Genomic DNA, 121896 nt, shown 5'->3' with positions numbered 1-121896 from the left:
GGGTCGGGGCGGCGCAGCCGGGGCTGGGAGGCTCGGGGAGCAGCGGCTGGCGTTGGACGTTTCCTGCAGGTCAAGTGCGGGACGTGTTGGCTACGGAGGAAGGCGCGACACAGAGAGGAGAGGCAGGGATCACTTTAAGGGTTTTGGCCTGAGTCATTGGAAACACAGAATTCCAGAAAAAACGATCGCTTGATTTATTTGTGTGTGGTTTTCTGAAGTTTTATATATATATATATGTATAAATAACCCTTGGTCAAAATTTCCACAATACACAGGCGCATGAAGACGTCTGGACCTAAACACCCGTTTTGTTATTAGATGGCACCACTCGTCCAAAGCCTTCCGGGCAACCAGCAGCGCAGGCAGCACCAGAGACACCGCACCGACGGCCCTTCCCCGCGACTGAGGCGGGAGACCCCGGCGCCCACGCGCGGCCCCACGGCGGACACGCCCACCAGCGGGCCGGGGCTGTGCGCACGCGCGGCGGGGGGCGGCGCGCCAGCCCTCAGCGCGCATGTCCGCCCGGCCGGGTGGGGCGGCCGGGCCGTGGACGGCGCAGGCCTCAGCTCGCGCTTTCCCCCGCTAGGTGTCGTCTGGAGGAGCCCCGCTGTCCCCGCCCCTCATGTGAGCGCCGCGCTTCCCCCGGCGCCGGCCCGGCAGTGCGCAGGCGCGGTAACCACGGAGGCGGTGCCTAGTGAGGTTTGAAATGGGCGGCGCGTGCGCAGTGGGCGGCCGGGCCGCGCTTCCCCCGCCCCGCCCCGCCCCCTCCGAGGCCGCCGCCGGAGCCCGAGCCACCGCCCCCATGGCCGCCGCGCCCGCCCGCCGCGCGCCGCCTGAGGCCGCCTGAGGCCGCGGAGCGCAGCGGCGCCGTCCGCCGTCCGTCCGTCCGTCCGCGGGCGCGGCGGGCGGGCGCGCGGATGGACCCGCGCGTGGCCTGGATCCAGCCCGAGCAGAAGGGCCCGGCCAACGCGCTGTGGATGCAGATCTGGGAGACCGCGCAGGGCGGCGGCCGCGGCGGCTGCGCGCCGCTCCTCTGCCTCGACTCGCCGGCGCGGGCCGCGGGGGCCGGCCGGGGGGCGCCGGGGGCACCGAGGGGGCCGGCCGCGCCGCGCCGCGCGCACCAGGCGCCGCCCGCGCCCCCCGCCGACGGCCCCGCGCCCGCCGGCCCCGCGCCGCCCGGCTCGCCGCCGCACCACTTCCACCCGGGCCGCCGGAAACGCGACAACAAGGCCAGCACCTACGGCCTCAACTACCTGCTGTCCGGCAGCCGCGCCGCAGCGCCCGGAGAAGCGGGCCCCGGGACCCCGGCGCCGCGGCCCGGCACGCCCTGGAAGAGCCGCGCGTACGGCCCGGGCATCCAGGGGTGAGCGCGGCCCGGGGGGCGTCATCCTGGGGGAGGGGGCGGGGGTCCCTCGGAGGGTGGTCACCGGGGGGAGGGGGCGAAGGAGGGGTCAACCTGGGGGGGCGTCATCCCAGCGGAGAAGGCAGGGGGTGCTGCCACCCCGGTGAGTGCTGCCCTGGGGGGGCCGTCATCCTGGGGGAGGAGGCGGCGGGGTCCCTCGGAGGGTGGTCATCTGAGGAGGGGGCGAAGGAGGCGCCATACCTGGGGGGCGTCATCCCAGCGGAGAAGGCAGGGGGTGCTGTCACCCCGGGTGGGTGCTGCCCTGGGGGGGCCGTCATCCTGGGGGAGGAGGCGGCGGGGTCCCTCGGAGGGTGGTCATCACGGGGGAGGGGGCGAAGGAGGCGTCATGGCTGGGGGGCATCATCCCAGTGGAGAAGGCAGGGGGTGCTGTCACCCCGGTGAGTGATGCCCTGGGGGGGCTGTCATCCTGGGGGAGGAGGCGGGGGTCCCTCGGAGGGTGGTCACCGGGGGGAGGGGGCGAAGGAGGTGTCATGCCTGGGGGCGTCATACCTGGGGGGCGTCATCCCGGGGGGCGTCAACCTAGGGGGGCGTCATCCCAGCGGAGAAGGCAGGGGGTGCTGTCACCCAGGGTGAGTGGTGCCCTGGGGGGGGTCGTCATCCTGGGGGAGGAGGCGATGGGGTCCCTCGGAGGGTGGTCACCGGGGGGAGGGGGCGAAGGAGGGGTCAACCTGGGGGGGGCGTCATCCCAGTGGAGAAGGCAGGGGGTGCTGTCACCCAGGGTGAGTGCTGCCCTGGGGGGGCCGTCATCCTGGGGGAGGAGGCGGGGGTCCCTCGGAGGGTGGTCATCACGGGGGAGGGGGCAAAGGAGGTGTCATGCCTGGGGGCGTCATACCTGGGGGGCGTCATCCCGGGGGGCGTCAACCTAGGGGGGCGTCATCCCAGCGGAGAAGGCAGGGGGTGCTGTCACCCAGGGTGAGTGCTGCCTTGGGGGGGGCCGTCATCCTGGGGGAGGAGGCGGCGGGGTCCCTCGGAGGGTGGTCATCACGGGGGAGGGGGCGAAGGAGGCGTCATGCCTGGGGGCGTCATACTTGGGGGGTGTCATCCTGGGGGGCGTCAACCTAGGGGGGCGTCATCCCAGCGGAGAAGGCAGGGGGTGCTGTCATCCCGGGTGAGTGCTGCCCTGGGGGGGGCGTCATCCCGGGAGGCGCCTTCCAGGGGTGAGTGCAGCCCAGGGGGCGGACCCGGGGGGCGGGCCTGGGGGACGAACGGGAGAGGGTATGCCATTCCGGGGAGCGTGCCATTCGGGGAGGGTGTCATCTCAAGAGAGGAGGTGGGGGAGGCATCATTCTGGGGGGGGCGTCATCATTGGAGCGGGGAGGGGGCGTCACCTGGTAGGGGTGCCGCGGGGGGCGGCAGGTGACGGGGGAGGCGGGAGGCAGAGAGGGGGCGTTATCCCAGGTGAGAGCAGCGGGGTTTGTGTCATCCGGTAGAGCAGGCTCCGGGACTCTGGGGGCGGGGGCTGAGAGGGTGTTATCCGGGGGAATGCGGGCTGGGGGTGTCATTTAGCGGGGTGACTGGGGGGCGGGCAGGGGGCGTCAACCAGAGGGGTGGAGGGTGGAAGGCGGTGTCCCCAGGGGAAGGGCGGGGCGTCGTAGCCGGGTAGCGTGGGACAGAGGAGGGGCGCCATCCTGGGTGAGCGGGGCCCAGGGAAAAGGGCGACATCCCACCGGCTCCCCACCCCGCCCCCACCTCCGGCTGCGCTGTCGCCGCCGCTGCTGCCGCTGCAGGCGGGGTCCTGCTTCATTTCTAGCAAGGATGATGAATTTAAGGCCGAGGCCACATCTTCTAAGTTTTTTTTTTTTTTTTTATCTTAAACTCTGTATAAATGAGTGATGGCCCAGATCGTGGAACTAACAGTGCTCAAAGGGGGCTGTTGAGGTCCCAATTGTGTAGAGATTTCGTTTCCTGCCTCTTGACACAGAGAAGGGAAATGGAGGTTTTCGTTTTCTCTTGTCGGCCACCCAAGACAAGTTAAGGGCCCTTTGTCAAAGTGGGGTGCAGATAGGAATGGACTCTTATGTAAGTTAAACCAAAGGATGTTTTAGTGTTGCCCGAAACCTGAATCAAGTGGAGAGTAAACAGAGTTAACTTTTTTTTAAAGCCCATTAAAAGATGACTGATTGTTTTTGTAGTGATACAGTGTAACCAAAATGAATTTTGAAGTGTGGAATGAGTCAGAATCCACTCCAAGGCTATGAGTTTGGCTTTTGGGTTTTGTATGTTAAAATTTAATTTTGTTCTGGAATTAATTTTTAAAAGTGTCTTCTGCAGTACTTTGAAACTGGTCAATAGCACTCAAAGGAAATAAAAACACTTAGTGTACTTGTGTATTCTTTTGAAGAATAGTATGCCATTGGAAGATACTGTCTTTTAAAAAACATCTGCACCTCAGCCTCAAGAGGAGTAGAAGTTTACTTAGTGCAGTGGCAGACTGCAGGTGAGGTGAGGCGCTCAGGCGGGCACTGGTTACCTGGCTTCTTGGCCTTCCTGCACTGTGCCTGGGTCTAGAAACAAAGTATTTTACCTACATTTCCCGTCAGTATTGCAAGAGTTTACTTACAAACCTTCCTCATACTTTCATGCTGACTTAAAAGGCATCTTGGTTATTTTTCAGCACGTGGGGTGTTAAGAGACCCTACAGATACCCACAGTTGCTGGTTATTGGGACTCCTTAAACTTTTTTTGTCCTAATCGGGCTTCTTATTTCTCCTTTGAAGTATGGTGGAAAGGTTTAAATTGTCACTACTTTGACAGGCCTGTGATACCTGTAGGAGCTGTGTTCTGTAAATTGTTTCACCTGGTTTGGGTTAGAAGCATTAATTTCTTAACTTCCCTGACTCTTGGGCTTGAATTTAGAGTAAGAGCCCAGGCTCTGCCCTTCTGCCTCTCCCCTCTCTGCCTCCGTTCTCACTCCGAGAACTCTTTGAGAAGGGGCCGTGGGAAGCAGGTTCTCCCTGGAGTGTGACCACATACATAAGGGCTCTTTTGGGAGCGCCAGCGGGTTTCCAGTCACTTGACTGGAAAAGATTCCCGTGTCCTGCCATCAGAAAAGGGAGACCTGGGGTCCTTCGTGTAGCTCCTCCTTTCAGGAGCTTGCAGTGCTGCGGCGTTGTGCCCTGTGCAAGCCACTCTTGAAGGTGCGTGAAGCCTGTGTAACCTGTCGGTTTCTAGAAAATGATGTTTTTGTTAATAAATGAGCCCACTGTGGGCCAGGTCTGTGCTGGGATCTGGGGTGGTTTGTGAGGGGACACACTCATGATCCTGACCCCCAAACCCAGCCCTCCTCTGTCGAGTGCCCCCTGCCTGGTGTACTGCACATCTGAAGGCCACACCCCCACGCCCAGCCATCCACCAGGTCTTTCCCTTCAGCTTCCATCCCTCCTCCAGCTCTCAAGGCCTCTCCAGGAAGCTCCTCAGGTGGCCTCACAGCGGCATCTGGTGCTCTTTTGCCTTCCCTGCTCCTTTCCCAGCGCTGCCCAGACAGGCTGCTTTCGCTGTCCAAGTTTGAACAGGTGTGTCCCCCGCACCCCCCACTGCCTGTTCCCCAAGAGCGAAGAGGAAAGGCTGAAGCTCTCAGGGGAGCCCCTGGGGCTTGGCCTGCCTGCTCTCTGGAACTCAGAGACTGGCATGGAGATTCAGAGTGGGCTCTGTAAGACGCACCAGGTGGGAAAAGCTGCTGTGATGGCTCCTGTTGACCTTGCTGACCTTCTCCCTGCAGGGGTGCATGGAGCATGCCTCCAGTAGCTCTTGTATGCCTGTGTGGATTGCGGGACCTCCGACACGGCCTCGGGTGTCCTCTTCTGTTCCCTCCGCCTAGAGGGGCTGCTTCTGGGCTTGCCATCTGTGCCCGGAGGGTTCCCTCCCCATACCCTCCCAGCAGTGCTGTTCCAGCCTGCAGTGGGCAGGTGAGGGAGAGAGGGCTCTTGTGGTCCTTCCTGGAGGGTCCCACCCCATACTCCCCCATCAGTGCTGTTCCATTCTGCGGTGGGCCGGTCAGCATAGAAAGGGCACTTGTGGTCTATCCCGGAGGCTGGCTGCTCTTTGAAAATGAGCCCTGAGCGGACTCCCACAGCCCTGCGCCAACCCATCTGCGGTTCATCTTTGAGCTTTTGAACAGTGTCTTATCTCAGGCACTCCTGCACTGTTTGGCAGCGCTATTTTATTTCCTCCCTGAAGACCCCTTGACAGTACATAGTTTAGGCTTTTAAAGTCTTCTCTTTCCCAAAAGAAAATCCTGCTCTTTGTCTGAAGTTTGTGTTGGCACTCAGAAGACGTGGTCTGTGGCTTGCAGGACCACTGGGTGGCTTGTCCCCAATCCCAGCCTGCTCCCCTTGCTATGTCCTAGTGAGGATGGTCCCTGTCCTTCTGGCTCTCCAGTGGTACTGGCTATGCACCGTGACCTACCCCAGCACGTACTGCGAGGAGCCGAGGGTTGGGTGAAAGCCCATGTGGCTGCTGCGTAGCCAGGCAAGTCAGTTTAGGTACCTTCTCGTTCCACTGTTTCCTTGTAAGCATGGAGACCAGGGAGGGGTTTCCACGGTCTCTGCCTCCAGGGGGGATGGTGGCACCTATAGGCCTGTCTTCTGGTCCATCCTCTGATACCCTGCAGGTAGAGGTCACACAGGAAGCAGAAATTACCCTGCTGCAGGGATGGTGAATACCAACGTGACTGGCATGAACTTAGCTCCCACGGGGGCCTTTCTCCCCTCTGAATGATAATGATGTCTGCTCGCTCCTGCCCTGCGCCTGGCCAGTCCCTCTGCAGAGTGGCATTGAAAGTCTCGCAAGGGACACTGGCCATTAAGTGGAGGACAGTTAGGTGGGAAACTGCTGAGACCCTGCCCCGTCGCTGGGAGGGAACTGGCAGAGGTAGATGGTGATGCAAGGACGAGAAGGAGACTGGCCAGGAGGAGGGCGCGGACACTTGGGACAGTGAGATGAGACAGGCCTCTGGGAGGTGGAAGGTCCCATAAATGTTTATGTGCAGAGATGGCCCTTCTTCTTGGTCCTGATGGGAAGTCACCAGTGAGGGAGCAAGCCTGCCTCTGTTGGGGTGGGTTATGGAGTAATACAAAATTCCTCTCATTTTAAGGTTTGTACTTTAAGATAAAGCCTCAGACCTTTCTTGGTCACTGTTTAATATGAAATTTTGGCTCTCATTTTAAGTGGGTTTGTGAAAGTGGCTTCTGAGGGGTGGGAGGTAGCAGTTGTCCTTGGAAAATGAGGCCTTTTTATGCCTTGGTTAGGTGCTCACGCTTTAGGATCTGAATTTTAGGTTAAACGAGGAATGTCGTAGTAAAGAAACAGAGCTGTGACGTTGCACAAGTCCAGCTGCATCTTCCTGAGATTTCTGTGCTGTGTTCTTTTCTGTTGCTGTGGGACAGATCACCTCAGACTTATTAGTTTGAGTCAGCACCCTCTTACTGTCACAGTGTCGTGGGTGAGGGTCAGGGTGGCCAGCTGGGTTCCCTGCTCAGGCCTCCTGGGTCTGAAATCCAGGTGTCACAGCTGTGTTCTCAGTGGGAGCTTGGCTCCTCCTGCAAGCTCATCCCTGTTGCTGCAGAATCCAGTTCCTGGGGTAATAGGCGTGAGCGTCCAGTTTCCTTGTGGGCTGTTAGCTGGGGGCTGTCTCAGGCTCTGAGGCCACCCGTATTCCTGGCCTTGTGGTCCCTTCACCCGCAGATCAGCAGTGCACATCAAATTCTGATCCTGCTTGCGTCTGACTTCCTCTTCTGCCACCTCTGCTTCCAAGGGTTCGTGTGGTGGGGTTGGGTCAGGCCCACTGGATAACCTGCCTATTATGAGATCCCATACTAGAATGTTACCATAGGAGCGTCGGCGTTGTTGGCGTCACCAGCTGGGGGGCGTCAGGTGTGGGCTCCTGGGGCATGCCTGTGTGCCTCACTGCAGACCGCCTGTCCGTCTGCAGGTGGGCCCCTCTACCTGGGGCATGCTGCTGAGGGGGCATGGCTCTCCTTCTGGCACTCGCCCACCTGGCCTGCCCATCTCCAGGTCCTGGCAGATTGCCAGCCTTCCCTCGGCAGCCACCCCTCTGACCCCTCACTGTTGGGCGACCAGGGGAATGTGGCTGTGAGGGCCTTTTGTGCCTCTCATGTGGACTGTTGTTGAAGATTCATCATTTAAGGAAGCTACACGAAAGCCGTGAAAATGCAGTGATGGCAAGTCCCGTACAGCCTGAGGAGCCCTGTCCTAGCTACATAGGAAAGTGTCCCCTGTGCAGGTGGGGTGGGAACCCAGTTCTGAGTCCCTAGCTGCTGGCTTGTCTTTGCAGAGGTGGTCTGTCCTGGGCCTCCATGTCAGAGGGCTGTGTATGCCCTAGGGATTGCGCAGAAGGGCTCTGGACAGCTCCAGCCTCTCCCTGGATTTCCAGCTCTTGGGGAGTTATGCACCGTGCTTACAGAATTGACCCCTGCTCTCCTGAGTCCCCAGAGGAGGAGGGACAACGTCCTGGCATGTGTTTCAGTGCCAGGCCCATGCCAGGTGCCCAGTGACAGTGTGCTGAAGGGCTGGAAGGGGCCCCACAGCTCAGTGAGTGGGGGCTGTTGGGGGCAGACCAGAGAGTCATAAACCCCGTGCTAACGTCACTGTTTTTGCTTGTCCTAGATTGTCCTAGAATTGTTAAAGATTTGACTGTCAGCTTTGTGTAAATGTGGAATAGTTACAGTAAGTCTACTATGACTTACCTGTCTGCCTTCCTGAAGAGTGAAGTTAGACCAGCATTGTGCCTTGAAACTGAGACTGCAAAAGCAGAAAATATTTCTTTTAAATTCTGCATTGTGTTTGAGAGGCATTGCTGCTTAATTTAATTCTTCTTTTTTTGTTATTACAAATTTAATACCTGATCATCAAAGACTGAGAAAGCTCAGAAAAGTGTGACTGGTACTGCCATTGCCACCTGCTGTCACAGGGCCCAGGGTGGAGATGCCCCCTCTGTGTGCCCCCTGCTCCAGGGGTCTAGGGTAGCGGTGCCCTCTCTGTGTGTCCCCTGCTCCTTGGGGCCCGGGGTGGAGGTACCACCTGTGTGTGCCCACTGCTGTCACAGGGTCCAGGGTGGAGGTGCCCTGTCTGTGTGCTCCACGCTCCTTGGGGCCCGGGGTGGAGGTGTGACCCTCTGCTGGGGTAGACTCTCATCCTGGGCCAGGTTGGTCTCTGCCCTGGGGTCTGTCCATCTCTCAGCTGACAGGGTGGACTAGGTAAGAGCAGCTCTGAGGTCCCATGGGCCCTGACGTCTCTGATACCAGCTCACGCCTTCTCCTTGTGGCCTGCCCCTTTTCTTCCCGAGTCAGCTCCGTGTACAGCCCTGTAGGGCTCACCTGTGGGGTCGGGCGGAGTTACCATCCTAAGTGATAACCCCTGGGTGAAGGTAGTTTCTTTGTTTGAAAGAGACTTCAGACCATAGTAACAGTTCTGGAATCCTGTGGATATGAAGGAGTGGCTGTAAAAATAGTCTAAGGGGAATGAAAAATGAATTACTTCTATTTCTTGCCTAAAACCCTTTGGCTGACCACTTGGAGGTGTGGGCCAGCCCACGCAACTTGCTCTCACTCACTTGGCTTGTGTGTCTGGTTCTGGCTGGTTTCACTGTGGGCCCTAACTTCTGGGCGTAAGATGTCCCTAGGACAGACTTAGAAGGGCTTTGGGAGTTGTCACACGAGGGCTTAAACTGGCAAATGTGCGGTATGAAATGAGCGCCTTGTTTCCTTTTCTCCTTTCTTCTCGAAGGAAATTGAAACCAGAACTTAGTTTCTTGTTCCCTCTGCCTGGAGTTTGAAAAAGCAGACAGCTTTCCCTCTCAGGCCAAGACCCTCCTCTTGGAGAAACTGCTAAAGACCCTGCAGTTCCAAGCCTGCGGGGGTGGGGGTGGGGGGCTGTGCACAGTGGGAGGCTGGCACAGTGCTGGGCAAGGGAGTGTGTCCCCTTGTGTCAAGAGAAGTGTCCTCTTTTTTAATATTTAAGCAATGCCTTAGTAATATTTGGAGTTACTCAGAGGCTGAGTGGTTAAGGGCCATGGCTGCTAACCAAAGATTGGTGGTTCAAACCCACCAGCTAAAAAAAATGGGTTGGTTCAAACCCACCAGCTGCTCCCTGGAAATCCTATGGGATGGTTCTGTCCTATAGGGTCGCTATGAGTTGGAATCAACTTGACAGCAGTGGGTTGGTCGGGTTGGTTTAGTAGTCCTAGTCCTTCAATAGTTTTCTCTTCTCAGTTTTCAGGGTGCTGTGGCGTGTTTACCAGGTGGTGTGTTGCTGTGTGTGCTTGCTTTGAGTTATCTATGATTCCTTCCTTCTGTGCACGTGTGAAGTGCCGGGGGAAGAGTGGATAGTATGATCTCTGAGCTCTGTGCAGCATCTAACACCGTGTCCTGTGTGTAGAGGAGAGAACAGACTACGGGGCCTGGAATGTTCCACTTGGGCTCCCTGTGACGATGGCCGTGTTCTGGTTTTGTGATGTCCCATAGGGTAGGCCACACAGCGAGGATGTCTGCCTGCTTGCTGCTCCTAAAAGCTAAATGCAGACCTTTTGGCCCGTTCTTTTTGTATTTGGGAATTGTGTGGTACTGTTGGGTGTCCTTTTGCTTAACTTTGTCATCTTGATGGAGCCTGGGAGGTCGAGGTGCATCCTTCCTGCCCCCCCAACACCAGCCCCTCGAGAGACTTTGAGAGGCGGCATGTGGAGGTCATGGTCGAGACAACGCATTTCCCTCCTGTGAGGAAGATGGGGACACCCTCTGGCCGCAGGCAGAGCGAATTGCATGGTTTTCATGTCTCCCGATGACACCATCAGTCAGACCTGACTTGGGTGCGTGGCAGAGAGTGGTTCTGTGAATCCAGGTTTACTTGCCTGTGGTCCTCTCAGATCTCTGATGCCCTAGTGTGTGGGGATGGGCCTGCTCCGTGTGATGGTGGCGTCCCCTCATTCCTGCCCTGTCTGCCCAGCAGAGTCGAGGGCCTGCTGTGTGCAGGGCTGTGGAGAGCGGCCTGGACGTCTGTCCTGGACGTCTGTCGGTGCTCTGTGGGCTCTGGCACCAAGCAGCGGGGTGGTCTCACTGGGGATTGTTGATTGCATGTGGTGATGTGGAGTAGAGAGGAACAGCCTAGACGTCTGTCCTGGACGTCTGTCCTGGATGTCTGTCCTGAGCGTCTGTCCTGGACATCTGTCCTGGACGTCTGTCTTGGACATCTGTCCATGCGCTGTGGGCTCCTGCGCTGTCGGGGTGGTCACACCAGCAGCTGTTGAGCACACCTAGGGATGTTGGGGAGAACGGAGTGACCCAGAGGCTGAGGCAGCAGACTGAGGGTGGGTGCAGGTGCCTGGGCTGGGGGGTTCACAGCACTGTGCATGTGTGCCCGAGGGTAGACCCCAGGCTCTGCTCTGTGCTTTCCCAGGTGGGGCCGGTGCTGGGCACTGGGGTCATGTTCAAGTGAAGTATTTCTGCAGCCCCTGGGCATAGTGAGCCGTCAGTAAACGTGTGCTCATGACAAGAGTGGTGATGGGATATTCTCATGAATGAATCGTAGCAGTTTCTTCTGTGAAGACTGATGGAGCCTCAGACTCCTCCTCCTCCTCCAGCACCCCGCAGCAGTGCCTCTGAGCAGAGCTGGCTCCTGGAAAAGCCTGTTGGCGGTGCTGGGTGTGGATTTGTCAGCCAGGAGGGTGGGGGTTTGAGGGGAGCAGTGGCTTGTCTTATCCCTCTTCCCTCTGAGGGCCTCGGCCTGCCCCCAGCATGCTGTGGCCTCTAGGTAGCTCTGCGGCCCTCAGCACGCTGTGTCCATCAGGTAGCTCTGTGGCCCCCACCGTGCTGTGCCCCCCCGCAGCCAGCTCCGCGGCCCTCAGCACACTGTGCCCCACAGGTAGGTCTGTAGGCTCCAGCATGCTGCGGCCCCCAGGTAGCTCTGCAGCCCCCAGCCAGCTCTGTGGCCCCCAGCACACTGCCCCCCCCAGCACATCATGCCCCCCAGGTAGCTCTGCAACCCCCAGCACGCTGTGTCCCCAGCACACTCTTTCTCCCAGCATGCTGCCCCCAGCATGCTGCCCCCCAGCACACTGTGTCCCCCAGCACACTGCTCACTGCTCCCCTAGCACGCTGCCCCCCAGCACGCTGTGCCCCAGCACACCGCGTCCCCCAGCACGCCGTGCCACCAGCATGCTGCCCCCAGCACACTGTCCCCCAGCACCGTCCCCCAGCACTCTGCCCCCCAGCATGCTGCCCCACCAGCACATCATGTCCCCCAGCGTGCTGCTCCTCTAGCACGCTGCACCCCCAGCACACTGTGTGCCCCAGCACGCTGTGCCCCAAGCATGCTGCCCCCCAGCACACTGTCCCCCAGCATTCTACCTCCCAGCATGCTGCTCCCCCAGTACGCTGCACCCCTAGCACGCTACCCCCCCCAGCACACTGTGTCCCGAGCATGCTGCGCCCCCAGCATGCTGCACCCCCAGCACGCTGCCCCCCCGCCCAGCATGCTGCTCCTCAGCAGACAGCTTCCTCCCCGTTCCCCAGCCTTGCACAGGCTCCACCCGCTGCCATTCAAGTTTTAAAACCTGCTGCCTGCAGCCTTGTTCAGAGCCCTTCCGTGGGAAGGTCAGTGCCCACACAGGCCCCTGCCTGGGGATGGGGTGAAGTGGGGCTGGCTCTGACTGTGGAACCCTGCTTTAGCAGTTGATGCCTCAGCAACAGAAGGAACTCTCTGGAAGCACTGAGGTGTGCCAGCTTTGGGTTCCAGCTAGCTTCCTTCCGTCTCCTGTGAGCGTAGATTGAAAAGTTCACCATGGAAGGCCTGAGTCAAGGCTTTCTGCTGAATTTGTGCAGATCTGACTTGTGGAGCTGAGGAGAGGGGAAGGATACGTTAACAGGTCAACGTATGTTGGTGTTTTCTCTTGTGTGTACGTGTAATGGGAAGTCCGGGAACTGAAGTCCGCACAGCTCCTGAGGTCATCTCACCACGCGTTTGGAGTTGGGGCTCCTGTGGCATAGTGGACAGCCACACTGGGCAGTCGCTGAGCCGGGCGAGGCGCTGTGGCCTTCAGTTTGTGAGGATTCTGAGCCCAGTCATCTGTGGAAGTTGGGGCATCAGCACTGCAGAACACAGCTCTGATTTAGAGGGTCCAGGTGCAGAGGTTCCAAGTAACCAGCTCACGGGAGGGTTCGAGCGCTCATTCTGGTGTTTCTGTTGAGGAAAAAAACCCGCTGCCATCGAGTTGATTCCAACTCATAGTGACCCTGTAGGGCAGAGTAGAACTGCCCCATAGAGTTTCCAAGGAGTGCCTGGTGGATTCCAACTGCTGACCTTTTGGTTAGAAGCTGTAGTACCTGGTAAAGAAAGGTTGAATGAAATTGGAGCTTGGACCTTCGCTGTCCTTAGAAGCCAATAGATTTAAAGTGTCAGGAGCAAACAGACTCTCCTGTGTGTCCCCCCTCACAGGCTGGCGTTGCTAACTGCTGGGCACCTTTCCTCTGCCCTTGTCTCTCCACAGCTCTTGTACTTTAAATACCTTAAGTCTTCCTCGCGGTCGTTCTGGCTGCCCCCAAGACACCCAAGATTCTCATAATTGTTCAATTTGAGATGACCCGTTTAAAGTTGTCATTTTTGTGGGTCAGAACCAAAAGCTTCCTAGAGATCACCAACCTGGTAAGATGGGCTGTTGTCGACGGTACCATTTAGAGAGAAAACTTTCCACTTTAAACTGGTCCGTGGCTGAGCAGTTGCTGGTAGAATGCGTCACAGCTTCAGAGATGTTGGAGTGTTCAGGGGAGAAGTGCGACCTGGAGATGGTGGGGTGGCCTTGGCTGTGCTCAGCTCTGTGGTTAAGCCAGTTCCTTCATAAAATGTCCCGCTCAGGCCCCTGGACACTGGAAGAAATAAAAGGTGGTACTGTCACTAACGCGTAGTTTTAAACCACAGTTCTGTAAATGTTGCACAGTGAGTGTGCATCTGAAATTACCTCGAGAACTAGAATGCTTAGTTTTGTCAGAAACGACTCTTTCTCTCCAACTTCAGTTGTAAGATCTTAAAACCTTTACTTAAGAATAAGTTTATACAAAAGATTCCAAGACGTGGAGGAAAGTTTGTTTTGTTGTAAATCATCTGTCTTGACCTCCTGTTAGGAAGCACCTGGGCAGCAGCTTGGCGTCAGGGTGAGGGGACCGTGGCTCCTGCCTCCTGTCCGTGATGTCTCCAGGATGACGGGGCGAGGGCCGGGGCGAGGGCAGCTGCTCGCTCTTTAGCCCCCGAAGAGCTGAAGAAGTGTGCTCTGGAGGTACGCTGTCCCAGGCGTCAGGGTGAGGGGACCGTGGCTCCTGCCTCCTGTCCATGGTGTCTCCAGGAATACGGGGCGAGGGCCAGGGCGAGGGCAGCTGCTCGCTCTTTAGCTCCCGAAGAGCTGGAGAAGTGTGCTCTGGAGGTACGCTGTCCCAGGCGTCAGGGTGAGGGGACCGTGGCTCCTGCCTCCTGTCCGTGGTGTCTCCAGGACGACGGAGCGAGGGCCAGGGCGAGGGCAGCTGCTCGCTCTTTAGCCCCTGAAGAGCTGGAGAAGTGTGCTCTGGAGGTGCAGCCACATCAGCCCCTGTTCGAGGTGGCTCAGCCTCTTCCCTTATTCCAGGAGGGGTGCTGAGGAAGACGCAGCCAGTCTGCCCAAGGTGGTAGCAAGAGCCGCTTAGGCCTGTAAGTCATGTGATTGAAAGCCCAGTTCCTCAGCTGCACTCACCGCATTTTAAGCACTCAGTAGCCACACGCGGCTGAGGGCTGCTGGACTGGGCAGTGCGGGCTTATAGGACATTTCCATCCTCCAGAAAGTTCTACCGGACAGAGCTATGCGGGAGAAATGTAGACCTCTCTCCTCTTTACCCGCTTTCACCAGCATTGCTGGCCTGGGAGTCTCTGTTCACATTTGGCTTTTAAGACCTGACATGGTTGTTTTGTGCTGTGAGACCAGTTCCAGCTTGTAATGACCCTGTGTACAACAGAACGAGACACTGCTTGGTCCTGCCCCATCCTCGCAATCGTCGTTATGCTTGAGGCCATTGTTGCAGCCACTGTGTCAATCCATCTTGTTGAGGGTTGTCTTCTTTTTTGCTGACCCTCTACTTTAACAAGTATGATGCCCTTCTCCAGGGACTGGTCCCTCTTGGTAATACGTTCAAAGTATGTGAGACCAAATCTCGCCATCTTGGCTGCTCGGGAGCACTCTGGCTGTACTTCTTCCAGGACAGACTTGTTCATTCCTCTGGCAGTCCAAGGATATAGTCAATTTTCTTTGCAGCACCATAATTTAGAGGCGTTGATTCTTTTTCGATCTTATTGTCCAGCTTCTGCATGCATATGAGGTGATTGAAAATACCATGGCTTGGGTCAGGCGTACCTTAGTCCCCAAAGTGACGTCTTTGCTTTTGAACACTTTAAAGAGGCCTTTTGCAGCAGATTTGCCCAATGCAATACATCATTTGATTTCTTGACTGCTGCTGACATAGTTATCCATATCCAGGTAAATTGACCTACTCTGGGCCGTAGTCTAGAACCTTGTTAATTGTTATGTGGTGGAATGGAAAGTGGCATCGGGGATGTAGAAGTCTGATGACTTGGTATTCTGCTTTTTTACATTAAGAAATCTGTATTGTTAAAATCAGAAAAGTCACGTAAGCAAAAATAGTATTAAAATCACAAGTAATTTTGTCATCAGAAACACAGTTGACTGTTTTGCATTGTATTTAATATTTTGTTGTTTTCAAATGTTCAGTATAAACAATGCTGGAATGAACGTTCTCAAGGGTAAACTTTTTCATACATCCTTAATTATTTTCCTTCTAAAATTACAAGTATCTTTTTTCCACTTTTAAATTGTATGTATGAGTACGTGCTTGTAAAATATTCATGCGCAGTGCAAAAGTGCCCCGAGTAAAAAGCCTGCTTTCTTTCCTTTGGCTCCCCTGAAGTCCTGTGTAGGAGGAGGCGGCTGTGAGAGCTCAGCAAGCGGCCCTTTAGAGCCCTTTCTGTGGCCTTGCATGCACATGTGGGCTAGCCATGCATAGGTAGATGGGCCCGTGGCTTTCATTTATTTGCCTTTTTACACCGTCAGTCAGCCTTGAAGGCTTTCACTTACCACTGCGTAAGACCTCCCTCCTTTGTTCCTTTTAACTGTCAGACGTGGTTCAGTGGTGAAATTCTCGTCCTCTGTGTGGGAGACCTGGGTTTGATTTCCGGCCAGAGCATCTCACGCACAGGCTCTGCTCGTCTGTCAGCGGAGGCTTGTGTGTCGTTATGATGCTGGGTAGGCTTCAGCAGAACTTCCAGTCTAAGATGGGCTAGGGAGAAAGACTTGGGGATCTACTTCCAAAAATCAGCCAGTGAAAACCCCCTGGATCACAAAGGTCCAGTCTGCAACTGATCATGGGGATGGTGCGGGACTGGGCAGCGTTTTGTTCTGTTATGCATGGTGTCGCCCTGAGTCGGGCTGATTCCACACGGCGCACAAGAAAACCACCCCCCACCACGTGCTGGTCCGTGCACCTGCCCATGTCCTCGTTCCCCACAGCCCTGCGGCAAACATGCCTCGCAGACTGTGCCTCCAGCGTTTCTGGGGTGCAGACTTCAGCAGTGCGGTGTCTGGGGCCCACGTGCTGGTCCGTGCACCTGCCCGTGTCCTCGTTACCCACAGCCCTGCGGCAAACATGCCTCGCAGACTGCGTGTCTCCAGCGTTTTTGGGGTGCAGACTTCAGCAGTGCGGTGTCGGGTCCACGTGCTGGTCCGTGCAGCTGCCCGTGTCCTCATTACCCACAGCCCTGCGGCAAACATGCCTCGCAGACTGTGCCTCCAGCGTTTTTGGGGTGCAGACTTCAGCAGTGTGGTGTCTGGGGCCCACGTGCTGGTCCGTGCAGCTGCCCGTGTCCTCGTTACCCACAGCCCTGCGGCAAACATGCCTCGCAGACTGTGTGCCTCCAGCGTTTTTGGGGTGCAGACTTCAGCAGTGTGGTGTCTGGGGCCCACGTGCTGGTCCGTGCAGCTGCCCGTGTCCTCATTACCCACAGCCCTGCGGCAAACATGCCTCGCAGACTGTGTGCCTCCAGCGTTTTTGGGGTGCAGACTTCAGCAGTGTGGTGTCTGGGGCCCGCGTGCTGGTCCGTGCAGCTGCCCATGTCCTCGTTACCCACAGCCCTGCGGCAAACATGCCTCGCAGACTGTGTGCCTCCAGCGTTTTGGGGTGCAGACTTCAGCAGTGCGATATCTGGGGCCCACGTGCTGGTCCGTGCAGCTGCCCGTGTCCTCGTTACCCACAGCCCTGCGGCAAACATGCCTCGCAGACTGTGTGCCTCCAGCGTTTTGGGGTGCAGACTTCAGCAGTGTGGTTTCTGGGGCCCGCGTGCTGGTCCGTGCAGCTGCCCATGTCCTCGTTACCCACAGCCCTGCGGCAAACATGCCTCGCAGACTGTGTGCCTCCAGCGTTTTGGGGTGCAGACTTCAGCAGTGTGGTGTCTGGGGCCCGCGTGCTGTTCTGTCCGCTTTTCAGAGCATTCGCCAATTCATACTCCCCCGCCGTTCACGAGAGGCCTGCTCTTTCAGCATTTTCATGTTCTTCATATTCCCTCCATGTGAAGTTGTTGATCACTTTTTAATTTGTTTACACTCAGCATGTTTTTGATAGAATTTCTTCCCAATTAGCTGAACCTCCTGCTAGTCTTTACTTTGTGAGTTTTTTGTTTGGGAGCTTAAGAAGGCCTTCTGGAAGCCTGAGATAGTCAAAGGTTCCCTGTGTTGTTTTATCAGTTTTTATTTAAGTTTTTCCACTTAAAAATTTAATTCTGATGCATCTGTATTTTAGAATATAGCATGAGGTAGGACTCTAGCTTCGTTTTGGTTTTAAGCTAACGTGTCATAGGGTTGGCTACAAGGAGGAGAAGACAAACAGTAACAGCAGTCGGCACACGCTGGGGATCATTTTTGAGTATAAATGAGCACACTTCCTTCGTTGCTGTGGCTGTGTGGACCGGTGGGTAGATTCCGCCCTTAAATCAACGGGGAAATGAAGGCTGTGTGCTGTACCTGGTCCAGGGGGAGCACATGGCTGGAGGCACTCCCTGGCTCTGTGGTGGTCACCTCAGTATGCAGCTTCCTAAGGCGCTGAAAGCCACTTGAGTGTTAGTGTTGACGGCAACAATGCAGAGTATTTTATTGTCTCACACTGGTTACTTGTTCAGAGGATAGCTGGCCGTCCCAGAGGTTTCTGCTAGTGTCAGATCACAAGGGTGAAACACTGTTTATAGAATGTTAACTTGTGGTGTTATTTTATGGGGGATGCAGCTCAGAAATGATAGCAGGGTCACAGCAGATGACTTACCAAAACTGGATTTGACCCTTTGCACACATTTATTGGGCGCTCCCTGTGAGCCCCTCTTCTGTGCTGCCCTCTCGTGGGTGGGTGCAGGGTGAGCCAGGGCCTGGGCTGTGTTGAATGGCTGTCCCCTAGCTCCAAGTGCTCTCTTGGCTTCTGGGCTGGCCGGCGGCCCCTTGCTCACTGCTGGTCCCCACTGTCCCTCAGCTTTCAGCCCTCCCCACCTCTGCAAGGGCTCCCCGATAATCTTCCCAGAGCTGGGGATGGCTGTGAGCAGGGCTGGATTAGCTAATAAATAGGCAGGTAAGCATGGTGCCTACCTTGCTTACCAGATCATTGTAGTGAAAAACTTCACATTTTTTCACATCAGAGATTCTGCTGCTCAGTGTGGCTGGCATCTGTCTCGCTCCCAACTCCACAGCACCTTTTTATAGAACCAAAGCCTCTTCTCAAATTTACAGTCTCTGACAGGGGCAGATGACCCAGTAGGCAAGATAAACACAGGCTTACTTGTGCTTACTTACTAATCTGTAGTGAGCAGTTTCACATGGGTTTCACTACATCTCTGATGAAAATATGGTGGAAACCACTGTGAAATTGTTCACTATAGGTTAGTAAGTAAGCACAAGTAAGCCCGTGCTTACCTTGCTTGTTGTATAATCTGCCCCTGGCTGTGGGGACTCTCCTGGTCTTCCGGCTCCAATGGTGTCTCATTCTGGTGCGACGGGCGGCCTTTGGTGGCTTTGTGCCTGGCTTGACTTCAGGATAGGCCGGAGGGCTTGCCCGGAGCCAGCTTGCCCTGCTCCATCGCAGAACTGCGCTGGTCCAGGTGGTCAGAGCGCCCTCCAAGTTCCAGGAAGGCAGAACAAAAATATCATCGATTCATGTTCTCTAACATTCACTATAAACCCGTTACCAAACCTGTTGCCGTCGAGTCGATTCTGTCTCATGACGACCCTATAGGACAGAGTAGAACTGCCCCGTAGAGGTTCCAAGGAGAGCCTGGTGGATTTGAACTGCCGACCCTTTGATTAGCAGCTGTAGCACTTAACCGCTATGCCACCACATTTCCACATTTATTGTATCAGGTGTGAATTTTCTGTTCCCTTTCATTACATATTTCAGGTAGGTACAGTGACCGGGGTGTTGTACTGATGGGACACAGCCTGAACCAGGCCTCTGTGTGGGCTTGGCATCACTCCTCACCCTGGGAACGTGGGCGCCTTCAGCCCCGTTACTAATCTCTGTGGAGTACGGAGTGCTGGTGGACGGCCCACCTTCCCTCAAGTAGGTAAATGCACGTGGGAGGAGCGGGCAGACGCTGTGCTGCGCTATGGAGCATTACACTGTGGAGTGTCTCCTGCATGCAGGACAAGTTTTCCTCCTGCTGCCCCTTTCCTGGTGTGTGTTTCACACATGCAGGACTAAAATGAAGGTGATATTACTGTCTACTCTGCAGGTGGAACCTTGTAGTGACATATTTTGTTGGTCAGTGGGAATGCCCTGCACAGCGTGTCCATTTGTGGGCAGAATCTAACACACTGGCTCCCGGTGTTCTTCTTCCACAGCTATGGGCCGTCACTTCATTATTCTGGGCCTGTACCTTTATTGGAGCCCTGGTGGCACAGTAGTTAAGAACTCGGCTGCTGACCAAAAGGTTGGCAGTTCGAATCCACCAGCAGCTCCTTGGAAACCTTGTGGGGCAGTTCTACTCTGTCCTGTAGGGTCGCTATGAGTCAGAATCGACTCGACAGCAGTGGACTTGGTTCCTTTATTATGACTTTAAACTTCTGTGCTTTCGTTGCTCTCTTTGGAACAGTCCTGGGAGGCACAGCAGAGTGTGTGTGTTAACATTTTCTGTGGGCTGGCTTTCCACGGAAGGTGAGGGACGGCACAAGCCATGTGGTGGTTCTTGGGGCGAGCCTGGGGCTGCGTCCCTGATCCACGCTCCACAGGGACAGTGCCCAAAGAAGGGGCCCAACCTGATGTCCTTGCTAGCAGGGAAGGGATGCTGCTTGGGCTCTTTATCGGGGTGGACACTGACTTGCTAACCTGACTTGTCTATTTCTGTTGAAAGCATTGTTGTTGTTAGGTGCTCTCAAGTCAGTTCTGACTCACAGTGATCCTATGTACAACAGAACGAAACACTGCCCGGTCCTGTGCCATTCTCACAATCGTTGATAAGAGTGAGCCTGTTGTTGTAGCCGCTATTAGTCCACCTCATTGAGGGTCCTCCTCCTTTCCCTGACCCAGTGCTTTACCAGGCATGATGTCCTTCTCCAGAAAACGGCCCTCCTGAAGACATGTCCAAAGTACGTGGGTAGGAAATTATAGGTGATGCCTCGTACTTTAAAGAGGCCTGTTTAGCTGATAGAAAAGATGTAGTTCAACGCCTAGTATGTGGTTGGTGCTCATAACTGTTGAAAAGATAGAAGCTCTGAAAATCTTGGCATTTAGTAGATATTTTGGAAAAATTTATTGTGTTTCAGCATTGCATTACTTGTTACATTTTTGGATCTATTAAATATGGGCCTATGGTTGTGTAAATTGGAAACCATACTTGGAGGGAGATGTATTTGATTTTTTTTTTTTAACACAATAAAATTAGAGCCCAGTGGTGGGCCCGCTGACTTTGCGGGTGTACCACGAGCAGGGTGCTTAGTGTTCACTTCCTTCCACGAGAGTCTGTGGTGCTCCTGGTGGCCTCGACTGGCCTTCACACCTACTGCAGGGTGTTTGGAATGGCTCTTCCAAAAGGGGGTGGTTTTGGGAGGGGCAGGGAGGCACTACTTTGTGTGAGAGAGAATTACGGCCTGCTATTCTGTGACTGGTTGCTGCTACTGCACTAACCACTTCTTAGTTTGTCTTTATTACTCAGACGTAGAATGGAAGCAGGTGAGTTTGAGTAGTTCTAATTCTCTGGGATTAGGTAGTTGGGCTGACCCCACATCTTTGATTAAACCTTTAAACTAAAACAGGTTGACCCATCGTTCCTACGGGCTGCGGTGCTGGTCCTTGGCCCTGAACCTCAGCTTCCTGAGTGGTGGTGGCAGGGCTGGCCTCCAGCCCTTGTGGGTGGCAGCACCAGGCGGCTCCTGAGGGTGAGTGTGGCCTCAGCTTTGAGCCACTCTCCTGGAAACGCCAAGCTAGATCTGGACCCGCTCTCGCCCTCCTTATGGGGTCCTCCACAGAACAGCCCGATGTCCAGTAAGCCAGCTCTCCTCGCTCTGGGCCATTCTCTGTAGCATGGTGTGACTGTGGATACTGGATGTAGGGAGTCCTTGAGCAAGCCTTTTTGGGCCGACCTGAATGTTGAGGCCAGGGTCTCCTATATTCCCCGAGGACTTGAAAGTAGTCTTGCCTCGGGGTCCCCTCCCTGCCTCGGCCTATTGCCCAGACCTCGAGTGAGGAGCGGTGGCCCTGGTGGGTCAGGGGTCAAGGCTACAGCTGTGGTCTGTACTGGGGCTCAGGAATTGGAAATCATCATTCAGCTTTCATGGATAGGACTTTTTTTTTGAAAATTGTTTAACCATATTTTTACGTAAATAACGTGCGCATTATACATTTTTTGCTGGTCGCACAACCCTGTCAGGCTTTAATTTCCTGGGTGTGCTTTGCGCATTGTATGTGTGGGTGTATCATTTACGTGGGTGTGTCATTTGTGAAAAAATACAGTATTTGATTTTTTTTTCCCCTTAATGTGAAGTCACCAAAATGACTCTTTTTGGATAAGTTTAAGTAAATACCCATTCTCAGCTTGTCGGTATTTGTATTGACAACATTCACTGATGCTTGTCATTGGTACGAAACCACACGGGTGACCTCATTCACCACGAAGCTTCAATCCTGACGTACTTTATGAGAGAAGAAACAGGGTTCTTAACTGATGTAATGACAGAATGAAAGGTCTGGTTAAGTGTGATTAGAACTCTGCTGTGTTTTTTCTCTGTTCGTTAGACTTCATGAGGAAATAATCGACTTCTATAACTTCATGTCCCCCTGTCCTGAGGAAGCAGCTATGCGGACGGAGGTGGTGAAACGCATCGAAACCGTCATCAAGGACCTTTGGCCGACAGCCGATGTGGGTATCTCCTTCTGTGTTTTTGTCACTCATGCACCCGTCCTGGTCATCCATGAGAGACTGTGTGGCTCTCAGGGTGTGTCCAGGCCAGCAGCGTCAGCCTCACTGGGATGTGCTAGAAGTGCATCTTCCAGGCCCACCTGGACCTGCTGCGGTAGGAGCCCTGGGGGCCTCCAGGTGATTCTGATACTACGCGTGAACACGCTGCCCGAGGGAGGGCTGCCTGAGGGAGGGCTTTCCAAATCGTGTGTGTAAAAACTGTGTGGGGGACGGTGTCTGACCACCTCTAAGCCCACGAGGGGGAAGGAGAATCAAGGTCACCAGCCCAAGGCTGATTCCTGTGAGGCGGAGGTTAGACGTGTCTCCTCTCTCCACTGTCTTTACCAATTCTGACAACAACCGTTCCTCCCACGGCACTCTCTGCTTCTCTGCTGGGTTCCATAAGTCATTGCAGTGGCTACAGAGACCTCACCATACTCACTATGACGGGGTTTATTAGGGAAGGAGCAGTTACAGTTCAGGCTCAGGAACACTCAGGATGCAGCTCTTCCATCAGGACAGCCTCTCCCCAGCTGTGCTCGTGGGCACGCCTCTTGTGGCCCTCGGCCTCTGCCCAAAGGCACCCAGCTTTCTCTCTCCATGGGCCGGGAAGCCCACTGCATCATCTCCTGCTGCTGGGTCTCTGCCACTGCTTCTTACTGCCTTCAGTGTTACAGCTTCCTGTCTGTCTCCTGGTTCCAGGAGCTTCTCAGTGCAGGGATCCTGGGTCCAAAAGGCATACTTGCTCTCAGTCCTTGGTGGTGGTGGGATCCTTTCTTTCCCTCCTCTGGGGTGCCTCATCCCAAACCCAACAGGATGGCAAAATTGGCCAATCCTTTCGGTGGGCCGCAATCACTGTATCATATTATCCTGCCCAGTCACTTGGGTGGGAGTAACAAGACCATGGCTAGACACACAAAAGTGATCATTCTGGGGCGCTGTGGCACTGGGTTTTGGGTGGTTGTTTTCTTGCCTTTAGTCAACCTCAGGGCTGGAAACTTTATCCTACTCCCTACAGTGGTGTAGTGATGTGTGACACCCGGTACAGAAGCCTAGTGACGTGTGACCCCCCCACAGTAGTCTAGTGATGTGTGACCCCCCCTACAGTGGTGTAGTGATGTGTGACACCCGTTACAGGAGCCTAGTGACGTGTGACCCCCCCCACAGTAGTCTAGTGACGTGTGACATCCCCTACAGTAGTCTAGTGACACGTGATCTCCCCCGTACAGTAGTCTAGTGACATGTGAGCAGTCATGTGGATGATACTGGTTCTTTCATCACTCACCAGTCTCACACAAGTGAGCCAGTAAGTGCTGGAGCTGAGGTACATGGTGCTGGAGCACAGAGCTTGCCCTCGACTATGTTGGTCCTGGCCACACCAGTCAACATGGGCTCCGTGTTCTGATGGCTCATCTTCCTGTCTGAGAGCCTGGTGGAACCTTGCTCTTGGTGCCCTCTTTGAGAGGCTATGTGACATTCTTGGCTCCGAACTTGCATGAACCAAACGATGCCCTGGTGCTTTATTAGGACTGGAGAAACTGGGGGTTTGCAGCTGGCTCTGGAAAGCTCTCTGTTCTGAGCAGGGTTGGGGCAAGGCCAATAATTGGTTCATGTCTTTGAGTTTGTAAAAATTTTTTTCTGGGGCAGATCTTAAAGGAATCAGAGGATTTTTTAGTTGGTTGTTGGGTTGTTTTCTTCCAGCCTGCGAGATAGCTTTAATTTTCACACGTGTACCAGCAGGGCCTTTGAGCTCAGGCAATGCAATTTGACCACTTGGACTGTTGGTGTGTTTATGCCCGGCACTCTTTCTTGCAGGTGCAGATATTTGGCAGCTTTAGTACAGGTCTCTATCTCCCAACCAGGTGAGTACTGACCCTTCTGTGGGATTCACCTCAGGTTTACCTGGTGGGGGCTGGGGGGTTGTGCGCGTGAGCATACTGAGGGCTGAGCATAGGTGCCTTGTTCAGAACAAGGCTAGAAATGCCAGCTAACACAAGACACTGAGGGGCACAGGTGGCCTGGCATCCCTGGGTCAGTGGAGGGTGGTCTGGGATAGTTGGGTCAACAAAGGGCAGTCTGGGATTGCTGGGTCAGTGGCAGGTAGTCTGGGATCACCAGGTCAGCGGAGGGTGGTCTGGGATCACCAGGTCAGTGGAGGGCAGCCCAGTGCAGATACGGCACGAGCGAGCATCAGGAAATGGGACCCTCCTTGTGGTTTCATGGGGTGGCATTTTCAATATATTCTCATTTACTTACGAATGTTGGGACAGTCTTGGAACCTTTTTGCTGTTTATCTTGTCTCAAGCAGCTTGTAAGGTGCCTTCTTTCCCTGAAATTGCTCCCTTGGTGGAATTTTGTTTGGGCCTCTGAAGAGGCTGCTTACCCCAGGGGAGGGTGTTAACTACTTGGGGAGGGGAGCAGGACTTAGAGGAACTTCTGCTTCTGTCCAGTGACATCGACCTGGTGGTCTTTGGAAAGTGGGAGCGGCCGCCTCTGCAGCTGTTGGAGCAGGCACTGCGGAAGCACAGCGTGGCCGAGCCGTGCTCCATCAAAGTGCTGGACAAGGCAACGGTGAGTGCGGCCTCGCCCTGGCCCCGTGCCCTGGCGCACCACAGCCTAGGCCACCACAGCCCTGGCCCACCATGGCCCCGGTCCTACGCCCCATCCCACCACAGCCCTGGCCCACCATAGCCCTGGCCCACCACAGCCCAGGCCTCATACCCCATCTCACCACGGCCCTGGCCCACCACAGCCCCGGCCCACCATGGCCCCAGTCCTATGCTCCGGCACACCACAGCCCTGGCCCCACACCCTAACCCATCACAGCGCCGGCCCACTACAGCCCTAGTCCTACGCCCCATCCCACCACAGCCCTGGCCCACCACAGCCCAGGCCCCACACCCCATCTCACCACAGCCCCGGCCCACCACAGCCCCGGCGTACCACAGCCCAGGCCCCACACCCCATTCCACTACAGCCCATGCCCCACACCCCATTCCACCACAGCCCAGGCCCACCACAGCCCAGGCCCCACACCGCATCTTACCACAGCCCCAGCCCACTACAGACCTGGCCCGCCACAGCCCAGGCCCCAACCCTATCCTATCACAGCCCTGGCCTACCACAGCCCCAGCCCCATACCCCCCCCCCCCACAGCCCCAGCCCACCACAGCCCAGGCCCCACACCCCATCTCACCACAGCCCTGGCCCACCGCAGCCCTGGCCCACCGCAGCCCTGGCCCCACACCCCATCCCACCACAGCCCTGGCCTACCACAGCCCCGTCCCTACGCCCCATCCCATCACAGCCCTGGCCCCAAGCCCCGTCGTACCACAGCCCCAGCCCACCACAGCCCTGCATCTCAGCCCACCACCCCAGCCCACCACAACACTGAACTCTGGCCCTGTGTCCTAGCCCACCACAGCCCCACACCCCAGCCCCATGCCCTGGCCCACCACAGCCCTAGTCCACAGTAGCCCTGCGCCCTAACCTACCACAGCCCTATACCTTGGCCCTGTGCCCCAGCCCTCCACAGCGGGCCTCCCCAACTGGCCTGTGAGTACCGTTTTTCAGCACTTGTTGGTTACAGTCTGCAGCCTTCTCTACTTCTGGTTTGAGCATGCCTGCACTTTGGTTGTGTAAGCATGATCACCAACACCGATGTGTTAGCAACAGCCTGAGCTATGGAACTGGTGGGGTCGTGGAGGGGTCGTGGAGCTTTCTTGGCAGTATAGGGTGTGGTGGTTCTCCTTTGTTGGGATGAGTGAGGAAAGGAGAGCCACACCTGAGACAGGACGCTGACCGTCAGTGCTGCTGCCACGGGGTGCACAGCTTCACGGTCAGACTTAAGAAAGAAAAGCACTCATGTCTCTTTGTTGTTCAGAAGAGGTGCATATAGGAAAGCCTCTTTTCTCAGGGACAACTTGGAAGATGAGATGGCTTTTGCTGTGTGCTTGTCAAGATTATTACTTTAAGGCCAGACCCTGTAAGTGACCTGCCTGTGTGACACTGCTAGCTTGCCTGTCCTGTAGGCCGATGTTTCGTTTTCAGATGGGCACTTTGTCTTACATGAAGCTTCACCAATATCCTTCTGGCTGTTGAGAAGCTTGCTGGAAGCTAAGGTGGGAGGTTGATCTTGCTGACGGGAGTAGCAGCAGGACATTTCTGGGTGCTCACTACTTGTTGGGGTGCGTGTTTAGACTGTATGATGTAGGCATTGAGGCGTGCACTGGGAGGAAGTGAGCATATTAGTGCGTGTACCTACCGTGACCCTACCGTGGGCCGATCATGACACAGGAGGTGAGTGTATTAGTGTGTGTACTTGTCGGGTCCCCACTGTGGGCTGATCACAGCACAGACGGGGGTGAGTGTGTTAGTGTGTGTACCTGCTGTGTCCCCACTGTGGGCTGATCACAGCACAGACAGGAGGTGGGCGTATTAGTGTGCGTACCTGCTGTGTCCCCACTGTGGGCTGATAACAGCACAGACAGGAGGTGAGCGTATTAGTGTGCATACCTGCTGTGTCCCCACTGTGGGCTGATCACAGCACAGACAGGAGGTGAGCGTATTAGTGTGTGTACCCGCTGTGTCCCCACTGTGGGCTGATCGCGGCACAGACAGGAGGTGAGCGTATTAGTGTGTGTACCCGCTGTGTCCCCACTGTGGGCTGATCGCGGCACAGACAGGAGGTGGGCGTATTAGTGTGTGTACCTTCTGTGTCCCCACTGTGGGCTGATCGCGGCACAGACAGGAGGTGGGCGTATTAGTGTGTGTACCTTCTGTGTCCCCACTGTGGGCTGATCGCGGCACAGACAGGAGGTGGGCGTATTAGTGTGTGTACCTTCTGTGTCCCCACTGTGGGCTGATCGCGGCACAGACAGGAGGTGAGCGTATTAGTGTGCATACCTGCTGTGTCTCCACTGTGGGCTGATCGCGGCACAGACAGGAGGTGGGCGTATTAGTGCGTGTACCTTCTGTGTCCCCACTGTGGGCTGATCGCGGCACAGACAGGAGGTGGGCGTATTAGTGCGTGTACCTTCTGTGTCCCCACTGTGGGCTGATCGCGGCACAGACAGGAGGTGGGCGTATTAGTGCGTGTACCTTCTGTGTCCCCACTGTGGGCTGATCGCGGCACAGACAGGAGGTGGGCGTATTAGTGTGTGTACCTTCTGTGTCCCCACTGTGGGCTGATCGCGGCACAGACAGGAGATGGGCGTATTAGTGTGTGTACCTTCTGTGTCCCCACTGTGGGCTGATCGCGGCACAGACAGGAGGTGGGCGTATTAGTGTGTGTACCTTCTGTGTCCCCACTGTGGGCTGATCGCGGCACAGACAGGAGGTGGGCGTATTAGTGTGTGTACCTTCTGTGTCCCCACCATGGGCTGATCACAGCACAGACAGGAGGTGAGTGTATTAGTGTGCGTCGTGTCCCCACTGTGGGCTGATCACAGCACAGACAGGAGGTGAGTGTATTAGTGTGCGTCATGTCCCCACTGTGGGCTGGTCATGGCACAGACAGGAGGTGAGTGTATTAGTGTGTGTACCTGCCGTGTCCCCATTGTTGGCTGATCACAGCACAGACAGGAGGTGACTTTATTAGTGTGTTTTATACCTGCTGTGTCCCCACTGTGGGCTGATGACGGCACACACAGGAGATGAGTGTATAAGTATGTGCCGTGTCCCTGCCATGGGCTCATTGCGGCACACACAGGAGGTGAGTTGGCTGAAGCCATGGCACACTCATCTTGCTAGGAATGGGGTGCTGCTGTAACAGGTAGCTAAAACATGGAAGTGGTTTTGGGATTGGGTAATGGGTACAGGCTGAAAGAGTGCGTTGTAATTGACTTGTTTTTAACGGTTTTGGGTTTTTGGAGTAGTAAAAACCTAGATTACATCGAAGACAGTCTTAGTAGAATTATGGATGTCAAAGAATTTTGGTGAGGGGTCAAAAGGAAGTGAGGAGAGCCATAGAGATAGTCTGTATTGTCATGGTGCTAGCAACCAAATGTTGCTAGAAATGTGGACGTTAAATGTGCTTCTGGTGATGCTTTAAAAGGAAATGATGAACATGTGACTGAAAAATGGAGGAAGGGAGATGCTTTTTATGCAGTGGCAAAGAACTTGTCTGAATTATGTTCACATGTTTGGTAGAAGGTAAAACTTGTAAGTGACGGACTTGGATATCTGCCTGATGAGATTTCTAAGCAAGATCTTAAAGAGGCTGCATGGTTTCTCCTTGCCACTTAAATAAAATGCAAAAGGAAGGAGATGGACCAAAAATGCACTGTGTGAAATGAAAACAGAACTTAAAGATTTGGAAAATTATGTCGTACAAACTAAGGACACATGTCCTAGAAAGATCACCAAGAATGTTGCTACACAATCTTTTGGTAAAGAGATTAAGCCTGTGATCGATAGATCTAACCTGCTACCACATCAGAAAACCCATTAGCTTAGACTAAAGGGGACAGAGAAATGACAAAAGGAAAGCTGTGTGCTTCTTGTAATTGTGCAGGCAGGAATAGGCCAAAGGAGCTACATCTGTTCTCTAAGAAAAAGAAAAGGACCATCCCTGGAGTAGCTCGTAGATGAGCAGAGCTGTTGGAAGGAGCACGGGAAGCAGGGGCTTCTTGGTTTCAAAGGGTGGGGTCACAGTCTCCTGGATCTTAGGTTTCAAGAGTCAGATCTTGACCAACTCAGTTGTGGAGTGTGGGGGTGCCATTAAAGTGTGCTAGGGGATGGGGTCACTGCCCAAAGCTGAGAGGGCGAGGTTATCATGCCCAAGGGGCAGAAGAATGGGCCAGCTACTGGGGCTGAGGCGGTGGGGTTGACACTAAGATGGACTAGGAGAATGGGGCTGCCCAAAGCCCAAGTAGCAGAATTGGTGTCCCAGTGGGCCTGGAAGGTGGACCTGAAGCCCAGGGCTGAGGGGCGTCCACCCAGAATCCAAAGGGCATGGCTAACACCCAGAGCATGGAGGGCAGGGCCAATGCCCAGATGGTCTCAGAGAAGAGAGGATTATTTTCAAGCCTTGGGAGCTAATGTAAATTGTTCTGCTGGGTTTTGAACTTGCTCAATGCCTGTTACCCCTTTTTACCTTCCAGTTTCTCCCATTTGTAGTGGAAATGCCTGCCTGGTGCCTGTTCCACTGTTGTATTTTAGAAACAGATATGGTGTGGCTGGCGGATTCAGACTGCTGACCTTTGGGTGGAGGGACCCAAAGACCACGCCTGCTGTCCTAGGGCGGCCACTGCAGGACGCCCAGGCATTGCATGGCGTTGAGTGACTGCACTGTCTGAGCCCGCACAGCCCTCCCCTCTGAGGTGTGGACTCTGCAGGATGCCCAGGCGTCACATGGCATTGAGCGACTGTGCTGTCTCAGGCCACACAGTACTCCCTGTTGTGGTGTGGACTCTGCAGGACGCCCAGGCATCACATGGTGTTGAGCGACTGTGCTGTCTCAGGCCACACAGTACTCCCTGTTGTGGTGTGGACTCTGCAGGACGCCCAGGCATCACATGGTGTTGAGCGACTGCGCTGTCTCAGGCCACACAGTACTCCCTGTTGTGGTGTGGACTCTGCAGGACGCCCAGGCATCACATGGTGTTGAGCGACTGCGCTGTCTCAGGCCACACAGTACTCCCTGTTGTGGTGTGGATGCTGCAGGACGCCCAGGCATCACATGGCGTTGAGCGACTGTGCTGTCTCAGGCCACACAGTACTCCCTGTTGTGGTGTGGATGCTGCAGGACGCCCAGGCATCACATGGCGTTGAGCGACTGTGCTGTCTCAGGCCACACAGTACTCCCTGTTGTGGTGTGGATGCTGCAGGATGCCCAGGCATCACATGGCGTTGAGCGACTGTGCTGTCTCAGGCCACACAGTACTCCCTGTTGTGGTGTGGATGCTGCAGGACGCCCAGGCATCACATGGCGTTGAGCGACTGTGCTGTCTCAGGCCACACAGTACTCCCTGTTGTGGTGTGGATGCTGCAGGACGCCCAGGCATCACATGGCATTGAGCGACTGCACTGTCTCAGGCCACACAGTACTCCCTGTTGTGGTGTGGACTCTGCAGGACGCCCAGGCATCACATGGCGTTGAGCGACTGCGCTGTCTCAGGCCACACAGTACTCCCTGTTGTGGTGTGGATGCTGCAGGACGCCCAGGCATCACATGGCGTTGAGCGACTGTGCTGTCTCAGGCCACACAGTACTCCCTGTTGTGGTGTGGACTCTGCAGGACGCCCAGGCATCACATGGTGTTGAGCGACTGCGCTGTCTCAGGCCACACAGTACTCCCTGTTGTGGTGTGGATGCTGCAGGATGCCCAGGCATCACATGGCGTTGAGCGACTGTGCTGTCTCAGGCCACACAGTACTCCCTGTTGTGGTGTGGACTCTGCAGGACGCCCAGGCATCACATGGCGTTGAGCGACTGTGCTGTCTCAGGCCACACAGTACTCCCTGTTGTGGTGTGGACGCTGCAGGATGCCCAGGCATCGTATGGCGTTGAGTGACTGCTCTGTCTCAGGCCACACAGCGTTCCCCGTTGTGGTGTGGACACTGCAGGACGTCCAGGCATCTCATGGCATTGAGCGACTGCGCTGTCTCAGGCCACACAGCCCTCCCCGTTGTGGTGTGGACGCCGCAGAGACGCACAGGCATGCGTAGTGTTGAGCGACTGCACTGTCTCAGGCCACACTGGCCTCCCTGCTGTGGTGTGGATGCTGCAGGATACGTGGGCATTGCGACTGCGCAGTTTCAGGCTGCATAGCCCTTGCCTCTGAGGTGTGGGCTCTGCAGGATGCACAGGCATGCGTGGCGTTGAGCAACCGCACTGTCTCAGGATGCACGGCCCTCCCTGCTGTGGTGTGGATGGTGCAGGACACACAGGCATGCATGGTGTTGAGCCAACCACGTGGTCTCAGGCCACACAGCTGTCCCCACTGTGGCGTGGATGCTGCAGGACACACAGGCATTGCGTGGCGTTGAGCGACTACACCGAGGCCACATGGCCCTTGCCTTTTTGGCCATGGGGTGTGTGTGCACCGTGTGGGCAATCAAGAGGGCTCATCCCCCGTGTCCTCTTGGGACACCCTGCTGTGCCTTACAGCACCCACTCTGTGGGTCGCAGTGAAATGCCATCATGCCCAGCAGGCAGAGGGGAAGGGTGTGTTTCAGGTGAAAGCGTGTGTATTTTGAACACCCACCAAAAAATAAGTATTCTCTAGTGTAGCTATTAATTTCCTAAATTTGGGGGTGTAGCCTGTGTATATGGCAGTGTGCAAGTGTAAGGCAGGTGGGAAGCATGAGTGTTTGGGAAAGTGTCTATGGGTGTGAAGAAGGGGCTTCCCGTGGTGGCCATGTGGTCCTCGAGTGCCACCTGCCGGCAGACTGTGCCCCGCTGAGCAGGCCCCGAGCAGCCTGGGCTGCTTCGAGACACGCACACGGTGATGAATTCTCCTGGAAATCCGCAGCCACAACAGGCACTGCCTGGCGAGGACGGTGACTCCGCATGGTGGCCATCGGCACAGACCGGCCCTCCTGGCACTAGTGTGTCCTCTGGGCAGGGGCCCCCGGGTTTATGTTTTAAGCTCCGATTCAGGCGTGGGCTGAAAGTGTTTTTATGCTGACTTTTCCCCAGGCTCTTTTAAACCTTTCATTGGACCCTGACTGTAGGTGCAGGGAACATTGGTTTTCATTCCTTCCTGGTGGAGGAAACAAAACCTACCTTTTTCTCCTGAAAGGACAGAATTTGGGGTGGGGGGAGGGGGTGGTTTGTGGTCTGAAGGAGTCATGCTTGGGCAGCTTTTGTGAGGCTGGTTTTCAGAGTCTTTTTGGTGACAGTTCTCATCGATGTGGGTATTTCCAAAATAGCCTTTTATTCTCTGATGTGTAAAAATTTTTTTTTTATTTTAGTTAAATGCTGTGAAAGAATGAGAACCCAAAGTAGACATGTTTGGAGAAATATTATCAGTACAAAGCATTTTAAAAACGGCTTGGAGGTTACTTTGAATATTTTCAGAAATTCTCCCAAACATGACTGCGGAGGACCAAGAGCTGCCTGCTGCCCTGTGCCTGAGGCCACTGTGGCGGGAGCTGGCTGCACAGGGGAGCTTGGGACCTGGTGCTGGGGCCTTCCTGCCCACCTGCCTTCTGCACCTGTCCCCTGCTGCTCCCCCATCACAGACAGGACGCAGTGGCCGCAGTTGGCCCCGTGGTGGGGGCAGACAGGCCAGAGGACAAGCTTTTGGAGGGACTGGCTTGCAGGGCCCGGTGAGGGTAGTGCCTGGCAGAGTCCCCTTCTTCTCATCGTTACGTGTAGGGGTGGGTGATCTCTCAGTCCCTTTTGAGAGTAAGGAAAAACCACTCCTCTGTGCAGCTCAGGAAGTGCTTGGTGGATATTAACACTCACTTTCCAAATGCCATCTTTGCAGGTTCCGATAATCAAACTCACCGACCAGGAGACGGAAGTGAAAGTTGACATCAGTTTTAATGTGGAGACTGGCGTCCGGGCAGCCGAGCTCATCAAGAGCTACATGAAGGTCTGTCCTGCCCTCCGTGCCGTGGCCGGGCTCTGCGCGACACTGGCTGACCTGCTCTTGTGAATGCCGCTGTTTAAGCCTACTGTGGTGGCCTTGAGTGGTAGAGGGTGGAGCAAGATCATGCATCCTGTGCCGCCATTTCTAGGGGTGCCTAGACGTGATGTGCCGCTGGGCTTCAGACCTGCATTCTGTCGGTGGCCATTCACAGAGCTGAGCCTGGTCGTAGAGAGCTTCGGAGCTTTTTTTCTCCTTATTGCAAGCCGGCGACTGTTGGCAGATCAGGCCCTCAGGAGCCGACTGAGCTCCATGTGCTTCCTACTTCTTCACCAGGGACTGTGTATGCTGATGGAGGGAGGGGAGACTTGTTTCTCACACTGACACGTCGTGAGCACCACTGTGCACACGGGCTAGTGGGACCGACATACTTTCGTGCCATTGTAGCAGGAGTGGCGACATTCTGAAGGCGAAGCTGCCACCTTGTTCAGATGCGGCTCTTCTCACAGACCTCGCTCGTTTCCTTTCCTCCGCACCACCGTTTCTCTGTAGGGTTGTTTCCTCCCCAGCAGAGCACCCTCACTGACAGCCCCCTTCTCCAGCACCCTGCATGCCTGCCCCCTCTCCTCCCACCCTGCCCTTCTGGAAGACCTGTCCGCTGGCTCATGGTGATGCCACTGCCACTGCCGCAGACTCTAGTCCCTACCCCCATTGCCTGCGTTTCATCTCGGGTGGTGGGATGTTGGGACTGGCCCTGGGCCTCCCCACGTCTTTTGCTGCCCCCCCAATGCCTGCACACCTTGGGCCAGCCACGTGGACCTGTGGGCATGTGACTGTCAACACGCTCACTGGTCTTCCCTGGGCACCTTTCTGCCTGCAGACACTTCCCAACAGGCTGAATGGTAACCTGGGGTGGGGGCCACATCTGGATTGTAATGAATCCTGGTGCTTCAGGCAGTTCTCAGGCCCCTGAAGTGTGAGGGCAGCTGGGCTCAGCCTTCAGACGGGCAGTGGGCTTGACGAAACTTCTACATGTGAAACTTGCTGTGTGGAGTGTCCTTGAAAGCGTATTAACTAATCAGTAATGGATCTGTCTTGTCTTCTTTTTGGGATTTACAGAAGTACTCGTTGCTGCCGTACTTGATTTTAGTATTAAAGCAGTTCCTCCTGCAGAGGGACCTGAACGAGGTGTTCACAGGTGGAATTAGCTCCTACAGCCTCATTTTAATGGCCATCAGCTTCCTGCAGGTGCGTATGCCTTCTGGGTGCTCAGGTCTCCCCGGCAGCCCTGGAGGCCCTTCTGGGGCCCGTTTGGGCCATAGGTCATGGAGTAGAGGTCAACTTTTGATTTTAAGAACCTCCTTGGGTCTTGTTCCTTGGAGCTGATTTGTAGCCGATTCAACACTTAGAGCAGGGAGGGCTCATCCGGGTCCATAGTTGACTACCTGTCGATCCAGATTCAAGGGAGAACTCTTTGTACCTTTAAAAAAGATGTGTACCCTCAGAGAGGTAAAAAGCTATGTTTCTGGGTGCTTGGCTGTGTTTATGTTACAAGATGGTTGCAGAGCTGAATTGGGCACTTTATATGGTAATAAAATTTAAAAGCCAGCTTTCTCACGTCAACAAAACATCAGTATTTTGCCTCAAGTCATATAGTGTTTGTCTTAGTCATCTAGTGCTGCCATAACAGAAATACCACAAATGGATGGCTTTAACAAAGAGAAATTTATTTTCTCACAGTCTAGTAGGTTACAAGTCCAAATTCAGGGTGTAGGCTCCAGGGGAAGGCTTTCTGTCTCTGTTGGCTCTGGAGGAAGGCCCTTGTTCTCAATCTTCTCATGGTCAAGGAGCTTCTCAGCACAAGGACCGTGGGACCAAAGGACGCATTCCATTCCTGGTGCTACTTTCTTGGTGGTAGGAGGTTGCCCATCTCTGCTTGCTTGTTTAATTTCTTTTATATCTCAAAAGAGATTGAAGATGCAACCTATCCTGTAGATTGAGTCCTGCCTCATTAACACAACTGCCTCCAATTGTGCCTCACTTTAACATCATAGAGGTTAAGTTTTACAACACATAATCCCATAGGATAATTACATAATAATGAAAATCGTGGCCTAGCCAAGTTGACACATATTTTTGGGGGGCACAATTTAATCCATAACACTTACCTAAATGCTAATTGCTTGAGGTATGGGTAAACTGTACATCTATTTGTTGTAGTTGTTAGGTGCTCTCGAGTCTTTTCCAACTCATAGTGACGCTGTGTACAACAGAGAGAAAAACTGCCCGATCCTGTGCCGTCCTCATGATGGTTGTTATGCTTAAGCCCATTGTTGGAGCCACTGTGTCAGTCTATCTTGTTGAGGGTCTTCCTCTTCTTCGCCGATCTTCTGCTTTACCAAGCATAATGTCCTTCTCCAGGGACTGGTCCCTCCTGATAACACGTCCATCCAAAGTATGTGAGACGTAGTTTTGCCATCCTGGCTTCTAAGGAGCATTTTGGCTGTACTTCTGTATTTCTGTTTACATATAAGATATAATTTTGTTACAGCTGTATTATACTTCTTTGTACACATAAAATAGCCTCTAAGTTCATTGAAACCATAGTTGTTCATTTACATCTTCTCTAACAGGGTTCTCCGTTGTTTGCAGGGCCCTGCCTGTGTGTTTTAGGTGCACAGCTGTGTTCTTCCCTGTTTATCCCTGGTTTTGTTCTGTGGTTGTGCTTAGCCAGCATCTCACATCTGGGATTTGGCACTTTTCTCACGATCTTTAATACTGCTGATAGTATTGCAGCCAGTCACCCCGGGGTAACTTCGTGGCTTCTTAGGCCCTGTCTTTGCAGAGTGCGTTAACCACAGGGCGGAGGATGTCCCTGCCAGCTTCCTGACAGCTGGCCATCCACGTTCACCTGCTGTTTCCCTCAGTTTTCTGGCCCGGTTTTGAGCTAAGCTCAGCCTCCTGCCCTGAATGCATTTCTTCATCATTCCTGACGTGAACCACTGCAGCAGCCTTATAGTTACGGCAACTGCTGCTTACTGTACCAAGCACATGGCATGTGCGGCACTGGGCCGTGTGCCCCTTGCATTGGCTCAGGGTCCATGCACCGTCCACGATCTTGCAGTGAGTGTGGAGGGGGTCCATCTTTGTCTACATGTCCCCTCCTGCCTTCATGGTGCCTGAGTCCTTTGTGCCCTGAGTCATGACTGTTGTCCTCTGAGCTCACCTCAGGCTCGCTGGAAGGAAGATAGGTCTTGCACCTGAGGCTTGCAGGTGTGCAGCTGGGGACAGAAGGCAAGGATTCAGGTGGGGGTAAAGGTGGAGCAGGAAGAAGAACCCACACTTGTACCCTGGAAACCCTCAGGTCCCCAGAAGCCAGGGTTCCTCTGAACATCAGTGCACTTGAGGCCTTAGGAGAGGCCTTCCCAGCGGCGCTGTATGTCAGCCTTCAAGTCCTTGTGCTTTTGCCAGGACTCCACCTATGTGTGGACTTGGTGGATGTTCCGTGTCTTTGATCCTAGCTGAGAGCCAACGGCCACATGTGGCTAGAGAGCCAGCTCCGAGTCTTAAACATTGCCTGTTTTAAGCATAAATAGCCACGTGCAGGTCTAGACTGGTGAGTTGTGACTGCTGCCTCTGACTCCAGGGCTGGCCGTAGTACGTCCTTCACCTGCCTGAGGGATGTGCGGCCCTGAGCTGGGCCTGATAGTGGCCTGGATGAGAAGCGGGTGCAAGTTTGCCTTTAGCATTACGAGGCGATGCTGATCACCTGTGCACGTTAACGTTGACGAGCTCACACTGGTTCTGTGTGGTACTGTGACTCGCTCAGTGGGTTCCCTTTCAGAATAATGAAATTACATCTACCTACTGAGTCTCTGTAGGCCATGGTCCGCTTGTTTACAGGATTGGGAACTGGCGGTTAACCAGGCACCTGTGTTTGTAGGGAATTACCGTATAGATCACCAATTTCAAAGAATTAAAGTGTCAGATGGAAGTTCGGAGGACAGTGTTTAATTTCTGTCCAGTAGCCTTTATGGGCCGAGGCTGTTCAGGCTCTGGGCAGGCGGCCGGGCCGGCAAGGGACTGGACAACACGCAGGGCTGCCCGGGGCCTGCGGGCCGGCCTCTTGACATGCACTGTCCCCCAGAGGGACTTGAGCCCGACCCCACAGTGCCTGCGTTGCTTTATAGTTGCATCCGCGAATTGATGCCCGGCGAGCGGATGAAAACCTTGGGATGCTGCTGGTCGAGTTTTTTGAACTTTATGGAAGAAATTTTAATTACCTGAAAACCGGAATTAGAATAAAAGAAGGAGGTGCCTACATCGCCAAAGAAGAGATCATGAAAGCCATGCCCAGTGGGTACAGACCGTCAATGCTGTGCATCGAGGACCCTCTCCTGCCTGGTGAGGGCACGCTGCGGGGGGTGGGGGCCTGGGGAATGTGGGATCAAGGACCCCTGCTACCTGGTGAGGGTGGGGTTGGGGGGGCATCAGTGCAGGAGGTGGGGGACTGGGGAACATGACACTAAGGACCCCCTGCTGCCTGGTGAAGGCATCCTCACCATGGGGGGTGCTGGGCGACTGGCGCTGCCAAGGGGCAGGGGCATCAAGGACCCCTTGCTGTCAACACCCAGGGTCATGGAGGGGAAGTGGGCACCAGCAGGGGGTTGGGGAGTAGGGAATGGGGTCCCGAAGGCCAAGGGCAGAGCGCCGCATCTTGATGCGGGTTCCTGTCATCAGAGTAAAGGGTGTCACTTTTTCAGGATTCCTCATTTAATACTTTTCATTAACTGCGTTTTTAAAAGATTTCCGTTTTCTAATCAACCAGGAAAATGTAGATGGTAAGGATTAAGGAGAAAAGATTTTCTGGTTAAAGAAATACTACTCCTCACAATAGAGCATCTGCAGCCCAGATGTGTGTGACAGAACAGTGACACACACCACACCATCCTGCGTGGTGGCGTTTCCCCAGCGTTCCCACCTGGACACTGGTGCTCCAGCAGTCGTCCTAGTGAAATGGTGCCCAGCATGCAGGCGGGTGCCACGTGGAAGGGGCCCAGGTCGGTCTCCAGCATCCCAACTTGATCCCCGTAATGTGTTTAGGAAGGTTCCTACCCCAAACTGTCCCCAGTCTTCCGACCGGAGAAATCCGTGGGCTGCACGTTTTCTCTTATTTGACATTTTTCTAGTGGTAAGTGAGGTTAACCACGTTACCCATCCACTGCACAGGTGCTTCCTGAGCCCCCGCTGGGTGTCGGGCGCTGCTGACTGCTGGTGACAGGGTCAGTGGGGTATTGGAGGGCCCTGCCGACCGCTGGCGACGGGGTCAATGGGGTGGCGGAGGGCCCTGCCGACTGCTGGCGACGGGGTCAGTGGGGTAGTGGAGGGTGCTGCCAACTGCTGGTGACGGGGTCAGTGGGGTGCTGGAGGGCCATGCCGACTGCGGGTGACGGGGTCAGTGGGGTGCTGGAGGGCCCTGCTGATGGCTGGTGATGGGGTCAGTGGGGTGCTGGAGGGCTCTGTGGGTGAACCTGCCCATGGTGCAGGCAGCTGCAGGTGAACGCGACCATGGTGCAGGCAGCTGCAGGTGAACGCGACCGCAGTGCGTGCAGGGTTCCCGTCCGCAGCCTGTTAAGTGTGGGGTGGCTTTAGGACTCTGTCATTCTCAGAGCAGTGACCTCAGTTGGCATGACAGCATTTGGGTTGGGTGGCTCCCAGGCCCTCAGTAGGGCTCATCCCTTGTGAGGGGCTAGTGGACCCCATAATGCACTGTCCCCATCTGTGTCCATGCATGGGCACACCTGAGATGGCCCCACTGGCCGCAGTGCGCACGTCTGTAGGTATAGTGTCTGCACGGCCCACCCTGGTGGCCCTTGCTGGCGGGCCTGGGACTGCTGCGTTGGGAGAGCCACCTCGAGTAACTTCATCACTGCTGGGATGCTGGCTGACCTGCCTGCCTCTCTGCTTCAGGAAATGATGTTGGCCGGAGCTCGTACGGGGCCATGCAGGTGAAGCAGGTGTTTGACTACGCCTACATCGTGCTGAGCCACGCTGTGTCGCCGCTTGCAAGGTCCTATCCCAACAGAGACTCAGAGAGGTAAGGGGAGCCATTTACCGGTGCTGAGCCTCACACCTGGCCGCGGGACTCGTGTCCATGGAGTTTGTTAGTGGGGTGTTGGGTAGTGCAAGCGGTTTGTGCTCGGCTCCTGAGAGGTTGGCAATTTAAACCCACCTAGTGGCACCATGGAAGAAAGGCCTGGCAATCTGCTTCTGTAAAGATCACAGCCGAGAAAACTCTATGGAGCACAGTTTACCCTGATACTCATGAGGTTGCCATTAATCAGGAGCAACTCTGTGACAACAAGTTTTTTTGGTCACATTTTAGTGGCATTTGAAGACTTTGGTAAAGGAAGACTTTTCAGGGATTATCATAGCTGACCATGTTTGATTAATTTATGGTCCCAAAAACTTGTTGCCATCTAGTCGATTCCGACTCATAGCGACCCTATAGGACAAAGTAGAACTTCCATAGGGTTTCCAAGAAGCAGCTGGTGGATTCAAACTGCCGACCTTTTGGTTAGCAGCCAAGCTCTTAACCACTGTGCTACCAGGTCTCCAATTTATGGTCCAGTGTTGAGAAATTTCTAATTTCAGAAGTTAGCATTTTCTTCAGGGTATTTTCTTTTGGGAGATGAATTTCACCTTTTAAAACTCTTGGACATGAAGCTTTTTCTCAGGCAGTCTCCAGTTGTGAATTTCAGCGTCTGATCCCCTCTCCTGTGCCCCTGGGGTGGGGTGGAGAGTGGAGCATGGTGAGGAGTGAAGGGAGGAATCCTGGTGGCTGTGGTGGTGGCGTTGGTGCTGCTCCTCCGAGCCCTGGGATACGGTGGCTCTGAGGCCCAGCCTTGACCCTCCCTGTACTGGGGTAAGAGTGCCCCGTGGGCTCAGGGAGTGTACCCCCCGTGATCCAGACTGTGCACCGGGCCCCTGGGCCTCCATTCACGCCCCCGCAGTGTGAGAAGGTTTATGCCTGTTCCGAGGGGGCTTCCCTGGTTAGGAATTGATTTGAACAGTCTTTGTTCTATAGGAGGACATAGGTTCAAGGACCTGGACATTGAGCGAGCCCACTTTTTCTGTACTGTGGTCTCAGAGCACTTTGGGCTCAGATGTCCTGAGTCACGGGTAGCCTGTAAAGTCACCATAGCTTTTTCACACTGTCATCACCTAGCTAGATGACATATTGTTAGAAGTATACAGCGACTGCTCATAATAGGCTCCTGTCTCCACGCTGCCCATGGCCCTCACACACACTGTCCTCTGCAGCACCTTAGGACGCATCATCAAGGTCACACAGGAGGTCATCGACTACCGGCGGTGGATCAAGGAGAAGTGGGGCGGCAGGGCCAGCCCATCGCCCGAGCTCGGTGAGAGGAGGTTCAGCCACATTGCCCTTGACTGCTGTGTGTTCCTCATGGCAGACAGCTCAGACTAAGGACACATCTAGGTTTTCCGATGGGATGCTAAGGTCTTGTCAGTGCTGTCCGGGAGAAAGATAATGTGCGCTGCCAATGTAATTTTATGGTTTATGTGAAAAATAGAAACAGGTGTAAGTAATGTTAGTAATATATTTATTCAGCCCCATATATGCAAAGTGCTAAATTTCAGCATGTAATTGAAATAAAGTTATTAGTGAGATATTTTACAGGTTTATTTTTTTGGTGCTAAGTTTGTAATTGTGTTATCTTAGTTGAGATCCTAAATGTTCATCAGAAGTATTTGATCTGTGTTTAGATTTCATAAAATTCAGAAGAAAATGTAAGTTTACATACCCAGGTTGTTCCCACCGTTCCTGTTTTCCAGTACCTAAACCAATGATTACTCTAACGTGTGGCAAGGGCTAGGGGTCTTGGTCAGCTGCTCCTGCAGCACCTCTGGTGCGCACGGCGGCTTGCTTGGCTGGTGCTGCCATGGACCACGCACCCTTGCTCAGCTTCCTGAACAGTGAGACCAGACCCATTTCCCCACACAGACAGCAGAATGAAGATGAAAGAGCGGATCACAGTCTGCAATGGGGAGCAGACCCAGAGCCGAGACCCAGGGTCACCCTACAGCCAGCGTCTGACCCTGTCCCTGTCCAGCCCCCAGCTCCTGTCCTCGGGGTCATCTGCCTCCTCTGTGTCTTCGCTGTCTGGGAGTGACATTGTGAGTGCCCTGGTCCTGCCTGCTCTGCCCTGGCCCCGCCCACTCTGTCCAGGCCTTGCGCACACTGCCCTAGTGCTGCCCCACTGCCTGGCCCTGCCCATTCTGCTCTGACCCCACCCACACTGCCCAGGCCCTGCCCTACTGCCCTGGCCCCGCCCACTCGGCCCCAGCCCCACCCATTCTGCCCTGCCTCCTGTGCCCCAGCTCCACCCACTCTGCCTTAGCCTGCTTTTACTATCTGGCCCTGCCCATTCTGCTCTGACCCCACCCACACTGCCCAGGCCCTGCCCTACTACCTGGCCCTGCCCACTCTGCCCCGGCCCCACCCATTCTGCCCCACCTCCTGTGCCCCAGCCCCACCCACTCTGCCCTAGCCCTACCCCACTGCCTGGCCCTGCCCATTCTGCTCTGACCCCACCCACACTGCCCAGGCCCTGCCTTACTGCCCTGGTCCTGCCCACACTGCCGGATCCCACCTACTCTTCCTTGTCCACACTGCCCCGGTACCACTCACTGTGCCTGGCCTCCTCCCCCTCCCCGCCTCTTCTCCCCTACATTCCCACCTACTTCCCAGGTCTCAGGTACTTTGCCCAGGTCCTGCTCACTCTGCTTGGCCCCACCCCCTCCGGCACACACTCATGCACTCCTCCCAGACCCTGCCACTCTCTTGGCCCTGCCTCTTCAGTTACATCTCTGCCCACTCCTCCCAGGCCTCACCCACTTCACCTAGTCCTGCCTCTTCCATGCTGGCTCATCCTTCCTCTGCTTCAGCCCCGCCTCCTGCACATTGGCCCCGCCCTCCATCGAGCCATGCATCCCAGGCATGCATCCCGCGCACTGGCCCTGTCCTCTGCCTCAGCCCAGCCTCCTGCACACTGGCACTCCTGCCTTCTGCCCCAGCCCCGCCACCTCCACACTGACCCTCGGTACTCAGTGACAGGCTTTCCTTTGTTTCTCTGTGCAGGACTCAGACACACCACCATGCACAGCACCCAGTGTTTACCAGTTTAGCCTCCAGGCACCCACCCCGCTGATGGCCACTCTGCCCACAGCATTGCCAATGCCCAGCAGCAAACCCCAGTCCACTGCTTCTCGAACGTTGATCATGACAACGAACAACCAGGTGTGTGCTGCTGCGGCCTCCCCTGAGGCCAAGGAGGGTCTGAGGGTGTCCCCATCCCGTGATGGTGAGGACAGGTCTGAGGGTGCCCCCTTCCTGTGATGGTGAGGGTGGGTCTGAGGGTGCCCCTCTGCCGTGATGGTGAGGGTGGGTCTGAGGGTGCCCCTCTGCTGTGATGGTGAGGGCGGGTCTGAGGGTATCCGTCCTCCCGTAATGGTGAGGCCAGGTCTGAGGTTGTTGCTTCTCTCATGATGGTGAGGGCAGGTCTGAGGGTGCCCCCTTCCTGTGATGGTGAGGGTGGGTCTGAGGGTGCCCCTCTGCCGTGATGGTGTGGGTGGGTCTGAGGGTGCCCCTCTGCTGTGATGGTGAGGGCGGGTCTGAGGGTATCCCTCCTCCCGTAATGGTGAGGCCAGGTCTGAGGTTGTTGCTTCTCTCATGATGGTGAGGGCAGGTCTGAGGGTGCCCCCTCCCGTGATGGTGAGGCCGGGTCTGAGGGTGCCCCCCTCCTGTGATGGCAAGTGTGGGTCTGAGGGTGCCCCTCTGCTGTGATGGTGAGGGCAGGTCTGAGGGTGGCCCCCTCCCATGATGGTGAAGGTAGGTCTGAAGGCTCCTCCCGACTCGTGTTGGTGAGGGCGGGTCTGACATGACACCTGGTTGACATCACCCTGGTCCAGAGCCCCTGGCCAGACCAGCTGTGGGGACATGACACCTGGCTGATGTCACCCTGGTCCAGCGCCCCTGGCCAGGCCAGCTGTGGGGACGCAGTGCCTGGTTGACGTCACCCTAGTTCAGAGCCCCCGGCCAGGCCAGCTGTGGGGACATGGCGCCTGGTTGACATCACCTTGGTCTAGAGCCCCCGGCCAGACCAGCTGTGGGGACACGGTGCCTGGTTGATGTCACCTTGGTCCAGAGCCCTCGGCCAGACCAGCTGTGGCGACATGACACCTGGTTGATGTCACCCCTGTCCAGAGCCTGTGGCTGGGCCAGCTCCATGGACATGGTGCCTGGTTGAAGGGGGTGGTGCAGAGCTTTGCCCATCAGGCCTCTGCAGAGCCTGAGTCACAGTTATTATTCTGGTCACAGCAATTTTGTTGGATCTTTGATGGCCTGTGTCACTGGTATACTTCACACAGTAAGTGGTCTTTCAGAACGTGCAGTGTTTCCGAGTCAGGATAAACCCTGAGAGGTGACAGTGAAACATGACTTCAGGGACCCTTCGTGGAGGTGACTGCTAACGGCCCCACCTCCTGTGGGTTCACGGGTCCAGCTTGAGCCCTGGGTGGTCTTCCTGCTGTCACCGTGGTGCCTCACGGGTGTTCTGTTGTTTCTTTCAGACCAGGTTTACGATACCTCCCCCCACCCTCGGGGTGGCCCCTGTTCCCTGCAGACAGGTCGGCCTGGAAGGCACTCCGTCCCTGAAAGCTGTCCACCATGTGTCTTCCCCGGCCGTGCCCTCCACCGCCCCCCACCCGCTGTCCAGCCCTCACCTGTATCATAAGGTACGTCTGGGCCCAACCACAGCGCCCCCGGCCCCTGGGACTGGTTCGTGACAGGCTGGTGCTCGGCACCTTCTCCGGAGAGAAGTCACGTCCCTCTCGGGGTTTGTTCTCTGGTCACATTTGGCCTTGTGCTTGCTGTACTTCGTAACAAAGTTTAAAAGTGCTAAGGAATTGAAGATGTGGTGTGGTTTGATGAGTTTCAAAACACTGTCTTCACGAGCTTCTCTCTTAGCTCTTCAGTTAAACTTGTCAGCATACAACTGAAGTTTGGAGTAAGCAAGGTGCACAATGAAGAATGTTGTTCCCTTTTATCTATTAAATTAATGTACATACAAAATACTTTGGTTTTCAAGAAGCGAATGGTAAAACCTAGAGCTGACATGACCCCTGTGTGTGGTCCTGCGTCACCGTATTCTCCACACCCCTGCTTCATACGCTCTGGCTTTGGACCCAGGGTGGGCAACCTGTGTTTGCTCTGCTTTCTAGAACGTTCCCAGTGAGGCCTTGGGAATCCTTTGTCAGCTTTTCTCATGGCTTCTCCCAGAGTAGATCTGGCAAAGGTGAGAAAGCAGGTGACTATTAAGTCTGTGCATGTGGGCCAGCTCTGAAGGCCGGTGTGTTGGAAAGGAGGCGATCCAGGTCTCCAGGGGACTCAGAGCACAGGGCCAGGAGGGCGAGTCCTCCACTGCTATGAGACCCTGGGGATTCAGAGTGCTGGGCTGGGAGCACAAGGTCTACCCTTGCCATGAATCCCCAGGGAACTCGGAGCATGGGCCTGGAGGCAGGGTCCCCAGTTGCCAGGAGATCCCAGGGAGTCGGCTTAGAGCATGAGCCTGGAGGCGGAGTCCCCCTTGCCATGAGTCCCTGGGAACTCAGAGTGCAGGGCACGGAGGGTAGGTCCGCCCTTGCCATGAGACCCCGGAAGCCCAGAGCACAAGGCCCAGAGGCAGGGTATCCCGTTGCCATGAGACTCTGGAAACTCAGAGCTCAGGCCCGGAGGTGGGGTCCCCCCTGCCCCTCTGTCTCACAGTCAGGCCCTGGTGCACTCTTCAGCATATTTTGCTGTATTTATGATTCCTGAGGGCCGGCTCTTCGGGCTGGTGTCATTGATCCCGGGCCGCTGTATTTGGATTTAAGGACTGAATGGCGGACATCCCTGCTTGGGTTCCACCCCGTCACCATGGCTGTTTGACTGCATTGCCGTGTTCTGTGCTGACCCAGCAGGAGAGTCGGGGTGGACTGGAAGGGTGATGGCAGTCTTCTCTCCTCACCACCTGGTCCCTTCCTCCACCCCTTCTGGGTCACTTTGCCCTGACACCCTCCTGCGTCGACCATGCTTCTCTTCAAAGGCCTGCCTTTGAGGGACTTCACAGTGTGGCGGCGCTCGGGTGACCCAGACACTGGTGGTGGCAGGCAAGGGCTGAGGGCCACGGAGAGCAGCTCCGGCATGTGTCCAGAGTCGGCCGGTGGCTGGAGGGGGAAAGCAGGGATGTCTTGTGTCTGTGGGCAGCATCCGAACGCGAGGATGCCCAGTGGACACGGGCCGGTGGTGCATGCAGCGTCCGCATGTTCTCCCCGTGTGGCACCTGATTTTGCTCCAGTGGAGACGAACACCACTCGTGGTCACCTGACCAACTGCCTGAAGAACTGAGTGTGCACAAGCCCTGTGGTTGTGGTTTTCAGTTTCCATGGACGGACTCTGCCTTGCCTTCTGGATAACAGAACCACAAAGCGGTGGCTTAAACCACAGAAACCCATTCTCTCACAGTTCTGGAGGCCAGAAGTCCAAGTTCAGTTGTCGTCAGGGCCATGCTCCTTCCATAGGCTCCAGGGCAGGGGCCTTCCTTGTCTCTCCCAGCTTCTGGTGGCCCCAGGCCTTCCTTGGCTTGTGGCCACATCATTCCAGTCTCTGCCTCAGTCTCCACACAGCGCTCTCTCCCAGTCTGTGTGTCCGTCCATGCCTTTCCTCTTAAGAGGACATTAGTCCCAAGGACCTTACGGACCCCTCTCTCCGCGCAGTGATCTTAACTCCTCCCATCTCAGTGACCCCATCTTATTGACTCTTCCCACCCCAGCGACCTCATCTTATTGCCCTCTCCCACCCGTGACCTCAGCTTATCGACTCTTCTCATCCCAGTGACCCCATCTTATTGACTCCTCCTATCCCAGTGACCGATCTTATTGACTCCTGCCACCCCAGTGACCCCATCTTGACTCCTTCCGCCCCAGTGACCCTGTCTTATTGACTCTTCTCACTCCAATGACCCCATATTATTGACTCTTCCCACCCTAGTGACTCCGTCTTACTGACTCCTCCTAGTGCAGTGACCCCATCTTATTGACGCCTCCCACCCATGACCTCGTCTTATTGACTCCTCCCACCCCAGTGACCTCATCTTATTGACTCCTATCCCAGTGACATCATCTTATTGACTCCTCCCATGCGTGGCCTTGTCTTATTGACTCCACCCCAGTGACCTCATCTTATTGACTCCTCCCACCCATGACTTCATCTTACTGACTCCTCCTACCCCAGGGACCCCATCTTATTGACTCCTCTCACCCCAATGACCTCATCTTATTGACTTCTCCTATCCCAGTGACACATCTTATTGACTCCTCCCACCCCAGGGATCCCGTCTTATTGACTCCTCCCACCTGTGACCTCATTGACTCCTCCCACCCATGACTGCATCTTACTGACTCCTCCCACCCCAGAAACCCCATCCTAACTTCACATCTGCAGTGACCCTGTCCGCACCCGTGGCCCGTCCACAGGTACGGGGCGGGAATAGGCTAGGCCTGTTTTCTGGGGCTCCAGCTCCCCCAGGACACACGGCGCTGACCTCCCTGTGTCTCTCCAGCAGCACAGCGGCATGAAGCTATCGGTGAAAGGCTCACACGGCCACAGCCAGGGCAGCAGCCACGGCTCGGTGGGCAGCGGAGGTGTGCGGCCGCCCATGGGGAACCGGGGCCACCACCAGTACAGCCGCACCGGCTGGAGGAGGAAAAAGCACACGCATACGCGGGACAGCCTGCCCGTCAGCCTCAGCAGATAATGGCACGTGGGCACTGCCGCCCGCCCACCCAGACTGACCACGGCCTTGGGCCGCGGCGGCCGTGACGAGACCCACAGCGTCCACGTGTCGGCCATGGGGCCCCCGCATCTGTGCTGCCCTCTGCATGTCCTCGTGTGGTGGCCGCGTTCATCCTCCAGAACAGTGCGTCATGCTTGTCTGTGCAGTGTGGGCGCTGTCCTCACCTTCAGTGCTGCTGGGGCTCCGGCCCGCGGGGACAGAGCGTGTGTGTGTGTGTGTGCGTACACGTGTGTGCGTGCACAGAGTCTTGTCGATTCCTTTGCAGTTTGGGTTTTGTTTTCTGTTTGTCAGAGGAGCCCCCAACATCTCTCCTCAGCGGATGGGGTTGGGGGTTACCATTGTTTTACTGCCCTCATGTTTTGTTTGAAATTCCAGAACTGTATTTCTATGTAAATATCGAAAACTTATGATTTGTGCAATAACTCAGATATTTTTTATTTAATTTCATATTTTCACGTAAGTTATATTTAAGGGAGGAGGGTTTTTTTAAACAAGCCTAGATCCTTTCCCCAGCTGCATTTTCTAAGTTGGGTTCATTGTGTCGCTGGTTGTCTGAGGAGCATCGTTACAAGTACCACAGGGGGTCGGGGGTTCATTTTGACGTCTTTCCTTTTGGTTGGATGCGTGGCCTCAGTGCGTGAGGGGGGTGACGTGCCGCGCCGACTGGACGCAAGGACGGCTGTGCCTGGACAGACGGCCCACTGTCCTGCCTGCCGCTCAGCCTGCAGTCCTGCTTGACCCCTGAGTTCTAACGTTTTTGGTTTTTGGTTCTCTTAAATAGACAACAAACCCAGCATTTAAAGTGCCAGAACTATAGCCTATTAAAGGGAGAGCAGGCTGTCTCCGTGTAAAACCTTTACAAATGTGAACTTGGAAGTGCTACAGCCTGTTCTAGTCATGTGAGCTGTAATGATGGGTCTGGTGAGTATCATTACGGAAAACGGTGCCCAGTTTTAGGAATGTGGAGAAAGGGATTATGTTGATTCCGTTGAGGAATCTGTATAGCAGTGTGCATTCGTTCTGCTAAGAGCAACTATCCGGCGAGGACTTCGCGGCTCCATGCGCCGCGAGGGAGCGTCCTAGCGTGTCCAGGAGAGCCCAGCCCGGCGCTGTGTCGGGCGGCTGGCCTGACTTCAGATGCATACAGGTATACTATGCAAGTGTGTTCTGCCCTGACAGCCACTGTCCTGTGACCTTGTTTTGAACAAGCGTGTCCCCACTCTGCCTGACCTGAGTTCCCAGAGTACCACGGTTGTCTTGAGGCTTGGCGGCATCTAGCAGGTCCTTGACCCCCTGTTGTAGGATGAGGGGTCTTGGTCCTGCTGACACTACAGGTAGGTTGAGGTTTGAAGTCCACAGTGGAGAATGCTGAGCGACAGCCGTGCCACCTGGCTGGTGTGTGGAGTGGGCGCCCACGAGGACGAGCGTGCGCTGTGTCTGCCCCGCAGGCCCTCCCAGAGGCCTTCTGGAACAGGGCAGCACGTTCTCTCTGCAGTCCTTGGCCGTCGGAGGTTACCCAGAATATTTAAAGTATTTAAGTTGTGACCCTACCGATAAAGAAATATTTGTAAACCTTGACTCATAGGCCTATTCTCATCTACTCGTTAGCAATATTGACTAACCCACACCGAGAGACCACTGCGGGGGCCAGCTGGGGGTGGCGTCCACCGTGTGCATCCTGAGCGTGGTCCTGAGGGCAGGGTCAGGCTCCATTCCAGTCGTGGGGGCCTAATGAATTGGCCTGGCCACCACTGTGGTCACGTCTGCAGGCTAAGTGAGAAGATATCATGTTTCCATTTTTTTGTGTGTGGACAACAATGTGGAAGCTAAAATTGACATATTTTTATGTAAAGTTTTTCTATTCTTTGATTTTTAATAAACTTTAGAAACCAGTCTCGGGTTTATGTTTGAATGTATGCGTTTCCTCCAAGGGGAAGGGTGGCTTCTATGTTTTCCTATTTTTAGATTTTCTAGATTAGGATAATACTTTGGCCGGTGACCTGATCTAGATAGAATTCACAAAGGCAGATGCCATTTGGGAGAAAAAATACATATTTATTTTGTCATTGGGTTGAGGTGCCAGGCTTTGTACAAGGACTGTACTAGAGAAGCGTGGAAGAAACCTGAACTTGCCCTCACATCCTGATGCTGATACGGATTCCAGGAAAGGGTTTATGCCGGGGGCCAGCCTCAGCAATGAACAGGGTTACCAGAGGAGGGGTAGAGTTCGGCGAAAAAAGAATGAGAGGTAGTGTGTCTTATATTTTCATTTTGCAGAAAAGGAAAGCCTCCTCTCTTTATTTTTTACATGGTCTTTTATATCATAAGCTTACAAAAGCATAACATCGCATGATCAATAAAGGGGCAGTACAAGATATAATCATAAACATCATTTCCCAGAGACATAATTTTCCAAGTGACACATAGTACAGTTCCGCATACACACACAAGTACAATGAGTTTTTGTTTAATTGAAGAGAATATTTTGTTGATATATTTTTACACAAAATAATAATTGACTTCATATTGCTTTACACTTATGCTTAATCTTGCAATACCTTCCACAGTTTTTATAACAATTAATCTTTTTGCAAAATCATTGTTACATAGGCTTTGTCCATCTTGTCCAGGGTGGTCAAGTTCCTGAAGCCCAGCCACTTTGGGTTACGTCATATTGTCCACGATTATGCCAAGGACAATTAGCCCAATCTCTATACCCAAAGACCAGTCAAGCGCAGCAGTGAGCGAGGTAAACGAGAAGGTTGAGCTGTAATTGGCTGAGAAATTGGCTGAGAGAACTCACTGCCTTTTGTTTTTCCACTTTTATGGGGTCATGTGTGGGTGGTGGTTTAATCACAAAAAGGGCCTTGGTAAATACCAGGATTTCACCATTCTATTCTTATTTTCCATAGTCGAGCTATTTGTTTTTCCCCTAAGACAACTTCATGTTGATCCCCAAGTAACACACGGGCTGTCCCTACCCGGGATTTCACCAGGGGATTATGAGTAGGACGCCCCCCGTCCAAAGGTCTCTAAATCTATAATGGAATTTTATGCTTATACATTCTGCTATACACAGGCTGAAAATGAAATAGAAACATAACACAGATGACAGAGATATTCCTGACTTTTCAGGAATTCTTCGATGTTTATGCTGGGGGCAGTGGGTGCAGAGAGGCTGCCCTTGCAGCCTGGCTCTTCCTGACTTTTCAGGAATTCTTCAATGTTTATGCTGGGGGCAGTGGGTGCAGAGGGGCCGCCCTTGCAGCCTGGCTCCCAGCAGGTTTACATGGTCCCGTTCATGTCCCGTTTTTGACAAGCCAACTGGTACAATGTTTCTGTGTACTTGACTTCCCATGAAACATTTATTTCTTCTACGTGTTTGTTCCATTTGTTTTAGTCAAGATCATATTTTAAAACACCGAACAGCTATGATGTAGCTTGAAATGTAGCAGGTTTAGAATTTATAAGGCAGACTATAAGGGTTCACATGGCAGTGGGTGATAGACTCTACCTGCCTGACAGAGGCTCCAGGGCTGCAACAGCCTGCCAGCTTGGTGTGAACGTGGGTGTCCTGTAGACAGTGTCCTTCCAGGGAGCACTCGCTGGGAGTCTGGCAGGTGCTGCCCGGGCCGTGGAGGAGCCCTGCCTTGTGGGTCACCAGTCCTGATGCAGGACCCTGCTTCAAAGCACGCCCCCATCTCAGTGGGGGGTGGATGTGGCAGCCCTTGGTCCTGATACAGAACCCTGCCTCATGGCCCCCACTGTGGATGCAGGGTGGATGTGGCAGGCCCTGGTCGTGATACAAGGCCCTGCCTCATGGCCCCCAGTCTGGATGCAGGGGGGTTGCAGCAGCCCTCGGTCCTGATACAAGGCCCTGCCTCATGGCCCCCAGTCTGGATACAGGGTGGATGCAGCAGCCCTCGGTCCTGTTACAAGGCCCTGCCTCATGGCCCCCAGTCTGGATACAGGGTGGATGCAGCAGCCCTCGGTCCTGTTACAAGGCCCTGCCTCATGGCCCCCAGTCTGGATGCAGGGTGGATGTGGCAGCCCCTGGTCCTGATACAAGGCCCTGCCTCATGGCCCCCAGTCTGGATGCAGAGTGGATGTGGCAGCCCTCGGTCCTGATACAAGGCCCTGCCTCATGGCCCCCAGTCTGGATGCAGGGTAGATGCGGCAGCCCTCGGTCCCGATACAAGGCCCTGCCTCATGGCCCCCAATCTGGATGAGGGTGGATGCGGCAGCCCTCGGTCCTGATACAAGGCCCTGCCTCATGGCCCCCAGTTTGGATGCAGGGAGGATGCGGCAGCCCTCGATCCTGATGCGGGGCCCTGCCTGAAAGCCCCCTGTCTTGATGCAAGGTGGATGTGGCAGCCCCCCTGTCCTGCTAAGGGGCTGAAGTGGTGGCCCCCTGGCCCGGATGTGTGGCAGACAGGCACAGCAGTGCCAGGTGACGTAAGTGCTGTGAGGAATATGGCAACTGGAGTGACAGACTGGGCTGCATTTGGATAGGATGCCCTGGAGGGCCATGGGGTGGGGCCCTCTGAGCAGGACCCGGGTGGCCCCGGGGCAGAAGTGCTGTAGACTGCCCCCCACACTCCTGGGGACTTCCAGGCAGAGGGACTGTGAATGCTGACACCCAGGTCATGGGGGATGCCTCAGGGCAGTGGACGTGAGCTGGGGGCAGGCTGTGGGGTGTCTGCAGGGACCAGTGGGGGTGAGCTGGGGGGGGGTCAGCAGGGATGTGGGTGGAGGGCAGGGCCTGGAGGCCATGGGGGGTCGTCAGGAACCAGTGGTCATATGCAGGAGCCCGGGGCCGGTGGGGTGCTAGGATTACAGGGGCATTCCCGACGGAAAGGAGACTCAGCCTAGGAACCTGGGACCATGTGGTATGGTGGGGCCTCAGGGTGCTCCCGATGGTGGGAGTGGGTCTGCAGGGGTGCTCATTACTGGCCCTAGAACAAGGACTGCCCTGTGGCACAGGGCAGGAGGGAGGGGTTTCTGAGGACAGGGGCCGTGGACTTACCTGTGCAGGGGCCGGGCGCCCTCTCTGACATACCGAGTGGACACTGAGGCACACAGGATATCGTTGCTCCCACAGCCGTGTGCTGTGACCCAGTGGAGCCCACGGTGTGATCACCTGCAACATGACCATGTTGTCTCAGGGCCTGTCAGCGCTCAGCTCAGTGATTCCAAATAAACCCTCTGTGGTCCGGTTGCTGGCCCTCGGGTGCTGTGTTTTAGCCGACACCTCTCAACGACGTGTGCAGCGGCCTGTGCACCAATAAACACAGTGTGACAGACACACCCGCTTATCTGCAGACATGTGTGCCTCTGTCAGCTCTCCCCTCACCAGTCTAACGGAAATGCTTAGCGCTTTGTCCATACACTTTCAAACTTGAAGGTTACCGCCAATCCCTAGGCGCCTCGGATGGCCAGAGGGGGCTCATGGAGAGGGATTGTGGCTGCTGTTGAGTGATGCGTGCGTGTGCACAAACACACACACTGATACACTGACACTGACATACAGACAGTCACGCACAAAGGCACACGCTGACACAAGCACACAGGCACACTGACACTTATACACACTGACACATCCACACGTGCACTTACACACACGCTGACATTCACACACACCGACACTGACAGACACACCCAGACACACACGCTCACCCCCCCCCACCCCCCACACGCACTCGAGGCTAGGTCTGGTGTTTCAGTGACTGTACCACGGCTCTGTGGAGAGGGCATGACTCACGGATAACAGACTGTAGACGGGACTTTGGACAGCCACTTGGTGGAGGCATTCACACTTACCTCTCACCGTCATTTGGCCCTCCTCCAGACTCTGGAGTCCCCAGAGTGAATTTCAGAAAAAGAACTCCACGCAGACTCTCCTGGGAGTCACCTGGGGAGGCTGGTCTGTGTTCCCGGCTGCTCGGCAGCAGAGCGAGGTTACTCAGGGTCCTTCCTGAAACTGGCGCCTCCGCAGGATGCTGAGGTGTGGCATCACCCCAAACCTCTGGACTTGGCCTGCTAGCCTGCCAGTGCTGATGGTTGTCAGTGCTGCTCCGGGCCGCTTGGATTTTGGTGAGCCTGTGAGCAGAGCCAGGTTCCGTGAATCCTGCTGTATTTCCTGTGAGCACTGTGTTTTGTGCAGTGGCTGGAGGTACTGTGGCCAGCATCCAAGTTACTCAACAGACAGGGGCTCAGACAGGCGCTGTGTCCACCACTGTCCACTGCAGCCCTCTTCACAGCAGCCCAAGTGCCTGCCACAGATGATGGAAGACAAAATGGGCCCATCCCTGCAGTGGAATACCACACAGCCATGACGAGAAATGAAGCTCTGACTCGCGCTGTGTATGGCATAGATGGACCTTGAAAACATCCCGCTGAGTGAAATATGTCAGGCACAAAAGGGCGAGTATTGTACGATCCCACTTAGGTGAAATGCCTAGAATAAGCAAATGCACAGAGACAAAAGTTTGTGGTTACTAGGGACTGTTGCTTAATGGGTACCCAGTTTCTGTTTGGGAATTCTGCTTGGATTGGTGATGAAGAAGTTTTGAAAATAAGTAGTGGCGATGGTTGCACAACAAATAATTAATGAAAAAAAGTAAAAGAAAGGGAGACGCCAATGTCTGGTTAAGCCCCTGATAGGGTTCCTAGGGCTTACAGCTGAATACGGTTTTAACTGGTACACAGAAGAAACATTTTTCAAACAGAATCTCCCATGGAACCCCAATAAGAGGTTAAGACAGGCTTGTGGGGCGGAAAAAGGGGCTTCATTTGCTTGGGCTTCTGCTCCCCTCCCCCTTCTCTAGGGTAGGGGGATACTCCGTGGAACCACTGGCATTCCATGGGACACAGCCTTAAACTGGCGCACCACCTATTTAACCCCTCTCTCATTTTATTTTTCTCAGCTCCTGTGGGTTGAGGAATGTCCCTGGGTAGCCACAGTGGTTTGTGTTTTGTTGCTAATCTAAAAGTTGACAGTTTGAACCCACCCAGCTGTGCTGCAGAAGCAAGCCTTGGTGATCTGATTTGGTAAAGATTACAGCCAAGAAAACCCTATAGAACAGTTCTAGTGTGTCACAAATGAGGTTGCCATGAGTTGGAATTGACACACTGGCGCCAGGTTTGGTGGGTTGGGAGTGAGGAGAGCGACCTGCTGTGGCCAGCAGGCTGCACAAAGGCCCATTGATCTGTCAGAGCCTGTGCCCTGGGCATGGAGCTTGCAGGGCCCCGCAAACTCCCAGGCTGGTTGCTGCACACCCCTAGAACTGGCCTTGCCCAGAAACGGAACCGAAACAGCCTGGCCTCTCTTATTTCACATCTGCTCCCAAATCTAGCTAATACCAGTACCTGAGATCTCCATTAGAATTCTTTCTCTGCCTCCTTGTGAGTGCTGGTCCAAACCGGATGCTGCTTTCACCAGTTTGCCAACAGTTTTTTCAGGCATGCCTAAGGTTAGTGTATACCCATTGCCATCGAGTCAATTCCAACTCATTGCCCCATAAAGTTTCCAGGTGGATTTGAACTGCTTACCTATTGGTTAGCAGCCAAGCTCTTAACCACTACTCCACCAGGGCTCTGGTTGGTGTATAGTTCAGTCTAAACACCTAGCCCCGAACAACTGTGGCAGGATGGCAGAGAATAACAGTGCAGCCTGCCCAGCGCCTTGCTCTGCTCATGTTGCCAGCCCAAGCTCAGGGGCTCCCCCTGCAGGCAGACCCAGCTCACATCAGACTGGGGGTGCCTGATGTGAGCTAAGGGTCTCTCCCTGCAGGTGGATACTGGGAGTGCTTGGTGTGAGCTCAGAGCCTCCCTCTGCAGGTGAACACTGGAGGGTGTGTGTTGTGAGCTCAGGGGCTCCCCCTGCAGGTGGACACTGGGGGGTGCCTGGTGTGAGGTCAGGGGCTCCCTCTGCAGGTGGACACTGAGGGTACCTGGTGTGAGCTCAGGGCTTCCCTCTGCAGGTGGACACTAGGGGTGCCAGCCCAGAGTTCAGGGGCTCCCCCTGCAGGTGGACACTGGGGGTGCCAGCCCAGAGCTTATGGGCTCCCCCTGCAGGTGGACACTGGGGATGCCAGAGCACAGCTCAGGGGCTCCCCTGCAGGTGGACACTGAGGATGCCAGCCCAGAGTTCAGGGGCTCCCTCTGCAGGTGGACACTGGGGGTGCCAGGGCAGAGCTCAGGGGCCCCCCTGAAGGTGGACACTGGGGGTGCCAGCCCAGAGTTTAGGGGCTCCCCTTGCAGGCAGACATTTGACCTGCCTTCTCCCTTGCTCTCTGAAAGTCTGCTTCTCAAATGGCCTGTAGAAAATGACTTCTTATTTTTAAAAATATCCAGTCAGTCATGTACCAACACTTGTGCAAAATGATAAAAGTGAATTACTACAAAAAATAAAGTGGAAAAAAAGAAAAGCCCTGAAAATCCGTAATGTAAAAGCCTACATTGTTTGTTATTGGATCCAGCACACCTAAAGGTGCCCTATCAAATGGCTATAAAACTTTCTAAATGCTTGCTTTCAAAATCCATCCTTACTCCTGCAGCCCATGGCTGCGGTTCATGCACTCAACCCTGGACCACTCCCCAGACTTGCAGTAGCCCAGCTCTGCCCTGACCCTAGCCATGTCTGCTTCCCACGTCCTCACCATTCTCAGGCAGGGGTTACCACAGTCCCCCAGGTGGAGCTGGTACCCTTCAGCTCTTGTAAGACTGCTGCCCTCAGGGTCCCCTGCCAGCTGTGCCACTCCCACACGGTGTGCAATGGTCCTTTCTTTGGGTAATGGGGTGTGCACATTGTGCTGTTATTCTTGAGAAAGCCTGTTTCTGATTCAGACCTTTATTAAGATCTCTCGTGCTCCTTCCCCTGGAAGACTTGGATACCTGGCTCCCACCTTCATAGATTCTGAACTTATTGGGCTGGATGGAGCCTGGGTGATCTCATGGCTGACTCAGGGAGAGGATATATTTTACTTTGCCTTTATGTGCATGTAACTGAATGGGTTTGACCAATTACCACCTCCCCTTACTAGAGTATTCTGCTCTATTCTCTTCTACACTGTTCTAATTTAATTCATTACAAGAAATGCTGGTGGCCCCACCCGTTAAGCTATTTCACAACCCAGTAATAGAGACCCATAACCCGTTGCCATCGAGTCGATTCCGACTCTTAGCGATCCTGTAGGACAGAGTAGAACTGCCCCATAGGGTTTCCAAGGAGCGGCTGGTAGATTTGAACTGCCAACCCAGTAGTGGAGAAGGACTTGTAATTTGAAATACATTGCACCAAAGCTTGTTGAGAACCAGCCACGAACTTGCCTCAGATGAGGGAGATTAGACACAGCTGGGGGTGGGTCAGAACACATCTCTTCTGATGGGCTCATCAGAGCAGGACAGGGCCTCTATGTACCTTTTCAAAAGAAGTGATGGGGCGGGGCCCACAGTGCTTGGCCCCCTGACAAGAAGACATCTCGCTGACCGGGGGGATGTTAGGGTGGACAAGGCCTGAATGCTTCTTAATATTGCTTTGGGTGTAGAACAAATTGTGGATGGATATTTTTTGGCTGGCCTCTGAGGGAATCCGGAATTTCTAGCTCATTGTGAGTATTTAGAAGACCAGAAGTAAGTCTGATGCAGAGAATGGAGTCCGCCCAAGTGTAGGAGAACCTGACACTTCCCTGTCCCCCGATACGTTCCCAGGGCCAGGGCTTTTCCCTTCCCTTTTTGTCCTCAGTGTCCTTTGTTACAGGGCTGGTACTGGGAGGCAGAAAGCAAGCACTGGCTGTCGTTTGGGTGATCACGTCTTTCCACAGGGGACATGTTCTCCCTTCCACGTCCGGAAGGGTTTGCTCTTTTCCTTGTCTGTCATCCTGAGTCACAGATCTGTCATTTGTCAATTATTTACCTCTTCTTTTTGATATCCCTGGGTCATTGTATGAAAGTATTCTTTCGTGTCATTTTTTCATTTAAAAAATTTATTTTCCTCAGGAGAATGTGAGCTTCCTGAGGATACATTGTGTGTCTGTGTGTGGTGTGTACGTGTGGGGTGTGTGTCTTGTGTGGTGTGTATGTTTTTGGGGTGTATGTGTGGTGTATATGTGTGGTGTCTGTGTGTGGTGTGTATGCATGGGGTGTGTATGTTCTGTGGTGTGTACCTTTGTGGGATGTTTGTGTATGTGGTGTGTATGTGTGGGGTGTGTGTCCTGTGTGGTGTGTATCTTTGTGGGGTGTGTGTTGTGTTTGTGTGTCTGTGGGTGGTGTGTACGTGTGGGGTGTCTTCTGTGGTGTGTGTGTGGTGTATATGTGGGGTGTGAGTGGTGTATATCTGTGTATGTGTGGGGCGTGTGTCTGTGTGCTGTGTACGTGTGCAGTGTGTGTCTTGTGTGGTGTGTACATTTGTGGGGTGTGTATGGTGTATATCTGTGTGTGGTCTGTATGTGTGCGGCATGTGTGTGTGTGGTGTGTATGTGTGGGGTGTGTGTGTGTGGTATGTACTTATGTGTCTGTGGTGTGTACATGTGGGGTGTTTGTCTTATGTGTGGCATGTCTGTGTGTGTATGGTGTGTACATGTGGGGTGTATATCTCTGTGTGCCTGTGTGTGTCTCTGTATATCCATATATGGTGTATGTGTGTGTCCATGTGTGTTTGTGTGTGTGTGTGTGTATGTCTGTGTGTGCCCATCCCTCACAGGCTGAACCCTGTGTCAGACACCTTGAAATTGCTGAACAAAATGTCCCTGGCTGATGGGTGGGTGCTCATGCTCCCGCTTCTGTTATTACATGCCGAAGGAAGTCAGGAGCAAATAAATAGCAAAGCTTTAGAGGATAAAAGAATATTTTATGTTGAGAAAAGCAGCCGGAAATAGAGTTAAGACTCAAGGTTCATTTTTTTTTTGAAAGCTGGTGTTTAGATAAATACTAGAATTAAAAAAAATCAAGTCTTCTTGTTAGCTGCAGTATATTTCACCCAGTGCTGCCCACCCTGGATCGTTTGTTTTTTGGGGTCAGGTACCTGTTAGCTAGTCAGCACCGGAAAGGTAGAAGCTGGAGCCATGGTGCCTGGAAGCTGGATGCTTGCCAACGTTCCATTTAATTTCATCTCATAGTTGTAAGTTCCGTGTGGGCGTGTTTGCTGATGGACCTGTTGCAGTTCAGCCAGGCCCTCCTGGGTTCCTGCTGCCTCCGGGCAGTATGGGGAGCTCAGGCGTGGGCCTGCACCCTCTTCCCAGTGGGGTCTGGCTGAGCTCACCATCAGCCCCTTCCTTCCCTGCAGGCACTTCTTTCCTGGGGTCTGGATGCGGCGTGCAGTCCCTCGAGGAGAAGACGGGGGCACCCTCCCCTCAGCCTGCCAATTCCCTCCACTCTGCCTACAGGCTCGCAGCTCCTCACCCCGAGCAGGAGGGTCCCTTGCGTATTGGAGGGGTGCCCCAAGGTGCGCTGTGGATTAAGTTAATATTTGGAAAGAAACCACATATTCAGCTTAAAGAAAAAAGTGACAGAGAAATGAGTCTGCGATTATTCTATTAAACTATCACTGGTAAAACCCTAACAGTGACAATGAGAGTGTTTCACACAAAATGCTCCCGGTGGGCTGGCCCCGGGCTGCTTGTCTCTGACGTCTGAGGCTGGGGACACTGCACAGCAGGTTCTTGGGGACCCACTCCTGCTGCCTGAGATGGAATTGCTGACACCAGGCTTCTGTCCACAGGACAGAGCTGCGGTCATGCTCTGATGTGTCATCAGCACCACTGATGGGCTGGGAGGAGGGCCAGGCTTGAGGGGTGGGGGCCTGCAGGTCTGCTCCCATGGCGTGACAGTCTTCCTCAGAATCTGCCCATGTGCACGTGGGGGGCTTGGAGGAATAGGAAGGGGATCAGGGAACAGCTTATGGGATGAGGGCCTGTGTCCAGGCTCCATCTCCTCCTCTCATTAGCTTCGTGGGCTCGGGCACTTGGCCTCTGTGGGTCTCGGCCCCTTTACCTGCGGAAGGGGGTACTGAAACCTGCCTTAGGGAATTCTGTGATGCCCAAAGCCAGCCTCTGTGCAAAAGCACTTTTCAGATGCCAGGGGCTCTGCAAACACTCCTTACCATAACCTGCTCAGGGGCTCTGCAAACCTGTTCACAGAACCTGCTCAAGGGCTCTGCAAACACTGGTCGCCATAACCTGCTTGGGGGCTCTGCAAATGCTGTTCACCATAACTGGCTCTTCTTTAGGGTTTGGGTTTCCTGTTGTTTTCTTCGCCTCCTCTTCGCCCTGCTAGGAGGGAAGGAGTCCTGCCCTCAGGATCTGGGGATGGCTGAACACCTGACACTGCAGGGAACAGAGGAGATCCACAGCGGTTTGTTAGTTACATGTGCTCACAGCCACGCAGGGCCACACAGTGTGCACTCCAGAGCAAAGCGAACAGCAGGGGCTGTGGGAGGCAGGCTTTGCAGTAACAAGAGGGTGAGGTGCCCCCTTGTGCCTGAGGGAGGATGTGATGGGCTTGTTTGAATAATTTCATGGGCTGGCAGGGACAGAAACTTGCTATCCAGGGGTAAGCAGGGGCCATGCCAGGTCCCCTTGAAAAGGAAGGTTGTTAGGTGAGGAGACTTAATGTGTGGGGACAGAGAGGGAGGGGAACTTGGAGACGCTATGAGGCCTCCCGATTTCACCAGATGTCATGCAGCAGATAATATTGGACCTTGATTTTAGGCCCTGCACCAACCATACCTGTTCTCTTGCTTTGAGGTGTTTTCTTCTTTCCTTTCTCCTTCTCCCCTCTTTGGGGCCCTCCGTTTGCAAATATCTACTCCTCTGGGTTCCTTGTCACTGACCTGCTGTGGGGGCCTCATGGCACATGTCCAGCAGCAGCTGGTCGGTCACACTGATGGTTGAGGCTCTGGCCGGGCTGAGGCTGAACTACGGAGGGAGGCTACAGGATAGCAGCTCGGCACGCTGTCGGGGAACTCAACCACCACCCGGGTCTACACCGCAGCTGGGAGACTGAAGAGAGCAAGGGGAGGGTCCAGATGGAGGCCCAGCATGGCAGGCCCGAGAAAGCTCTGTTTGGACAAAAGAGTGGGCTTCCGAATACCCGGGATATTAGAGACAGGAGATGACATGGATCTTCACAGGTGGCACCTGGTTCTAGGCTCCTGGACCCTGTCAGTGCTTGGAGGACTGTGAGGTGGCCTGAGCTTCCCAGCGGGGGCCAGAGTGCCACTCTGAGTGGGTGCATGTGCCCGGAGCCATCAGCCTCCTGGGCCTCAGGGTCTCGGGACACGTGGCTATTCCCCTCACTCAGTGTTCTGGATGACAGAGGGCAGGGCGGGGTCTGACCAGTGCACCCCACAGAACCCATGGGCAGTGAGCTAGGGTGCCCCCAAATCCTCATCGGCATCTGCTTGTCTTGAACAAAGGGCATGCTTCAGACATCACAGAGGCTGGGTGCCCAGCCCAGGGGCCTCTTGTTGGGAGGGGGCAGATAGGGCTCCAGGTGGCACTGCTTCAATGGTGCACCCACCCAGCTCTGTCCTCATGATGCTGAGGCTGGAGGCGGCATGCCAACGTCATTGTCATTCCAAAATCCTGTCTAGGTCCATGTGTATCGTTATGTTGTTAGGTGCCATCGAGTTGATTCCGACTCATGGCGACCCCATATGACATAGTAGAACTGCCCCAAAGGGTTTCCTAGGCTATAATTTTTATGGGAGCAGATTGCCAGGTCTTTTCTCCCACGGAGCTGCTGTTGGGTTCAAACTGCTAACCTTTTGGTCAGCAGCTGAGTGCTTAACCACATGGAATGTGGACTTTTCCTGTGATCATTAGGATGGATTTGAGCCCACCTGCACTTGGCCCAAGGAGAATGTAGTTTGCTGTTCACAGGTGTGTCTGTGTTGAGAAATGCTGATGTCACAATGTAAGTCATTTACCCCACAGTCTAAAAGCAGTCCTACGCAAAGGGAAATGCAAGGATAAGCCCTCAATCCCACTCTTCTCCAGCAAACCTGCAGCCTCCTGAGAGCCTCCTGAGTCTCACTCCACAAGCAGACAAGGCACTGCGGCAGAAACCCACTTCAAGTGCAGACTGTTGGTGACCCAGTTCTGCTGGGTGGTGGAGGCAGAGGGAGGGACACAGGGCGGCTGCTGCCTGGAGGAGATCCTGGCTGTTCTTGGGTGGCCGTGGGGCATGTCCTTGGGGCATGTCCGCTGGGCACGTTCCAGGGGTCAGTTCCCCCTCACAGTGCCGGAGTTTCTCTGGGAACAGCCCTGTGGGTGGTTGGGGGTTTCTTCTGGCCGCACCATCCCTGGATGTGTCCGGTCCACACTTGGCTCCTGGGCCCTCCTGGGAATTCCGAAAGCCACTTAATACTTTATAGTAAATCCCTGTTGCTCATCTGGCTAGAGACCATCAGGTGTGTGCAACTCCTGGTGAGTCAATACCCAGGCTTCGCCAGGAACGTGGAGCTCGGGGGTAGGGATGGAATCAAAGCATGCTTCATTTCTCGTTTTACAAATGTCTTATTTGTGATAAAAAACCCAAAACCAAACCCACTGCCATCGAGTCAATTCTGACTTACAGCGGCCCTATAGGACAGAGTAGAACTGCCCCACAGAGTTTCCAAGGAGCGCCTGGTGGATTTGTACTGCCAATCTTTTGGTTAGCAGCCATAGCTCTTAACCACTACACCACAAGGGTTTCCTTATTTATGATACTGATAGCAAAATACCTGCCTGACACTACATGATGGTCCCCAGGTGGCGCAAATGCTAACCTCAACTGCTAATCTAGAGGTCGGTGGTTCAAACCCACCCAGCAATACCACTGGTGATCCGCTTCTGTTAAGATTACAGTCAAGAAAACCCTATGGAGCCACCCTCCTCTGTAACACGTGGGGTCGCTCTGAGTCAGAATCTACTCCAGGGCAACGAACGACAACCACAGATGTAATCATTTTCAGAATGAAACTAAGGTGTGTAAATTTCAGATAGCTTTCGATAAAAAAGCTTGATAAATGTTAAGACACACCAGCAAAGCAAAAAAGGTATGAGGAAAACAAATAAACCTCAGTATGAAAAATAACAAAATCCATCGATTACAATAGTAAATGTGAATTAATTCAATCTATGTGGAGACAAAGATTAAGGTTCAGTGACAGTAATAAGAAAAGGGAAATGTTATAATATTTACAAGAGGCAGATCTTGAATAAAATGATTAAACAATGTTAAATATTTCTAGAAAAATGTTGACACAAAGTTCAGGTGGCAATGTAATTATCAAAGCAGAATTCAAGGGAAAACACTTCAAATAGAAAAAAATTTAAAGCAGAAAGGATATGACAACACAAATTACAGCAGATTCCTAAAATGTCAAATATATCTAGAAATTGAATGAAAATTAAAATTATGCTGAGATAACGTTTTCACCATTTGTCAAAAAAAAAAAAAAACCGAGTCAAATATTTCGAAGCATATAGGGAAACGGACCTCATGCTCGGTAAAGTAGAAGGTCAGCAAAAAAGAGGGAGACTCTCAAGGAGATGGATTGACACAGTGGCTGCAACCACGGGCTCAAGCATCACAAGGATTGTGAGGATGGCGCAGGACCTGGCAGTGTTTCGTTCTGTGGTACATAGACAGGGTCGCTATAAGTCGGAACCGACTTGACAGTACGTAACTGTGCAATCTATTGGTGAAAGTGTAAATCGGCACAATCTTGGAATGCATTTTGTTGATACATTTCAAAGGCAAAGTTTTGTTTACCCTTCACAAAAACTCTTTTCTTGGGAGTAATCATAAAGAAATTCTCGTCAACATGAGAATTTAGCTACACATGTATTTGAATTAGTGAACAACTAGATATAACTTAAGAGCCCCCCCCTTCCCCAATGAGGTAAAGAGACCCCAAGGGACTGAGAAACAGCAAGTGCAAACAGTGGCTACTGTCCTTACTCTGTTGGCTTGGAGTCAGTTCCAACTCATAGCAACCCTATAGAACAGAGTAGAACTGCTCCATAGGGTTTCCAAGGAGCGGCAGGTGGATTCAAACTGCCAACTTTTTGCTTAGCAGCCGAGCTCTTAACAACTGCACCACCAGGGCTCCACCTCTAGTCCAGCGGTTCTCAAAGGGAGGATGCTTTTGCCCCCAGGGGACACTTGGCAATGTGTGGAGACATTTTGGCCTTTACTCTCAGAAGGAGGACATTAGTGCCACCTAGAGGGTCAAGGCCAGAGATGCAGGCCAGCCTCCCACAGCCAGGAACTATGCAGCCCAGGATGGCCGTGGTACTGAGGCTGAGAAACCCATGCTAGGCTGGAAGACGAAGGACGCAAGACTTGAGGAAGGAAGCCGAGGCTCGGGCCTCTTGGAAGAGGGTGTGGCTCCTGCAGGCACATGCCACTGCCCAGGTTCTAGAAGGGCAGCGCTGGAGGGCGCACCCGTGTACAGGTGTCCCGCCATTGCCTGAGGAGAGGGCGAGCTGGCGCTCACCTGAGAGGGCTGCTGGGCTCCCACGCTGAGTGACAGTCACGGAGGGTGGGAAGCCAGAAGGAAATTGTTCTCCTGATGCCGCTGCCTTGTGGGGTCACCCCAGTACCCTTCATTGACCAAGTCTGTACTGGTGATGCAACAGTTAAGCTCTTGCTGCTAACTGCAAGGCCAGCTGTTTGAATCCATCCAGGGCTCCTCGGGAGAAAAGACCTGGCAATCTACTTCCGTAAAGATTACAGTCAAGAAAACACTACGGGGCAGTTCTACTCTGTCACATGGGTCGCTATGAGTTGAAATTGACTCAAGGGCACTCCACAAGTTTCCGCCAGCTGGCAAAGGAAAAATATTTACAGGGTCCAGCTCCAGGGTCACAAAGCAGGGCAAAGACACGTGAGTTTGAGTTGAGAGGCAGTAAGTTGGTAACTAGCACAATGTGGAAATGGTTTATAAATTATGGTGTAAGTATGCTTCTATTGGAGACTTGGTGGCACAGTGGTTAAGAGCTCAGCTGCTAACCAAAAGGTTGGCAGTTGGAATCCACCAGCCGCTCCTTGGAAATCCTACGGGGCAGTTCTACTCCGTCCTACAGGGTCAGTATGAGTTGGATTGACAGCAACGGGTTTATACTTGTATTAAGGAGCCCTGGTGGCACAGTGGTTAAGTGCTAGGCTGCTAACTGAAAGGTCAGCGGTTCAAATCCATCACTGGGATAAAGATGTGGCTGTTTCTGTAAAGATTGCAGCCTTGGAAACCCTGTGGGGAAGTTTTACTCTGCCCCGTAGGGTCGCTATAGGGTTGCTATGAGTCAGAATCAACTTGACAACAATGGGCTATACTTGAATTCCATTTAGGAAGAATTTTCAATGATGTGGACATATACTCTGGCTACAGTGCTGGCTTGGAGAACACGTGCAGAGGAAATTGCTGATACTCTGCTTAGATCCCTTTCCTGTTTACGTCTGGGCCACCTCCCTGAACCACAACAGCCCTTATGCACACTCACCTTGGGAAGGCTGCCCTCAGGCGACTGAGCCTGCCTTGCCACAGGGGCAGCCCAGCCAGAAATACCTAGGAATTTCCATAACCCAGGGTAAGCTCTTCACCAGTGACTGCCACGTGTGGGGCTTTGAAAGTCCATCTCACTTCCACCACTGGGGTTAGCTTACATGTTAAGGTGTAACTCACATTCCGGGTCCTCCTGTAGAATCAGGTCAAAGCGATCCGGCGCCGGCCAGGGCAGAACTGCGCCCTTCTGACTCACGGCGATCCCGCGCCGGCCAGGGCAGAACTGCGCCCTTCTGACTCACGGCGATCCGGCGCCGGCCAGGCTAGAACTGCGCCCTTCTGACTCACGGCGATCCGGCGCCGGCCAGGGCAGAACTGCGCCCTTCTGACTCACGGCGATCCGGCGCCGGCCAGGGCAGAACTGCGCCCTTCTGACTCACGGCGATCCCGCGCCGGCCAGGGCAGAACTGCGCCCTTCTGACTCACGGCGATCCGGCGCCGGCCAGGCTAGAACTGCGCCCTTCTGACTCACGGCGATCCCGCGCCGGCCAGGGCAGAACTGCGCCCTTCTGACTCACGGCGATCCGGCGCCGGCCAGGGCAGAACTGCGCCCTTCTGACTCACGGCGATCCGGCGCCGGCCAGGGCAGAACTGCGCCCTTCTGACTCACGGCGATCCGGCGCCGGCCAGGGCAGAACTGCGCCCTTCTGACTCACGGCGATCCCGCGCCGGCCAGGGCAGAACTGCGCCCTTCTGACTCACGGCGATCCGGCGCCGGCCAGGCTAGAACTGCGCCCTTCTGACTCACGGCGATCCGGCGCCGGCCAGGGCAGAACTGCGCCCTTCTGACTCACGGCGATCCGGCGCCGGCCAGGCTAGAACTGCGCCCTTCTGACTCACGGCGATCCGGCGCCGGCCAGGGCAGAACTGCGCCCTTCTGACTCACGGCGATCCGGCGCCGGCCAGGCTAGAACTGCGCCCTTCTGACTCACGGCGATCCTGCGCCGGCCAGGGCAGAACTGCGCCCTTCTGACTCACGGCGATCCGGCGCCGGCCAGGCTAGAACTGCGCCCTTCTGACTCACGGCGATCCCGCGCCGGCCAGGGCAGAACTGCGCCCTTCTGACTCACGGCGATCCGGCGCCGGCCAGGGCAGAACTGCGCCCTTCTGACTCACGGCGATCCGGCGCCGGCCAGGGCAGAACTGCGCCCTTCTGACTCACGGCGATCCGGCGCCGGCCAGGGCAGAACTGCGCCCTTCTGACTCACGGCGATCCGGCGCCGGCCAGGGCAGAACTGCGCCCTTCTGACTCACGGCGATCCGGCGCCGGCCAGGGCAGAACTGCGCCCTTCTGACTCACGGCGATCCGGCGCCGGCCAGGGCAGAACTGCGCCCTTCTGACTCACGGCAATCCGGCGCCGGCCAGGCTAGAACTGCGCCCTTCTGACTCACGGCGATCCGGCGCCGGCCAGGGCAGAACTGCGCCCTTCTGACTCACGGCGATCCCGCGCCGGCCAGGGCAGAACTGCGCCCTTCTGACTCACGGCGATCCCGCGCCGGCCAGGCTAGAACTGCGCCCTTCTGACTCACGGTGATCCGGCGCCGGCCAGGGCAGAACTGCGCCCTTCTGACTCACGGCGATCCGGCGCCGGCCAGGGCAGAACTGCGCCCTTCTGACTCACGGCGATCCGGCGCCGGCCAGGGCAGAACTGCGCCCTTCTGACTCACGGCGATCCGGCGCCGGCCAGGGCAGAACTGCGCCCTTCTGACTCACGGCGATCCGGCGCCGGCCAGGGCAGAACTGCGCCCTTCTGACTCACGGCGATCCGGCGCCGGCCAGGGCAGAACTGCGCCCTTCTGACTCACGGCGATCCGGCGCCGGCCAGGGCAGAACTGCGCCCTTCTGACTCACGGCAATCCGGCGCCGGCCAGGCTAGAACTGCGCCCTTCTGACTCACGGCGATCCGGCGCCGGCCAGGGCAGAACTGCGCCCTTCTGACTCACGGCGATCCCGCGCCGGCCAGGGCAGAACTGCGCCCTTCTGACTCACGGCGATCCCGCGCCGGCCAGGCTAGAACTGCGCCCTTCTGACTCACGGTGATCCGGCGCCGGCCAGGGCAGAACTGCGCCCTTCTGACTCACGGCGATCCGGCGCCGGCCAGGGCAGAACTGTGCCCCGCAGGGTTTTCCATGGCTGGTTTTTTGGAAATAGATCAATAGGCCTTTCTTCTGAGGCCCGTCTGGGGAGGCTTGAACCTCCAATCTTCGGGTTCGCAGCTAAGTGTGTTAACGGTTTGCATCACCCAGGGGGCTCCAAACACTAGCTAAAGCTCTCATAAGAGCTGATGTCATATGAGGAAAAGGGCAGATCGTGGCCTGAGAAAAGAGCGGAAAAAGTGATAGCACTGGACAAAGGGCAGCAAAGCAGCCCACCCGCTCCGGACCCTGGACGCTGGACGTCGGAGAGGCATTTCTTTGATTCTGGCGTAGTGGCGTGGATGGCCTTCGTGCTGTACCTTGTTCCGGCGTGTAACGGCAGTGCTGTCCGTGGGTGACACTACCTGCTGGCTTCACCGGCAGAGCCACGGTTCTCATGAGTTTCTGATGTGGTGGGAGGTGCCGGGCGGGGTGGGGGGGGAGCGGTCAGGAGGGTCCATCCTCCCCAGCGGAGGTGGATTAACCAGTAAGCACAGTATGCACCGGCTTGCAATGAGCAAGGTACGCATGGGCTTAATTGTATTTACTTGCTAATCTGCAGTGAGCATTTTCACATGGGTTTCACCATATCTTTGACATGGTGGTGGACAGGTACAGTTGTGCACTGTGGATTGGTAGGAAGGTACAACTGGGCCCATGTGTACTTTGCTTTTTGGGTAACTTGGCCCTATTCCCAGAAGAATAACCCATTTACCATCCAGTCAACCCCAATTCATGGCAACTCATGTCAGAGTAGAACTGTGCTTCATAGGGTTTTCACAGGCTGATTTTTCAGAAGTAGATCTCCAGGCCCGTCTTCCCAGGCACCTCTGAACGGACTCGAACCTCCAACCTTCCGGCTAGCAGCTGAGCTCCTTAACAGTTTGCACCACTAGGGACTCCCTAGAGAATGAAGGCTCAGCAAGCTGGTGGAGCTGCCCCCTTCCACAAATCTCTGTCGGCTGCAGGCTCCTCCTCATTGTACAAACCAGTCACTGGGCAGCAGTGCTGGGGTTGCAGGCAGGTTTTCTGCCCTGGTGGCAGCTCAGCGAGAGTCAGTTCACGTTCAGCTCCCAGGCCTGAGGTGGACAGAGGCCTCCCTGCTCCCGATGGCCATGGTCTTCCTCCCCAAGGGGCCCTGAGCCGGTGAGCTGTGCCAGGAAGATGGGCGGCTCGGCCAAAGAACCGTCTGCTTATTACTGCAGTGTTCATGTGAGGGAACCCGTTCTATAGGCAATTTTAAAACTGGGAGATCAAAATCTGCACCACTTGCAAGAGTTATTCGTACACAGACAAGCTGGAATCATTTCTTGGGAACGTGACACAGATGCCTGATTTTGTCTGGTTTGGGGTATGAAGAAAGAAGTTCGCCATGAGACCCTTACCCACTGGCTTCCTTTTTCGGAGGGTGGAGCCCCCTGAGCCCTCCTCCAAAGTCTGCCCTCAGCCACCTGAGGGGGGATGTAGCCTTCAAAACTAGACGCACAAATCCAAATGGCTTTGGCCCCTCGGCACAGGAGGGGCTAGAGGGAATGTCTGTGGGGAGAAGTCTTTTACTCCCTCTCTCTTGTTGGGCAAATGTAACTAAAAACAAAATCTCCTACCGCCCCAGGAAACCTCTCCAACGGGAAACAGTTTATCACGGAGTAAGCACCAAGGCAGAGTGAGATACGCACCACAGGCGATCTGCTAAAGAACTTGCAAGACAGAAGGGAATTGTAGCCTTTTATATGGCCAGGCAGATGCAACTCATTTCACACATGGTCTCAGGAGAAACAGCACCTGGTCCTCAAGTATGAGGTCTTAACAGTGCCATTTGCCACACAGCACATCCTCAATTCACCCGTCACTGGGGTGGCCACCTGTGCCTGCTAATTGCCTTTATCCAAAGGAAAAAGGTAGGTTTGCAATGTGGAGCCAGCACTGGCTCAGGTTAGGCTCCCATCCGCCCAGAAAATTGGGAGAGCAAGGTGCTGTCTTCCTAGATTGTTTACATTTCAAAACAATGGCTCACAGATCCTGAAGAAGGAATTTCCTGGGTTGTAAAGCTGGCAGCATAGTGGTTAAGTGCTACAGCTGCTGACCAAAGGGTCAGCAGTTCGAATCCACCAGGTGCTCCTTGGAAACTCTATGGGGCAGTTCTACTCTGCCCTATAGGGTCGCTATGAGTCGGAATTGACTCGATGGCACTTGGTGGGTTGGGTTTAAAGCTGGCAAAAGCCTTCTTTAGCTTTTAAAAAGATTTACATTCACCTCAAAAGGGGCAGAGAAAGACTCAAAGGGGCAGAGAAAGAATTCATAATGACAAGTTTTGTGAAGTAATGGCTCTAAGAACATGGGGAGGGGGTCTTCTTTCACTTAGAAAAAAATTTTTTTTATTGTGCTTTAAGTTGGAAGTTTACAAATCAAGTCAGTCTCTCATACAAAAACTTATATACACCTTGCTACATACTCCCAATCACTTTCCCCCTAATGAGACAACCCGCTCCCTCCCTTCATTGTCTCTTTTCGTGTCTATTTCGCCAGCTTCTAACCCCCTCTGCCCTCTCATCTCCCCTCCAGGGAGGAGATGCCAACATAGTGTCAAGTGTCCACCTGATCCAAGAAGCTCACTCCTCACCAGCATCCCTCTCCAACCCATTGTCCAGTCCAATCCCTGTCTGAAGAGTTGGCTTTGGGAATGGTTCCTGTCCTGGGCCAACAGAAGATCTGGGGCCATGACCACTGGGGTCCTTCTAGTCTCAGTCAGAGCATAAAATCTGGTCTTTTTATGAGAATTTGGGGCCTGCATCCCACTGCTCTCTTACTCCCTCAGGGGTTCTCTGTTGTGTTCCCTGTCAGGGCAGTCATCAATTATAGCCAGGCACCATCTAGCTCTTCTGGTCTCAGGCTGATGTAGTCTCTGGTTTATGTGGCCCTTTCTGTCTCTTGGGCTCATAATTACCTTGTGTCCTTGGTGTTCTTCATTCTTCTTTGATCCAGATGGGTTGAGACCAATTGATGCATCTTAGATGGCTTCTTGCTAGTGTTTAAGACCCCAGACGCCACTCTCCAAAGTGGGATGCAGAATGTTTTCTTAATAGATTTATTATGCTAATTGACCTAGATGTCCCCTGAAACCATGGTCCCCAAACCCCTGCCCCTGCTACGCTGGCCTTCAAAACATTCAGTTTATTCCGGAAACTTCTTTGCATTTGGTTTAGTCCAGTTGTTCTGACCTCGCCTGTGTTGTGTGTTGTCTTTCTTGTCGCCTAAAGTAGTTCTTATCTACTATCTAATTAGTGAATACCCCTCTCTCACCCTCCCTCCCTCCTCCTCTTGTAACCATCAAAGAATATTTTCTTCTCTGTTTAAACTATTTCTCGAGTTCTTATAATAGTGGTCTTATACAATATTTGCCCCTTTGCAACTGACTAATTTCACTCAGCATAATGCTTTCCAGGTTCCTCCATGTTATGAAATGTTTCACAGATTCCTCACTGTTCTTTATCAATGCTTAGTGTTCCGTTGTGTGAATATACCATAATTTGTTTATCCATTGATCCGTTGATGGTTGCTACCACCTTTTCACTAGTGTAAACAGTGCTTCGGTAACATGGGTGTGCATATATCTGTTTGTGTAAAGGCTCTTATTTCTCTAGGATATATTCCAAGGAGTGGGATTGCTGGATCGTATGGTATTTCTATTTCTAGCTTTTTAAGGCAGTGCCAAATTGATTTCCACAGTGGTTGTACCATTTTACACTCCTACCAGCAGTGGGTAAGTGTTTCAATCTCTCCACAGCCTCTGCAACCCTCTTTCACTTTTTGCACCAGGGAAAAGTAATCATTGCTTTTTTTTTTTTTTTTGTATTTTCCCTTATACTCTGCACTGACATTCGGAAGCAGATCAGCAACTGAACACTGGTTTGGACCAAATGTGGTTGCAACTAGCAGGAAAATGCCTTCAAACTGACCAGGGTGGAATGGATGTGGTCCTGGCCCAGCAGAGCGGCCCCAAATCCCTGCTGCAAACCCTGAAGGGTGTCCATTACAACACATACTGTTTGCAGCCTTCGCCTGGTGTATGTATGGAGAGAGTGTACCAATAGCTCATGAAGGGGCTCCATTCAGCATGTGAGAGGACCCAGATGGCCACATAGTTTCTTAGGTAGCTATTCAACCCACATGATTGAATTAAGTCCAGTTTCCAATTTTAGGACCAATTCTGTCACCCTGACAACATAAACAATTCTAATGAAGACACTTTCCACTGGGAATTGTCAAGACTTTGTCTTCATCCAAGACAATTAGCTTCCTATGATTACAGAGAGGGGAGCCCTGGCCCCCTATGAGGTGGGCTCGCTGAGCTTGGGGCCCCTCCTCAGCTCAGTGTCCTCACCTGGAATACAGGAGGAGTGAGGTACAGAGCTCAGAGGTCGGGTTGATTAACTCCACATCTCTGGCTGGCTGCTGAGACATGAGGACCAGGGCAGTAGCCATAGCTGGTAACTGGATCCCCAGGGCAGGGACCCGGAGGCGGCGGCTGAAGACACAAGGAATCTGGAGGCCTAGAATTACTTGCTATTCCCTCTGTCTGCTGGGGCTCCCAGAGTCTTCTCTGGGTAAAGAATTTATCAGCTTGCTGTCAGACTGGGACTGTGTTGGATGCTGTCTCCAAACAGGGAGCAGAGCCTTGCTTGTGCCTTTTCCAATTTGTCCAGGGTGCTCCTGGGTCCAAAGAGGGGACATTCTGCCATCAGAGATTTTTCTCATCTGTCTTAAGGCGAAAGGGCTCCCCACTGGAGTGGCACTGGCCAAACTTTCGTTAACTTACTGGATACATTTAGGGAAGCTTTTCTCATCTCTGACCATGTGTGTACAGGTGGGTCCTGTTTAGGCAGGTTCCTAGTTTTCCCTGGCTAGTGTTGATTCTAGGACTGCTGTGATGCTGGAAGCTATGCCACGGGTATTCAGATACCAGCAGGGTCACCCATGGAGGACAGGTTTCAGCTGAGCTTCCAGACTAAGACAGACTAGGAAGAAGGACCCGGCAGTGTACTCCTGAAAAGCATTAGCCAGTGAAAACCTTATGAATAGGAGCGGAACATTGTCTGATGTAGTGCTGGAAGATGAGCCCCCCAGGTTGGAAGGCACTCAAAAGATGACTGGGGAATAGCTGCCTCCTTGAATTAGAGTCAACCTTAATGATGTGGAGTGAGTAAAGCTTTCAGGACCTTCATTTGCTGATGTGGCACGACTCAAAATGAGAAGAAACAGCTGCAAACATCCATTAATAATTGGAACCTGGAATGTATGAAGTATGAATCTAGGAAAATTGGAAATCGTCAAAAATGAAATGGAATGCATAAACATCGAAATCCTTGCCATTAGTGAGCTGAAATGGACTGGTACTGGCCATTTTGAATTGGACAATCATATAGTCTACTATGCTGGGAATGACAACTCGGAGAGGAATGGTGTTGCATTCATTGTCAAAAAGAACGTTTCAAGATCTATTCTGAAGTACAATGCTGTCAGTGATAGGATAATGTCCATATGCCTACAAGGAAGACCAGTTAATATGACTATTATTCAAATTTACCCACCAACCACTGGGGCCAGAGATGAAGAAATAGAAGATTTTTATCAGCTGCTGCAGTCTGAAATTGATTGAACATGCAATCAAGATGCATTGGTAATTACTGGCGACTGGAATGCGAAAGTCGGAAACAAAGAAGAAGGATCAGTAGTTGGAAAATATGCCCTTGGTGATAGAAACAATGCCGGAGATCAAATGATAGAATTTTGCAAGACCAATGACTTCTTCAATGCAAATACCTTCTTTCACCAACATAGATAGTGACTATACACATGGACCTCGCCGGATGGAACACACAGAAATCAAATTGACTACATCTGTGGAAAGAGCTGTTGGAAAAGCTCAATATCATCAGTGAGAACAAGGCCACGGGCCGACTGTGGAACAGACCATCAATTGCTTACATGCAAGTTCAAGCTGAAACTGAAGAAAATCAGAGCATGTCCACGAGAGCCAAAATATGACCTTGAGTATATCCCACCTGAATTTAGAGACCATCTGAAGAACAGATTTGACGCATTGAACACTAGTGACCAAAGACCAGACGAGTTGTGGAATGACATCAAGGACATCATCCATGAAGAAAGCAAGAGGTCACTGAAAAGACAGGAAAGAAAGAAAAGACCAAGATGGATGTCAGAGGAGCCTCAGAAACTAGCTCTTGAGTGTTGAGCAGCTAAAGCAAAAGGAAGAATTGATGAAGTAAAAGAACTGAACAGAAGATTTCAAAGGGCGGCTCGAGAAGACAAAGTAAGGTATCACAATAACATGTGCAAAGACCTGGAGATGGAAAACCAAAAGGGAAGAACACGCTCAGCATTTCTCAAGCTGAAAGAACTGAAGAAAAAATTCAAGCCTCGAGTTGCAATAGTGAAGGATTCCATGGGGAAAATATTAAACAACACAGGAAGCATCAAAAGAAGGTGGAAGGGATACACAGAGTCATTATACCAAAAAGAATGAGTACATGTTCAACCACTTCAAGAGGTGGCATATGATCAGGAACCCATGGTACTGAAGGAAGAAGTCCAAGCTGCTCTGAAGGCATTCGTGAAAAACAAGGCTCCAGGAATTGACGGAATATTAATTGAGATGTTTCAACAAACAGATGCAGTGCTGGAGGTGTTCACTCGTCTATGCCAATAAATATGGAAGACAGCTTCCTGACCAACTGACTGGAAGAGATCCATATTTATGCCTATTCCCAAGAAAGGTGATCCAACTAAATGTGGAAATTATAGAACAATGTCATTAATATCACACGCAAACAAAATTTTGCTGAAGATCATTCAAAAACGGCTGCAGCAGTATATTAACGGGGAACTGCCAGAAATTCTGGCCGGTTTCAAAAGAGGACATGGAACCAGGGCTATCATTGCTGGTGTCAGATGGCTCCTGGCTGAAAGCAGAGAATACCAGAAGGATGTTTACTGGTGTTTTATAGACTTTCAAAGATATTGACTGTGTGGATCATTATGAATTATGGATAACATTGCGAAGAATGGGAATTCCAGAACACTTAATTTTGCTCATAAGGAACCTTTACATAGATCAAGAGGCAGTTGTTCGTACAGAACAATGGGATACTGATTGGTTTAAAGTCAGGAAAGGTGTGTGTCAGGGTTGTATTCGTTCACTATACTTATTCAATCTGTATGCTGAGCAAATAATCTTAGAATCTGGACTATATGAAGAAGAATGGGGCATCAGGATTGGAGGAAGACTCATTAAGAACCTGCATTATGCAGATGACACAACCTTGCTTGCTGAAAGTGAAGAGGACTTGAAGCACTTACTAGTGAAGATCGAAGACCACAGCCTTCAGTATGGATTACACCTCAACATAAAGAAAACAAAAATCCTCACAACTGGACCAATGAGCAACATCATGATAAACAGGGAAAAGACTGAAGTTGTCAAGGATTTCATTTTACTTGGATCCACAATCAATAACAATGGAAGCAGCAGTCAAGAAATCAAAAGACACATTGCATTCGGTAAATCTGCTGCAAAGGACCTCTTTAAAGTGTTGAAGAGCAGAGATGTCACCTTGAAGAATAAGGTGCTCCTGACCCAAGCCATGGTATTTTCAATCACATCATATACATGTGAAAGCTGGACGATGAATAAGGAAGACTGAATAATTGACGCCTTTCATATACCGTGGACTGCCAAACGAATGAGCAAATCTGTTTTGGAAGAAGTACAACCAGAATGCTCTTTAGAAGCAAGGATGGCGAGACCGCGTCTTACATACTTTGGACATGTTTTCAGGAGGGAGCAGTCCCTGGAGATGGACATCATGCTTGGCAAAGTACAGGGTCAGTGGAAAAGAGCAAGAGCCTCAAGGAGGTGGATTGACACAGTGGCTGCAACAATGAGCTCAGGTATAACAAGGATTGTAAGGATGGCACAGGACCGGGCAATGTCTCGTTCTGTTGTACATAGGGCCACTATCAGTCAGAACTGACTCAATGGCACCTAACAACAACAACAACAACAATTCAGTGCTGGGCACATGCCCAAGGAACCTCCCTTTCAACTGATTGGCTACTCACAGCAGATCTCATCATGGAGGTGATCACATATCAAATCTCATCATGGAAGTAATCACACCATCAGAGGACTATCAAATCGCCGAGAATCACGGCCTAGCGAAGTCGACCCACAGCGTTAACCATTACAGTAAGGGTGACCATTTTCTCAGGCTCACTAGTCATTGAATTTCTTTTTTTGTGAGTTGCCTATTCACATTCTTTGTCTTTTTTTTTTTTTTTCCTTATTGATGTTCAGACAAAATATCCAAAATATTTGACATTCTGAGGACACTGGGACCTTCAAACTGGAAGAGACACCTACCCAGCTGTAAGGAACCAGTGCAGGAGCCCTGGGGCCAGTGAGAAACCACCGCCATGTTAATCTGGGGCTCTTGATCCTACATTAAGAAAATGAGCTACTCGATTGTGGTAGGAGTTGCACGTATTTTCTCATAATTAGTCACTTGTCTCTAAGCCTTGTTTATAATTTAAATTTAAAGTAGACAAATTGGGCTATCTTTTCCTTTTTTATACCTTATTTTGAAGGCTTTCTCTACTTCAACACTTTATATTCTCCTATACGTTTCTTTATTTGTATAGTTTCAGATTTGTATTTAGAACTTTAATTCATGTGAAACATTTTTGTGACTGTTGTGAAGATTTAACTATTTTTTTTGAAATAGCTTGCTAATTTTGTACAAACCATTGATTAAATATCCACATCTCTTTTCCCCTCCCCCTAGAGTTTTTGGAACCCTGGTGGCACAGTGGTTAAGAGCATGGTTGCTAATCAAAAAATTGGCAGTTCGAGTCCACCAGCCGCTCTTGGAAGCTGTATGGGACAGTTCTACTCTGTCCTAGAGGGTTGCTATGAGTTGGAATTGACTCGATGGCAGCGGGTTTTTTCTTTTTTCGTTTAGTCTTTGCAGAGAGCGTAGCCCTGCTGACAGCCTGAATTTGGACTTAGGACTTCCAGAGCAGGGAGAAAGTACATACTGTTTGTGTTAAGTCCAAGTGTGTAGAACTTTGTTACGGCAGCCCCAGGGCATTCATACAGCCGGGAAGGAAGAGAGGGGATGAAATCCAGGGGAGTCTGAGTCCAAAGTCTCCACACTGTGGTCCATGGACAGGACAGATGCCGTATCCAATTATCATTGGAGCTGAAGTTTAAGGCCATGCTTCTCAACCTTTGGTGAGTGTTCAGAATTCCTTGGAGCATTTTCTAAAAACGCAGATTCACTTGTTTGACCCTACTAGTTGTCGTTGAGTGGATTCCACTCATAGCGATCCTCTAGGACAGGGTAGAACTGCCTCATAGGGTTCCAAGCCTGTTATCCTCACGGAAGCAGACTGCCACATCATTCTCCTGAGGAGTCCCGGTGGTTTCAAACTGCTGACCTTTCGATTAGCAGCCTAGTGCTTAACCACTGTGCCACCAGGGCTCCTTTGTTTGACCCTAGAGATTCCAGTTCCATGGGTTTAGGGTGCTGCTGGCAGCTAGTGGGTAGAAAGAACATCCTGCAATACACAGGGCAGCCCCTAACCACACAGAATCATCTGGCCCAGAATATCAGTAGTGCCAACACTGAGAAACCCTGATCTAGAGTGAGGAGATAGACATTTGCAGCTATAAAGCCAGGTGCAGAAGGGGCGCATTGGACAGTGTTTAATTCCAAAAGTGGGACGAGATTGCACATGGCTGGTGTGTCCTGGATATTCAGTCCAGTTCACTGTTTAACCTCCTGTTGGATGGAGAGCAGCTTTCTAGTCTCAACGTGCTGCTCACAGCCTGGTCGGAAAGGTCAGCATAGGGACTGAATTGTGTCCCCCAAAAGACATGTAAAAGTTCTAATCTCTGTACCCATGAGTGTGACCATGTTTGGATATAGGGTCTTTCTTTAAAGATGTTATCAGTTAAGTGAATGAAGCCACCTTGGACCAGGGTGGGTGCTAATCCCTTCTGAGTGTGCCATATATGAGAGAACAGACATGGAGACACATTGTAAAAACGGCGTCTGACCTCCTCCAACTCTACCAGGGGAAAGAAGAACCAAGATAAACAGACCAAGGCTGAGTCCTATGAAACAGAGGTCAGAAAAGCCTTCTCTCCCTGCCATTGCTACCAATTCTGACACCAACTGTCCCTCCCATGGCACCCTCTCCTTCTCTGCTGAAAATAAAAAAAAAAAAATTTTTTTTTTTTTTTTTTTTGATGATTCATTGCAGTGGCCACACAGAACTTACAGACCACACTCACAATTGTGGGGTTTATTAGGGAAGTAACTGTTACAGTTTAGGCTCAGGAACACACAGTATACAGTTCTTCCATCAGGATAGCCTCTCCCTAGCTGTGCTCACAGGCACGCCTCTCCCTGGCCCTCAGTCTGTGCCCAAAGGCACTCAGCTTTCTCTCTCCCTGGGCCGGGAAGCCCATCACGCCATCTCCTGCTGCTGGGTCTCTGCTGTGGGGTCAATCCTACAGATCTCTCCTTCTTTGGTGGTGGTGGGTTCCTCCTCTCTGCCCTGGGATTGGCTCTGTTTTAAGGCAAAACTGACCAATCCCTTTGGTAGGCCACAATTACCCTATCACACAATCACCTGGGTGGGAGTTACAAGATTGTGGCTAGAAAGGCCGCACACAGAAGTAATTAATCTCACTGCATACAAGTGTCAGGGGAAGACAAACTATACGTGGAGGTACATCTGAAAGTCAAGGGATGCTGGGAGCTAAGAGACAAGGACAGACTTTCTCCTGGAGTGCAGAGCGAGAGCTTGACCTGTTGACACTCTGGATTTTGGACTTCTGGCCTCCAGAACTGGGAGACGTTAAATTTCTCTTCATTAAAGCTGCCCAGCCTGGGGTGTTTTGTCACTGCAGTCCCAGGAAGCGTGGCAGTCAGCACAGCTGAAAAACGATGAGACAGAACGAGACCGCAGCCCGAGGTTTGTGCTCACGGTCCCCAGCAGCACAGCCGAGGGAGGGACACAGCCGTCGTGAGGGTGCCAGGAAGGCTGCATGGGTGGGGGACACCAGGACTAAACTCCTGACCGTTTTTGGAATTTTAATTCTTTGAATGAAACTGCAGGTTCTTTCTAAGAGGATTTGCTTGACCTTTTAGTATGGAAACAATTACCAGGCGTGGATCAATTTGTTGAAAGTGAAAGAACCAATGACAGGATTAATAGCAAACTGCCTTCTGTGGGTGTCCGCAGACCCTGGCGGCAAGAATTCAATTCTCTGTGGTCCCATACATCACCTGGCGGTGTCAGCCCAACGCGCCTGCGGCACTCCTTCCTGCCTGTCAGTGCGCAGCAGGCCGGGTGATAGAGGGAAAGATCCATTTCACTCACCTGCTCTTCCATCCTGGCTGAGGAGGTGTTGGAAATAAGGTAATTTTTTCTTTGACTTATACTCTGCCAGACAGGCAAGGAAGGGATTTGAGGAAAATGTACTGGAAAAGGGAATTTCATCTGTCTCCCCCAAGAACGTTGCTGTGGTGTGTGTGTGTGTGTGAGAGATCAAGAACCTGCACAGATTAGTACAGTAAAAAGTGAGATAAATGAAAATCTTTCTGTTGGAGCGCCAAACGAGCCAATCATTACCTGCCTAATTGGAGGCTACTATAAACCATGTTTGGGCTTTACAAGGATAATTCTTTGCCCTGGGGAGTGAACTCAGTCAATATAGCTGATCAAAGTACCAGTCACCAACTACTGGCATTAGCATAAATCTTTTTTCTGATCCTAAATAGAATGTGCATGTTTATTATTACATTTTCTGTATCCTGAAAATATTAAAAAATATAAAGAGGAATATAAAAACAATCTAGAATTTCTATATCCATGCATAACTACTGTTAACCATTGGGCTATTTTAAACTATGATCTGTTAGTCAAGTCTAGCCTGCCGCCTGTTTTTTATAAATAAAGTTTTATTGGAACACAGCCATATTCATTTGTTTACATTGCCTCTGGCTGCTTCTGAGCTACAATGGTAGGTAAAGTTGAGTAGTTGTGGGAGACACTGTGTGGCCCACAAAACCTAAGGGGTTTATTCTTTGACCCTTTATAGGACAAAAAAAAAAAAAGAAAAGCTTACCAACCCCTGCTTGAAAAAACAACAAAAAACAGTGGCCGTTGAGTTGACTTTGACTTATGGTGACCCCATGTGTATTAGAACAGAACTGTGCCCCACAGGGTTCTCAATAGCTGATGTTTTTGGAAGTAGATCACCAGACCTTTCTTCTGAGGCATCTCTGGGTGGACTTAACGTTTTGCTTAGCAGCTGAGCTTACTAATATTTGCACTCCTTGGGGACTCTAGAAATACAAGTGAGTGCTTTAAAGAACACAATTTATTTTCTCACAGTTCTGGTGGCTGAAAGTCCAAATCAGGGTTTTGGCTGTGTCAATTCCTTCCTTGTAGGTAGTCCTGGGCATTCCTTAGTTCCATGGCATAGAGGGATCCTCACATGGCATCTGTCTCCTACCCTGTGTGTGGGTGTCTCTGTGTCAGTCTGGTCTTTTTATAACTCTGAAGTGATTGGGGTTAGGACTCACCCTATGCTGGTGTGATCTCAACTGAGTGATGACATTACATTAGATTGCGTCCTGGAAGGTGATTACATTATATTACATTATGAATCAACAACTAGACTAGTGTCTTGGCCAGACCACTGGGAACCATAGCTTAGTCAAGTTGACACATAAAATTAATGATCACAGTTACCTTATCTGGGAAAAGGGTCTTAGCAGATGGGATTACGTTAAGGCTCTTGAGATGAAGGAGATCATCACGGGTTGCCTGAATGAGCCCCAAATACAATCACAAGTATTCTTATAGGAGGGAATCGGGAGATTAGACACACACACAAGAGAAGGCCATGTGAAGATGGAGGCAGGGCCTGAAGTGATGAAGCCGTAAGTCAAGCAACACCTAACAATGTTGGCAGCCCCCAGAAGCTGGAAGAGACAAGGAAGGATCCCCTCCCCAGAACCTCACGAGAGCTGACTCCCTTTTTTAAAAAATTGTGCTTCAGGTGAAAGTTTACAGCTCAAGTTAATCTCTCATACAAAAATTTATACACATATTGCTATGTGACATTAGTTGCAATCCCTATAATGTGACAGCACACTCCCTCTTTCCACTCCAGGTTTCTTGTGTCCATTCACTCAGTTCCTGTCCTTTTCTGCCTTCTCATCCTGCCAAATGAGGAGTTGCTCTTTTGGTCTCATGTATCTGGTTGAACTAAGAAGCACACTCTTCATGAGTATTATTTTATGTTTTATAAAAAAACTGTTTCGGGAGTGGTTTTAGTTCTGGGTTAACAGAGCATCCGGGGGCTGACCCCTTGATTTGGACTTCTGGTCTCCAGAGCTGTGAGAGAATGAATTTCTGTTGTTCTAAGTTACCCAGTTTGTGGTGTTTTGTCACAGCAGCCTCAGGAAATGAGTGCAGGCTTTACATATATCAATTTACTTAGTCCTCACACTTACCCTACAAAATAAGTACTAACATTACACTGATTTTACAGATGAGAAAACTGAGGTACCAAGATATTAAGCCACTTGCCCAAAGTCACATGGATAGTAAGAGGTAATCTCAGATTTGGAAGGTCCTGGGTGGCACAGTTTGCACTCAACTGAACCCACCCAGTGGCACCATGGAAGAAAGGCTTGGTGGTCTGCTTCCATTAAGATCACAGCCAAGAAAACCCTATGGAGCAGTTCTACTGTGTAACACATGGGGTCACCATGAGTTGGGATGGACTTGATGGCAACAGGATTTGCAATGGGGCAGTTTGCACCCTAATGCTAATACATTCATTTATTTTTGGGTGCATTTAGCTAACATTTGTAGAGGTTGAGCTGGAAGGTAAGATGTGGTACTCAGAAGAATGATTACAAATGAGATTAGAAGGAAGGTGAGTGTCGTTGCTGTTAGCGGCCATCCAGTTGACCCCAACTCATGGTGACCCCACATACAACAGAATGCAATTCTGCCTGGGCCCGCTGCATCTGCACAGTTGGTTGTGGATTGGACCTTTGTGATCCACAGGGTTTTCCTTGACTGATTTTTGGAAGTAGATCCTCAGGCCATTCTTCTTAGACCATCATAGTCTGGAAGCTCCACTGAAGCCTGTTCAGCATCATAGCAACACGTTAGCCATCACTGACAGACAGGTGCATCGGTCAGGAATTGAGCCTGGGTCTTCTACTTGGAAGGTGAGAATTCTACCACTGACCCAGCACTGCCCCATGTGAGAAGGGTGTAGTCATTGCTGATGACCAGGCCGTGGGACGAGATGGCTGGGTTGCAGGTGGAGGAAGATCTTTGAAGCAGAGCTGGTCCTGTCCTCAGCACTGATCCTGTACATGTTGGGATTGCTCATCCCTTCTGGTTTCTTGCTGGAGGAGCTTCTGTCAGTGGACATTCCTACGTCTCTGCCCTTCTCTCCCCTCACTCCTTCCCAGGGAAGAGGGGGCTTCACTGAACTTGGATGCCTGCTCCATTGCTCTGTCTCATCTGGATCTCCAAAGCGTGCATGCCATCCTGTTCAGTCTCCACCAGATAAGGGTAGACCCCTCCCCAAAGGTAGGCATGCACATTTGGGGTCAGCTCAACTGCAGAGAAGTGTATGCCCTGACACTTCCCTTCTCCCACCAAGCTGTCACCTGTAACACAGTTGGGACGTTTGATCTTCATCAGCCTGACTCTTGTACCTGTTCTCAATTAGTTCTAAATGTTCGTGGGAAAAACAAAAAACAAAACCCATTCCCCTCCAGTTGATTCTGACTCATAGTGACCCTATTGGACAGAGCAGAACTGCTCCACAGGGTTTCCAAGAATCGGCTGGTGGGTTCAAACTGCTGACCTTTTGGTTAGCAGCCAAGTTCTTAACCACTGGGCCACCAAGATTTCAGGTGGAGAAAAGAGGGTGCTATTATTCACAGTCACTATACCAAAAGGAATTAATTGACGTTCAGCCATTTCAGGAGGTAGCATATGATCAGGAACCGATTGTACTGAAGGAAGAACTCTAAGCTGCACTGAAGGCATTGGCAAATACAAGTCTCCAGGAATTGATGGAATATCAATTGAGATGTTTCAACAAATGGATGCAGTGCTGGAGGTGCTCAATTGTCTATGCCAAGAAATTTGGAAGACAGTTACTTAGCCAACTGACTGGAAGAGATCCATATTTATGCCTATTCCCAAGACAGGTGATCCAACTGAATGTGGATATTATTGCACAATTTCATTCATATCACAAGCAAGTAAAATTTTGCTGAAGATCATTCAAAAGTGGCTGCAGCAGTATATCAACAGGGAACTGCCAGAAATTCAAGCAGGATTCAGAAGAGGACATGGAACCAGGGATATCATTGCTGATGTCAGATGGATTCTGGCTGAAAGAGAATACCAGAAAGACGTTTACCTGTGTTTTCTTGACTATGCAAAGACATTCAACTGTGTGGATCGTAACAAATTATGGATAACCTTGTGATGAATGGGAATTCCAGAACACTTAATTGCGGTCATGAGGAATCTATACATGGATCAAGAGTCAGTCATTTGAACTCAACAAGGGGATACCGATTGGTTTAAAGTCAGGAAAGGTGTGTGTCAGGATTGTATCCTTTCACCATACTTGTTCAATCTGTGTCTGATCAAATAATCTGAGAAGCTGGATTATATGAAGAATGGGGCATCAGCATTGGAGGAAGACTCTTTAACAACCCGCTTTGTTCAGATGACACAACCTTGCTTGCGGAAAGTGAAAAGCACTTGAAGCACTTACTGATGAAGATCAAAGACCACAGCCTTCAGTATGGATTACACCTCAACATAAAGAAAACAAAAATCCTCACAACTGGGCCAATGAGTAACATCATGATAAATGGGAAAATATTGAAGTTGTCAAGGATTTCCTTTTACTTTGATCCACAATCAACACCCATGTAAGCAGCAGTCAAGAAATCAAGATGCACTGCATTGGGGAAATCTCTGAAGGACCTCTTTAAAGTGTTGAAAAGCAAAGATGTCACCTTGACTAACAAGGTGCGCCTGACTCAAGCCATGGTGTGTTCAATCGCCACATACGCATGTGAAAGCTGGACAATGGATAAGGAAGACCAAAGAATTGATGCCTTTGAATTGTGGTGTTGGTGAAGAATCTTGAATATACAATGGATTGCCAGAAGAATGAGCAAATCTGTCTTGGAGGAAGAAAACCAGAATGCTCCTTAAAGGCAAGGATGGTGAGACTACATCTCACATACTTTGGAATTGTTATCAGGAGGGATCATGGAGCAGGAGGACATCATGCTTGGTAAAATAGAGGGTCAGTGAAAAAAAGGAAGACCCTCAACGAGATGGATTGACACAGTGGCTACAACAGTGGGCTCAAGCATTGTGAGGATGGAGCAAGACTGGGCAATGTTTTGTTCTGTTATACATAGGGTCGCTGTGAGTCAGAACTGACTCGATGGCACCAAACAACACCAACATTATCTTCCACAAATTCCAATTATTTTGTACTCCTCACATGGCGAGTACCCATTGACAAAAAATAAAAAAACCCAAACCAAACTTGTTGCCGTCGAGTTGATTCCAACTCATAGCCACCCTATAGCAACCCTATGGGACAGAGTAGAACTTTCCCATAGGGTTTCCAAGGAATGGCTGGTGGGTTTGAACTGCCAACCTTTTGGTTAGCAGACGAGCTTTTAACAGCTGCACCATCAGGGCTCCTCCCATTGACAGAAACTTGAAAACAGAATGACTGAATATGTTAAATACAACAATGCCTTATTTGGTCTTAAATTTCTTACAGCTCAAGTGAAAGACTATATAGGATATTGGCAGAGCATTCAAGAACACACACGGTCTTTGAAACCAAAAAGATCTGTATCTAACCCAGAGGTCTTTACCAGATGTCTGTGTAGCTTCTCAGTGGAGTTAGGCCTCTGGAATCTGGACAGTGGACTAGGAAATGAGTTAAAATTGATGTGATTAAACAAGGGTGCATTCAAGTGCCACTACCACAGTTACTGTGGAGTTGACCCCAACTCATTGTGACCTCTAATTATGGCACCTCCATGTGTGTCAGAGTAGAACTGTGCTACATAGGGTTTTCAATGTCGATTTTTCAGAAGTAGATTGTCTAGTGCTGCTATAATAGAAGTACCACAAGTGGATGGCTTTAACAAAGAAATTTATTCTCTCACAGTCTACGAGGCTAGAAGTCCAAACTCAGGGTGCCAGCTCAAGAGGAAGGCTTCATTTCTCTGTTGGCTGTGGGAGAAGGTCCTTGTCATCAGTCTTCTGCTGGTCGAGGAGCTTCTCAGTGCAGGAATCCTGTGTCCAAAGGATGTACTCTTCTCCTGGCACTAATTTCTTGGTGGTATAATGTCTCCATGTCTCTCTGCTGGATTCTCTTTTGTATCTCTAAAGAGGTTGGCTCAAGACACAATCCAATCTTGTAGATTGAGTCCTGCCTCATCATCCCAACTGCCGCTAATCCCATTTTATCAATATCATAGAGATAGGATTTACAACACACAGGAAAATCACATCAGATGACAAAATGGTAGACAATCACATAACAGTGGGAATCATGGGCTAGCCAAATTGATACACATATTTTTGGGGGACACAATTCAATCTATGACATAGATCATCAGGCTTTTATTCCGAGGTGCCTCTGGGTGGACTTGAACCTCCAACTTTTCACAGCTGAGTTCTTTAAACATTTGCACCACCCAGAGACTTCATTAAAGTGCCTAGTGCCTGGGAACTGTGGTTCTTTACTGGTGTTTGCTGTTTCCCTCTAGGGAGAGCCTTCTTTCCAAACCTGACACCTCCTTCCTGACTGCTGGGGCACATCCTTCAGGGGGACCCCATCTCTGTGAGAGTGCCAAGTGCACTGTTGGTGAGCTCCCTCCCCACCTGGAGAACATTGAGGTGGTGTGAGGACAGAAGAGACATCTCCAGGGCTGATGGTGCTCCAGGCTTTGCTTTTGGCTGAGGCCAGGCATTTGGACGTTCCTTTCCAGTCTGGAGATTTTGGGCTGAGCAGAACATGAAGCCTGACCTTGTGAAAGCTTTGCCTCTGCTGCTCGGGCTGAGATTTTGATTAAATTCACCCTAAGTTTCCAGTTGTACTTGGTCCATTTTGACTTCAGACTTCAGGATAACAGTTCCTTGTGTTATGCAACTGGCACCATTCTGAATGAGACTTGGAAGGAAGAAACAAGAGATCTTGTAAAACAAGCAGAAGAGATTTTCCCCTGGTTTCAAGGTAGGCAGTGTTGGTTGACTGTCAGGTAAGATGGTAGTATCAGTTGTGGTCCCCTCACTCTCTCTGAGCCTTTCTTCCAGGCCAGGGCCCCCATGTTGGGCCTCTCCTCTTCCCCACATCCCCACCATGCCTAACAAAACTTATTTCTCCTGGGCAGTTCCTTCAGGACTGGCAGATTAATCTGCAAGTAATTTAAATTAAGCTGAGAGTGCTGTAATGATTGACTTAGTCATTTTTCACCACTAGCTGCTACTCTGGTGGTGTAGTGGTTAAGTGCTACAGCTGCTAACCAAGAGGTCGGCAGTTTAAATCCACCAGGCATTCCTTGGAAACTCTATGGGGCAGCTCTACCCTGTCCTATAGGGTCGCTATGAGTCAGAATCGACTCGACGGCAGTTGGGTGGGGGCTACTCATTAGACTCACCTGGGTAAAAAAATAGCTGCTAAAAAATATTGATGCTGGGTTGCCTTCCTACAAATTAGGACTTAATTAGTTGGGGTGGAGTTGTGCTATCAATACACTTTAAGGCTCTCTAGTGGGCTGAGCTTCATTGATGGAAGACATTGCTTTCCCAGGCAACGCTTGACTATTAACAGAAGCCACAGAGCCTTAGTTTCTGAGTCTGTACACTGAGGAGCTTGGCCTTCAGGAACTCCAAGATCCCCTAGTTTCAATGTTTTATAATCGTGGTATTCGGATGCTTGGAGCCCAAGGGCTTCCCATTGGCTGTGGGATTCTTAAACAGTACTCAAGGCCACGCAAGCTTCCCCAAATGACATGACAATTTAGGCTGTGTTGCCATTGCATCTACAGGTAAATTCCTGAATTCGTGCTGAGCTCATTTATTTATTGTTTCTTATTTATCTGTTCATTGAGTCTACAGCTTGTTATGGATTGAATTGTGTCCCGCAAAATATGTGTTGGAATCCTAACCCCTATACCTGTGGAACTCATTTGTCAGTTTGTTGTACTGTGATGGTTTTTGTGTTGCTGTGATGCTGGAAGCTTTGCCACCGGTGTTTCAAATACCAATAGGGTCACCCTTGGTGGACAGGTTTCAGTTGAGCTTTTAGACTAAGGCAGACTAGGAAGAGGGACATGGCAATCTACTTCTGGAAAAATTGGCCCGTGAAAACCTTATGAATAGCAGCAGAACATCCTCTGATATAGTGCCGGAAGATGAGCCCCTCAGGTTGGAAGTTGCTCAAATACGACTGGGGAAGAGCTGCCTCCTCAAAAATAGAGTGGACCTTAATGGCTTCGGTGGACTCAAGCTTTCAGGACCTTCATTTGCTGATGTGGTATGACTCATAATGAGAAGAGACAGCTGCAAACATCCATTAATAATCAGAACATGGAATGTACAAAGTACGAATCTAGGAAAATCGGAAATTGTAAAAAATGAAATGGAACACACAAAATTCGATGTCCTAGGCATTAGTGAGCTGAAATGGATTGGTATTGGCTATTTTGAATAGGACAATCATATAGTCTACTATGTCAGGAATGAAAAATTGAAAAGGAATGACATCACATTCATTGTCAAGAAGAAAATTTCAAGATCTGTCCTGAAGTACAACACTGTCAGTGATAGGATAATATCCATACGCCTACAAGGAAGGCCAGTTAATAAGACTATTATTCAAATTTACGCACAAAGCACTAATGCCAAAGATGAAGAAATTGAAGATTTTTATCAACTACTGAAATCTGAAATTGATCAAACATTCAATAAAGATGCCTTGATAATTGCTGTGATTGGAATGTGGAAGTTGGAAACAAAGAATGGTTGGTAGTTGGAAAATATGGCCTTGGTGATGGAAATGAAGCCAGATATCACATGATAGAATTTTGCAGGACAAATGACTTCTTTATTGCAAATACCTTTGTTAAACGACATAAACAGTGATTATACTCATGTACCTCACCAGATGGAAAACACTGGAATCAAATTGACTACATCTGTGGAAAGAGTTGATGGAGAAGCTCAATATCATCAGCCAGAACAAGGCCAGGGGCTGACTGTGGAACAGACCATCAATTTTTCATATGCATGTTCAACTTGAAACTGAAGAAAATTAGAACAAGTCCGTGAGAGCCAAAATACTACCTTGAGTATATCCCACCTGAATTTAGAGACCGTCTCAAGAATAGATTTGATGCATTGAACAATAATGACTGAAGACCAGATGGGTTGTGGAAGACATCAAGGACATCACACATGAAAAAAGCAACAAACCTGTAAAAAGACAGTAAAGAAAAGACCAAAATGGATCTCAGAAGAAACATGCTCTTGAACACTGAGTAGCTAAAGCGAATGGAAGAAATGATGAAGCAAAAGAGCTGAACGCAAGATTTCAAACGGCTGCTTGAGAAGACAAAGTAAGGAATTATAATGAAATGTGCAAAGACCTGGAGTTAGAAAACAAAAAGGGAAGAACATGTTCAGCATTTCTCAAGCTGAAAGAACTAGAAAAAAAAGTTAAAACCTTGAGTTGCAATATTGAAGAATTCTATGGGCAAAATATTGAATGACACAGGAAGCATCAAAAGAAGGAGAAAGAAATACACAGAGTCACTGTACCAAAAATATTTGGTAAGACAGTCAACCATTTCAGGAGGTAGTATATGATGAAGAGCCGAAGGTACTGAAGGAAGAAGTCCAAGCTGCACTGAAGGCATTGGTGAAAAACAAGGCTTCAGGAACTGATGAAATACCAATTGAAATGTTTCAATAAATGTATATGCACTGGAAGAAATTTGGAAGACAGCCAACTGGCCAACCGACTGGAAGAGATCCATATTTTTGCTGATTCCAAAGAAAGGTGATCCAACAGAATGTGGAAATTATCAAACAGTATTAATATCACATACAAGTAAAATTTTGCTAAAAATAATTCAAAAACTGTTGCAACAGTACATCAGCAAGGAACAGCCAGAAATTCAAGCCTGATTCAGAAGAGGACATGGAACAAGGGATATCATTGCTGGTGTCAGGTCCTGGTTGAAAGCAGAGAATAACAGAAAGATGTTTACCTGTGTTTTACTGACTATGCAAAGGCATTGACTGTGTGGATCAGAACAAATTGTGGATAACATTGTGAAGAATGGGAATTTCAGAACACTTCAATGTGCTCATGTGGAACCTGTGCATAGGCCAAGAGGCAGCCTTTCCAACAGAACAAGGGGATAATACATGGTTTAAAATCAGGCAAGGTGCGTATCAGGGTTTTATCATTTCACCATATTTATTCAATCTGAAGACTGAGCAAAACATCTGACTAGCTGGGCTATATGAAGAAGAACGTGGCATCAGGATTGGAGGAAGACTCTTTAACAACCTGCAACATGCAGATGATACAACCTTGCTTGCTGAAAGCAAAGAGGTCTTGAAGCACTTATTGATGAAGATGAAAGACTATAGCCTTCAGTTTGGATTATACCTCGACATAAAGAAAACAAAAATCCTCACAATTGAACAAATAAGCAACATCATGATAAATGGAGAAAATATTTAAGTTAAGGATTTAATGCTACTTGAATTCACAATCAATGCCCATGGACGCACCAGTCAAGAAATGAAACGATGTGTTTCATTGGACAAATCTGCTGCAAAAGACCTCTTTGAAATATCAAAAAGTAAAGATGTCACTTTGAGGACTAGGGTGAGCCTGACCCAAGCTATGGTATTTTCAGTTGCCTCATATGCATGTGAAAGCTGGACAGCAACTAAGGAAGGATCGATGCCTTTGAATTAAAATGTTGGCAAATAATATTGAACATACCGTAGACTGCCAGAAGAACAAACAAATCTGTCTTGGAAGAAGCGCAGCCAGAATGCTCTTAGAAGCAATGATAGTGAGACTTTGTCTCACATACTTTGGACATGTTGTCAGGAGAGACCAGTTGCCAGAGAAAGACATCATGGTTGGTAAGTAGAGGGTCAGTGAAAAAGAGGAAGACCCTCAACAAGATGGATTGACACAGTGGTTGTAACAATGGGCTCAAACATAGCAAAGATCATGATGATGGTGCAGGACTGGGCAGTGTTTCATTCTGTTGTACATGGGGTCACTGTAAGTTGGAACCGACTTGACAGCACCTCACAGCAACAGCATCGTTCAGGAAATGGGACCACAAGAAATCTGTCTGGTTTTAATGCAATGTGCAGAATGAAACATGATCATTTAATTCCGATTTAATGGGTTGTTTGGTTTTCATGGTTTGGCTGGTCACTGTTGACTCACCTAAAAAATGGATTAATGGAGCTTTTTCTGGGTAGTAGTAACTGTGGCATTTTGTTGCTTGTTCCCAGTCCTGTCCTGGGGGATAAATGAATGGAGTCAAAAGTGAAAATGGAATTAAAGTGAAAGATAACTCACACTACTGGTAATCTCATGAATTCTGGGTATTTTTTTTACCCTATAGTATACAAGTTGGACCCCACAAATGCTCAGTAGAGCTTCCTGCTCAGGGAACATCTTGGTTTTTGAAAAAATAATCTAAGTGTTTACTGGTGATTTAAAAAAAAAAGTTAACGGCTATCTTTTTTAAAGCTGCTCTGGGCTAGTGGCCCCAATGGGAAAAGTGGAGAAAACTTTATTTATTATTTTTTAAAATAATATTTAATTATGTTTTTGGTGATAGCTTACACAGCCAGTTAACTTCCCATTTGACAGTTTTCACACAAAATGTTTAATGATATTTGTTACATTTTTCACAACGTTTTCTTTGTGTTCTGGTCGTTCCATTTCCAGTACTCTATTTTCCCTGCCACCTTATCTTCTCATATTTGCTTTAGAGTAAATGTTGACCTTTTGGTCTCATACAGATGGTTTTTTAGTAGAGTACCGTTCTTTCAGTTAATGTCCTTTATTTTGTGTGCCACTCTGCTATTTCACTAAAAGATGATCTCAGGATAGTTTTGCGTCAAGGTTTAAAGAGTGTCTCAGGCGATAGTCTCAGGAAGTCCTCTGGTCTCAACTGATCCAGTTAGTCTGGTTTTTTTTTTTTTTTAAGAGTTTGAGTTTTATTCTACCATTTTCTCCCATTCTGTCTGAGACCATCTGTGGTGACCCTGGTCAAAACGGTCAGTGGTGGTAGCAGTGTACCATCTAGTTCTTCTAGATGAGGTGGTGGCTCGTGTAGCCTATCAGCCTTGTAGACTTGTTTCTTCTCTGAGATGTTTGTTACCTTCTCACTCTTTTGCTCCTGATTAAAGACCAATAATTGTGTCTTAGATGGCTGCTCACAAGCTTTAAGACCCCAGACACTACTCACTTCACTAGGATGTAGAATATAAACTTTGTGAACTAGATTATGCCAATGGCCTGAGTTGTCCCATGAGACAAACCTAGGACACCAGGCTAGGGAGGTGTTTGGTTATGTCTGAGGAGTATCTGTAGTTGTGTTTACAATGGAGACCTTGTCTTTATAATCCGAGTTCAGTGATGCACATATTGAATGCAGGAGGCCTAGTTTGATGCAAAAAAAAAAAAAAAGAGGAACTAAACTTTATTAAGCTCCTAAAACTTCTCTGCCTCCATCACCACCAGTATCCTTTGCTTCTTCTTCTTTTTTTTTTTTTTTTGTTCTTTAGGTGAAAGTTTACAACTCAAGTTAGTTTCTTATACAAAAATTTATACACGCATTGTTATGCGACCCTTGTTGCTCTTCCTATATTGTGACAGCAAACTCCTCCTTTCCACTCTGGATTTCCCATGTCCATTCAACCAGCTCCTATCCCTTTCTGCCTTCTCATCTTGCCTCTGGACATGAGCTTCCCATTTAGTCTCGAGTACGTACTTGAACTAAGAAGCACACTCTTCACGAGTATCATTTTATGTCTTATTGTCCAGTCTATTCTTTGCCTGAAGAGTTGGCTGTTTCCATCTTTTTGCTCTTGTGACAGTGCTGCAATGAACATGGGTGTGCTATCCTTTGCTTCTTGATGGTTTCAATCAGTAACCTGTCCTTTTCATTTACATTTTAATCAACCCAATGCTCATATGTCATCTGAGTGATGACTTCCCACCCAAGGAGAAGGTATTGGACTGGATTACACCATATGGAGGTTACAGAGAACAATCCAGGGAGCAGCTCCCAACAAGCTCACTGTGTTTCCCACAGGGCTAGGCTGTGTTGCACCCTGAGCAGCCTGTCAGGAAGGGGCTGTGTGGCTGGGTGGGCCTGGGCTTGGACTATCTTGTCCGTTATTCTTCTTTTTAACCTTCTTACAGTTAAAAGTACCTTGGAGATTCTCCCGTCCAACCCTGACAAGTGTTCGCCTAACTCTGCTTTAACACCCCAAGGTAGAAAATTGACGACTCAGCAAGTGGTAAATCCCATTTTTTAATGTCTAATTACATCTCCCGTGGGAGGAAGACGTGGCAGTCTGCTTCCATAAAGATTACAGCCTTGGAAACCCAATGGGACAGTTCTGCTGTGTCCTATAGGGTTGCTATGAGTCAGGATCGACTTAATGGCAGTGGGATTGTTTTTTGTTTTTAATTGCATTTCAGATGATGAGTGTTATGCATTGAATTGTGGCCTCCAAAAGATATGTTGAAGTCCTAAGCCCTGTACCTGTGAATATGACCTTGTTTGGAAATAGGGTCTTTCTTTGAAGATGTGATATTATGTTAACATGAGGTCATACTAGGTGGGTCCTAATCCCATCTGAGTGATGTTCTATAAAAGAAGAGAAAAGACAGAGAGAGGAGCAGACAGAGAAAGAGTCATGTAAAAATGCCTCTACAAGCCAAGGGAAGCCTGAGGCTACCAGAAGCTGGAGAAACGAGAAAGGACCTTCCCTGAAAGCCTTCAGGGGATTACGGCTAGGCTGACATCCTGATCTCAGACCTCTAGCCTCCAGAACTGTTGGACAATAAATTTGTGTTCTTTCAAACCACCCACTTGTGGTATTTCTATTATAGCAAATCAAAAAAAACGAAACCTATTGCCATCAGGAAACCCTGGTGGTGTAGTGGTTAAGTGGTACAGCTGCTAACCAAAAGGTCGGCAGTTCAAATCCGCCAGGTGCTCCTTGGAAACTCTACAGGGCAGTTCTACTCTGTCCCATAGGGTCGCTATGAGTCGGAATCGACTCGATGGCAGTGGGTTTGGTTTGGTTTGGTTTTATTGCCATCTGGTCAAGCAGCACTAAGTAACTAAGACACCTGCCCATGTCTCCAGTAACCTTCCCTTCTTATGTAAAACCTCATCCTGCCCTGAACTTTTACCATCAACTTTCCCATTACTGTGAACTTCCGCCCTGGACATGTTTCTCCTCAGTGTGTTGAGCACAGATGCCCTAGAGGGTACCTCTGCATTGCCTGGGCTCACGTCCCTGCTCCCCTCTGTGAGATATGCAACCCCGGGCACAACTTCACTTAATCCTTGGCTCACTTTTCTCACCTGTAAAATATGGATAATAACACTATCTCTTTGGGTTGGTTAAATGTGATATTTTCTAAGCAGTTTCCTTAAAAAAAAAAAATCATAATCTGTCTTAGTTACGTAGAGCTGCCTAAAAGAAATACCGCAAGGGGGTGGCTTTAAAGAACAGAGAGTTTTATTTTCTTAGGGTTTTGGAGGCTAGAAGTCCAAAGCAGGGTCTTACCTGTTTCACTTCCTTCTGTGGCCTCTCTCCTAGTGTCTGGTATCTGCTGGTGATACTTGGCATTCCTTTGTTTGTAGACAGGTCCTCATGTGGCGTCTGTCTACTGCTGTGTGTGTGTCTCTGTGCCTATCCTGTTCTTTTTATAAGACCCCATTCAGAGTATTTTCCTATTCAATCTGCATGCTGAGCAAATAATTTGAGAAGCTGGACTATATGAAGAAGAATGGGGTAACAGGATTGGAGAAAGACTCATGAACAACCTGCACTATGCAGATGACAACCTTGCTTGCTTAAAGTGAAGAGGACTTGTAGCATTTGCTGAGGAAGATCAAAGACCACAGTCTTCAGTATGGATTACACCTCAACATAAAGAAAACAAAAATCCTCACAGCTGGACCAATAGGCAATATCATGATAAACGGAGAAAAGATTGAAGTTGTCAAGGATTTCATTTTACTTGGGTCCACAATCAATGCCCATGGAAGCAGCAGTCAAGAAATCAAAAGACATATTGTACTGGGAAAATCTGTTGCAACAGACCTCTTTGAAGTGTTCAAAAGCAAAGATGTCACTTTGAGGACTAAGGTTTGCCTGACCCAAGGCATGGTGTTTTCAATCGCATCGTATGCATGTGAAAGCTGGATGATGAATAAGGAAGACTGAAGAAGAATCGATGCCTTTGAATTTGGTGTTGGTGAAAAATATTGACTATACCATGGACTGCCAGAAGAATGAACAAATCTGTCTTGGAAGAAGTACAATCAGAATGCTCCTTAGAAGCAAAGATGGCAAGACTATATCTCACATACTTTGGACATGTTACCAGAAGGGACCAGTCCCTGGAGAAGGACATCATGCTTGGTTGGTAAAGTAGAGGATCAGCAAAAAAAGAGGAGGGCCCTCAATGAGATGGATTGACACAACGGCTACAACAATGGGCTCAAGCGTAACAAGGATTGTGAGGATGGTGAAGCACCTAACAACATTCAGAGGGGATTAGGTTTAGGACCCACCCTACTCTGGTATGACCTCATTAACATAACAAAAGAAAAGGCCAATTTTCAAACAGGGTCATATTTACAGGTACAGGGGTTAGGACTGCATAACTTTTTGGAGGCACGTTCAATCCATAACACAGTCTTTTAGGCTTTAGAAGTATATAACCTATTGTCGTTGTTGGGCACCGTGGAGTTGATTCTGGCTCATAACAATCCCACGTGACAGAGTAGACTGCCCCATAGGTTTGTCTAGGCTGTAGTCTTTACAGAAGGAGATCGCCAAGTTCTTTCTTCCTGTGGAACAGTTGATGGATTTGAACTGCCGATCTTTCTGTTAGCAGCTGAGTGCTTAACCATCATACCACCGGGGCTCCTTATACAGTCTATTAGCAGTACCAACAGAGAGTTTTATTCTTCTTTTCCAACATGGCAATTATTTCCTTTTCTTGTCTTCTTGTTTTATTGGAACCTGTTGAGGGTAGACATTTATATATACTTTCTGGTTTTCATTGAAATAGCTTTAATGTTCCACTGTTTAGAATGGTTTTTGCTGCTGGGTTTGGTAAAGGTTTTTGTTACATTTTTGTTGTTTCTTTCTTCATTTGTTTTCTATTGGAAAGGGATGATGAATTTTATCAAATGTCCTTGTCAGCATCTATTGATACGATGACATGGCTTTTCTCTGATAATTTGTTGATGCAACGGATAATGTTGACACATTTCCTGACTTTACACGCCCTTCCCAGCCCTGGAATCTATTACCATGCATGATATATTAGTCACTGACTGTATTACTCGAATCCATTTGCTATGATTTAATTTACAGTTTTTGCAGTTGTATCTATATTGAGAGATTACTGTTTTTTTTTTTTTTTTTTTTTTTTACTCTTCTTTATCAGGCTTTGGTGTTCTGTTGGCCTCATAAAATGAAGAGATTTTCTTTTTTTTTCAGGAGTCTGGAATAGTTAAACACAGCTGGGATTCTTTGTTGTTTTTAGGGGGCCTAGATTTCTCTTAGGAGCCCTGGTGGTGCAATGGTTAAACATTTGGCTGCTAATTGAGAAATTCGTGGTTCAAACCCACCAGCTGCTCTGCAGGAAAAGAAAAGACCTGGCCATCTGCTCCTATAAAGACTACAGCCTAGGGGCAGTTCTATTCTGTCACATGGGATTGCTGTGACTGGGAATTGACTCAACAGCACCCAACAACAACAGATCTTTCTCCTCTCAGGTGTCCATGTGGAGCACTCTCTCACCCCACCTAGCAAATGCATGTCAATGTGTAGATGTCATTGCACCAGAGAGGTGATCTCACCTTCTGGCCTTTACAACCACAGGTCACAGTATAGATTTATTACGTTGTTTCCTCAAGTGGCATGTGGTTTCCTGCTCCATCTCCATTATCTAGAATAGACGGGACATACAGCAGAGGTTTCATAAATACTTATTTAAGTGGATGGATTTGGCTGTGACATCATCAAGTCCTAGTAACTTTTTTTCAGTTATAGAACATTTATGGATTACTTTGATCATTTGGATTCTTCCTGAGTAGTTTTTAGCTCAGGAGCCCTGGTGGCACAGTGGTTAAGCACCTAGCTGCCAACCGAAAGGTGTGTGGTTTGAACCCACCAGCTACTCCATGGGGGAAAGATGTGGCAGTCTGCTTACATCAAGAGTACAGCCTTGGAAACCCTATGGGGCAGTTCTACTCTGTCCTGTAGGGTCGCTATGAGTTGGAATTGATGGCAACAGGCATGGGTGATTTTTAGCTTTTTAAATTTCTGTTCCGGCATGCTGTTCGGTGATCAGGTGTTTTGTCTGTGTACTCGCATTCTTGTGTGGAAGAAGGGCTTCACCTAGATGCTGTTCGATGGACTGAAATCCCCTTTGTTTATTGATGCATAAGAAAATTCATGTGCTTCACCCAGACTGGCAAGGCTAGTTTTTTCACTTTAGTTTTTAAATTATCGGTCATTGATTATACGTTGTCCATTTAAGTTGATCAAGTGATGTCTGTTGGTTGTTCCAAACGATCAGGTGTCCTGATCCTCAGACTGGTTATTTCATGAGGCTTCTAGTTACAAAATGTCTGCGTTTAATGATGACATATAAGGGATAGTCTGCTGAAATGGCCGCGTCATTGTCATAGCACAGTGTGCTGCCGTTGAAACCTTCGCATCACACACCCACACCCTCGCAATGCACACACAGATACACACACACACCCCACACGGTACACTCATACCCTCACAGAACAGGATATACAGATACACACGTACATGCACACACCACACAGTACACCCACACCCACACAATACACACACGCACACACCACACAGTACACTGACACCCTCACAATACATGCACAGATACACCCACACTCATACACCACAGTACACCCACATCCGTACCCACACAACACACACACAGATACACATACCACACAGTACACTCATACCCTCACACGACACAATACACAGATACACACACACACCACAGTACACCCACATCCGTACCCACACAACACACACACAGATACACATACCACACAGTACACTCATACCCTCACACGACACAATACACAGATACACACACACACCACAGTACACCCACATCCGTACCCATACAACACACACACAGATACACATACCACACAGTACACTCATACCCTCACACGACACAATACACAGATACACACACACACCACAGTGCACCCACACCCACACACAGATACACACACACACTACCCAGTACACCCATACAGTACATGAACAGCTACACACACATGCACACACCACACATACACCCACACCAAACATATATAGATACACACACACACACCACATGGTACACCCATACAGTGCACACACAGGTATACACATACATGTACACAGCACATGGTACACCCACACCTAAACAAAACACACAAATATCTACGTACACACCACACAGTAACCCACACCCACAAACAATACATACGCAGGTACATGCAAACACACCACACAGTACATCTACACATGCCACACAGTATATGCACACACAATACAAACACAGACACACACACACCACAGTATCTCCACCAGGGCTTCAGACTGTCATTTCTTCCGTTCCGGTTATCGGTCTGGCTTCCCAAAATTTTAAGAATTTGTTTCTGTTCCGGTTTCGCTTGTTGGCCATGACTGGAATGGTTTGAACCTGTTTTTTACTCTCTGATTTCAAGTTTCTCTTCTGCTAATGGGTACCCTGGAGCAATTTCATCCGAAGAAATGTGGCTACCAAATACGTTCCTTATATTGCAAATAATATTGCATTTTTATATTAACTAGAATTTTGTCCATTCCAAGATTTTGCAATTAGTTTTGAAAGTGGCAATATTAAATTATTTCTTTCTATACATTCATTAATAATTAAATCTAATGTGACAATTTTGTTCAATTTAATCAGTCTCAAAACGTTTCAATACAAAGAAAAACACGATGTAAAATATATTATTTTAAAAAATTCTATTAAAAAAATACTAGAATTCACCGCAGCACTGAGTTACTTTAAAAACAGTATTGTGACAAAACACTCCTAACATACTGTATACATATTAAATTAAAGATTCAAAATACTTTTTTAGCAGGAAATTCTCAACTTCTAGAAAATAAACCGAAAACAAACTTGGTTTTGATGTAGGTGACATTTCACTACTAACACTTGATAGTCATGTAAAAGTGGGAAGAATTTATTCACGAAATACTAGAAATACAAAGTGTGCTCTCATACCTAATACATCAATACATAAAGGCAAAGTGCAATAAAATATTTAACACTTTAATACTCACCCAGCTCTAGGCGGAAGAATTGCCATGTCACATGAAATAAACATTTCATTACAAATATGGATTTAATTCATACACAATTATACTGTTCATTAAGAAAACCTCATTGCAAGAAACCATAATTTCCCCTAATAGAATGTCCTCCAGTAGTTTTTTCATTTTAGCTATCCCCATTGTCTTGCAAGATGAATTCCCAGCCTGACAAAGCTCTCTCAACACTGACCTGAGTCCAAAACTACCATAGCAGTTTCATATAACTCGAGAGGTTGTGAACAGTTTTCTTCCCAAAATTCAAGAATACTTTTTTCCTCTCAGCTCGTTGTACGCCATCAAGGGTTGTTAGTATATAATCAATATTAACAGTCCAGTTTGATCTCGATTTAGCTTTTTTTCTTTCATTTTGAGAAAGTACTTCCGTCTCATCATCATTTGAAACAAGAGTATTTCCTCAATTGCTTTCCTTTTCAGGTTTTCTATCATTTCCCAGATGTTTTTACATGTAATATGGCTTTCACCTTAAGTTCAGAACTAATTAGAATTTGATAATGAGGATCTAGATAAACTGCTCCTAGTTCGTTATCATTTTAAGGGTAACGTTTTCCCAGACATTAACCTTTTCAATCAATGGGTTTCCAAACGCATTCTTAAGAGTTCTTAACTCTAGCTTAGTTTCCAGCCGCACACAGAAACATCGCTCGTGGTTAACTGTACACTTTGCAATCTTACCATAACTTGCCTCAAAGATTTTTAAAGTTTCCAACATTAAGTTGACATGTGCCCATTTGTTTTTATATTTCTGCATCCTATAAGGTTTCTAACATGGCGTATATACTGCCCCATCTTACTGGGCAATCCAGTACAGTTTTCCTTAAATTATTTTCCGAAAATTTGGTAGATGATGTCGGAATACGAAGTATTTGAATGAGTTCATGACATACTTCTAAAAATTCTTCCAGGTCAGCATCCTTTATTGCAACTGTAATGACTAACTGAAGTGTGTGTGCAGCATGCTTTCTACCAGCCATCTTTTCTCGTAAAACTTGTCACTTTCGCTGCTCTCTGCGACGTTGAATGTCTGCAAGTCGGAGCGCGCTAAGTCAGAGTCTTCAGAAGTGTCATTTGCCCTGACATTTGCCATTTGATTTCACTATCATTTCTGAGCAAAGCAACAAATTTCATCATATTAGAGCGATTATCAGTGGTTACAGAATAAATCTGCTGTATAACACTGTTTTTATTTTTTTTTATATCACTGTTGTGTTTCTGTAAATTCAGTATGCAGTGTTTTTTATGTACAAACCTGCGTGTCTTTCATTTAATTCTTTCATTCCCGGTGTCAACAGATGTGTCTACTGTCTTGTGTGAACTGAGAGTTAATTCCTAGAATTGACCCCCTCAATCTACTGGCAATATCACTGTCAGAGAACACTCATTTTTCTAGATTATTACTAATTTTTGAGCTAGGTTTTAAGTAAAAAGGAGCTATTATTTCTCTAATATTTTCTGAGTTGATTGAAAAATTTTGATTGATTGAAGCAAGGATTGGATTTAAAATTTTACGGAATCCTGCGTATTCAATTAACTCAAATGAGCAACCATTAACAGTAAGTCAACATAAAACCAAAATCCAGTGCCATCGAGTTGATTCTGACTCCTAGCAACCCTATAGGACAGAGAAGAACTGCCCCATAGTGTTTTCAAGGAGGGCCTGATGGATTTGAACTGCCAACCCTTTGGTTAGCAGCCATAGCACTTAACCCTTACGCCACCAGTGTTTCTGTAACTCAACATATGCAGCGACAATTGTTTATTTATCTGATTTAACCTTAAGGTGCTCTGGGATGACAAACTTGGCTAATGTTTTTTGTTGCTTATTCAGAACACTCTGGCACTTTATTCCATCTTCTTAGCCTTCTTGCTGTGCACGGCGTTGTGTGCATCTGTATGGTGACGCTTCAGGTGCCTCTAAATTTGCTGCGTGGTCTCCAACCCTACCTGTGTTGCAAATTTTACATGTGTTTTATTTTCAGTCTTGATACTTGAAAGTTTTCATACTCAAAAACTTCTCCACATGGATTTTCTCTGGTTTGCCCCATACTAGAACTCAAGGGCTAAGAAAACATATTAACCTTATGACATACCTTATAGTCACACTATTGCATTACAGTAAAAGCAAATCTTAGACTTTGACAACATAGAGAATAGGATGCATAAACGCATCTGCAGAAACGAATTAGAGCCAGTAGGTATTAAAATGCGTCTAGCCATGTATCGCAGGTGTATTAGAAAAATCGCAGTAACTTCGATTTTAGATGCGCAGGGTTTGCTGATTTCTTCCATTCAAAGTCCTACTTTACAACATTCTCGTACATTATCCAGTACCTTGTGAAGAAAAATCTCACTTCCTAGTGATGCCATCAAGTTGTTTTCCGTGAAACAACGGTATATTGCAATTGAAACACTAATTTTCTTCCCACTACTTGCTGATGTTTGTTAACGTTTTGATTTGTGAAATAAATACCAAATTGAAACTTGTAAGTACAAACGATGTATGTACTTAGATGTTTGTACATGTATGATCGTACATTTAAATCAGAACTGAATACAAGAATTGAATACACTATTTTCTATTTCTTGAATTCAAATGCCACACTTTAAAAATGTGGGTAACGCACATTTAAAACGTTAACACTCACCTGACCAATTTCTGTTCATACGAAACTCTGTCCGGAACTCGATGTAGGTTAACCAGCTCTTTCAGGTTTCTGACTGCGAGTGCTCACAGTTGCCGAGCACTTCTCACATCTCGGGTAGGCACAGTTCACCTTACTGTGAGAGAGGACACAGGGGGCTCCGACTGGCCTGGGAATCACCTCACCTGTCAGCAGTCATCACCTACAGCCGAGCCTGCGCGCCGTCATTTGCCTGCGCGATGAACTGCGCCCTATGTGCCGGTGCAGATCAGACACGCGTGGTCCAGTGGTCTTTCTTACAACTGAAACATTATCGTTGAACAGAAAATAGTGGAGGAAAAAAAAATAACACTTTTCGATTTTGGTTTGGCTTCAGAAAAACATGTTTTTTTTTTTTTTATTTGAGTTGTAGTTTCACTCCAGCAAAAATTCCGTTTTTTTCCAGTTTCAGTTTTCGGTTCTATTCTGATTTGAAACCTGAGCTCCACATATTATACACACAGAGATAAACACACACATCACATGGTAACATACACCCACACAGTGCATACTAGATACATGCAAATGTATAGATAACCACACACACCACACTGTAACCCACACCTACACATTAAATACTCAGATAAGTGCAAACACACACCTACACACACCACATGGTAACACACACCCACACTTTAAATACTCAGGTACATGCAAACACACACAAACACACATCAGATGGTAACGAACACCCACACACATTACTCAGATACAAGCAAACACACACCACACACAGCACACAGTATACCTACATACAACATACGCAGATACACACACGCATCACAGCATACCCACACACAATACACACACAGATAGATACATACACACCACACAGTAACCCACCCCCACAAACGATACATACTCAGATACACACAAACACACTGCATATACACCACATGGTGAATACCTGGCACACACAATGCATACATAGACACACACTGCACAATACACACACAACACACAGATACACCTACACACTGCCACAATCACACTACACAGTCCTAACCTCTCCCCTCTTTCCTTCTTTCTCTTTGAATAATTGCAGATTCGTCTACTAATTGCAGGACCAACTCAGGGCAAAAACAGTAACATAGGATTGCATTGTGGTGGGTCAAACACATTTATGACATTAAGAGTTAGTTCATATTATTAGGAGCCGAAGTTTCAAAATTTTCTTCTCTACATAAGAAGCACATTTCTTTGTCTGAAAACCAGTGTAGCCTTGGCATTTGGGATTTGACATTTTTCCAGGTTCTTCTTACTTTCAAGTGTTTTGGAATGTGCCCTTCATCTTCACTAATTATATTATTACGGATCCATGATTTCCTGGTATATTAAAAATACCATTTTTCAGCTGTTAAGGGTGTTGCCATCAATGTCGTACTTTTGTGATGGATGGGAATCATTTCGATAAAAACTTAGATAAATACAAGTTTAAAACAGGCAGTTTTGCCAGTATTTAAAAATAAACGTTATATTCTGTTGTCTTAATGCCTAGTAGAAGAGGTTGACCCTCTTGTCTGGAAAATACCAGGGAACCTTATATTGGAATACTATTTGTTCAGCATCCAGGCATAAAAATTAAAGGGTGTAACACATTTTTTGCATACTAAACTTATAAAAGAATCATTTAAAGGTAATCAGTCATTTTTACAAATTAAGGTTGCATATATATATATTTTTTTCCCACTTAAATTTAAAGGAGATGTGGAGCAAAAATAGGAACTTCCTGTTCTGAACACAGGAACAGATACATTTCATGACAGTTTGAAAAAAATAAGTTCCATTCAGGATTCATGATATTCAGGTTGTATCTCTACCTTCTTCTTGCTTTTTTACGTTTTTATTGTAAAATGAAACACAGATACAGAAACAAAACACGCATAGCAAATGTACACTTAAAGAGTTATTTCAAGATTAACACCCTTGCAACCACCACTCAGGTCAAGACATAGAACATTGCCAGCCCCCTCGAAGACCCTTCATTTGCCCTGTTCCTGTGGACGCAAACATGCCGATGGCCATGGGGGTGGCGCGGGATCAGGAACGTTTCCTTCTGTTACACGTGGGGTCGCCATGAGCCGGAGCCCACTCCGGGGCAACTAACGACAACTGCTGCCGTCAAGTCAATTCCAGCTCAGGGCGACCCTGTAAGACAGAGTAGAACTGCCCCATGGGGTCTCCGAGGAGCACCTGGTGGATTTGAACTTCCGACTTTTTGGTTAGCAGCCAAATGCTTAACCACTGTGCCACCAAGGCCTCAGTTGCTAGTAGGAGTTTTTAAAAATCATTAATGGGTGTTGTTGAATTGTGTCGAAATTTTTTTGCTTCCATTGAAATAAACGCAGAAGGGGTACACCAGTTGCTCTGAGAGAGAAGGGAAGGGTGCAAAGATGGGTGTGGATGGAAAGCAGTAGGTAGAAGGTGGGGTGTGGACATGGGGAAGTATCATCTGCTGACATTTGCATGTCCCGTCCCCTGCGCATGCCATTGCATTAGACTGGAAGGATCCCTCCACTTCCATCTGTTGCGTTTACTTGCTGCAACTGACCGAGCATCGTAGCATCCCCCGGATCACCTCAGTGGAAGTGATTTCTCCCAGCTTTGCACTCCTACACCTCCCGGCAGTGTTTATGCGTTGCAATAGTTGGTATTGTACTCATGGGTGAAAATCTCTCTCTACCTGGTGGTACAGCTTCGAGAGGGTGAGATGTGGTAGTTGTTACAACCATGGGCTCTGCACTCAGGCTTCCTGGGGTTAAATCCCTGCACCTGCTCTTGCTAGCTGTATCTAGGACAAGCTAACTTTTCTGAGCGTTAGTTTCGCAGAATGGGCCAGATCTTAGCAACAACTTTAACGAATTTTGTGAGGATTAAACAAGTCATTACATTTAATTTAATTAGCATTGCAAATGGTTTGTGCTCGGCTTCGAACTTAAGGGTTGGCAGTTTGAACCCACCCAGTGGCTCTGCAGAAGAAAAGTCTTGGCAATCTGCTTCCATTAAGATTCCTGTCCACTGCCATCAAGTCAATTCTGACTCATAGCGGCCCTATAGGACAGGGTAGAACTTCCCCACAGGGTTCTTACAGGAGCAGACTGCCACATTTCTTCCCCAAGACCTGGTGGATTCGAACTGCCCACCTTTTGGCTAGCAGCTGAATGGTTAACCACTGCGCCACCGGGGCTACCCCATTAATATTACATCCAAGAAAATCCTATGGAGCAGTTATACTCTGTAACACATGGGGTTGCCATGAGTCAAAATCGACTCGATGGTAATTAACAACAACAACAATACATATAAAGCACTTAGACTATATCCAGTACTGACTAATGCTAGCTGTTACTTTTCTTACTAGTTAAACTCAATTGATACGGAACACTTTAAACAAATATTATTACCTGATTGTGTGCTCTTTTGTGATATAGTGTCTTACCTACAGTGAAAGGGGCCATGTTGTTGATGTTAGGTGCCATCAAGTTGGTTCCGATTCATAGCGACCCTACGTACCACACTATCTGGTCCTGCGCCATCCTCACAGTCGTTGTTATGCTTAACCTGTTGCTGTAGCCACTGTGTCAATCCACCTCGTTGAGGGTCTTCCTCTTTTTCTCTGACCCTCTAATTTACCAAGCATAATGTTCTTCTCCAGCTCAGTTTGTATTTTTTGAATAAATAAATCAGTGACCTGTCTGAGGGTATATCAGTGCAAATGGTTATCTCAAGCTGTTCTAGAAATCCTTCTATGGATACCAGTTAGGCTCTGATGTTGCTTGTCCTTTGATTGAGGGCTGTCTTAGGCAGAAACTCTAAGGTAACAACACCAGGCCAGATGGGAGATCCTGGCCATTTGTGTGACCTGAATCAGCTTCAGCCACAGGGCAGCTGTTCTCATGCCAAGTTATTGAGTTTACACAGAAGGGTAAATGAAATTGAAAAGAAAAATGTGACTAGACAAAAAAATTATTTGTTGTCTTGCAATTCCAGGCTGGAGATTAATTCATGGCTTAGAACTTTTTAAGCAAAGAAATTATTTTTAAAAAATCTCAAGGAAAGCAGCAAACTGGCAAACATTTGTAAAATGTTTATAAGATACAGGACTTTTTTATTTGCAAGAAATTATTAAATATTTTTTGTTCTATGAAGGGCTGTTTTTGCAGCCAATGAAAAATTTTCTGAAAGAATATATAAATTGGTGAGGATTAAAAACAAAACAAAACTATAAAGCCAAGGCTTTAATTATAATGGTTTGATTATATATTCTCTGGGAAAAAACTTACTCAAAGTTGCTTGCACTTTTAATCTTTTTTTTTTAAATTGTACTTTAGATGAAGGTTTACAGAACAAACTAGCTTCTCATTAAACAGTTAGTACACCTATTGTTTTATGACATTGGTTACCAACCCCATGACATGTCAACATTCTCCCTTCTCAACCTTGTTGTTGTTGTTAGGTGCCATCAAGTTGGTTCCGATTCTTAATGACCTCATGCACAACAGAATAAATCACTGCCAGTCCTGCCTCATCTTCACAATTATTGCTATGCTTGATCCCACTGTTACAGCCACTGTGTCAATTCGTCTCATTGAGGGTCTTCCTCTTTTTCACTGACCCTGTAATTTACCAAGCATGATGTCTTTCTCTGGCAACTGGTGCTTCCTAATAACATGTCCAAAGTGCATGAGACGAAGTCTCGCCATCCTTGCTTGTAAGGAGCATTCTGGTTGTACTTCTTCCAAGAGAGATTTGTTCTCAACCTTGGGCTCCCGATTACCAGCTTTCCTGTCCTCTCCTGCCCTCTAGTCCTTGCCCCTGGGCTGGTATGCCCCTTTAGTCTCGTTTTGTTTTATAGGCCTGTCTAACCTTTGGCTGAAGGATGAACTTCAGGAGTGACTTCATTATTGAGCTAAAAGGGTGTCTGGGGGCTATACTCTCAGGGTTTCTTCAGTCTTTGTCAGACCAGCAAGTCTGGTCTTTTTTTGTGAGTTAGAATTTTGTTCTACAATTTTCTCCAGCTCTGTCCGGGACCCTGTATTGTGATCTTTGTCAGAGCAGTTGGTGGAGGTAGCTGGGCACCATTTAGTTGTACTGGACTCAGTCTGGTGGAAGCTGTGGTAGTTGTGGTCCATTAGTCCTTTGGACTAATCTTTCCCTTGTGTTTTCTTCATTTTCCCTTGCTCCCGATGGGGTAAGACAACTGGAGTATCTTAGATGGCCACTCCCAGGCTTTTAAGACCTCAGACACTACTCACTAAAGTAGAGTGTAAAACATTTTATTTACAAACTGTTACGCCAATTGAGTTAGATGTTTCCCGAAACCATGGTCCCCACAGCCTTCAGCCCAGTAATTTGGTCCCTCAGGGAGCTTGGAGATGTCTGTGGAGCTTCCATGACCTTCCATTTGACAAGTTGTGCTGGCTTTTCCAGTACTGTCTACTCTTACCTTTCACCAAAGTTCTCACTTATCTATTATCTATTTAATGTTTTTCCATCCCCACCCCTCCCCTCCCTTGTAACCATTAAAAATTGTTTCTTTTTGTGTGTAAACCTTTTCATGAGTTTTTATAGTCGTTGTCTCATACAATATTTGCCCTTTTGTGACTGACTTATTTCACTCAGCATATTGTACTCCAGACTCATCCATGTTATGAGATGCTTCACAGATTCATGGTTTTTCTTTATTGTTGTGTAATACTCCGTTTTGTGTGTGTACCACAGTTTGATTATCCATTCATCTGTTGATGGGCATCTAGGTTATTTCTTTTTGCTATTGTGAACAATGCTGCGATGAACAAGGGTGTGCATATGTATATTCATGTGATGACTTTTATTTCTCTAGGATATATCCTTAGGAGTGGGATTGCTGGATCATATGGTATTTCTATTTGTAGCTTTCTAAGGAGGCGCCATATTGTTTTCCAAAATGGTTGTATCATTTAGCATTCCCACCAGCAGTGCATAAAAGTTCTAATCTCCCTGCAGCCTCTCCAACATTTGTTATTTCCTGTTTTTTTTTGATTTATGCCAGTAATGCCAGGTGAGATGGTATCTCGTTCTGGTTTTGATTTGCATATCTCTAATGGCTGCATTTTTTTTTTTTTTTAATGGCTAGTGATTTCGAGTATTTCCTCACGTGTCTGTTGGCCGTTTGAATGTCTTCTTTGGTGAAGTGTTTGCTCATTTCCTTTGCCTATTTTTTAATTGAGTTATTTGACTTTCTGTTGTAGAGGTGTTGGGTTTTCTTGTAGATTTTAGAGATTAAACCTTTGTCTCATTTGTCATAGCTAAAAAATTTTTCCTAGTCTATAGGTTCTCTTTTTACTTTTTTGGTGAAGTCTTTTGATAAGCATTAAGTGTTTAATTTTTAGAAGATTCCAGTTATCTAGCCTATCTTCTGGAGTTTGTGTGTTGTTGGTTGTGGTTTGTATCCTGTTAATACTGTGTATTAGGGCACCTAGCATTGATCCCATTTTTTCTTCTATGAACTTCATAGTTTTTGGCTTTATATTTAGGTCTTTAATCCATTTTGAATTAGTTTTTTATCTGTGGTGTGAGTTATGGGTCCTGTTTCATTTTTTTGCAGGTGGACATCTAGTCTTGCCAGCGCCATTTGTTAAAAAGACTGTCTTTTCCCCATGTGATGAACTTTGGGCTCTTGTTGAAGATCAGGTGATCAAAAGTAGATGGATTTTACATCTGGGTTCTCAGTTCTGTTCCATTGGTCAATGTATCTGTCATTGTACCAGTACCAGGCTGTTTTGACTACAGCAGCTCTATAGTAGGTTCTGAGGTCTGGTAGTGTGGGTCCTCCTGCTTTTTTCTTCTTCTTCAATAGTGCTTTATTTATCCAGGGCTTTTTCCCCTTCCATATAAAGTTAATGATATTTTTTCCATCTCTTTAAAGAATGTTGGTGGTATTTGGATCGGGATTGCATTGTATTTGTAAATTACTTTGGGTAGAATTGTCATTTTCACAATGCTGAGTCTACCTATACATAAGCATGGTATGTTTTTCCATTTATGTAGATCTCTTTTGGTTTCTTGCAGTAGTGTTTTGAATTTTTACTTTTATAGGTCTATTACAACTCTTGTTAGATTTATTCCTAAGTATTTAATTTTTTAGGGGCTAAAAAAAAAAATTTTTTTTTTTTTTTTTTTATTGTAAATGGCATTGTTTTCCTGATTTCCTTTTCATTGTTCTCTTTATTGGTGCATAGGAATCCAACTGATTTTTGTATGTTTATCTTGTATCATGCTACTCTGCTGATTCTTTCTATTAGTTCCAGTAGTTTTCTTGTGGAGTCTTTTGGCTTTTCTATGTATAGTATCATATCATCTGCAAATAGGGACAGTTTAATGTCTTCATTACCAATTTGGATGCCTTTTATTTCTTTTTCTTGCCTTCTTGCTCTAGCTAGGACTTCCAGCACAATGTTGAATAGAAGTGGTGATAAAGGGCATCCCTGTCTCGTTCCTGTTATCAAGGGAAATGGATTCAGCCTCTCTCTGTTAAGAATGTTGTTGGCCATTGGTTTTGCATAGATGCTCTTTATTATGTTGAGAAATTTTCCTTCTACACCGATTTTATCGAGAGTTTTTATCAGGAATGGGTGTTGGACTTTGTCGAATGCCTTTTCTGTGTCGACTGAGGTGATCATGTGATTTTTTTCTTTCCTTTCATTTATGTGGTGGATTACACTGATTTTCTAATGTTGAACCATCCTTGCATATTGAATTGTCAGCTTTTCATCTTTCATGATATTAGGAAATTTTTCTGTCAGCAATTCAATGATCCTCTCTGTGTTTTCTGCTTTCTTCTCTTGTTCTGGAACTCTGATCACTTGCAAATATTTACTTTTGATTGTATCCCACATTGTTCTCAGGATTCCTTCATTTTTCTTCATTCTTTTTTTCTGATTTTCCCTCAAATAAAGTGGTATCCAACTATTTGTCTTCAGTTTTTCTGTTCCTGTCTTCCATTGTTTTCAGACCTGCTCCTCAGACCTTCTATGACACTGTCCATTTCTGAAAACCGGTTTATCTTTTGGATTTCTAATTGCTTTTTTTTTTTTATGATATCTAGTTGTGAATTATTTTGACTTTTTGTTCCTGTAGTATTTTCCTGAATTCTTCCATTGTTTTGTCTGCCTTTTTCATGATTTTATCTACTTTTTCCTCATTTTTGTTTACTTTTTCCCTCATCTCTTGGATACTTCTGAGTATTAGAGATTGAATTCTTTATCAGGTAGTTCCAGTGCCTTTTCTTCTACTGGGATGTCATCTGGTGTTTTATTTTGGATGTCTACTGGAACCATCCTGCCCTATTTTTTAATATGTTTTTAAATTGTCTGCTGTTTTTGGGACATTCAGTAGTTATTTCCTTTGTTTATGGATTGTGGATTTGTTTGTTTTGTCTTGCTTTTTTGTTTTATTTGGTTATGTCTGAGCAGGCAGGCTGTGCCTTCTTTGTTGTTTGCCTGTCCATAGGCATGATACTTCTCACCATTTTGTCTAGTGGGCAGGGCCATTCACACAGCTATGGTGCAGCAGGGTAGGCCCAGCTGAAGGGAAGGGGCTGGGATGGGTTGTTTGTGGCACATACTGGGGCCAACAAGGCAGGGCCAAGTGTCAGTGCAGGGCAGGTTCCGGTAGACCATGCCTGTGCTGCTCAGGGGTGTGATGGTCAGCACATGGTGCAGATAGACAGGAGAGAGGGAGGAGGTTGTGATGTGTGGAGATAAGTGGGTATGGGAAAAAAGAGAAAAAAGATTGAGAAACAGGAGCCAAAAAAAAAAAAAAAAAAAAAGCTGAGGGAGGCTGCCATTGGAGTGGCTCGGACCTGGGGCAGCAGTATGTCTATGACTTTCTAGCCAGGCAGTGAGGCAGAGCCTGTCAAGAAGAGACAGATATGGGACATGTAGCTAGATGGGGGTGGGGGCGGGGGAGAAAGGAAAAGAAGGAAGGGACAGAGAGATAAGAAAATAGATTTTAAAAAAAGGAGAGAGAAAGGTGTACTTGACTAGGTAGTCTGGGAAAGGAATGGAAGGAATGTAGAGAAGAGACAAGAAACTCAAGAGAAAAAGAGAAAGATGACAGGTGATTTGGAGGAAGGAAAGGAAAGGCGGTAGAAAGAGTAGAGAGAGACCGGAAACTGAGAGATGAAGGAAAACAAAAAGGAGAAAAGAAAGAAAAAAATGCCCCCAGAGATCCCAGGAGTGGCCGGAGAAGTGGCTCCCAGGCCTTGGGGCACAGCCTGTTTAGAAGGGGTGGAGATGGCACACCACGCCAGGTATTCAGGAGACAGGAAAAGAAGGGAAGTAAAGAGAGAGATGAGAAAAGAATAAATGAAGAAAAACAAAAAGGAAAAAAGAAAATGAAAAAATGGCCCCAGGGATCCTACCAGCTTGTAGGCACAGAGCAGGGAAGTAGTTCTCCAGCCAAGCGGTACTTCACAGCCTGTCAGAATGAAGCAGAGATGGCACACAGAGCCAAGTGTTTGAGAGAAAGGAAGGGAAGGAGGTGAGAGAGAGGGAAGAAACTAAAAGAAGTCGAAAAACAGAACAACAGCAACAAAGAAATGGCACTGAAGGAGCCAGTTGGTGTGGGTGGGGTGACTTCAAGAGGCACGGAGCTGTAGCCTTCTGGCCAAGCAATCTCAGCCTGCAGAGAAGTGGTGGAGGCCAAGCAGGGAGAAGAAGGGTGGGGGTGGGAAAGCATATATCGCTGGTTACTGGGTGCTCTGTCTCCTGCTGGGGGCTCCGTGAAACTGCCTTTCTGTACTCCCTGTCTGCCGATCTCTGACAGGAATCCAAGATGTTGACTCCATACTGCGCTAGCTGATAGGGGACCTCCACTTCTTATCTCTCTTCAATTTCTGTTCTCTCTCAGTTTCTTACTCCTTTTGGTGCTTGGTTGAGTTCCTTATCTTTTCTTTTGATGCTTAGAGTTCCAGGATTGATGTTTGTCTCTGTTTTACTTGGTTTTTCATGTCTTTGCTGTGGAGGGACGGCGTGGTGCTTCTGTCTATAGTACCATGTTGGCTCTGCCCTCTGCACTTTTTATCTCTTGTCAATATATATATTTTTTCACATTCATGACAAGAGTGAACTTATCCAACTTATCAAATACAGAATGAAAATCAGATGTATAAGGGAAATAAACCTTGGTCTCATTTTTTAATGAAGTGAAGTCTCAGTAATTCAGACTTGTGATATTAGTGAATAAATAAAAATCCTGGTTTGTAAAACCAAAAAACCAAACCCATTGCTGTCAAGTCAATTCCAACTCATAGTGACCCTATAGGACAGAGTAGAACTGCCCCATACAGTTTCCAAGGAGCACCTGATGGATTCGAACTGCTGACCCTTTGGTTAGCAGTCATAGCTCTTAACCACTATGCCACCAGGGTTTATGAAACGTTTAAAAATAAATGGTGTTTACCCCTCTTCACTTGTGCCATTTTGCGGTGTGATTATTGCAATTTTTGAGCAGCATACTTGAACAGAGATATTGGCAAAAAGGAACAAGACAGTGTAGAAGCCAAGGGCAGTGGATCATTTTTAGGGATTGACTTGTGTCCCCTCAAAATAAGTCCCAATCCCTATACCTATAAATACACAATCTGTTTCTGTTTAGAAATAGGGATTTTCTTTTGCTATGCTAAGGGGTCAGACTAGTGTAGAGTGGATCTTAAATCTAATCACTTCTGAGTTATAAAAGGACTAGAACAGACCCAAGGACACACACATAGGGGAAGACAAACACCATGAGGATTGTCTACAAGCGAAGACATACCAAAGAACTAAAGAATGCCCAGGGCTACCAACAAAGAAGGAATCGACCCAGCTGAGACCCTGATTTGTACTCTTAGCTTTCAGAACTGTGAAAATGAATGGCTATTCTTTAAAGCCACCCACTTGGGGTATTTCTGTCGTGGCAGCACTAAGTAGCTAAAGCAGTGATTTTAACCATTTCAGAGAAGGAACAGTTGGAGAAATGAGTTTCTTTTCACAAAGAACAGAATATTGGATGTGTGGATGTGTGGACACAGGTGATTTCCATGTCTCCCTTCTCTCATGATGCCCTTCCTGGGAGGGTTCTTGCCCACATGGACAAGACAGCAGAGTAGTTAGGGCAGTATCGCATAGAAGTCATGCTGTGGGAGATAGTGAAATCTCCCCGGAAACAAGATGTCAGTCATGTGGGTGTATCATCCAGAAGAATCTGAAAATCCTAAAACTTCCTTCCATTTTTCATAGGACCTGAAATATCTGCCTTCTTAAGATAGACATCAAGTTCTCCTAAGAATGCTGTCATGGTGACCCACAAAGGTGGCTACACCAAGATGGACTTATGGCTCCTTGCAGCTCGGCCAGCCGCTAGCCAGGGAGTAGGCCCTTCTTGCCTCCTCTGTGGGCACACCAGCCTCTTGGAGTGATTCAGTTGGAGCCTCCCTCACTTTTCTTACACAGGAATGAGGAGGAGAAAGCCTCATCATTTCACATCATCCCACCAATGGCTCTACCAGTTCTCTTCAACATTTTGTGCATTTCTAGTCTTTTCTTAACTTATGCTAGAGACGAGCAATGGGGCTCCATGCTCGCAGGATTTCTTCTGTTATTTTTCAGTAAGTTGGACGTAGATGTGTTCAGTGACTCTGTAGAATGTAGTTGTACTTATCACCTCTTGTCCTAGGCTCCGATGTTAACCAAAATTCTTAGAGAACTAGGAAAAGTACCATCTAACATCCTGTTACATTAGGCTTTAACTGGCTGGTATATTGTTCAGTATGACAATCTGTTTATTTGTGTGGGTAAAGAGAATCCAGGATCATTGAATACAACAGAGTATGGCTCAACCTCTACTGAATCTAGAGACCTAATGGTCTCAACCTGTGGAGGGGTGTTGCTTCATTCTTAGCACTTTAAATTTTTTAAAAAATTTTATTTTGGTGAAAGTATATACAGCCAAAAGAATGAACAAATCTATCTTGGAAGAAGTACAACCAGAATGCTCCTTAGAAACAAGGATGGTGAGACTACATCTCACATACATTGGACATGTTATCAGGAGGAATCAGTCCCTGGAGAAGGACATCATGCTTAGTAAAGTGTATGGTCAGTGAAAAAGAGGAAGACTCTCAACGAGATGGATTGACACAATGGCTTTAACAGTGGGCACAAGCATAGCAACAATTGTGAGGATGGCTCAGGACCGGACAGTGTTTCGTTCTGTTGTGCATAGGGTCGCTATGAGTCGGAACCGACTTGACGGCACCTAACAACAGCAACATAAACAGCCAAAGATACACCATTTTAACAATTTCTACGTGTACAATTCTGTGACATTGATTACATTCTTCAAGTTGTGCTAGCATTCTTGCTATCCTTTTCCAAATTATTCCACCATCATTATCTTAAACTTACTGCCCCCTAAGCTTCCTGTCCAACTTTTCCAGTTCCCATTGTCGATTTGATCTTTAAAGAATGTTTTTGTGGGGTTCACCTACTGGGTGGAGATGGAGCCTCACCTCTGGAGCTTTCTGTTCAGAGCTGTCTATCCTAAGGAGTGGTACCTGTTTTTGACACATATTAAGGTCTTCTTGATCAATTATTAATGGTCAGTTATAAGTGTTCCATGTGTGCTTGGAAAGTATATATGCTTTAATTTTTGGATACATAACTCTGTACTGTCAATTAGAGAAAGCAAGTTTATTGTATATTTTAGCAATGCTTGCTGATTTTCTTGTCTGATTGGCTTATCACTAATCACCACATCCACGCAATATGATGGTGAATTGATCAACTATTTTCTGGAGTGTTAACACTTTTTGCTACATGTATTTTGCAGATATTTTCTATGGTACATACATTTTAAAAATCATATCACTTCAGGGAATTGAATCTTTTTCATTAATGTAGGGAGCCTCTCTATCCCTTATATTCTATTCTGTCTTAATGTATCTTTTATCTACTATTAATACAGCCACATCAGCCTTCTTTTTTAGGGTAGACATTTATGTCTTTGCTCATCTTTTTTTCCACTGACCCATATAAATTTGGAAATATCTATCCTCTCGACCTACAAAAATGGCAATTTTATATGGCTCAACAGGTTTAATTTTTGCACATCCAGATACTTCTATTAGGTCTCTTGAGGGGGCTGTTAAACACTCGAAATGTGGCTAGTGTCACTGATGAACAGATTTTAAAATTTTATTTAATTTTAACTAACTCAACTTTAAATAGCCACATGTGGCTAATGGCTGCCATATTGAACAGTACAGATCTATCTTACTGAATTTGTGTTTTTCTTTTTTGGGCATCTTTTATTTTTTTTTTCTTTATTTTGGTCTCCAACAAATACTACTTGTGTCTGTGAGAAAACTACTGTTATGGATTAAATTGTGTCTCCCCAAAACATATATTAACTTGCCTAGGCCATGATTCCCAGTATTGTGTGGTTTTCTTCCATTTTGTGATCTGTTATAATTTTCCTATATGTTGTAAATCGTACCTTGACGATGTTAATCAGGCAGGATTAGAAGCAGTTATGCTATTGGGGCAGGATGCAATCTATAGGATTAGGTTGTATCTTGAGTCAATCTCTTTTGAGATATAAAAGAATCAAGCAGAGAGGAGAGGGCCCTCATGCCACCAAGAAAGAAGTGCCTGAAGCAGAGTGCATCCTTTGGATGTGGGGTCCCTGTGCTGAGAAGCTCATAGACCAAGGCAAGATTGATGACAAGGACCTTCCCCTAGAGATGGCAGTGAGAAAAAAACCTTCCCCTGGAGCTGGGACCCTGAATTCAGACTTCTAGCCTCCTAGACTGTGAGACAATAAATTTCCGTTTGTTAAAGCCACCCACTTGTGGTATATCTGTTATAGCAGCACTAGATAACTAAGAAAACTACCAAACATGAACTTTGCAGGAGAAGATCATCCTATAGGGCAGGGTAGAACTGCCCCATAGGGTTTCCAAGGCTGTAATCTTTACAGAGGAAACCCTGGTGGTGTAGTGGCTAAGTGCTATGGCTGCTCACCAAAGGGTCAGCAGTTTGAATACGCCAGGCACTCCTTGGAAACTCTATGGGGCAGTTCTACTCTGTCCTATAGGGTTGCTGTTGAGTTGGAATCAACTCAACGGCAGTGGGTTTGGTTTAGTTTTTGTTTTTTAATCTTTGCAGAAGCAGATTGCTACATCTTTCTCCCAACGAGTGGCTGGTGGGTTTGAATTGCTGGGCTTTCAGATAGCAGCCAAGTGCTTAACCACTGTGCCACCAGGGCTCCTTAAGTCCATGTTACCACTTGTTAATTTGGGGTGGCAGTGAAAGAACTGGTAGCTGCTTCATGAAGATCTATATTGTAGAAGCTTGCTACAGCATGGTTTTGGACTTTCCCATGTTGTCCGCCTACATGCCCAGGTTGGGATTTCACCTCTGTACACCCAGACCTGGGCTTATGGTTTCTCATGGGTGGCTTCTCAGCCCACAGTCTAAGGGTGAGAGACGCTTCCCTGGAAGGAGCTTCACAGCCCTTCCCATGGAGCCTTTGCATTGTGCAATTCTGTTCTCTTGTAATGGTGTAAATGGGGTCCCTGTTCTGTGCAATGAATTAGTGTCTCCTGATTCTAGTGTTCGGAGGTAATTCAGTTCTAGAACTCTCCATGTTTTTTTTCCCCCACCCCCTCCGCTCTCAAGGGTATAGAGTCCTGGGCCTGGATTCCTTCCTTCAGCAGCTGTGAAAGCCCCAGTGCCCACCTGGCCTGGATCCCTTCACCACCAGGATGCTTATGTCCATTACTGACTTCAGCATTGGCTTTGCCTACAATTTCCAGCTTTGAATTTCCTCGTCATTTCTGGAACCCAGGGCGAGTCTTGGCTGGATTGGCCTTGACAATTGACTGAAATTTATTTGGTTATGTTGGATCTAGTCTTTATGTGGGTTTGGAATGGGGAGAAGTTGGAGGGAGGATTTACTCAGTGTCTCCTCCATATAACCCTAGTGCTTGAAGGGATTTTACATCACCTTGTCTGTAGGGTCGCTATCAGTCGGAATAAACTCCACAGCAATGGTTTTTCTAGCCTGACAGGAGGGCCTGGTAGTGCAGTGGTTAAGAGCTTAGGCTGCTAACCAAAAAGTGGGCTGCTCGAATCCACCAGCTGTATCTTGGAAACACTATGGGGCAGTTCTACTCTGTCCTGTAGGGTTGCTATGAGTGGGAATTGACTCCATGGCAACAGGGTAGGGACAGTAGCCACCCTTTGGGTTTTGGTTCAGTCTGACAGGCTGGTGGCACCAACAGTTAAGTGCTCAGCTACTAATTGAAAGGTTGGCAGTTCAAACCCAACCCATGGCTCAGTGAAAAGACCTGGTGGACTGCCGCCATAAAGGTTATAGCCAAGAAATCCTGTGGGGCATGTGTGGTCGCTATGAGCTGACATTGACTTGATGGCACACAACAACAACAACAGTCGGACAGGTGGTTTACAGATGAGGAAAACTGAGGCCCAGAGATGAAATGTTAACAAGGCCGCGTTATCCTAGTAGCAGAAATTTGTTACCTGAACATAATCTACTGAATAAATCGAAGAATGTAGCTATGGGTTAGGAAAAAATTCTGAGCAATGAGGGACGCTTGGGAATTTGTGTTATAAATGGGAGCTCTGGGATGACTTATTTTCTAAACAGTCGCACTGAAATTGCTTTGCGGCTGCCTTGCAAATGCACAATCCAGGGTCTAAAATTACTCTTGGCTGGTGCCTCCCGGCATACTCCCCGCAGGGCTTTTGGGGAATTAGGGACATAGATTTTCGATTTGATGGCATCTCCCGCAGCAAAAAGAGAGTGGCTTGTGGTAGTCAATTACTTTGGGCACCCACTTGGTTAAAGAAAATTAGACTTTTTTTCTAAAGGTGGGACTTTCAGATTCTTTAATATGACAGTGTGCACTGTTTGCCAAACTCATTTAATGAGAGTAGCCGTTCTTGGAGTATACCGAACACCAGTTGCCATGGAGTGGACTCTGCAACATGGCATCTCCGTGTGTGTCAGAGTAGGGTTTTCAGTGGCTGCTTTTCAGAAGTAGATCTCCAGGCCTTTCTTCCCAGCTGCCTCTGGGTGGACTCTAACCTCCCACCTTTCGGTCAGCAGCTGAGCATTAACTGCGCCTCCCAGGGCCTCCTGGAGTCTGTTACAGGATAGCATTCCACAGAACATAGGTTAGGAGAGCTTGGCCCACACTTACAGAACTCAGGTGGGGACAGGAGACATCGTCAAGTCCTTCTGACATGGGATGCATACCCTTCTAACGTGCTCTCTATGCGGCATACCACTGAATCTTCACCACAACCTGTCCCAGGTTACAGGTGAGGAAACCGAGGCAAAGAGGTATGAACAGGCTCACCAGTGGTGGCTGCTATGTGGCAGGGTGCCTGGACTTCAGAGCCCAAGCGGCTAAGCCTTGGTTAACCCTGCTTCCCTTTGGATTTCAGCTTCACGTCCCTTTCTCAGGATGCCCTCCTGGCCTGTCAGACCAGGTCATGCTCCTGGGTTGCTGTCTTACCACTATCAAAGGCCTTACAGATGTGTGTCCTTGTGTGCCGTCCAGTTGATTCCGACTCACAGCTACCCTATAGGACCGAGTGGAACTCCCCCATAGGGCTTCCAAGGTGTAATCTTTACAGAAGCTGATCGCCAGGCCTTTTTTCTGCGGAGCAGTGGTGGGTTCGAACGGCAGACCTTTAGGTTAGCAGCCGAGACCTTAGCCGTTGTACCGCCAGGGTTTGTTTACAACTTTATCAATGGGGGTTACTAAGGGTGCGTTTCCCTTCCACGACAGGCAGGGGGCAGCACTGGCTTGCAGTCCATGCACAATGTACGGTGCACCCCTCCCCGGGCCTGCAAGCCGCCGGGCTCAGCCAACACAGCCAAGGTGCCTCCCTTCCTACGAGGCAGTCTCTCCGTGTTACCATAATGCAAAAGACCGGACAGCTCGCTCAGTGGCTGCGGCTGTGCTGGCCCTGTACCGTAGAACAGCTTAGCGTATTTAAATGTTTATTGTGGTTGAGGCCTGTCTCTTTCCAAAATGTAAAGTACACACGTACAAATTTGTTTCTCTGCTTTTAAATGATGGAAGTTATGTCCCCACGTACTTAGTAAAACATTAGCTCTTTTTGACCTTTGCTATTGGTGCTCGGTTTAGATATGTATTTTAATCTTCTGGCTCTTACATACAAGAAGAAAAACATCTTCAGCCCCTAATTAATACAGCTGACAAAATTTACCTCTTTCTGTTAACAACTTCTAAAAATGGCGTTCTAAACAGAAGGAAAACCTTGTCACCTGTTTATAGCTCATTTGCTCTTCCGCTGTTTTCCTCCGAGGATCACTGAGCCATCATGTCATTTCCTTCTCTGAGAAAACAGGAATAACCCTTGCTGGCCCCTCCCTGTGGCGATGGTGAGTGCCGGTAAGGTACGCTGATTGCAAAGCACTTTGCATGTGCCAGGTGCTACGTAAATGCTGAGATTAATTGCCACTGTTTCCCCTCCAGCTCCCCGCCACCCCCCATGGCGAGCTCTGTCTGGCACTGCTGATTTTAAGATGGGAGTTTTTCTTTAAGGAGAGATCAAAATCAAAACCTGGCTTACCAACGTCTTTCCTATTTGAAAAACACCTTGACAGCGTAACGTGCTTAGTTCTTTACTGCGGACTCCTCTTGGCCAGAACGATAAGGTTCTCATCTCCCCAGGTTCTCTGTCGGCTTTGAAGTTTTACCCATTGGGCATTTTTGCAAAGGTGGGCTCTCTCCTTGCCAGTCTTTTGAACAGGTGCCACCTCCAAACGCACACGCCTGGGGTCTTAGTTATCTTGTACTGCTATAACAGAAATACCACAAGTGGATGGCTTTAATAAACAGAAATTTATTCTCTTATGGTCTAGGAGGCTAGGAGTCCGAATTCAGGGCATCAGCTCCAGAGGAAGGCTTTCTCTCTCCATCAGCTCAAGGGGAAGGTCCTTGTCATCAATCTTCCCCTGGTCTAGGTGCTTCTCAGCCCAGGGACCCCAGGACCAAAGGATGCACTCCCCTTCTCATTCTTCATTCTTGGTGGCAGGAGGTCCTCATGTCTCTCTACTGCCTTCTCCCTTTTATATCTCAAAAGGGATTGACTCAAGAAACAAATTTGTAGCGTGAACCCTGCCTCATTAACATAACTGCCTCTAATTCTGCCTCATTAACATCATAGAGGTAGGATTTACAACACAGAGGAAAATCACATCAGATGAGAAAATGGTAGACAATCATACAATACTGGGAATCATGGCCTAGCTAAGTTGACACACATTTTGGGGGGACACAATTCAATCCATAACACCTGGAGTGCAGGGACACCACGGGAAATGTTTGCCTATAGGTATAGACCCTTCTCGGGGACCTTGGGTGGTGCGAATGGTTAAGCACGTGGCTCTTACTGAAAGGTGGACGCTCAGTCTGCCGAGAGGTGCTTTGGGAGGAGGACCTGGTGACCTGCTTGCAAAAGGTCAGTCATCAAGAACTGTTTGCAGCACAGTTCTACTCCGACACACATGGGGCGCCGTCCGTCTGTCAGGGTCAACTGGACGGCAGCTGGAAACAGCCATTTCTACTTCCCTTTTACATCAGAATTGAGTACAGTCGGTCCCCAGGGTTACAAACGAGATCCCGTTCCTGTGTCTTTAAGTAGAATTTGTAGGTAAGTAGGGGCAGGTGCATACGGTTCTTATTTAGCCTTAATGTAGTGCAAGGGGAAACCCTGGTGGCGTAGTGGTTAAGAGCTACGGCTGTTAAAGAAGAGGTTGGCAGTTCGAATCTACCAGGTGCTCCTCGGAAACTCTATGGAGCGGCTCTACTCTGTCCTGTAGGGTCGCTGTGAGTCAGAATCCACTTGACGGCAATGGTTTATTCGTTTATTTATTTTTGGGTAGTGCAAGAGGAGCCCTGGTGGCAGGGTGATTGATGTATACAGCTGCTAACCTAAAGATCGGCAGTTTGAATTCACCAGCCGCTCCTTGGAAACCCTGGGGGGCAGTTCTACTCTGTCCCGTAGGGTCGCTATGAGTAGGAATCGACTTGATGGCAGCGGGTTTTGGTTTGGTAGTGCAGGTAGTGCAAGAACAGGCTCAAAGCCTTTTCAATGATTTAAAAGTTGCACGTGCAGCAAGTTAAAGTGATTGTGATGAAGAATTTGTTGCTAGTAGGGGTTGGTTCAATCATTTCAAAGTGGGGGCAAATTTACACAGCATTAAAGGGCGAGTACAAGTTTTTCCTAAGTCGGACGTTCATAACCTGGGTACTTCGAAATAAAACAAAACAAAAAGCCTGTTGCCATCAAGTCAATGTCGACTCATAGCGACCCTATAGGATGGAATAGGACTGCCCCATAGGGTTTCCAAGGAGCGTCTGGTGGATTCCAATGGCCAAAGTTTTGGTTAGCAGCTGAGCTCTTAATCACTGTGCCAACAGGGTTTCACTGACCCCAGTACTTACTGTAGTAAAAATAAGAGTTAGTTAGTGAAGGAGAAAACCTCTAATGATCCTGAAAAATCTTTATAATGTAACCTTGACTGAATACCCACTATTGGCAGTTGTTCTTACAGCTTTATTGAGGCATAATTTAGACACTATGCAATTCATTCATTGCAAGCTGACAGCTCAATGATTTTTAGTGATATACAGTTATGCAGCCATCCCGAAAACCCAGTTTCAGAACATTTTCATCACTGCAAAATGCTCCCTTAGGTCCATTTGCAGTCAGCACCTGTTCTCACCTCCAGCCACAGGGAACTGCTCATCTTCTTTCCATCTCTGTATTTTTTTTGTCTTTTCCAGAAATTTTCATGTAAGTGAAATCATACAATATGTACTCTTTTATGTCTGGCTTCTTTTACTTCGCATAATGTTTTTGAGGTTCATCTATGTGCTAGCTTGTATAAGTAGCCTGTTCCTTTTAACTGCTGAGTAGTATTCCATTCCAAATCTATCTTGGAAGAAGTACAGCCAGAATGCTGCTTAGAAGCTAGGATGCCGAGATTTCATCTCACCTATTTTGGGGATGTTATCAGGAGGGATGAGTCCCTGGAGAAGGACATGATGCTCGGTAAAGTAGAGGATCAGTGAAAAAAAGAGGAAGACCCTCGTCGAGATGGATTGATGCAGTGGCTCCAACAATGGGCTCAACGACAGCAACGATCACGAGGATGGCACAGGACTGGGTAGTGTTTCCTACTGTTGTGCGTAGGGTTGGTATGAGTTGAAATCGACTCCACGGCACCTAACGACAACGACTTTCCGTTTTATGGCTATACCGTATTTTTCAAATTCACCTATTAATAGGCATTTGAATTGTTTCCAGTTTGGGGCTATTTTGGATGCTGCTGGTATGAACATTGGAATAAAATTCTGATTGTGGGCATATGTTTTCATTTCTTTTGGGTAGATACCTAGGAGTGGAATGGCTGGGTTGTATGGTAAATATATTTAACTTTTTAAGAAACTTCCAAACTATTTCCTAAGTGGTGGTACCATTTTACATTCTCTGTCCAGTGTTCTAGTCTTGGGTTGATACCTAATATTATTGATTTTCTAACCAAAAAACTCCCTTTAGTATTTCTTGTAGTTTTGGTTTGGTTTTTACAAATTCCCTAAACTTCTGTTTATCTGGAAATGTTCTAATTTCACCTTCACATTTGAGAGACAGTGTTGCTGGATATATGATTCTTGGCTGGCAATTTTTTTTCCATCAATGTTTTATATAAGTCATCTCACTGCCTTCTTGCCTCCATGGTTTCTGCTGAGTAGTCTGAGCTTATTCTTATTGATTCTCCTTTGTAGGTGACTTTTCGTTTATCCCTAGCTGCTCTTAAAATTCTCTCTTTATCTTTGGTTTTGGCAAGTTTGATTATAATACGTCTTGGTGACTTTCTTTTAACATCTACCTTATGTGGAGTTTGATGAGCATCTTGGATAGATATCTTCTCTTCTTTCATGATATCAGGAAAGATTTCTGCCAACAGATCTTCAACAATTCTCTGTATTTTCTGTTATCCCTCCCTGCTCTGGTGCTCCAATCACTTGTAGGTTATTTCTCTTGGTAAGAGTCCTACATAGTTTTAAGTTTTCTTCATTTTTAAAGATTCTTTTATCTGATTTTTCTTCAAATATATTGGTGCCATGTGCTTTAGTTTACCAATTCTGCCTTCCGCTTGCTCAATTCTGCTCCTCTGACTTTCTATTGAGTTGTCTACTTCTGTAATTTTATTGTTAATCTTCTGAATTTCTGATTGCTGTCTGTCTATGGATTTTTCCAGCTTATTAAATTTTTCATTATAACCACTTTAATTTCTTCAACTACTTTATCTGTGAGTTCCTTGGCTTGTTTCACGTATTGCCTGATTTCCGTCATGATGTGTTGAAGGGCTCTGTATATTAATCTTTTGTATTCTGCATTCAGTAATTCCAGAAAGGCACTTTCATCTAGAAGATCTCTTGATTCTTTGTTTTGAGAGCTCATTGAGGAGATCATGGTCTGTTTCTTTATGTGACTTGATACTGACTGTTGTCTCTAAGTCCTCTATAAGTTATTGCATTATTTTATTTTATGTTTGCTTTCTGTTTTGTAGCTTCTTGTTTTGTTTTGTTTTTATACGCCCAAATGGGTTGCTTGAGTGAGCTAGCTTGATTATTTTCGCCTTTGGAGCATTGACATCCTGTCCCCAGATGGCTAGAGCTCTTCTCAGGTGTATCAGTCTAGGAGTCCATTTACTTTTCTTGTATGAATTCAGTTCAGGTACCCAGGTAGCTGATCATCAAATGTGTGGTATAGGCTCTGTCCTACAGTCTTAGAGGGGAAGGGGTGATTGGTGTAGGTACCGGTATCTGGTTGCAGCAGGGGGCCACACTCTGAACAAGGCAGGGGGCTAAGAATTGTCCCCTAAGTGTCTCTGAGGAAAGGGTGTCCCTCTTCTCTATAGTGTACAGGTGGGTAGGCTCTGCAGACGGACCATGGGCACCCAATGTTTTTTGATGTAAGGACTGGGAGGTACCAGTTATCCTTGGACCTCTGTCATGGGTGGCTGGGTGACCTGAGTGGAGCTACTAGTCCTTAGGCCCCTGATGTGGGTAGGTGAGGACCCTGTTTAATAGGCAAAGCAATGTCAAACATCAAACACCCACCTCTCCACTGCACAGCTGAAACAATTGTAGTCTGCCAACAAGGGCCTATTCT

General features: G+C 49.2%; 1 protein-coding gene and 1 long non-coding RNA gene across 2 annotated transcripts; both read left to right on the top strand.

Annotated features, from left to right (window-relative positions):
- Positions 1–318: 318 nt before the first annotated feature.
- On the top strand, positions 319–48238 carry TENT4A (terminal nucleotidyltransferase 4A). Its single transcript, XM_049858664.1, has 14 exons — positions 319–672; positions 726–1363; positions 21727–21850; positions 23705–23751; positions 24340–24460; positions 32325–32432; positions 33546–33674; positions 36617–36830; positions 38397–38523; positions 39750–39850; positions 40456–40628; positions 41593–41751; positions 43083–43247; positions 46112–48238. Exons 1-14 carry the CDS (start codon positions 319–321, stop codon positions 46304–46306), a joined length of 2655 nt encoding a protein of 884 aa, XP_049714621.1. The 3' UTR covers positions 46307–48238.
- On the top strand, positions 25052–31631 carry LOC126062863 (uncharacterized). The gene is made up of 3 exons (XR_007514160.1): positions 25052–26317; positions 26383–26772; positions 27033–31631. It is a non-coding gene; the product is annotated as an uncharacterized LOC126062863 (long non-coding RNA).
- Positions 48239–121896: the final 73658 nt, after the last annotated feature.

The sequence above is a fragment of the Elephas maximus genome, chromosome 2 (genome assembly GCF_024166365.1).
Source record: "Elephas maximus indicus isolate mEleMax1 chromosome 2, mEleMax1 primary haplotype, whole genome shotgun sequence".
Taxonomy (NCBI): domain Eukaryota; kingdom Metazoa; phylum Chordata; class Mammalia; order Proboscidea; family Elephantidae; genus Elephas; species Elephas maximus.
Note: the sequence above shows the minus strand (reverse complement) of the source record. Positions and strands in the feature narration are given on the sequence as shown.

Bases quoted from the DNA above. Each gene is read 5' to 3' on its own strand.
- TENT4A (XM_049858664.1), top strand. From the start codon at position 319: ATGGCACCACTCGTCCAAAGCCTTCCGGGCAACCAGCAGCGCAGGCAG. The intron at 1,364-21,726 runs GTGAGCGCGGCC...TCTGTTCGTTAG, and splicing joins TACGGCCCGGGCATCCAGGG to ACTTCATGAGGAAATAATCG. The intron at 32,433-33,545 runs GTCTGTCCTGCC...TGGGATTTACAG, and splicing joins TCATCAAGAGCTACATGAAG to AAGTACTCGTTGCTGCCGTA.